General features: G+C 43.5%; 1 long non-coding RNA gene and 1 other non-coding gene across 2 annotated transcripts; both read right to left on the reverse strand.

Annotated features, from left to right (window-relative positions):
* Nucleotides 1-18,260: 18,260 nt before the first annotated feature.
* Nucleotides 18,261-18,367, reverse strand: LOC129477745 (U6 spliceosomal RNA). Its single transcript, XR_008655936.1, has one exon. It is a non-coding gene; the product is annotated as a U6 spliceosomal RNA (small nuclear RNA).
* An 8,894-nt stretch (nucleotides 18,368-27,261) lies between these two features.
* LOC129463028 (uncharacterized) lies at nucleotides 27,262-70,169 on the reverse strand. The gene is made up of 4 exons (XR_008650993.2): nucleotides 69,887-70,169; nucleotides 37,946-38,102; nucleotides 30,572-30,722; nucleotides 27,262-28,203 (listed from the first exon to the last, which is right to left on the reverse strand). It is a non-coding gene; the product is annotated as an uncharacterized lncRNA (long non-coding RNA).
* Between the last annotated feature and the right edge of the window lie 74,010 nt (nucleotides 70,170-144,179).

Raw genomic sequence — 144,179 nt, forward strand, 5'->3', positions numbered from 1 at the left:
GTATGCTTTGGGGGAGGCCTACCCACCCTAAAAGTATAAGGGCAAAAGTGTATCTCTTTGTGTTTTGGAGCTGATTGGCTCAGTAAAACTTTCTAAGTCAGTCTGCACGTGCACCACTTCCTCGGTCTTATAAGTGAGGACACCCTCTTGCATCTGGCCCTTAGAAACCTCACCTCTCCTGATTGGTCATCACTTATTTTCTGGGAATCAGCTTTCATCAGCCCAAACCCTTCCTGCAGAAGGATGCCCCAGCCTGTCTACTCAGGGGATACCTTGGCCAGGAGAAACATTTTTTGTGATGATGTTCTTCTCATTCTCTTCCTTCTGTAACCCCATCCTGGCTTCAGGTACCCATGGCCGCTATGCCAAAATCACAGGTGAAAATTATATTTTGATTATTTGGCCTAGATTCTCTCCAGGCCTGACTTTCATCTACCATTGAAAGGATTCTCCTTTATTAAATAAATATTACCTGAGAAAACCCAAGTTCCACCATTTGGGTCTGTCATGTTCCCAGATGAGGGAAGCAACAAGCATCAAGAATTCCAGAACGTTAGAATCCTTAAGTGGATCGAAAGACAAATTTGAAGGAAAATCTTACCTCTTGCCACCCTCCACTAACCACTAGGGCTTATTTGTTTTTTACTTTTCATCAAGAACAATAAAAATAAAATATACAGCTGGGCACGGTGGCTCACACCTATAATCCCAGCACTTTGGGAAGCCGAGGTGGACGGATCACTGGAGGCCAGGAGTTCGAAACCAGCCTGACCAACATGGTGAAACCCCGTCTCTACTAAAAATACAAAAAAAAAAAAAATATATATATATATATATATATATCCTTGCTCCCAGGTGGTTCATTATGATGAAAGCTAGTCTTAGGCCAGTCTCTGACAAACTTACAAAGCTTTATTAGCAAGTAGGCCCCCAAATCATCATAGAACCCTTCTTCTAGTGTTGGTTCTAAGTCCCCCCACACTCAGATACTAACAAGCACCTTGCATGAGAAGGAGACAGATTCCATGCTATTCTGACAGCAGCTCAGTCGGGCTTCTGGGAAGATCAGGCAGCAGAGCCCCTCATGCAGGAGAAGGAGGCAGGGCCAGATGGGCCTCTGGACCTGGGGCACTGCTGCTGCAAGGTGTACGGCTCATGGGCTTGCTGCAAAGGTGTACTATTCCCGGGCAAGGATGGTGGGACCTAGTACAATCTATCCAACCTCATAGCTAGAAGACTATTAGTTTAGCCAATTAAAATTGGCTAAACACACCCTCTGGTGTAGATATCTATAACAATATTTATAAAGCTTACATAACCACTTCTAGATCATGGTTTCCTGATTAGGTTCTTTCAAATGCTATCCATGCCGCCTAGAGTGATATTAAAGTTAAATTACACAGAGGTATATCATAGTGGTTATGCAGAATTATTTTATTTTTTATTTATTTATTTTTTTTGAGATGGAGTCTCACTCTGTTGCCCAGGCTGGAGGGCAGTGGTGGGATCTCGGCTCACTGCAACCACTATTTCCCGGTTCAAGTGATTCTCCTGCCTCAGCCTCCTGATTAGCTGGGATCACAGGTGCTCGCCACAATACCCGGTTAATTTTTTGTATTTTTAGTAGAGATGGGGTTTCACCATGTTGGCCAGGCTGGTCTCGAACTCCTGACCTCAGGTAATCCACCCGCCTCGGCCTCCCAAAATGCTGGGATTACAGGTGTGAGCCACTGTGCCGGCCTAGAATTATTTTAAATTAGAGATATAACTTTCTGACATATCCTGCCTATACATTTGACATCTTTGTACAACATGGTAACTATAGTTAACAACAATGCATTGTATTGTATTCTGAAAATCACTAAGAGTAGATTTTAAGTGTTCTCACCGCAAAAAAAATAAGTATGTGAGGTAATGCATATGATAATTAGCTTAGTTTGGCCATTTTACAATGTACACATATTTCAAAACATTATGTTATATATGATAAATATATACAGTTTTATTTGTCAATTAAATATTAATTAATTTTTTAAAATTAATCCCTTAAACCCCTCTATCATTCCAATCTATCATATTGCTGGAGAAATTGTGGAAATATGCAAATAAAATAATACAATTTTTGTTTTAGTTTTCCTCCCATCTCAATGTCCAGCCATTACAGAAAATGTATTTGAATAGAGTGCAGAGAAAGGAAAGCACATGAAAACAAGGTGACAAAAGAAATGACCTGGGGCCGGGCGCAGTGGCTCACGCCTGTAATCCCGGCACTTTGGGAGGCTGAAGTCACTTGAAGTCAGGAGTTCAAGATCAGCCTGGCCAATATGGTGAAACCCCATCTCTACTAAAAATACAAAAATTAGCTGGGCATGGTGGCACATGCCTGTAGTCCCAGCTACTAGGGAGGCTGAGGCAGAGGAATTGCTTGAACCCAGGAGGCAGAGGTTGCAGTGAGCTGAGATCGCGCCACTGCACTCCAGCCTGGGGACAGTGCAAGACTCCGTCTCAAAAAAAAAAAAAAAAAAAAAAAGAAAGAAAGAAATGACCTGGGAACCTAGGGAGTTGTTTTAGCTTAATTAAATTATTTTAGCAGAGCAGAGTTTACTAAAAAGCATGGTGAGGGATGGAACAAGGAAAGGGATGGAAGAAGATGTGGGTGGAGAACATTCTTCTCTACATGCATTCTCTCTGCAAAAGGAGCCTAAGCCCCTTCACAGAAGAGAGATTTACTTTCTGGGCTTTGTAGGTTAGACACTGGCTTTATTAAGAGTGACTCTTGGAGCCACTGCTCAGGTAAATAACACAATGAAAGGGGCCATTGAGCAGAGCTGCTAGATCCAACCCTCCCCTGTTAATCAAAGGAACAAACCGGGTTATTTACCAGAGTCATTTACCTTGCAGACAACTCAGACCATTGTTCCCTGGGGCAGGATGATGACTCACTTGATCAATCACCCTCCCACCAACCCCCCCACTGAGCCACCCCTGCTTTATCAGTTACAATAACTCATGCCTTGCCGCCTTCTACTCACCGTCGATATTTGCTTTGGATAATCAATTCATAGATTAAAAGAGTGGTATCATTTTATTTAGCAAAACCTTCAGGAACACATTCAGTCCTATTCCCCACTATTTTACTTAATTATCAGTTGATGGTGTTGAGCTTTCACCTATGCATAGAACGGAGAAGAGTGGGAAGAACAGTGGACAAGAAAAAGGAGACCTAGATTCTTGTCCCAGCTCCACCACTCACTAAATGTGTGACGACAGCCTGGTCCTTCTCTGAATTGAGACCAGACCAGATGACCTCTAAGATCTCTTCTGGGACACAGCATCTATTCCTTCAACAGTTATTCATTGAGCATCTCTGCACGTGAAGTATTGCTCTAGGCTGTATCTGGAGCATGCAATAGTGAATAAAGGAGATGAAGTCCTTAACCTCGGGGAACCCACATTCTAGGAGGGGAAGAAAAACAATAAATAAGAAAATAAATACAGGCCAGGCATGATGACTCATACCTGTAATCCCAGCACTTCAGGAGGCCAAGGGAAGAGGCCAAAGTTTGAGACTAGCCTGGGCAACATAGCAAGACCCCATCTCTACAAAGAAGAAAAAGGAAAAGGAAATAAATACATAATATGTCACATTATGTGATAACTGCTATAGAGGGAAATAAAGCAGAGTAAGGGGAATAGGGTCTGGTGCTATGTTGGATGGAAAGGGAAGACCTTGCCAACAAGGGGGCATTTAATCAGAGACCAGGAAGAGCTGAAGGAGTGAACGATGTGTTCACTGGGTGAGGGGTATTCTAGCAGAGGGAACGGCAAGTGCAGAGCCCCTAAGGTGGGAATGTGCTCTGCATGGTCAAGGAACAGCAAGGCAGCCAGTGTGGCTGGAACAGAGTGAAGAGGGGAGAAGGGTGGGGATGGGCTAGAGGGCTTGGGGCTGGGGACATGTAGGGCTTGCAGGCATGGAAGATCTTTGGCTTGAACTCTGAGGAACTTGGGAAACCACTGGAGGATTTTTGACCTGAGAACTGCCATTTTCTGACTTTTATTGAAACAGATTCTCTCTGGCTACTGACTATAGAGGAGATTAAAGTACAGAAACAGGCCAGAGATGATGGTGGTTCAGACCAGTTTGGCAGTTTGTAGAGGGGGTAAAATGGTCAGTTTCTGTTTCTGGATCTATCTTGAAAACAGAACCAACAGAGTTATGAGACGAAGAGGGGAGTCAAAGACAACTCCATGATTTTTACAACTGGAAGAGTGATGGATTTCTTCTGTTACTGAGGTGGGGAAGAGTGGATTAGTTTAGCTTGGGACATGCCAACAACAAGATGCTTATTGGCTGTCTAAGAGATGTTTCATAGCCCATTGTATATATGAGTCTGAAATTCAAGAGGGGTTTGGAATACAGACATACAGCAGGCCCTGACGGTGTCTTGCCAGTCTCTATGTGGCACACCTTGGCAGTTACCTTCAGCTTGACAGATTGCTTGCATACCTGCTGTTGCAGACAGACAGTTAAGGAAGGCTCCATATTCCTGCTTCTAGGCGTTCTCACTTTCGGTTGATGCTTTCCCCGTAAGTGTGGGACCTGTGACACAAATGGAATAAAGGTGGTAAGATACATGTGATTATGTATACATGATTATGTGATTACATTCCATAGGAGTGTACTGCCCACCATGCTAGTCTTTCTCTTGCTGACTATGTGGAAGCAAGTAGCCATGTTGGGCAGTCCTAAATGGCAAAGAACTGGGGGTGTCCTCTGGGAGCTGAGAGTGGTCTCTGGCCAACAATCAACAAAAATCTGAAGCTCTCGGTCCCATAACTACATGGAACTGGATGCTGCCAACAATTGTGTGAGTGGAGAAGTAGATCCTGGAGACTTTCCCTGGTCATAGGGCTATTCCTGGCTTGTTCCCAGAGCACGGCAGAACTGCAAGGGAGTTCATGTCCCCAGGAGCAACTTTTCACCAATGCGTAATAGGAATTGGTGGACGAATAACCCAGCTTCTTCAATCCTTGTTGGGACAAATCTGAGGTGTGCAGTAAAGGCCCAGGACAAATAGCTCAAAGGAACAGAAGGGAGAGAGTCAGAAGCAGATGCACACTTGAAGGAACACTTGATTATGACAAAGGTGGCACTGAGGCATAGTAGGAAAAGAGTGGTCATTTACATCAATGATGTTAAGTTAATAAGATAGTCATACAGGAAAAAGCAAAACTTGACCTCTACCTCACTCCATATACAAAAATCAATTCCAGGTGGATCGTAGATCTAAATCTGAAAGGTAAAATAATAAAGATTCTAGACAATAACATAAGAAAATAATTTATTATTTTTTAAAATTTATTTTTAATAGATGTATCTTTTTAGAGACAGGGTCTCACCCTATCACCCAGGCTGTAATACAGTGGCATGATCATAGCTTACTGCAGCTTTGAATTCCTGGGCTCAAGCGATCCTCCTGCCTCAGCCTCCTGAGTAGCTAGGACTATAGGCATGTACCATCAAGGTCAGCTAATTAAACAAAAAAATTTTTTTTTGTAGAGATGAGAGTCTCAGTATGTTGCCCAGGCTGGTCTTGAACTCCCGGCCTCAAGTAATCCTCCCACCTTGGCCTCCCAAAATGCTGGGATTACAGGCATGAGCCACTGAGCCAGGCCATAAGAGAATAATTTTACATCCTTCTGGGCAGGCAAAGATTTCTTAATCAGAAATTATAAAGCACTAAATATAAAGCATACACTGTGATAAAATATTCACTCTGAGATACATACCTGAGAGAAATGAGTCCATTTGGTCACCAAAAGACATGTGCAAAAATGTTTTAGCAAGATAATTTGTAATAGTTAAAAATAGTAACAGCTCACATGCTCATCAGTGGTAGAACGGATAGACTAAGTATGTCCAGTCACAAAATGGAACATTATTTGGTCTGGAAAATGAACAAACAGCTGCCTCACACAACACTGATGACTCTCATGAGTCCCATATTGAGCAAAAGAAGCCCTTGAGGGAAGGGATGCAGAAAGAAACATGAACTTCAGTTTCATCTAAGGTGTTGTCCTCATTTTGTAGAAAACTTATATATGAAACAAAAGTGGAAAATGGCTAACATTTATTAAGCCTGGATAATGAGAACATAGGGGCTGTAGCATTCGTCTTTGTACTTTTGGGGGTATTTAAAAAATATGCAGCCTCCTCCAAAGACACAAACAAGCTAAAGCGTGATACATGAGCAGAAGTAGTAAGGATGTCCCCAAGAAAGTCCAATTTTCTTCTCTACTAAAGCCCTTATGTTTTATACCACACAGTTAAGTATCCAGTTACTGATTATCTTGCTTCATTGGTGTCTTAATTCTCGCTGCCATAACAAAATACCATAGACTGGGTGGCTTGAACAACAGAAACTTATTTCTCACAGTTTTAGAAGCTGGGAAGTTCAAGACCAAAGTGCCAGTAAGGCAGGTTTCATGCTGAGGCCTCTTCTCTTGACTTGCAGGCAGCCTCCTTCTCATTGTGTGTTCACGTGACCTCTTTGTGTGTTCACATGTGGAGAGAGAGAGAGACAGAGAACACGCTTTGATTTCTCTTCTTTTTTTGTTTTGTTTTGTTTTTGAGATGGAGTTTCTCTCTTGTTGCCTAGGCTGGAGTGCAATGGCATGATCTCGGCTCACTGCAACCTCAGCCTCCGGGTTCAACAGATTCTCCTGCCTTGACCTCCCAAGCAGCTGGGATTACAGGCACCTGCCCGCCACCACGTCCAGCTAATTTTTTGTATTTTTAGTAGAGACGGAGTTTCACCATGTTGGCCAGGCTGGTCTCAAACTCCTGACCTCAGGTGATCCGCCTGCCTCGGCCTCCAAAGTGCTGGGATGACAGGCGTGAGCCACCGCACTCGGCCTGATTTCTCTTCTTACAAGGGCCCTAATCCCCTACAAGGGCCCACCCTCATGACCCCATCTAGCCCTAATTACCTCCCAAAGGCCCCATCTTCAAATGCTATCTAACTGGGAGTCAGGGCTTCAACATGGGAATTTGCTGGGGGGACACGTTCAATCCGTAACAATTGGCTAATTGCTTCATGCATGTTATTCTTGCTACCCAAACTACACTGTAAATGCAGATCACAGACTGAGTAACAGGTCTCCAGTATTTCCTGTTTCTTGAGTGATTTATGTATGGATTGATTGTCAGAAGTAAATTTGGTAATCTCAGACAAGACATGTAACACTCCCTGCCTCATTTTGCCCATTCGTGTAAATTCTTTCCTGTGTACTTTAATATGCATTCCTTATTTCCCTAAGGTTTTGCTATAATAGGCCTCAATAAATATTTATTGAACAAATAAATGAATTTTAGGGGAGATCCATATACAGAGTCACATATTTTCCCCATCTGGCAGATGCAAGGAATTTTAAGCTGCATTTCTTCTATTGGCTGTTGAACCTGGCAAAATGCCAACATCTCCATAGAAGTGACACTTTAAAATGTTACTAGCCGTATACACTTTAGTGTGAACAAAGAAACTGAAGCTAATTCCTGATAGAAGACATTTTGAGCTCTAGAAGTCTAAGGAAGGACAATTGTGAGGGACCAGAAGGGGAGGCTTGAAGACACCAAAGAAAAATAATAGCTCCTTTGCAATTTTGCCTAAAGCTCTAGAATATCGGTAAGCAAAATAATAACAATCAGATTTCCTCTTGCTGTTTGTATTATTTCATGGCATTGATCTGAAAAACAGTCAATTATCACTAAAGCTCTTTCTACTTCCTTACTCTTGATTCCCTCAAAACATTTATCCTGTGCCTATGTGATGTACTGTAAAAGTGCCTGGCCCCATTCCCCTCCATATTCAGCCTTTTGAGGGCCAGGGCTAGGATCCTCCAGGCAGAAAGGAGGTAGAGCCAGAGAGCCCTTGAGGCTGCAAGCTGAGCCTCTGCTGAATCCCTGGAGAAGCTTGCCCTGGGGGTGGTGGCAATAACATAGGCATCTGTCAGGCCCTTGCCATCTCCACCCACAGCAATCCCTGGCAGCAGCACAGGCCTAACTGTGGGGCCCTGGGTTGGGCATTGTGTGGATAATGCAGGACTGCCAAGGGCCTGGAGAGGTAAGGGCCTCTCTTAATGCAAGTGGCTTCACTAGTTTGGACGAGAAACACAAAATCACAGGATCCCCATGACTGGCATATATTTGAGAAACTCACTTATAAAAAAGATGCCCCCAGAGGACATGAACAGACATTTTACAAAAGAAGACATACATGCTGCCAAGTATATGAGAAAAAGCTCAACATCATTGTCATTAGAGAAATGCAAATCAAAACCACAATGAGATACCATCTCGCACCTGTTGGAATGTTAGGTTTTTATTAAAAAGTCAAAGAATAACATGCTGGCAAGGTTGCAGAGAAAAGCAAATGCTTATACACTGTTGTAGGAGTGTAAATTGGTTCAACCATTGTGGAAAGCAGTGTGGTGATTCATCAAAGCGCTAAAAACAGAACTACCATTCAACCCAGCAATCCCATTCATTACTGGGTGTATACCGAAAGGAATATAAATCATTCTGCCATAAAGACATACGCACTCAAAAGTTTGTTGCAGCACTATTTATAATAGCTAAGACATAGAATCAACCTAAATGTCCATCAATGACAGATTGGATAAAGAAAATGTGGTACATATACACACAGCATGGAATACTATGCAGCTATAAAAAAGAATGAGATCAGGTCTTTTGAAGGAACATGGGTGGAGCTGGAGGTCATTATCCTTAGTAAACTAATGCAGGAACAGAAAACCAAATACCACATATTCTCACTTATAAGTGGGAGCTAAATGACGAAAACACATGGACAGGTAGAGGGGAACAACACACACTGGGGCCTATTTGAGGGTAGAACATGGAAGGAGGGAAAGGATCAGAAAAGATAACTATTGGGTACTAGGCTCAATACCTGGGTGACGAAACAACCAGTAGCGCAAACCCTCATGACACGAGTTTACGTATGTAACAAGCCTGCACGTCTACCCTCCAACCTAAAATAAAAGTAAAAATAAAAATAAACAAGATGTCCTCAAGGACATGGATTCTATGGCTCCTCTCACATTTTAAAGGATACAGGAATGATAAATACCAGTTACCCTCTCGGTTAATCAAGAGATTATTCATATTCCGACCTCAAATTGTTTAACCTGAATCTAATCATGAGGAATAAGGGAACAATGAGGCAAATTGAATTGGAAGTTGGAAATTGAAGGATGTTCTACAAACCAACCAGCCTGCCCACCCCAGCTAGTCATGGTCAGGGGATGGGACCATGATAATCGACTTAGAAGTTGGAAATTATCTTGAGCTGTGGCCAGGTCAGCTTCCCCTTAGCTGGAAAGAGCTGGACCCCTAAACAGCACTGAGGTCCTGTTTGGCAGGGAGAAGGGCCTGCCACCAGTACAGTCAGCAACAGAAGGGCTGGGTCCAAGTCTGAATGTTGACATATTTGAGCAGATGGAGAAGGAAGGAGGAAGTTAGGGGAAGCTTTGTAAACAAGAATGCAAGGTAGCATGCAAGAATAGAAATGCATTCTACTGGGTCTGCATTCTTTACATCATGAAGGACATAATCTAACAGAATGCAAAAATAGAAGCAAGTACAGGTACAGCATGGTGGCTCACACCTACAATCCCAGCACTTTGGGAAGCTGAGGTGGGAGGATGGCTTGAAACTTCGAGAGCAGCCTGGGCAACAAAGTGAGAGTCCGTCTCTACACAAAATCAGAAAGTTAGCCAGATGTGATGGCATATGCCTGTGGACCTGTGGTCCCAGCTACACAAGAGGCTGAGGCAGAAGGATCACTTGAGCCCAGGAGTTTGAGACCAGCCTGTGCAACAGAGTGAGGGCCCTTCTCAAAAAAAAAAAAAAAAAAAAGAAGAAGAAGAAGGAAGGAAGGAGGGAAGGAAGGGAGAGAGAGAAAGAAAGAGAAAGAGAGAGAAAGAAACAAAGAAAAGAAAGAAAAGGAAAGGAAAGGAAAGAAAAGAAAAAAGAAAAGAAAAGAAAAAGTAAGTATAGTGCCTGGTGTCCAGTGGAACCAGTGAGATGATGGGCTGGACTAGAACTTAGATAGAAGTTCACAGGTGTGGAGGATAAATGGGAAAGACAGCTATGGAGAGCCTTGCTGAGCAAGGAGACTTCTTCTAATCGAATCCAAGGATACAGGACAGCCACTGTGGGTCCCTTGGCAGTGGCTTGGTGAGTAGACCATTATTTTAAGAAATGCCAGTCTGAAATGAGGCAGCAATTTAAATATTTTTAAAAGTTCAAATACTGTTTTAATTTTATTCCTTTTCTCCGCAAGCCCGGGGCACAGAACCTGGAGATAGGGCCGTTTCTCTTTAAAAGTGTTGCTGCCAAGTGAAGCAGGCCTGCCAGAGAATGCGACCTGCAATATAGAAGAAACTAGCACATGCATTCTAGGTTGTTCCAGTGGAATGTAGCGTCTACTTGAATTTTGCTAAAGCAATGCCAAGTTTTTTCTCTTTCAGTGAGTTTGAGTTCCTATGGGCTAGAGAAATCGTTTTTCAACTCCTAAGCATAATATCATCACCGTGGAACCAGCAGGAATTAAGCTTCACCTCTCCCATTCCTCTCACTTTTTAAACTGTTCTACAACAATTTACCTCCCTCAGGACACTTTGCCCTCTGAGCAACCCAGAGATGCTAAGCCCAAGTCCACGTGGCGCTGCCCTGTGCCTTTTCTCACGATTGCAGGGCACGAGCCACCCCACTTCTCAGCCTTGGCTCATGGCTCATTAGCCACCAGGGCTTAGTTTAGGGCCAAATTCAGCTCATATTGCAACCTTCTGGCTGCCAGGGCAGAAACAAAGTTTGAAGGTTGTTCTGTCCAAACAATTTGCTCCACAGAGCAGATTAATTTCATACTGGCAAAATCCATACACTTAATAATTATCTAGACTGGGGGTAAAGTACCAGTAAATCGATTGCCATATAAAATGCAATTTAAAGAATAGAGCACACAGAGAAGAAATCTGGGCGTGTTCTTCCAGCTATTCCAAACCAGATTCATGTACAAAGACCTTCCATTCTGTATCTACTGCCCCACCTTGTCTTGTAGGCTCCAGAACCATATGTCAACCTTCACCTTCAACAGCTCCTTTTTGCCCTTAGTAAACTAATCAGCCCAGGTAAACAAACCAACAGTAAACCAACCAAGCCCCTTGTGAGTCAGCCTCCTGCAGACACTCCCCTACCCATACCTACCCCATATAGCAATCACACACAGGAAATCTCTTGCAGGTCAAAGGCCCCATGCTCTCCTGGGCCTCCGTGCCTTTGCACGTGCTGCCCCCTCTGCCTGGTGCCTTCCTGCCTGGCTCACTGGATCATCCTTCAGAATGCAGTTCAGGGAGCATCTCTGTATGGCATCCCTGACCATCATGCTGGCTGAAGTGCTTGTCTATGCCTTGCCATAGTCCCCACCATGGCTGTATCTGATGAGTGCGTTGATCTGTTTAGCTTCACACTAGGTTTAGTGGGGATCTATCTGGGCCTTTCACCCTTGTACCCCCAGCCCAGGCCCTTGTTATCTATTCCAGGACTTCTGCAGGCACCTTCATAATAGGTCTTGATGCTTCCAATCAACAGCTCCCCTCCCCAGTTCTTCCTTTTCACTGCCTCCAGAGTTGTATCTCTAAAACACTTCATTCCCCCTTTATTCTGCTTACAAACCTTCTACTGTTCCCCATTGCCCCAACTCTGTGGCAAGCATTCAAGACTCTTGCCAACCTGATGCCAAATTTCTCCTTTATGTTCTTCTTCTACCGTTTCAGGCATAGATCCATGCTACAGTCAAGAGTTCCCCAAAGGGGCCACAAAATGTCTCTTTTCCACATTGGCTCATGAGGTTTTCTCCTTTTCCATACCTGATAGGCAAACTTCAATTGTAAGACCAGGTAAAATGTTACCAGTAAATAGCTCTCAACTCCTGAGCCAGAATTCATTGCTTCTCTAGGGGCTGGTAACTTGGTCCAGTTCTGCTCAGCTGCTCCTTTGTTGCAGACTGAGCCCATGACCAGAACCCTCAGCTGCTCCAGCAGATGGTGGCTAGAATTTTTTGAGTTGTTTTTAACCTGGTGCTCTGAGACTGGGGTGAACCTAGGGAGCTGAAGCAGCAATGCCACGCCCCCAACACTTCATACACACACAGACACACACACACACACACACACACCAGGCACACACATAACATGGACTTACAACATGCCATCATGTTGGCATGATGGGCACATTATAAGGATGGGCTGGCAGGGCGCGGTGACTCACGCCTATAATCCCAGCACTTTGGGAGGCCGAGGCAGGCAGATCACTTGAGGTCAGGAGTTTGAATCTAGCCTGACCAACATGGTGAAACCCTGTCTCTACTAAAAATACAAAAAAAAAAATTTGCCAGGCATGGTGGTGAGCGCCTGTAATCCCAGCTACTCCGGAGGCTAAGGCAGGAGAATCGCTTGAGCCCGGGAGGCAGAGGTTGCAGTAAGCCAAGATCACGCCACTACACTCCAGCCTGGATGACAGAGTGAGACTGTCTCAAAAAAAAAAGAAAGAAAAAGAAAAAGAAAAGTAAAGAAAAGAAAAGGATGAGACTCTTGTCTTGAGCACTGATCAGGTACTCCATTCCTCCTTGTCACTGGATTCTGTCCTGAACTCCATCCAATATGGCCAGGGCACCTCCTTGGTGCTCTGTTACATGCTTTGTCATGAACCCCATCTTGACCCCAAGTGGAATGATCACTCGGTCCACTGCAGGCAGCCTTCATGAATGCACCTTTCTATAGCAGGATCCACTTAATCTTCCTGAAGTGGGCACAAAAAACAGACTCTTAAAACCTGCATCTGTCCTCTCCAACTCTTAACACAATCTGGTACACAGTTTTCTCAGGCAGCCCATGCAGAATGGGTAAGTGTGGAGATGTGTATTATTCTAATCCTTCCAACACAGCTTCTCCAGACATGCCTTCCCAGGGCCAGTTCAGAGCAGGCTGGATGGACAGTGCAGTGTCTACCCCTGATGTGCAGTCCAACTTACTCAGTGACGCTTCCTGCTGCACGTAGATGCCTGCAGCCGGTGGTGTTCCAAGGTGAGAAGGTGGGAGGGGAGCCAGATGCATGGTTTGCTACAGATGCAGACAGTAGAGGTTTATAAGCAATAATAAAACCAAATAAAAGCTAATTCGCTTTTTATGAAAAGCCCATGAACTGGCAATTGCCGACAAATGGGCAGTTCTACATAATGGCTGTGATAAAACACCTTCCTCACAAAGTAGTTTTTGGGTTTAAATTCTAAACAATTTCTGTGAGTTTTAATTAAATACATGTAAGCTTTAAATTAGCAAATTGTATTACTTATCCATTGATATGCATTGTTCTCTACATGAAAGCGAATTTTGGAACTCCCTGTTAGTCATACTGTCTCCTAATACACACAGACTCACCTGCACAGTCTCAGTGGCACCAGGATAAGCCCAGAAAGGTCAGAGTTTCCACCAAGGCAGTTGTTTGTCCACCTCCTGGGTACTATATATGTCTGCCTTTACATAATGCATTTCAAACAAAGAGAAAACAACGACTGTAAAGATAAAGAAATAGAACTTCAGTTGCTTCAATACTGCCATTCCATGTAACCACTTGTAGTTTTTATTCGTATTTTTAAAAATGTAGTAGTGAAACAGAGCATGCACTTCAAGGGATGGTATTTTTTAAACTTTTTTATAATGGAGGTGAAATTTATAGAACATAAAAATAACAATTTAAAAGTGTACATTCCGTGGCATTTAGTAAATTCACAATGTTGTACAACCATCACCTCTGTCTAGTTCCAAAACTTTTCATCATTCCCAAAGGAGATTCCATGCCCATTATGCAATCACTCCCTGTTCACCCCCATTTTTGGTTGCAAGTATAAATTTTGGTTCACACATGAAATTTTTTACTAATTTTTAAATGCACATATATATATATATATATATATATATATTTTTTTTTTTTTTTTTTTGAGATGGTGTTTCTTTCTTGTTGCCCAGGCTGGAGTGCAATGGTGTGATCTCAGCTCACTGAGATGGAGCCACCACGCCCAGCCATAATATATTTTTAGTTTGAAATTTTCTTTATTATTATTTGTTATAAACTGTAATTTTATCATCTCATACTACAACAAACATGTAGGTATAAGTCTTCCCTGTTTTCAAAAGTCGTATTAATGTTATAAAATATTTAATCTATTTCTTTTTATTTTACTATAATATTTATTTCACTTCTTTTTTCTTTTTTTCTGGCATAACAGTATATATGAAGTTCAATTTTTAAAATTTACTGACTGTTTTTTTCCTGGACATTGTTATTATCTATTCCATTTTTATGATTATTACTGAAGATAATTTTGTTGTATAGATGAAGATTGATAAAAATGAATTCATTCTGGGCGTCAAACAAGCCAGATACACACTGACCATAGCTGCACAAATGTAGCTTGGTCCCTGTTTGATCATTGCTGTTTCTGCTCTGCAGTTGGGGTCACATACCTTGCTGACTCCTCCTACTCTTTAGTCATGCATGGGGAGTGTAGAGGAGGAAAAAACTTTTTTCTTTTTCCTCTTGGGTTCTCCAGCTGGGGGTCTGCAAATGAGACTGACAAAAGGCAGTCTAAAAAACAAGAGAAAAACAGAGTTTATTAACATATGCAATGCACGTACTCACAGAAAAACTCAGTAATGAGCAAGTCAAAGGGATGGTTAGAGGTTGGGGCTTATATAACATCTTAACAAAGAATAATAAATTTGTAGAGAAGTGATGAGACAAAGGAAAGGATTTTAGGCTTCCCAGGTGCTATGGTTTCAATGTCCTTTCCAAGATTCACGTTGAAATTTATTTCAGGGCCAGGCATGGTGGCTCATGCCTGTAATCTCAGCACTTTGAGAGGCTGAGGTGGGAGGATCACTTGAGCCCAGGAGTTCAAGACCAGCCTAGGCAACATAGTAAGACCCCATCTCTAAAAATAATTTATTGCAGGAGGTGGAGCTTTTAAGGAGTGATTAAGTCATGAAAGTTTGGCCCTCATGAATGGATTAATGCTGTTATCACAGAGTAGGTTAGTTACTGAGAGTGAGTTCCTGATAAAAAGGAAGAGTTTGGCCAGATTTCCTCTGTTTCTGTTTCATGGACTCACTTCCACCTTCCTCTCTTTAACCATGGAATGAGCCTTGACAGATGCAGGTGCCATGCCCTTGGACTTCCCAGCCTCCAGAACTACGAGCCAAATAAATCTCTTTTCTTTATAAATTATGCAATCTGTGGCTTCTGTTATAGCAGCAGGAAACAGACTAAGACACAAGGGTAGAAAACTGTGGGAAGATAAATATATGAGGGAAACTAATAGAAAGTCAGGATTGTCTTAGTAAGGTTCGTGGTATAGATTCCCCTCATGCTGTCACTGGGCTAAAGAAAAAAAAAAAGTCTGGTGATTAAGCATCTAAACCTACTTCTAGGCAAATGGTGGGGGAAGGAGAGGAGAGTGTTTTTTTGGTGTTCACTGTTTTCAATTGTCTTCAGCTTCAAATAATCCTTACACCAAAGTACAAATTTTAGGGTGGCATATTCTGATCCCCTACAGTAGCCATCTCTAGAGCTAGCTCCACTCAGGAGAGACTGAGGCTCCTTTAGCTTCTTCCTCTTCTCTGAGTCCCTTACTTCATAGGGAAGCCCAGTGTTTCCAGGTTTCACTGCCTCTCATTAGAAATAGGTTGGAGATCCCCTCCCAAAAAACTGGCTGGGGCAGGTGAACTCAGCACATGCCCTGGGGGCACAGTTCACAGAGTGGAGCAAGCCCCAGCACATCCAGAAGATTTCATGGAGCTTCTTTTTTCAAACACTCTCCTTAGTAGACAGGCATGTCTAAAAATAAATAAACAAACTGGGAAGTATTGCAAAATATTTTCTCTCAACAGGTATAACTGAATGATCTTGCCTTGCCAGAGGCGTGAGGACTTCCTAACCTTATCTCTATGGGCCTAGCATGTTTACACCCAGCAGCCCTTAGCCTTAGTGATGGGAGATTATTTGAGCCAGTTTGGCCATCTGGGTGCCCATTATTTGAGGACTATTTTTTTAAGTTTAGGTATATGTTTTAGTATTAAAGAGAATGCTGAGATAGTATCATCAATTATCTATCCCAATGAGCCCAAGAGGTGTGATAACCAAACAGGCTTAAAAGCTTTCATCTCCTCACTCTGCCTACAACATTGCCGAGAACCTCCCCATAAATGGAGGCTAATCCACAGAGAGGCTGATAAAGCTTCAGCTTTGGGGCTCCTCACTTGTACAAGCTTCTTCCAAAGCTCCATACCTAATTGTGTATTCATAATTTGTGTTCTTTTTCTTAAACAGGTCTGAGGGGAAAAAGAGCCAAACTGTTTTTCTCCTCCTATGCTTTCACAACAAGGAACGTTTCTTTGATGAGATATTTCCCCACATACCAAGCAATTCTCCAGCAGACACCAGCTGGGTGTCCTCTAATTCAGTTTAATTCTGACACTGTCTACCTGATGATAGTATCAGATCCCACTGGTTAAGGGCTCAGTCCCACAAGTTTGCCCCTACCCCCAACTTCAGATGCACATCACAAGCCCCAGGTTGTGACCTGTGCTTCTGACCACCAGCTATAAATTGGGGTTCCCACAACTCCCTCCTTGGGTTTGATTTATTTGCCAGAGTGGCAAACAGAATTCAGGGAAACACTTTACTTATGTTTATCCATTTATTATAAAGGATATCACGAAGGATACAGATGAACAGCCAGATGGAGGAGACACACAGGGCAAGGTGTGTGGGAGGGGTCACAAAGTTCCCACGCCCTTTCTGAGCATGCCCTCCAGGTACCTCCACATGTTTTGTAATCCAAAAGCTCATCCAAGCTCTGTCCTTTTGTTTGTTTTTTTTTAATGGAGGAGTCATTATATAGATATAACTGATTAAATCATTGGCCATCGGTGATCACCTGAACCTTCAGTCCCTCTCCCCAACCTGGACATTGGGGACTGGAGCTGAAAGTCCCAATTCCCTAATCATGCCTTGGTCTTTTGGTGACCAGCTTCCATCCCAAAGCTATCTAGGAGCTCCCAGCCACCAGTCATCTCATTTGCTTACAGAAAGACACTTATCCCTTTAGAGATTCCAAAGGTTTTAGGAGCCAGATGTCAGGAACCAGTGGCAGAGACCAAATATGTATTATTGATTATATCACAATATCATAACAGAGTTCCCCAAATTATATAAAGTTCAAGCCCCACAAATCTTGGATTGACCCCTGCTTCTACATACCCCTTTAACGGACCTGTGTGAGAATTTCTAGGGGACCTATGCCCCTGAGCAGACACTTAATTTGATTAACTGGTGCCAGATGATTCTCCAACCTGTGCTCCCACCAGCAGCAGGAAAATGTTATTCCCACACCTCTGCCAGCATTGGCATTCTGAAGCTCTCTAAATTCTCTAGGTTAATAGCTGTATAATAGCCTTACAGCCTTACACAGCCTTGAGTGATTGTAAATTGTCTGAATATGTCACCCATTTTTCTTTTGGGGTACTATCAGGAGTTCTTTGTATATTCTAGATATTCATGCCCTTTGTCACTTTTAGACCTCATAATCTCTTCCCAATCTGTCATCATCTCTTCAGTTCAACTGCGATGTCACTTGTTCACAGAAATCCTTAATTTTGGTGTAATCCGATCTATCAATTTGCCTTGGGGCTTGCACTTTCGAAGTCTTGTTTAAGGATTTCTTTACCCCTTCCAGGTTGCAATGCTTTTCTCCTGTTAACTTTATGATCTTATCTTTTACCTTTAGGTCTCTTGTCTGTTGGAAATCTCCTTTGTATGTGGGTTTAGATATGGATCCTACTTTAATTTTCTCTTTCTTTCTCTGCCTATTTTTCCATCACCATCTACTAAACAATCCATCCACCCTCTAATTAAACTGTGGAGCCAACTCCACATTGTATGAAATTCACAGGTAAATGCAGAGCTACCTGCGAACCATCTATTCCACTCCACTCCCACATTCAAAACAACTTTGTAGGGTGTCTTGCTGTCTGGTAGGCAATTTCCCCTCTTTATTCTACCATTTGGTTTAGCTCCCTGTGGAACTTATTTTTTCCTATACATTTTATTTATTTATTTTTAAAATACAGAATGCTTCACAAATTTGCAAGCCGTTTTTGCACAGAGGCCATGCTAATCTTCTCTGTATCATTCCAATTTTAGTATAGGTGCTACCACAGTGAGAACCCCCATACATTTTAGAATAAGTATATCAAGTATCTATAAAAAAATTACAGCTAGGATTTTAACTGGGATTGCACTAGATTTATAAGTTAATTTGGGGATGTTTGACATCTTTATAATTTAAGTCATGTCATCGAAGACCTGGCATGTCTGAGGGGAGAGAATTGTGAGAAGAGATTAAAATAGATATCAATGAATGTCTTGGAGAGGGTCCCAAGTCCTGTCCTTACCATTGGCCTTGCTTGAGTTTGGGGGCTGGGCAATAAAAGCCCATTTTAGTCAAAGAAGAACTGGGTGCAGAGAGAACTATGCTTCGCTTCCCTGGGTGTGAACCAGAGGCTCTGCAAGCATATAAGAGAAGCCCCCATCTGGCAAGGACTGGGTGAGAGGCCAAGGAAGTCAGTGTCTCAGAAGCCCTCCCAATACCCAGCAGGGGGAAGAAAAAGCAGCCAAGCGTGCCCAAGCATGCTCAAGCACTACAGGCTTACAGAGTGAAAGGAACCTGGGAATATGTGGGCCTGGTGACGCGAGGCCATGGTGGATTTGGGCACAAGTGGTAGATGCCAGCGCATGACTAAGAGGACAAGATGTGCCAAGTTTTGGCTGAGTCAATGCCAATGGAAGGCAGAGAATAGTGTGAGCCAGAAACTCCCTCTTACCAGCGCCTAGGTGCTGCAGTGCCCTCTGTCTCTGCACAGGAACTGCGACAGCCTTCAGGGAGAAGATGACCTAGGAGGAGGGAAAGATCCAGAAATTGACTATTGATTCAAGGAGTCGTGAGTTTTAAAGCAAAAGTTATCTTGAATTGATAGGTTCAGTTTTGTGGAAATAAATCGTCACATTTTATTTTTACCCCTGAGATACTGAACTATGGTGGTTATATAAATTTCATATCCACTATACAACTTTTAGTTTCTGCAGACTGGATTTCAGTAGTAGAATAAAATCTGTTGAGGAGGGACTTAGAGAATTAAATAAATATGACGTAACTATAGTGAGGCAGGAAGAAATTGAGGCATAGGCCAGGCACGGTGGCTCACACCTGTAATCCCAGAACTTTGAGAGGCTGAGGCAAGAAAATGGTTTGAACCCAGGAGGCGGAGATTGCAGTGAGCTGAGATCATGCCACTGCACTCCAGTCTGGGTGACAGAGCGAGACTCTGTCTGAAAAAAATAAATTAAAAAAAAAAAGAAAGAAAGAAAGAAATTGAGGCTTAAAGAAACCAAAGGCTTTGCTTCTCATAAAAGTGAATTAATGGCAGACAAATGTGGACAATTTTATCATTTCCAGGCCTCACTGTTTCTAAACTTAAACAAATACTTTGAGGGGATTCTGGAATAATCCTCCTGAGACCACAGCCCTACTCACAGAGCTCTTCTAGGTCGTGGAAGCTGACCTGAGAAGGGGGAGCACTTCAGCGTGGCCACCTCTCTCCAGAGTAAAGTCATTGCCACACATGAAGTGCCCAGAGCACAGAGGCTGGCTGGGTTTCCTGCTGTTGCCTGGTGACGCCCTGTCTCAAACAGAATGTGCAGCCCCTCGGGAGGTCAGGCATCCTGCAGCTGGTCTGGGAAGACCCCTGGTCCAGTGGGAAGAGATGGTTGTGGCTTTTATTTTAGGAGATGGGGTCTTGCTATGTTGCCCAGGCTGGTCTTAAACATCTATCCTTGCTTGGCTTTTAAATATCCCTTGTTTATGGACTAAAATGTTCTCTAACGAAAGGTAGATACTGCTTCGAAGATGCACTCCATTTTAGTTCTGGCATTGGAGGAGTTTGGAGTGTTTTCTGTGTACAACCCTCCCTGTACCTCTAGCACAAACAGACAATGAGACCCTCTCTCCTATCCCTCACCAGCTCTAGGGAACCCAGAGGAGTGGAAGCAGGCCACTTCTCCTCTGAGGAGAGCCTCCTCCAAACCATGCAGTCTTTGGGCATCAGCTGCTGCCCCTGCTGTGTGGGCCAAGGGGACCCCATCTTGTAATGGCCTCTGGCTGTAGAGTCCAGGCAGATCTCGCCTTCCATCCCAGCCTTCTCTGAATTTGCCGGCCAGCCATCATCATCTTCTTCTCTCCTTTGAAATGGAGGCTCAGGAACTTTGACTCTTTGCCCTTATCATTTGTAGGGGCCTGTCACAGAGCTGGCTCCAGGGTGTTCTGTCCAGGCCCCTTGGCCACCGTTGCTCCGCTGCTCTGGTACCATGGGGGACATGAAGCTTCACTAGGGCTCACAGTCACTCCAGAACTCCCCTTGGGAAGGGAGACCCTAGTCTTTCCACCCTGGGAGCCCTCCATGTTGACCTGAGGCATCTATTCTACAGCCTGTTCCCCCAGCACTCAGCTAGGGTAGGAAGCAGGGACCCCAAACCTGCGTCCATGTTCTCATCCTCTGATTTGATACAGCTCACAAGGCAAGGAAGGTTTTTACATTTTTAAATGGCTGAAAAGAATAATAACAGTTTGAGACACATGAAAATTATATAAAATTCAAATTTCTGCACCTGTAAATTTTACTGGAACATAGTCATACTCATTCCTTCACATATTGTCTATGACTGCTTTTGTGCGACCATAGCACAGTGCAGTACTTGCAGTGGAGACTATGGGGCCCACAAAACCTGAAATATTTACTGTTCAGCCCTTTGCAATGAAGGTTTGTGGACCAACCCCTGGTCTAGGCTGAACTCTCCCTCTCCTGATAGCTGTGTATAGTCAAAGCTACTAGTGCTCCCAGAATGGTGGGGAAAAGCAGATGAGACAACTTCTGCCACCAGCCCAGCAGCTGCCAGAGTAGGGGCCGCGGCTTTTATCATTGTTCTTAGTACCAGTACATATTCCTCTGATGGTAAATAATTTTCAGTAACTCCAAGTTCAAAAGTTATCTTCATAACCTTGTATATCTTTGGAAGAAAAGGTTGCTACTTCCTTGTAATAAGTTACTTTTTTACAGTGTTTTAAAAGAACGAATTGATGAAATAACTTCCAAGCAGGAAAATTCTGCTTCCAAGCAGGAAGATTCTCAAACCAGTTCTGGTTAATTTTTAGCTCAATCAGACAATTAGAACTGAGAGGTGACAGCGTGCTGGCAGTCACTTGTTCACAGAAATCCTTAATTTTGGTGTAATCCGATCTATCAATTTGCCTCGTGGCTTGCACTTTCGAAGTCTTATTTAAGGATTTCTTTACCCCTTCCAGGTTGCAATACTTTTCTCCTGTTAACTTTATGATCTTATCTTTTACCCGTTGGGTCTCTTGTCTGTTGGAAATCTCCTTTGTATGTGGGTTTAGATATGGATCTCACAGTCCTCACAGCCCTCGCTTGCTCGGCGCCTCCTCTGCCTGGGCTCCCACTTCGGGGGCACTTGAGGAGCACTTCAGCCCGCCGCTGCACTGTGGGAGCCCCTTGCTGGGCTGGCCAAGGCGGGAGCTGGCTCCCTCAGCTTGTGGGGAGGTATGAAGGGAGAGGCGCGGGCGGGAACCGGGGCTGCGCATGGTGCTTGCAGGCCAGCGCGAGTTCCCGGTGGGCGTGGGCTCGATGGACCGCGCACTTGGAGCGGACCGCGCACTCGGAGCGGACGGCTGGCCCCACAGCCCCGGGCAGTGAGGGGCTTAGTACCTGGGCCAGCAGCTGCTGTGCTCAATCTCTGGCCGGGCCTTAGCTGCCTTCCTGCAGGGCAGGGCTGGGGACCTGCAGCTCGCCATGCCTGAGCCTCGTCTCCCTCCCCCGTGGGCTCCTGTGCGGCCCGAGCCTGCCCGAGGAGCGCAGCCCCCTGCTCCACTGGCGCCCAGTCCCATCGACCACCCAAGGGCTGAGGAGTGCAGGCGCACCGCCCGGGACTGGAAGGCAGCTCCACGTGCAGCCCAGGTGTGGGATCCAGTGGGTGAAGCCAGCTGGGCTCCTGAGTCTGGTGGGGACTTGGAGAACTTTTATGTTTAGCTAAGGGATTGTAAATACACCAATGGGCACTCTGTATCTAGCTCAAGGTTTGTAAACACACCAATCAGCACCCTGTGTCTAGCTCAGGGTTTGTGAATGCACCAATCCACACTCTGTATCTAGCTACTCTGGTGGGGACTTGGAGAACCTTTGTGTTGACACTCTGTATCTAGCTAATCTAGTGGGGACATGGAGAACCTTTGTGTCTAGCTCAGGGATTGTAAACGCACCAATCAACACCCTGTCATAAGAGACCACTCTCCTCTCTGTAAAATGGACCAATCAGCAGGATATGAGTGGGGCCAGATAAGAGAATAAAGGCTGGCTGCTGGAGCCAGTGGTGGCAACCCACTCGGTCCCCTTCCACACTGTGGAAGCTTTGTTCTTTCGCTCTTTGCAATGAATCTTGCTGCTGCTCACTCCTTGGGTCCACACTGCCTTTATGAGCTGTAACACTCACCGGGAAGGTCTGCAGCTTCACTCCTGAAGCCAGCGAGACCACGAGCCCACCAGGAGGAACGAACAACTCCAGACGCGCCGCCTTAAGAGCCGTAACACTCACCATGAAGGTCTGCAGCTTCACTCCTGAGCTGGGAAGACCACGAACCCCACCAGAAGGAAGAAACTCCGAACACATCCGAACATCAGAAGGAACAAACTCCAGACGCGCCACCTTAAGAGCTGTAACACTCACCGCCAGGGTCCGTGGCTTCATTCTTGAAGTCAGTGAGACCAAGAACCCACCAATTCCGGACACAGAACCACAAACTCAGGTATTAAAAACACTGAGGATGGCCGGGTGTGGTGGCTCACGCCTGTAATCCCAGCACTTTGGGAGGCTGAGGCAGGCAGATCACGAGGTCAGGAGATCGAGAGACCATCCTGGCTGACACAGTGAAACCCCCTCTGTACTAAAAATACAAAAAAATTAGCTGGGCTGGTGGCGGGCGCCTGTAGTCCCAGCTGAGGCAGGAGAATGGCGTGAACCTGGGAGGCAGAGCTTGCAGTGAGCCGAGATTGCACCACTGCACTCCAGCCTAGGTGACAGAGCCAGACTCTATCTCAAAAAACAAACAAACAAACAAAAACACTGAGGACTATCCATATATTAAAATAATTTTGAGTGTGTGTGTGTGTGTGTGTGCTGATCAGTTCAAACAGGATTGAGAATAGGAGTAGAGAGTTTATCCTCTTGAGGGAGATTTTGAATCTGGTTATAGATTTGTATTGTTTAAAATTTGCAGTCTATCTCTAAACTCACAGACTGGGTGGGGGGGGACGCTAGGAATGTAGCCATCTTTTGTTCAACTTTGAGAAAGCCAAACTGAAGACTTTATAATGTAACAGTAAGTGTATGAACTTGTCTGTTCCTTTGGGCTTTCAAAAATTCATTTATTCAACATTTATTTACTGAGAACTCATCACTTACCCTTACGATGCATTATATTAGAGGCAAAAAGCTACAAAGATGTATGCCACCATCTCTGCACACAGAATCCAGTAAAGTGGGTGGGTTTTCTTGGTTGTAAGGAGCAGACTCAGCTAGGTTAGCTCAGGAGGGAGATAAATGTGGAACATTAATGGAGTTGGTCTTCCACGGAAGGCAGGAAGAGGCATTGGAAGGAATAGGCCTCACTGCTCTGGGACTGAGGAGCTGCTCTGGCTCCAGGAGACTCCAGGGTTCTGTGGCAGGAGTTAGGGGGCCGTGTCCACTGGCCTAGCTCAGTCTCCCCTGAGCTGCTTCTTTCCCTTGGCCTGAAACTCTTCTCTCCACCATCACTACAGCTTGCTCATAGTTTCAATATTTTGCAACTGGGGCTTCTTACAACCTATTGTAGCTCCAATTCTTATCTTTTCATTTCAAAGCATCCTACCAAGTCTTTTTTTTTTTCTTGACCTTTCTTTGGTTAAATTTCCAAGGAAGAAATGGCTTTTAACCCAGCTTTTATGTGTGCGTCAGGTTATGAGAAAAGTTGTTGACCAACCTATCAATTGGCTGTCTTTTTGTTAGGTGTCAACCATGAACCAATCTGCTCTAGGGACACGTTCATACAGGACAAAGTATCCTCACTTAGAGCTGCTCCTTTGGGCTGTCCCTAGCAGGCTTAGTGGGAATGACAGACAATGTGAATAACTTGTTTACCATGGAAATAAATACCTATAAAATTAGCTCTATGCTATGATAATACTATGAGTCAAAGTCCATGGGCCAACATAACTGCCCAGATGGTAGGGAAAGAAAATAAACCATAGCCAGGTAGGATTAGAGCTGGGGGAATTAGGCTTAGCTGAGGATTAGGGCTTGCTCTTCCATGGGTAGCCAGGAGGGCAACACCCAGGGGAGTCAGCAGCTTCAGGCTGAGTATTGTATCCAAGGGGTTTCCTGGCAGTCAGCCATCAGGAAGGCATTGTAAGAATTAAAGAAAGAGGAGAGAAACACGAAGGGTGGCTCAACAGTTAACAGGTTTATTTTAAACCTGGGAGGGACTTCTGACCGAGTTAGGTCAGAAGCCGCACTCTCTTGCAGACTAAGAGTTTTTAAAGATTCAGGGTGGGAGAGTTTATCAGAGGCTTGGACTGCTTCTGTGTCTCTTTGTTGTGCTTATCTGGGAGGGAGAGTTGTGTGTCTGTTCCCATACATCCTTCTGCAGCTGCAGGCATATCCCCCCAATCTGCCTTTAGCCTCCCTGTCTTAGTGCACCTGAAAGGAAAAGAATGTGATTATTAAGGCCCACTGTTTTACTGGGGCCCATTGTATGAGGGTGAAGTTTGGCAGTTACCCAAGAGACTTTCCTCCCACTTCCCTCTTTGCCTGTCTTATCTGAATTTTACTGTCTGCTCTTTCTGGCTGCTTGTAATGAGAAGACAAGTGATTTTCTTGAAATGCATGAGGCTAGACAGGGAGCTGGAACTTAAAGTGGCAGTGTTTGTCCGAGATGATGGTGCTTCTGTCCTGTCAAGCATAGTTTAGGGTGATGAATTCCCTGAGAGCCAGTGATTGGTTGTACCGTACGGAGGGTAAGTTCCAGTCTGACAAGGAAGAGCAACCAAAGTTAGGCAGGATCTCCAAGTTGCCTGAAACTCGGAGAAAACAACTAATCCCAGTGGGAAACTGGAGGGCTAAGCAGACACCAAAAATAGAGGCTCTGTCTTATAGAATGTGCATATTGTGTGGTGCATGTATGTGCATGTGTGTGTGTAGGGGAAAATACTGATACAACTCTGAGGACACATATCAGTCACAATAACACAAAAGATTCCTAGTGGTGCAAATAACTTGAGACCTTCACCTACAACATGGCTAAGAGGCTACAGAAGACAGAAACTCAGATGAGTGAGTGAGGATTCAAGGCAATTATCACAGACGACTCTTCAGCTGATCTTAACATATGTGTTTATCAGAAACAAAGGGAGGGAGGTGAGGAACCTCGGTCAGTAGAATCAAAATGTTCTGGCTCATCTGATATCTTCCCCCTTGGGCCTGAAATCATCTACATAGCTAAGGAGGTTGTAAGAGAACCCAGAAGGTAAATTACTACCAGTTACATGCCACAGACTGAGGTCCACGCAGGGAAGCCAGCTAGTAGACTGAATCTCCCCTGAGAGTTGGTAAGAACATGCAAAGAAAAGAACCCTGCAGGGCTAAGTAACCCTCTTCTTCATTTTCAAGGAGCAGGGCGTCATGGGCCTTTTTTGTCACTTTTCAAAAGTCTGAGCTGCTTCTGTTGCTTCCATTTGTTCACCATGAAAAAATTTACTTAGGTGGTCACCCCAAGTGCTTTAACTGTCTTTATCTGGAGTCAACAGCAGAAGCTTGGCTAATTAACAAAATGATAAAAGTCATAATGATAAATAATAAAAATGGCTTCTCATTGGTAAAATTAGTGGTCAGTTAATTAACATGAAGGAAGTGAGAAATGGGCTTTTACAATTGAACCTAATGGTGTTCAATAGGGGGAACTGGGGAACTGGGGTAAGCATTAGGGACAGTCTCTACTCTTAGGTAAGCTGGGTGTAAGATTTTGGCCAGCCCTTCACTTGTCACCTTTCTAAATGGTGTAAGAAATATGATTCTGACCTTGTCCTGTGTTCAGCTGTGAATTCAGACAATTTGGTTACCTGGTGCAATTAAAATCTGGTCTTTAGAACACTGCCCTGTCACTCTTTAAGAGGCCCTTTCATGTAGAGTGTGGACAAAGCACTGAAAAGGTCAGAGGGCTGGAAATTTGCCAAGCTTACAGAACCAGCTGCATGAATGATTTTGGATCTTCTTACTGATAAATATGTATGTGTGCCAGCATTTGGGCTGAGATCTGCTTTCATTATAATATGATAGGAAGTAGGGTTATGAGGAGATGAGGCTAATCAGATCCCACTACTTCTTGGCCAGGCTTGGGAACCTTAATGATGCAGAAAAGGGATTTCTATAGAGTCCAGGCAGCATTATTCATTTGTCCCCTTGGCATGTTTCTCACATAACTTCTATATGTCAGGCATGTGCTCCTGTGTACCACACTGAGGGTACAGTGTTGCATAGGGCAGATGTGCTCTGTTCCCTCAAACAGCTTACAGACCAGGAGAAAAGTGATCAAGCAAGTAATTACGACCAGCGGTGAGTAATATGGCAGGGAAATGCAGAGAAGTGGGGACACAGAGCAAGCACAATACCCATGGGTGGGAGGTTGACACAGTGCCTCCTTTCTGCTGAAAAAACTCAAGTGCTAGAACTTATCCATACACCACTGGACAAATGCCTGAAGGCCACCGGTAGGCCTGACCCTATTATAGAATTTACAGCTCAAGGACATTTTGAAGTCCTATGGTCATCCTCTTCCCATCAGCTTGGGGTCACGTGGACACCTGGTCCCCTCCTATTTTTATTCCAGAGGGCACTGAGGTTCAAATACACACGCTGCGGTTGGCAGATTTTATCCCTAGAGACCAAAGCATGAAGAGGCTCCGTGACTTGCCCAAGGGCATTTATTGAGTCAACAGTAGAAATGCGAAGAAAATTCCGTCACCTGACACTGGGGCCAGCTCCCCTTCCCTTGACACATCATCTAAGGGGGAAAATAATCTTCTGAAGTATCAAATAACTCTGGTCTTTTGATGAGTGAGCAAGCTGGTAAGCAAATAATGAGAAAAGTGAGTGTTGAATTTCCCTTGACATAACCCTTTTGGAAAATGCAGTGGCAGATGCAAGAAGAATGTGACTTATATTATAATGAAAGCAAAAATATTTTCAAATAGATTCAGTGGGCTAATAAACAGAAGGGCTGGCTATGAGTGTCAGCCTAAAGGAGAGCAGAGAAAAATTTCCTAGAGTTCTCAGCCAGGCAAGATGACTGCTTACAATACACAGCTTTCATATAGGGAGTGAGTGTCCTTTTTCATTCTCTTAGTTATGGAAGGGAAAGGGAAAGGCACTCTTCAAACACAGATCACTTAAGAGTAGCCTCACTTGAGAAGCTAGTGACGTGTGCTGATAAAATGACGGGTGCTGGATCCTTGTTGAGATGAGAAAACAATGCCTTTGGGGGTAGAGGATCTGTGAATCATTCCCTCTGTGCCGAAGAAAGGGACTCAGGAGAAGCCTGGCCTGAGTGCTGTGAGTCCACTGACCCCTCAGTCACACTAAATATCTATGAGAACCATGAAGGAATGGGCTTCTACATTTCAGATTGCGAATTCTGAAAAGAATGAAGTTCCTTACAGAAGTTTATCTTTATTTTCTATTGGGTAGAATTTCTAGAAGCTTCTTTTAAAATTGTGGCTTCCTTGGCCTTAAAGAGTGATAATAACTTTTCCCTCAGCATAATTCTGCCCCACCCTAAAACAGCACTGTGTCTCGTGCTTCTTGTTTGTCGCAACGGCAGCACCTAGGATTAGGTTTCTCCAGTCTTCCTGTAATAAAACAAAACAACATTGAAATGAGTTTCTATGATGGCTACTTTTATGTGTCAATTTGACTGGGCCAAGGGTTTGCCCAGACAGCTGGTAAAACATTATTTCTGGGTGTGTCATGAGGGCGTTGAATTGGTAGCTGCATAAAGAACACCTGCCCTCACCAATGTGGGTGAGCACCATCTAATCTGTGGAGAACCCAAGTAGCGTCAAAAGGCAGAGGAAGGGTGAATGTGCTTTCTTCTTGAGCTGGGACATCTATCTTCTGGCCTCAGACATCAGACCTATGTATATATATCAGGCCTATGTGTATATCTGTCTATACATCCTATATATAGATATAAGATATAGATCTATATAGATCTATAGATCAATAGGATAGATCTATATATCTGATATCTATATATAGGATATATACATCTATATATTCTATTCCTATATATAGGGTCTAATATATAGATCTATATATCCTATTGCTTCTGTTTCTCTTGAGGGCACTAATACAGCTTCTTTAGGATCTTCCTGTTTAAAAGAGAAAAGGAGGATGGCAAGGAAAAGATTTTCCTTTGACATTTAGTTCACTTGGAGGACTCTATTTACTGAAACATTTCTATGGGCTTCGTTTTATAAAGGCAACCATATACAATCTATCCGTGTCACATAGCATCCACACCCCCGGGCAATTTAAAATTAGAAAGCTCAGATCTGGTTGGCCTCAGTGTGCTCATTTGACTCCATTTTTCTTTCCTCATCTGCAAGATATTCAAGATTATTATGTCAATAGATGGATTGTATTGGGGAAGAAGAGGAGATGTCACTAAAGTTGGACATCACTACTTTTTTCCCGGTTTTTCAAAGGTTTGTAGCATGGAAACAAATCTCTCTAGACTAAACTACACAAGAAGCCAATCCCCTTCATATGAAAAACATTCCACTTGACAGGACAAATCCTTTGATTTTTCTGCAAGGAAATTTTATGAAAGAGCCTGGAAGCTTGTTTACAGAGACTAGAGAAGAATAAGCTCCGTGGAGAGCTCTTTCCTGAGACCTGAACACCCAACTGTCTGCTGGATATCATTTTCTTAGACACCCCCAAATTCAACATGTCTAAAACAGAACCTATTGTCTCTTCTCCCTACCCCTCCAACCCTGCTCCACTGAAGTTGCTATCTCATTGATGCCACCATCTTCCACCCAGGTGTCCAAGCTAGAAACCAAGGAATCCTCCGTGAGGCCTTTCTCTCGCATCCTCTCTGCTATCCAGTTAGTTACTAAGTCCTGTTACTGCTGCTTCCTACATTTCTCCCATATTTATCCACTTCTCTTCATTTTCACTGCCTGCCCCTCCCCTGGCGGCGGCTCTGAGCATCTCTCATCTGGATCACTGCACTAGCCTCTTAATGGGGGGCCCTACCTCCTGCCTTGCCCTCCATCTGTTCCCTACATGCAAGGAGAGTGATCCTTCTAAAATGCAAATCTGAACCCGTCAGTTTTCTGCTGAAGATCCTTCCATAGCTCCCTACTGGGAATAGGTCAAACAATGCTTAGAAAGAACTTCTTTGTTTGAACTGGTTTATCTCTTCAAAGTCTTGACTAGCCACTCCTACCCTCTCCTACTCTGTCGTCGTTGAGCTGTGAAAACTTGTAGGTCCCAGATGAATCTGCCTTGCGGTCTGTCTCCTCTTGGCCTTTGCATACAGTAGCCTCACAGCATGGAACACTCTTTACTCTCACTCTTCGCCTAGAAAACTGCTACTGGCCCTTCAGATCTCAGCTTAGAAGCCTCTTCTCAACTTAGCTTACATGCTCCCATAGCACAGCCTGTATGTCCCATTTCAAAGCTCTTGCCTCACTTGGGAATGCAAATGTCTATTTACTCATTTGGCTGTATTCACTGCTAAAATATATGCTTCTTATATGACATGTTAGAAAAGGCAAAACTATAGTGATAGAAAGCAGATCAGTGGTTGCCAGTAGCTGGGGGGAGGGTAGGAGATTGACTACAAGCAGTGCAAGCAATCTTTTCAGGGTGATGTAAATATTCTCTATCTTGATCCTAGTGGTGTTTATACTATCCCGTGAATTTGTCAAAATGCATCAAACTTTACACTTAAAATGCGTGAATTTTATTGTATAGAAAGTATACCTCAATAAAGCTGGTTTTAAGAAAAATTAATATATGATCCTCTAGGGCAGGTTTATACTTAGAACCATCCCTGGCTCATAGTAAGTGCCTACAGTAGGTAATTTTTAAACCAATGAATGGATAAACAAATGAGTATTATTTCCGTTCCCCTATTGTTTTGTACAATTGGCATAAAATTATTTTTTTAAAGATACGTTTAAAAAGTGTTCATTTATGACCTACTTTGTCATCCCATCAGTGGAATCAAATTTCTTTCAGTGAAACACGTAAACGTAAGACCTGTGCATGTCTTATGGGAGAAAATGTTTCCAGGATGAACTCAGAGGAGGAGACAGCATTACAGTGGCACCAGACAGCCGCAGCTCTACTTGACCTAGGCACGAAGAGGGTGAGAAATAAATGCTTCAGGGGACTGGCTAGCAGCAGTTCTGAGGCCTGCTGCCCTGAAGCTTCTTTTCTGCAGCTCCTGGCTGATCCAGGTTCTGGATGCATCATGTCTTGAAGGCACTGACAATATCCACTTCCTGTTCCTTAGCTGCATATGTCTTCCTTCCCATGGACTAGGTAGCTCAGGAAAAACAGAATGGGAGCTCCTGCCCAGACCACCACGTGAATGCCTGGGTGCTGATGCAGAGAGACTAACTAGAGACAAGTACCTGCTTTGGCCTGAGACATCTTTGACCAGAGGCACAGGATATACTTGCTTAACGGTAACCTATACCAGGGTTAACCCTTGCCCAGCTGTTCCAGGTTAGGAGCCCTTTCTGCACTGACAGTCTCCTTCATGAACAAAAGAATATTTTGAATTGGAAAAGATTAGCTTTCTCTTTCCTTCGTTTTCAGTTGAGGAAACTGAGATCAGAAAGGGTGAGAGACTTGGCTGGACTATGATGAGATCGCTGGGGCTGGAACCTTGTTTCTGCACTTGAGGGCCAGCTGCCAGCAGCCTCCCTGCACCACTCTCGGGTGGTTTGCTCGTCCGACGCACTGCAGTGCGGGAGTGCGGGGAAGGAGAGTGTGCTCTCCTTCATAACCCAGCAGGGATTAACGCAGGCTACTTAGCTGATTTTAGAAAGTACTTGGTGAATCAATAGAATGAATTTCAGAATTCACATTTTCTCTCAGATTTTACTATTGAACAAATGAAAAGAACAAAAAGTAAAAACAAATGGACTGATTTTTTAAAGATCACACAAGTCATCATCATTCCCTACTAATTGATGGACTCCCTTGGAAGGTGACGGCTTCTCCCCCACCTGTCTAAGCATACATAAAACACATCAAGTCCTCCGTGTGGCTCAGCACCACCTCTTTTCCTCTCGCACACCTGGTGGAGACTGTTGAATGAATAAACAGACAACCTCATTTGTAAGTAGGTGGCTTGGAATCCAGAATGCATTTTCCAAAGGAAACGACGTCATAGGAGGGCTTGGGTTTCCTGGGCCTGCCCACAAAGCCTAATTAATCTATCACACCACTGAAAGGCTATATATTTTCAGTAGGAAATAAGGGGAAAAAGAAGTACAGTTACCATAATCATCATAAAATAAACATAAAAACCTGAACAAGAAATGCTTGCCTAGGGCAGACCTTATCCCCACTACCCAGCTCCACTCAGAAGAAAGAGCAGAGCCTGTCTCTCTCTCTCTTAAATGAGTGCTCATGCCTCAAAATTAGTGCCTTCATTTACTAATAGCCGAATCTCTCTCTGACAGCTGCTCAGATTAACCAGGCATATATTACTTTCATCTTTAATAAACAGGCACTCTAGAGTCGGTGGCTGGTCTCCATGGCAACCAGATGAAGTTTTTCCGCTGATGTTGGGGGCAAAAAGGCAGAAGGAATAGACGCTAAGATGGCAGGGGAAGGCACGTATGGATTATAATGTACTGTCCTCCATTTCTTTACTGGTCCCAGGCTACCTCCCAGCAAGAATGGAGAGTGGCTGTTTCTACCTTCTACTGCACACAGAGGAAAAGGGGTCCTGATCAGTGCTATCAGTACGATGGGAAAGGGCTGGGTTACAGAGCTTAGCGCACACCAAGGCCTGCACTGCCAAGGAGCTACATGCAATTGCATCCAACTGAATTTTCATTTCCTGTGTGTGCCTGGCCCTGTGCTTCATGCTGCGGAGGTGGTTTACAGTAAGAGCATGTAGACTAAGTGAGGAGAGGTGCCAACACATATCATGCTGAGGGCAGGAGGAGGTCCAGCCCCTGCCTCCCCAACCAGGAGCAGCTGCAGCTCACAGCACCATTTGCCCTCAAGCTAAGCCACACCTAGTTCTTGAGCTCTGGCCAGAATGACTTTAGCCTTGCCAATCTAGCAGCTCGTCAGGCTGAATCAAGCATTTTTTGATAGTTCATGGATGCAGCAGCATCTACTGGGCCCCTAACACCTAGAGACCCACAGAATTCCTGCCTTCCGTCACCCGTGACTGGTGGATTGACTTGGCCTGCATGACTGGGATCTGACTCACATTCCTAACCCAGGCTGGGGCCCTGACACCCTGCCTTTCTCTTGCCTGCATCTTACCTCAGGCACCTGAACCTAGTTTCATATCCCCAGGCAAGTTCCTGCTCTAAAGGAATGGTCACCCAGAACCACCCTGACAAAAGCTTTCATTCTATTTCAGCTACTGTTTCCTGCTGGAACTGTCTGCCTCTATGCCCCAGCAGGGGGACAGATTGCTGTGGGCCCTGAAGACTGGACCTTGGACCACTCGCACCCCCTCAGGCCAAGGCCTGTCAACTTCTGGTACCAAATTCTTCCTCATCCCTACAAACCAGGGATGCTGCCAAAATACCAGAAATCCTTATTCCTGAGCCTGAGGTGGTATTTGAAATGGGTCTTGAAGGGTGGCCAGGATTTGGACAATAAAAGAGAAGACTTCCTCTGTCAGCACCAGGGTCCTTGATGAGAGCCATAGGGTGATGGTGTAATTCATTCAAATCTCTATTAGGTAACCCCAACCTCCTGCCCCACTCGATAGGTAAGAGTACAGGTCGTCCTGGTCGGTGGAATCAGCTCCTGCCAGGGCACCTGCTTGCTGCACAGACAGGTGTTCAGTCACAGTTTCCTCCTGGAGTTGGGTTGTATAAATACAACCAATATCTTCCTAGGGTTCTTAAAGTGGAACTTTACAGCCAAATTCTGTAAAGAGAATTTATGACTAAAATTTACTAAACATATTCACTCATTATTCACAAAATCAATGAGGCTAGAGAAGCAGGAACCTGTCATAAAAGGCTCTTGTAGGACACATTAAGGAGCTTGGATTTTGTTTAAGGAGACAGTGTTGAGCTATCAAACAATTTTAATCTAGAGAATAATGTGATCAGATGAGGTTTTAAGAAAATGCCTGGCCAGGCGCCGGGCCTCACGCCTGTAATCCCAGCACTTTGGGAGGCCGAGGCGGGTGGATCACCTGAGGTCAGGAGTTCGAGACTAGCCTGGCCAAGATGGTGAAACCCCATCTCTACTCAAAATACAAAAAAAGTTAGCTGGGTGTGGTGGCAGGCACCTGTAATCCCAGCTACTCGGAAGGCTGAGGCAGGAGAATCACTTGAGCCCGGGAGGCGGAGGCTGCAGTGAGCCAAGATCGCGCCACTGCACTGTAGCCTGGGCAACAGAGCAAGACTTTGTCCCAAAAAAAAAAAAAAAGTAAACAAAGAAAATGCCTATGCTGTTGTAGGCATAGAGGTGGGAGTGAGGGTTTGGAGACTTGAAAGAAGAAGCCAAGAGGCCACTTCTGCCCAGTTGCTCCATGAGGGGCAAGGAGATTCCCAGGCTGCAGGCTCCTCCACTTGCCCTGTCTGTTTTCGTGGTGCTTTCTGCTGGACTCCCCACCCCTCTGCTGTATCTCCTGCCTGCTCCCCCTTGGGTGCTTCCCTGTATTCCTTTTATCCTGTACTTTTCCACTTGCACCCTACGTCAGTGTTTCCTGAGCTCATCTCTCCTTTTCCTACTCTCTGCTCTGATATTCAACACGGGGTGGGGGGCGGGTAGTGGGGAGGGGTGGGGAAAGCTGCTTGCTGTGCCCCAGGTAATTCTCTCATCCTCACTGCCAGCTTTAAGGGGAAATACTGGTCCCAGAAGACAAACCCTTCCTCCTGTCTGTTGGAAACAAGTAGGTTGATTTTTCCATCACAGGAGTGAAACAGCAAAGGCTGTTGGTTGTACCAGTGGATCCAGTGCCTACTAAGAGCTTACTACTCATTTCTATCCATTTAGTGTGGCATACTCCAGAAGATTCTCTTGCCCCTCCCTTAACCCAAAATACTTCCTCTACTGGTGCCTGAAAGCCTACCATTAACCTAGTCATTCTTTTGTGTTAATCATTACTTTATCCTAATGGTCTTCCTTTGAACATAAAAGCACTCCCAGAAGGGAAAAGATTTGCTTCCTAATGCCTCTATGCAAATGAAGAAGGGAGGGGAAAGTGCCGAAGGTTTCAAACCTTCCCAATGGGGTTGGAGTATAAATCTAATTTGACTGGGTGCAGAATTAACAAAATACATTGAAATTATAGAACTGCTGATGTCCATATAGTCATTTTTCCATTTTTAATCTTCTTCATTTAACTATAACATACATACAATAAAGTCTACAAATCTTAAATGTACAGCTTTATACATTTTACATATGTATATACTATGTAACTACCACCTAGATTAAATATATTTCCAGTGCCCCTAGAAGGCTCCTGCGTCTCTTTCTAGTCAATATTCCTCCAAAAATAACCACTTTTCTGACTTCTGTTACCCTGGAATAGTTTTGCCTATTCTTGAGCTTCATGTAAATGGAGCCACGTGGATCCCAGACTTTTTGACTCAATAGAATATTTTTGAGATTCATGCATGTTGTTGCACATATCAGTCATCTGTCCTTTTCTACTATTGCTTAGTGTTCCATGGCATGTATTTACTACAATGTCTTAATCCATTTTTCTGTTGATAAACACTTGAGTTATTTCCAGTTTTGCAAAAAGCTGTTTCCTATTTTGAATAAAGCTGCTGGAACATTCTTGTACAAGGTTCTGTGAACATATGCACTAATTTTTCTTGGACTATACCTAGCGGTGGGATTCTTGTTTCATAGAGTAGACGTGTACATAACTTTATTAAAAACCATCAAATAGATTTTCGAAGTGATTATATCCTTTTGCGTTCCCACCAGCAAATGTGTGAGAGTTGCAGTCACTCCACATTGGGTCAGTCTTTTCAATTTTAGCTATTCTGGCAGAGAAAATTTTGCAGTACTTTTGCTACGAGAGGTAAACTCCTGCGCTGGGGGTCGTCGGCAGAATAGAGGTCTCCTATCAATGACAGATGTGGAAGCAGAGTTCTGATGAGTTTTTGTTTTGTTTCATCTTAATAACGAGAAACTGTGGGGCTAGAAAGCTAGAGACATATTTTTTATCTTGTATCAGTACCAACTAAAAGAAAGCCAATTCTGGGGGTGGTGGGAGGGTGTCACCAGTGGAGAAAAGGGCTAATTTAGGCTAATTCTAGGATAACACTCCAGGTAGGGTGTTAAGACAATACTGCAGGCCCATGTCTGATGATCCAGTCAGAAAGGGAGCTCAGACCAGGATGCTTGGTTGCCAGTAAGAGAGACTAGCTTGAGCTATTAGGTTGGTGCAAAAGTAACTGTGGGTTTTGCCATTAAAAGTAATGCCATTACGTTAAATGGCAAAACCCCGCAATTACTTTTGCTCCAACCTGATAGCATGATCAAGTGGGAATGTACGAAAGGATATTTGTGTACCCACAGAATTGACAGAGTTGAGAGCCTGGCCTGGAGATGAGCAGGAACTGAGGAGAATCCAGAAGGCCAGGAGCAGGTAAGCTCAGTCGATCAATGTGCTTCCCTGTTAACTGTTTCTGTCATCCTTGTGTCACCTGTTCGAGGTTCAAAGATCCAGAAGTGTTTATCAGATTTGGTTGAGCTTAGGCCACATGCACACCCTCAGGGCTGGAGGAAGCAGAATCTGGCCACTTCACAATCTTCCATGGTGGGGAGCAGGCACCTGGATTATACCCCACTAAGGCTGCATCCATGAGAATAAGTAATTCCCCAAAAGAAATCAGATGCCATCAGGAAGGAGGAATGGATGTTGAGTAGCCAAAGAAATGCCACATGTTCACTACAGGCCTGCCTTCAACAGCATTAAATTCACACTATCGTGTTAATAGCTATTGGGGGGATGAAAGGAAACTGGCCTGGGCCTATAGGGTGAGCAAGGAAAGGGAATTTGACATCAACAATAAAGGCCTAGCCGATTTGCTCACCGCTTCTCAAATGGACTTGAATAAGATGATAATGCATGACACAAAATTTCTTCTTCTTTTTTTTTATTTTTTTTAGATGGAGTCTCACTCTGTCGCACCCAGGCTGGAGTGCAGTGGCACGATCTCGGCTCCCTGCAACCTCTCTGCCTCCTGGGTTCAAGTGATTCTCTTGCCTCAGCCTCCTGAGTAGCTGGGACTACAGGCATGTGCCACCATGCCCGGCTAATTTTTGTATCTTTTTAGTACAGACGGGGTTTCACCATGTTGGCCAGGATGGTGTTAATCTCCTGACTTCGTGACTCACCTGCCTTGGCCTCTCAAAGTGCTGGGATTACAGGTGTGAGCCACCACACCTGGTCACACAAAATTTCTCAATTTGTCATTTTTGGCATGTCTGAGTCACTCTAGGATCCCCTTGCAGTGTGGTACAACCTGTGTGAGGGGATCCTGGGTGGAGGTGGTGGGAGGTGGAGACTGTGGAACGGGGGGAAGATCACAGCCCAGGTATGGCACTCTTTTTCAGGTGTGAGCTTCTAAAGGCCTAAGCAAACGTCTGAGACTTGAGGACAAAAAGTATGGGTTTCAAAATACGTAAATCAAAATACCCATGATCCCAGCACTTTGGGGGGCTGAGGCAGGGGAATCACTTGGGGCTGGGAATTCAAGACCAGCCCAGGCAACGTAGTGAGACCTCATCTCTACAAAAAATTTAAAAAATAGCCAAGGGTAGGCTGGGTGCAGTGGCTCACACCTGTAATCCCAGCACTTTGGGAGGCTGAGGCTGGCAGATCACCTGAGGTCGGGAGTTCAAAACCAGCCTGACGAACATGGAGAAACCCCTGTCTCTACTAAAAAAAAAAAAAAAAAAAAAAAAAGAAAAAAAAATTAGCCAGGCATGGTGGCGCATGCCTGTAATGCCAGCTACTTGGGAGGCTAAGGCAGGAGAATCACTTGAACCTGGGAGGCAGAGGTTGCAGTGAGCCGAGATCGCACCATTGCACTCCAGCCTGGGCAACAAGAACGAAAAAAAGAAAAAAAAAATAGCCAAGGGTGGTGGCACATACCTGTATTCCCAGCTACTTGGGAGGCTGAAGTAGGAGAACAGCTTGAGCCCAGGAGGCCAAGGCTGCAGTGAGCCATGATGGTGCCACTGCACTGCAGCCTGGGCAACAAAGCAAGACTCCATCTCTCAAAAAAAAAAAAAAAAAAAAAGATAAGAGAAAAGAAAATAGCAAATTCTAACTTTTAAAGTGCTCCATTCAGCATTTAGGCAACCTTTCCCACTCTTAGGTGGCACTCCTACCTCGGCTCAGAGCTTCTCGGCCTCCAGCCCATTATGCATTCTTCCAAATGACAAAGCCACCAGAAAAGAAGAGACAGCACAGGCTCAAGGGACCCGGTTCTCCACAACAGGTTGCCACATCTTGATCTGCATCTGAAGCAAAGACTCAAAGTCTGCTCTAGAAAAGAAAAAAAATGACAAAAACCTTAACCACATGGTTCAGAGATCTAGTTTTTGGATCAATTTTTTACTTGGAAGAGTACTTCCGTTGTTCAATGGAAATAACTCAACATAGCTTTATATGTAGAAAAATAATGAAAATGTCTGAGTTACCCAATATTGGGTCAGCCTGGACTTCTGGAGCATGCATTTTTCTACAAAGGAAAGAAAACTGGTCTGGTTATCAGAAGACCTAAGTATAATCCAGGCTTTGTCATGAACTCACTACATGACCTTAGGAAAATCACAACCTTTATTCTTCAATTTCCTCTTCTATAAAATGAAGGCAATTGACTAAATGGGCACTGAAGTTTGTTCCAGTTCCATGATCACTTAAATTCTTAAATAAAAGAAGAAAGAAACCATGTTATTCTCTGTGACACATCTCCCCTAAGGCACTGCAGAAGACCAAACACAAAATAAAAAGTATTTCAATCCAAAAAACCATGCTCAATCTCCAAGTCTCTGCAGCCTGTGATTAGTAGAATCTATCTTGCCATAATTGAGCAAAGTAGTTCTAGGAAAAAATTATACCGAATTTTACTAAATGTGCTTTCATTTGAAACCAGAGCCTTCCTTGGTTAGCCAGACCACTAGGACTGACATACTGTACCGATTACATAATGTGAGCACCATCAATATCCTTCCATTTTAGGAGAATTGGCTTTTTAGCCATCAGTCTAGAGCCCGCTATAATTTATTTTCTTTGTGGTAAGCGGATAACATGTCTACATTAGTTAAATTACTTTAATACGTGGTTGCTTCAGGCTCAAAAATTCTGACCACTCTTTTCAAGGAAACATCAACCCACGACATGTGGACTAAATCTCCATTTTTATTTCTTTGTTCATTTTTGCTTTTTCCAAATGACTTCATTTTTGTTGTGAATGCTAAATCAACTTAAATTTTGGATTTTACTAAATACTCTGATATTTGTGCTTGTCTTTTAACCAAATACGTTGCATCCTTTTGCACCCCACCACTAGGCAACACAACTGTGATCAACTATAAATTGCTGGATGGTGAGTTCTTTATTCTGTCCACAGCAAGATAAATGACTTCCTTGCCTAACCAACTTCTCAGGCAATAATAATCTGAACTCCTCTCACTCTCCGTCCTTCTCAGAGGAAGCCAATACAAGACATACAAGTCATGCTGCTGATCCACGTGAATGTAATTTGAGCAGTTTCAAAATGTGTAAACATATTATTAGCAATGTGTTTAAACAGCACCTTTCCCTTTGGTGTTCATAATCCTTTAAAGTTATAATATAATACTCCTTCCAGCATCACTTGAAAATATATACAGCACAGCAAGAATTATATTTTTCAAGAAATGTGATGGTTATGAATAAATAAAAATGATTTCTCATGTCTCACAAGCATTTTTATTTATTTATAGGATCTATGTATCCCTTGCTTCTTTCAAAAAGAATTTGAAGCAACTTACAAACTAATATGTGTAGCCCAATTCTAACAAAATAAGAATAAAACCAGGATGGGAGGTAGAAAAGCTCTTCCCAAACACGACAGGAAGACTTAAAGGAAAATGTGACAGATGTGATTACACAGAAATCTAAAAGTTCTGTGTTGCAAAGATCAAGCAGCAGAACAACAGACAAAGGGTAACACCCACAACTGTGTAAAACTGCCTGTAAAATGGTTATGGTTGGTCGTAACAGGCCAACCACTCAAATGTTTTGTGCGGAGAACATGATGGTTAGGTCCCGAAGAAATACAAATAATGCAAAGTCTTATAGAAAAAAAGATGTAATTCTAGCTCCTACAGAAGGAGTTTCTTTTCTTTCTTTCTTTCTTTTCTTTCTCTCGTCTCTCTCTCTCTCTCTCTCCTTTTACAGGTCTCGCTCTGTTGTCCAGGCTGGATAGAGTGCAGTGGCGCAATCTCGGCTCACTGAAGCCTCTGCTTCCCAGCTTCAAGTGATTCTCCCACCTCAACCTCTCAGTAGCTGGGACTACAGGCGTGCACCACCATGCCCAGCTAGTTCAGATGGGATTTCCCCGTGTTGGTCAAGCTGGTCTCTAACTCCTGACCTCATGTGATCCGCCCACCTTGGCCTCCCAAAGTGCTGGGATTACAGACGTGAGCCACCGCACCTGGCCGGGAGTTTCAAATTAAAACAAGATGACAGTTTTCACTCAGCTGAGTGGCAAAAAATAATAAATAAATATAAAAATAAAAAGAGCGTGGCATGTAGTTTTATACGAACCTTTTGGTCGTTTAAAAATTTTTTAGTGCAAATGATGCTGCAAGGAACATCCTCGTACATATATTTCTTAGCAAATACATAGATATTTCTATAAAATAGGTTTCTAACAGCAAAATTGAATTAAAATTTATATGCAATTTAAAAATTGATACATACTGCCAGATTTTTGTTGTTGTTGTTGTTTTATTTTTTAGAGAGGGTCTCACTTTGTCACCCAGGCTGAAGTGCTGTGGCACCATCACGGCTCACAGCATCCTCGACTTCCTGGGCTCAAGCAATCTTCCCACTGCTCCCCACCCTCTGCACTGCCATGCCTGAGTAGCTGGGACTATAGGAGGGTGCCACCATGCCTGGCTAATTTTTTAATTTTTTTTTTTTTGTAGAGACAGTGTCTCACTGCACTGCCCCGGCTGGTCTCAAACTTCTGGGCTTGAGCTACCCTCCTGCCTTGGCCTCCTAAATGACAGATGTGAGCCACCATGCCTGGCCTAATACTGCCAATTTACTCTCCTAAAATATTGCCCTACATTATATTTACATCTGCAGAATATGCATATGACCATTTTCCCCTAAACATGCAATTACTATACACCCCAGTAATTGTACTCTTGGGCAATTATCCCAGGGGAAAAAAAAAACACAACAACTTATGTTCACATAAAAACTATACATAAATGTTCATAGCAACTTTATTTATGATGGCCAAAGATTGAAAAAAATCCAGATGTTCTTGAATGCTGGTTAAACAAACTGTGGTATATCCAAATCGTGGAATACTACTTAGCAATAAAAAGGTGATACACATACCAACTTGGATGAATCCCCCAGAAGTTATGCTTAGTGAAAAGAGCAATCCCAAAAGATGGCAAACCAAATCAAACTACATGATTCCATTTATATGGCTTTTTTTTTTTTTTTTTTGAGACAGATCCTCACTCTGTTGCCCAGGCTGGAGTGCAGTGGCACGATATTGGCTCGCTGCAACCTCTGTCTCCCAGGTTCAAGCAATTCTTGTGCCTCAGTCTCCCAAGTAGCTGGGATTACAGGTACACTCCACCATGCCCGGCTAATTTTTGTAGTTTTAATAGAGATGGGGTTTCACCATGTTGGCCAGGCTGGTCTCAAACTCCTGGCCTCAAGTGATCCACCCGCCTCAGCCTCCCAAAGCGTTGGGATTATGGGCATGAGCCACCACACCTGGCTCCATTTATATAACATTTCTGAAATGACCAAAGTACACAAATGGAGAACAGATGAGTGGTTGTCAGGGGTTAGAGATGTGGGGAAGGGGCAAGACAGAAGAGGGTGTGGCCATAAAAGGATAACAGGACAAATTCTCCTGGTGATGGAACTGCTCTGTATCTTGACTATGATGGTTGATACATGAACCCACACTCAGGATACAATTGCATAGAACTAACACACACAAATAAGTACAGACAAAACTGGGAAAGTTTGAAGAAGATTGATGGATTGTATCAATGTCAATATCCTAGTTTTGGTATTGTACCATAATTTTGCAAGATATTACCATGGGAGAAACTTGGTAAAGGGAACGGGTATCTTTCTGTAACATTTTTTAAAAATACATATGGGGGGCCGGGCACGGTGGCTCACGCTTGTAATCCCAGCACTTTGGGAGGCCAAGGGGGGCAGAACACGAGGTCAGGAGAGCGAGACCACGGTGAAACCCCATCTCTACTAAAAATACAAAAAAATTAGCCGGGCGTGGTGGCAGGCACCTGTAGTCCCAGATACTCAGAGAGGCTGAGGCAGGAGAATGGCGTGAACCCGGGAGGCAGAGCTTGCAGTGAGCCAAGATTGCGCCACTGCACTCCAGCCCGGGCGACAGAGCGAGACTCTGTCTCAAAAAAAAAAAAACAAAAAACATATGGGGGTCTCTCTACATTGCCTAGGCTGGATTCAAACTCTTGATCTCAAGCAATTGTCCCACATCATTAGGACTACAGGTACACGCCATCATGCTGTGCTAATCATTTCTTACAACTGCATGTGATCCTACTATTGTCTCAAAGTAAAAAGTTTAATTAAGAAACATATATAAGGTGGATCTATATAACATACTATGAGGTTTATGATATACTGTTGCATGAGAAAAGCATCTCACAAGAAAATAGGAGCAGAGTGTGATTATATTTATAATAAACAAAGCCCTATATCAGATTGTATGTGAGCAAATAAATAGAAAATGGTGGTTATCTCTGGAGAAAAGAAAGGGAAAAGAAACTTAGTTCTTGCTCTATATTATTCTGTATTGTTTGCCATGGTTTACAATCAACATGTCTTACTATCATGATTTCTAAAAATGTTTTCATTTTAAGGATAAATTAAATATGCCAATAATGGAGGATTACAAATCTCTCTAGATTATGGGACAATGAGCAGTGTCTCAATCGAGCTGGGATCAGGGAGAGGCAAGTTTCTGTAAAGACAGCAGGAGGCTGTAGACAGGGGAGTGGAATCTGAGGCAGAACAGGGCTCTCAGGAGAGTGTCCTGTGAAGAGTTTGAGGAAGGTATGTAAAGGGTTGAAGGTAAGAGGGAAGCTGGAAAGGTATCCTTTTTGGGCTATCCAATGGTGACAAAAAATAATATTGCTTTGATTTTCTTTTGGGAGTGGAGGCAGAGAGGTGGTGGCTAGTATCTGGGGCTTTCTTTTGGTCCTTCCTACCATAATATTCCTCAGGGAACCAACATGGGGGTTCAGCCAGTTACTGAGCATGTCTCCTTACACTATACAATCTAGTACAGAGGCCAGGCGTGGTGGCTCATATCTGTAATCCCAGCACTTAGGAGGCCAAGGCAGGAGGATCCCTTGAGTCCAGGAGTTTGAGACCAGGGTAAGCAATATAGTAAGACCTTGTTTCTACAAAAAATAAAAAATTAGCCGGGCATGGTGGTGCATGCCTGTAGTCTCAGCTACTCAGGAAGCTGAGGTGGGAGGATCCCTTGAGTCCAGAGTTTGAGGCTACAATGAGCTATGATCACACCAATGCACTTCAGCCTGAGTGACACAGAAAGACCCTGCCTCAAAAAAAAAAAAAAAAAAATCGATGGCAGGAAATTACGTGGGCGGTTTCACTGAAGTTATACAATTTCAACACAAATAACCATAGGCCATCATTGGCTCCAGGCTTTGAGCCAATCTAGCAGACTACAAACACAACTTCCTGGTGCTTGAGCAACTTGTGAATCCTAGATGATGTCCCATGTCCATAAACTTAGCCTGATAGAGCCTTACATAGTTTCCCCCTTGTTCTAACACCCCGAAAAACCTCCCCATTACATATACTCCTCTGGCTCCCATTTGTCAAGATCTTGTAACTCTTTCAGTGGATAGTCTCTATCACTCTGGAGCAGGTCTTATATATCTCTCTTTCTGGGCTATGTTGGAATCTAATTCTTGTTATAGAACCAGAGGCAAAAAGAAGAGAGGGAGTGGGTCTGAGACGGCATCAGTTCCTGAGGCAACGGTTCCAGGTGTAGTCACTGAAAAGTATTTTTTTCCGGAAAGAGGTCTTCGGGAAATTTAGGATTCAAAGTTCTCAGCCTCATCTATGTCCCACTAGTGCCTTGCATTAGTATTAGAGACCTGGCAAGGTTGAACCTTTAATTGCCATAGAAATTCTGCAACCCTTGCAATGAGGCCCAGGGCTTGACTGTGAACTGCAACAACAATAGATTGTTGCAATCCCCTCAAGGTTTCCATAGAGGCTTGGCTCTACACACAAGTATTCTTCAATATATAGCTATAGCTCTTAATTTATCTTTTTGTCTATATATGCTCTCCATAACTGTAAGACATAGCCAGCTGGCTCCATAATCTTTAAAATCACTACTTTTGACAGAACAATGAAGTGTCACTGCTATGGTTTGAATGTCCCCTCCAAAACTCATGTTGTAATTTAATCGCCATTGTGACAGTATTAAGAGGTGGGACTTTTAAGAGGTAATTAGATCATGAGGGCCCCAACCTAATGAATGGATTAATGCAGTTATCACAGGAGTGGGTTAGTTACCTTGAAAATTTGGTTTCTTCTCCTGCCCTCTCTTGGATGCCCTCTAATGCCTTCCAATTTGTTATGACACAGAAAGAAGGCCCTCATCAGATGCAGCCCTTTCAGTCTTGGACTTCCCAGCCTCCAGAACCATGAGCCAGATAAACTTCTGTTCTTTTTTTTTTTTTTTTTTTTTTTGAGAGGGAGTCTCACTCTGTCACTCAGGCTGGAGTGCAGTGGCACGATCTCAGCTCACTGCAAGCTCCACCTCCTGAGTGCACGCCATTCTCCTGCCTCAGCCTCCTGAGTAGCTGGGACTACAGGCACCCACCACCATGCCTGACTAATTTTTTATATTTTTTAGTAGAGACAGGGTTTCACCGTGTTAGCCACGATGGTCTCGATCTCCTGACCTTGTGATCTGTCCGCCTCGGCCTCCCAAAGTGCTGGGATTATAGGCATGAGCCACTGTGCCCAGCCACTTCTATTCTTTTTAAATTACCTAGTCTGTGGTGTTCTGTTATGACAGCAAAAGATGAACAAAAACAGCCACAGTCACTTCATCTCCCAGTGTCTTGTTATGGTATTATGATACATATATTGGTTTTCATCCATAGTTCCTGGGTCCTGACTCCCATCGTCCTTTTATAATGTTGGGGCACCTTAGACCTCAGGAAACAGAATCTCTCTCTCTGACCTTCTCCTCTCCTTCTTTCACCTGCCCAAGGCAGGACTCTAATCTGATTGTCAGTCAAAAAACCTTCATTCCAGAGAGAGTCCTGCCCCATACCCTAGAGGAAGGAATGGTACACAGAGAGGCCAAGTAAAGTCTAAACAGATGGGCTTTGCTGGGTTTAGATAATGCACTTTTTGTCCAATCACATTTCTACACAGTTGTCAATCATGCCTACGTAATGAAGCCTCCATAAAAACCCAAGAGGACAGAGTTTGGGGAGCTTCCAGATAGCTGAACACATGAAGGTTCCTGGAAGGTGGTGTGCCCAGGGAGGGCGTAGAAGCTCCAGGTCCCTTCCCTCATACCTTGCCCTACACATCTCCTCATCTGTATCCTTTATAATATCCTTTGTAATAAACTGGTAAGTGCGTTGTTTCCATGAGTTCTGTGAGCCATTCCAGCAAATTAAAGGAACCCAAAGTGGGGGTTCTTGGGAACTTCAGCTTGAAGCCAGTTATTCAGAAGTTTTGGAGGTCAGAACTTGTGGCCAGTATATGGGGAGATGGGAGGGAAGTTGCAGTCTTGGGGACTGAGCCCTCAACCTGTGGGATCTGACACTATTTCCAGGTAGTGTCAGATTTAACTGGAAGACACCCAGCTGATGTCCACTGCTGATATGTGAGGAACCCATCCCCGCCCACATTTGGTCACAGAAGTCTTCTTCTATACTGATTGTTGTGTTGTGGTGAGAGAGCAGAGGAAAAACTCAGCTTGATGGTTTTATGAAATACTTGCCCTCCCCTTACTCTGTTTTTTTTTTTTTTTTTGAGACGGAGTCTCGCTCTGTCGCCCAGGCTGGAGTGCAGTGGCGCAATCTCGGCGCAATCTCGGCTCACTGCAAGCTCCGCCTCCCGGGTTCACGCCATTCTCCTGCCTCAGCCTCTCCGAGTAGCTGGGACTACAGGCGCCCGCCACCACCCCCGGTTAATTTTTTTTGTATTTTTAGTAGAGACGAGGTTTCATCGTGGTCTCGATCTCCTGACCTCGTGATCCGCCCGCCTCGGCCTCCCAAAGTGCTGGGATTACAAGCGTGAGCCACCGCGCCCGGCCGACCTCCCCTTACTCTTCATCCATGCTATGACCACTGATAATGTGCATAATGCTACTGCAGGCAGATTACTAGCATTCATGTTTATCTTTCAAACCTCCCCACTTCCCACAAGGTTATACTTCAGCTCCTCAATCATGATCAACCCAATCCCAAATCCCATTTTGAGGATCTATTTCCTAGTGAAACTCCTAGTATCAGTTACTGTATCAGTCTCATTACCGGCAAGAAACAGGTGGTACATTCAAACTAGGATGATTGAAAGGGGAGGTTTTACAGTGGTGTAGATGGGGCACAGGGAAATCCCAAGAGAGAGGGTGATAACCAAGAGCTAGCAGTGGAGCATAAAGAGAAGAGAGGCAGTGACCTTCAGTCCAGAGACTCAGACAGCCTGTGGCAACCTCACAGAAACAGAGCTGAAGGAAAAATCACCTTGACCTCACCCTCTCCCTAATTTCCAGTCTCCTGCCAGGGATCCCCAGTGGCCATACCCAGGGCAAACTAGAGGCAAGGGAGCCAGTGGATGTAGTCAACTATATCAGCCTCCTAGGTAGAGAGTGGATCTGGAGGGGAAAATGCAAAAATCTCAAACACATTAGGAAAGGCAGTGATGTTCTAAACAACCTTAGTATGAGGTGCTTGTGCAAAGTAGGTACTTACACGGCTCAGGAGATTGGAGGAAATTCTGGGCTGTTGTATAAATCTGAAAGCTCTTAGCATAGAGGCAAGGCCATATGAGTGGTTGAGATGATTTAAGCAGCCAGGGTGAGAGAAGAGGATCTAAGACTGAACCTGAGCAGTTCCAATGTGTAAAGGTCAGGTAGAAGAGGAAAAGCTGGCAAAGGGACAGAGAAAGAGAGCCAGAGAGAGAGACAGCTGGGTGTCTTCCAGGAGAGTGTGGTAGTTTGGATACCAAGAAAAATAGTTTTTCCAAAAGAAGGGAGGGTCAACTTTGTTGAAGTAGGCTGAGAGGTCATATAATACAAAGACTGAGGAGTATCCATGGGATTTTGGGCAATGGAGGTCGCTAGGTCCTTCAGCAAAAAAAGTTCTAATAAAGGAATAGGGAAGGAAGCCAGCTGGAGGAGGCTGATAAGTAAACAGGCAATGAATAAGGGCAAACAGTGACCGTGCACAACTCTTCCAATCAATTTAGAAGTGAAGGGGAGGAGAAAAACAGTAGAACTGAACAGAAAATTTGGAGTCCAGGAACAGAATTTTTTAGAATGGGAGTGACTGGAGCATGTTTAGATGCTGAGGAAAAGGGCCCATTAGAGAGGAACAATTCAAAGATAGAAAAAGGGGAGGATTTATAACGTACCTTTCCTAAGAAGGCTGGAATCCATGGCAGAAGAAGCGACTTGACCTTTGTAGGAGGAGAGACATCAGTTCCATTTTGCCAGATGGGAAGAGCAAAGGATGGGCGCAGAGGTGCAGGTTGGTTTATAGGAGCCGGTGGCAGGAATTGAGGTAATTGCCACCAGAGTGCATCTATTACCTCTGTGAAGTAAGAACAAAGACATCTACTGAAGTGAGCAATGAGATGGGGGCTCAAAGCTTTGAGAAGTGGAGAAAGTTTAAAATGGTCGTTTCAGAGACAGAAGGGTGAGGGACAAGAGGAGGACAGTGAGATTCCCTAGAGGTGAAGGAGGTTTGAGAGTCAGGGAAGGTGGTGACTGGGTGCAGGCTGTAGGCTGGGATATTTCTCTCTAGTCATACTTTGCTGCCTAGGGAGAGACATAAATAAGAAAGTATGTAGTTGAGTTCTAGGATTCCCCCCCGGCCAGGTGGATGTGATGAAAGGAAAAAATAGGCCAGTAAGTTTAGGGAATTGGCAAGACAGTGACTGAGATAATGGACTATGGAGTCTCATGTGGCTTCAAAGAGAAACAAGGGCAGAGTAGGTTAATGGATAAGGAAAAGTAGAGTGGCCGGGGTCTAAGGACCTTGTGTGGTGAGATGCAGAGCAGGTGTGCAAGTGGACTGGAATGAGGGAGCTGTGGTCAGAGAAGGAGACTGAAGAGGTGACAAGATCCAGGTGCCACTGAGAGGTGGGTGCTGGAGGTAGTGAAGTAGATTAAGGCATTGAGAGGCCAGAGTGTTGACTAGGTCATCCATGGGTACAGTAACGCTTCTCCAGAGGATGACAGGGTTGAGGTGTGAGGTAATACTAGAAGCAAGAAGGGAAAGTCCTTGGGGAACAAGAGGGAGTTTCCAGAGACCAGTGGACAAGAACAACACTACCTGAACTTCAGAGAAGCGGCCATTTTTACAGGAATGCTTAGGGGCTGCATTAGGGAATGAGGAGGCAGCCACATCTACATCCTAATCTTGGGTATGTAGAGTGTGGAAAAGGACTTAAGAGGGCTGCAAGAAAAGCAGTGCTCTCTGGGTAAAGAAGAGTTTTAATTCAGGCAAGGGGATGGAGGAGAAAATATCAGGGTTGTGATACCAAGGTCTCCTGAGATAAGCTGAGGCAGCAGAAGTAACCAGGGAAAAAGAGGTGATGCTTCAACTTAAGTATGTTTGAGTCACCACTTGTGAAAAGAATTGCCATTAAAATGATTTCAAAATCAGTGTCTGCCTCCAGAACACGCTATTCCTTTTTCAAAGATGCACATGTACTTCCAACTCTAATTGTCCTTCACTTTCAATGATGGTCTCTGTGTGTGTGCTCTGGCTCTAGAGAACAAGGCCTACCCAGCACTATTTTCTCCATGCTCAGGGCTGTCCTTGGGTTTCTTTCGTTCCAGCTGCTGTTTGCTGAGTCTGGCATGATACTTACCTTCATCTCTTTATTTCCTAGTTTACCAAACACGATGGTTTTAAAAGAATCCCCCACCCACCCCCATCACCACCACCAAGGATTGCTATAGGCCAGTGTTCTCTGGATGGTTTTCTCTTTGTCTCTGTCTCATCCCATCATTTGACCTTGACTTTGCATTGTCCTGCAGTGATTTTCTCCATGCCATTTTACCTCTGCTTCACTTCTGCTTGGGTATCCACCCTCTGCTTTCACCCATTCTCGGCACCTCTAGAGCAATGAGGGGGTTAGTGGGCAGTGAGGGTGACTCCAAGGTTAACAGGTGCACGGCAGTGTAACTGACATCTGTTATTTATAAAAGAGATGACATGGAACTAAACTCTCAGGACTTTTATTTGCACCTTGGATGATGAAACAAATTCCACAGTTAACATTAAGAAAAACAAGTCAATATGTAAACAGTAAAAGTGAGTTTACCAATTTTTCCTTTTGCCTTCCCAGAAACTCTTTTTTTCTTTCACTGTGACTTGATTACTAATTCAAATCTAGAAACTAATTCTGGCAAATAATTCTAATCTAGCATTCTAGATTAGAATTAGTGATCATCTTGACAAATAGATAATCACAAGTATTTGCCATCATTTTTCTCATTACCCAGGAAGTATACTCATACCACATAGTGGATAGGCCCACTAGAACACAAATCCAATCAGGTATAAAAAATGTACTTTGGGCCCAGTGCGGTGGCTCACACCTGTAATCCCAGCACTTTGGGAGGCCAAGGTGGGAGGATTGCTTGAGCACAGGAGTTCAAGATTAGCCTAGGCAATACAGTGAGGCTTCATCTCTACCAAAAAATTTTAAAAATTACCTGGGTGTGGTGGCATGTGCCTGTGGTCCCAGCTACTCAGGAGGCTAAGGCAAGAGGATCGCTTGAGCTTGAGAGATTGAGACTGCAGTGAACTGTAGTGGCACCACTGCACTCCAGTCTGGGTGACAGAGTAAGACATTGCCTCAAACAAAACAAAACAAAACAAAAGGTACTTAGCAAACTGGTTTCACTATGAAACAGGATGGCTTAGTCACATAAGAAGTTACTGCCACCTGAATATTTCCAACAAAAATCTTATCATAATTTTTAATTCATCAAATTCAGTGTTCCCTCTTTCATTTTGTTTTGTTATTATTGTTTTGGATTTTGTTGCTCCTTTTGTTAGAGCCCTCAATATTTTCTGGGTGGTACTGTGACTGGATTGACTTTATCATTGGCACTAAGTGTAGTACTGTCTATCACCTAAAATACTTACAAATGGTCTCAAACACACCAGTTCCTGCCTAATAGAACATGCCTCATTTGAGGAACTGGAAGATTGTCTAATACTAGAGAAAGTCCCATGATACAGGCAATGAGGAATTACTAAATTCAAATCAAAGCTTCAATAGCAACTCAATGGGTTCATCACTTGCTCTTTAGCAACACAAAATAAATTAAGGCATAATTAAATGTTACTAAGGGAGATTTACTCCTAAATTATCAAGACGTGCAACTCCAGAATCTCCCTAATATCAGAGGCCCATGTTAGGAAACTGTATAGAAACACAGACTTGAAGGTACCCAACCAGTATGAGTTCTAAAATCTCATTGCTACTACCTAAGACAAATTACCTTTTTCCTTATAGGTACAACTTAATTTGGTTAAATCAGGCTAAAGCGAAGGACTTACACTCCTTGATCAAGGGAAGAGTTTTCTTGCTTTCTCTTTCTCCTGCTAGATGTGACCAGGTATGCACATGTATACTTGACACTTGAAGGGAACTGACCTTAAGGTGAAACCTTTGACAAGAAGAGCAGAAGAGGGAAGGAAAGAGCATGGGTCTGTGTTGGCATCACTGAGCTTCTGAATCAACCAGCTCCAGATTTGTTCAGCTAGCTAAGTGTGCCACTCAACACTCTGTTTAACTATTCAAGGTGCAACTTAAAAGTCCTGAGTTTAGTCCTAAAATTTCAGTTTTGTGAAATAACAAATTTCCTTATGTTTAAGTCAGTTTGATAAGTTGTTATGATTGTGATGATTATTGTTGTTGTTACTTGCCACAGAAAGCATCAAAAGTGCCACAGGAACTTATTAGTTCCCGACCCATGTAACTAAGGGCCCCCACCAAGAATTGTGTGCATCATTGTGGGGGTAAATCCTATCAGCTTTTTCTTCATTCCACTCAACCCAATTCTTGATAAGGGGCTATCTATGCTTTGGGTTAGCTTTACTCTAGCTCTTTTTTGCCTCATTTTCTCTAGCTCCCAGAAATCTATTCTCTATCTAAATATACCTTTCCTTTAAGTAGAATTGAAGCTAAAGTCAAATCAACCTAATACTTGCAAAATATTATGGAGCCCGTCTCAGGGTGGCCTGAAGGAGGACTGTCAGATCCTTCAGTAGGAAAAGTATACTCTAGACTTGTTTTCTGGAGTCAGCAAGATTCTGAGAAGGGACCTGTGGAATTTTTTCAGTGTCGGCACTGCCTCTGAATATCTGTACCCTCATCTCAGGCCCTATTATCCTTGCAGAAATTCTTAGTCCGTATATCACCTTGTGTCTTGTCAATGAGTTGGGTGGGGCTGGGTTTTGGGTCAGAGACATCTAAATGGCTGAAATAATTCTACTGGGAGTTTGCTGAGGTTACTGTTTTTGATCAAATCGGAAGATTTTCCTGCCAATATTTCTTTTCTTTCTTTCTTTCTTTCTTTCTTTCTTTCTTTCTTTCTTTCTTTCTTTCTTTCTTTCTCTTTCTTTCTTTCTTTCTTCTTTCTTTCTTTCTTTCTTTCTTTCTTTCTTTCTTTCTTTCTTTTTCTTTTCTTTCTTTTTCTTTTTTTGACATCTCACTCGTCACCCAGGCTGGAGGGCAGTGGTACAGTCATGGCTCACTGCAGCCTTGACCCCCTGGGCTCAAGTGATCCTCCTGCCTCAGTCTCCTGAGTAGGTGGGACTACAAGTATGCACCACCATGCCTGGCTAATTTTTTAATTTTTTTGTAGAGACTGGGTCTTGCTATGTTGCCCAGGCTGGTCTTGAACTCCTGGGCTCAAGCAATCCTTCCATCTTGGCTTCCCAAAGTGCTGAGATTGTAGGTGTGAGCCACTGTGCCTGGCTTTCCAGTCAATATTTCTTCAAATACTTTTTCTACTTCATTCTGTTTCTCCTCTCTTTCTGGGGCTCTAAATATACATATGTTAGACTGCTTGATATTATCCCACAGGATTTTTAGGCCCTATTCTTCTTTTTATTCTAATCTTTTTTCTCTCTGATTAAATAATGTCCATTGACTTGTCTTCAAGTTCACTGATGATTTCTTATTTATTTGTTTATTTTTTAATGTTTTTTTTTTGAGACAGAGTCTTGCTCTGTCACCCAGGCTGGAGTGCAGTGGCGTGATCTCAGCACACTGCAACTTCTGCCTACTTGGCTCAAGCAATTCTTCTGCCTTGGCCTCCTGAGTAGCTGGGATTACAGGTGCCCACCACCATGCCAAGCCAATTTTTGTATTTTTAGTAGAGACGGGGTTTCACCATGTTGGCCAGGCTGGTCTTGAACTCCTGACCTCAAGTGATCTGCCCACCTCAGCCTCCCAAAGTGCTGGAATTACAGGCGTGAGCCACCGCATCCAGCCTCACTGATTTTTTAGGTTGTGTTCATTATGCTGTTAATTCCAAACTAATGCATTTTCAATGTCAGATATTGTATCTTTCAGTTTCAGGATTTCCATTCGGTTCTTTTTTAAAGTTTCTATAGCTATCTTAAAATTTTCCATCTCTTCACCTACTACAGATATATTTTCCTATAGACTCTTTAACTTATTTATTATAGTTATTAAGTCTTTTGTAATTCTAACATTTGGGTCATTTGTGAGTCTATGTTTATCACCTGTTGTTTCTCTTCACTGTAGGTTACATGTTCCTGATTCTTTGCACAATTAGTAATTTTTAAAAATTGTATGCTGAGCATTTTGGATGATATTAAAAAGACTCTGGAGTCTGCTATCTTCCTTAGAAGAAATTTGACATTTGTTCTAGCAAGCAGTTAAATTACTAGCATAATTTTTGATCCTATGGAGCAATGCCATTCAATAGAACTTCCATGATGACAGAAATATTCTGTAGTCTGTGCAGTCCAGTATCATAGCCATTAACCACATGTGTCTGTGAACATTTGAAATGTGGCTAGTGTGACTGAGGAACTACATTTTAAATTTTACTTAGTTTTAATTAAATTTGAAATGCCATGTGTGCCTAGAGGTTACTATATTGCATAATGCAGCTATGAAGAGTTGGTTTTAGGCTTTGTCAGGGCAGGCCTATTTTGGTTTTGCCTTTAATCCTAGGACATAGGCTTTAGTCCTGGGGAGTAATCATTACTCCTTCTGTAGTCTCAGTAGAAAACTTTAGGTGTTCTCCAGAGCCCTCTAACTTGGTGAGAACTAAACCCTAAGCACCATCTGCTCAACACAAGACAACACCTTTTTAGCCTTCCAGCTGTTATTTTTCCCTCGGCTCCTTGAACCTCATCCGGATGCACAGTTTAGGAGTCAGAGAATTTGTACACAGATTTGGGAGCTCCCCATCTGAGACGCCCTCCTTTGCGAGATTCCCTCCTTCCCAATCTCCTGCTACTGTGGAAGCCCCAAATTCTAACCTCTAACTTTTTAGCTCAGTACAACTGCCACTTTCTGCTGAGCTCTACCTCTGTCCACTGCAGGAAATGGATAGCACTGCCAAAGGAAAACCTGATAAATGTGTATCTCACCATATGTGATTTCCTTTTTTCAAGGGTCATGTCTTCAGTTTTTGTCTGCAGAACCAAACCACGTTGGCCAGTTTCAAGGACCTTCAAACAGGTTTTGTTGTTATCATTGTGTTTTGGGTCCAGAATTTACCATTGTCTTTGGCAGAAGAGTTAGTTAGATATAATTTACTTGGCCATTACTAGAAGTTGAAACTTATCTGAATGGCCAAAATTAGGCACTGAAATACTGAGTTTGTTGGGAAAACTTGACTACATTCTCCAACCATACGCTGCCATGTCTATTTGCATCAGAAGGGGCTCAGTATTTGCTGAACAAATCCTGAAAGCTGAAAACTTTCTCGAAGGAGTCATACTTTGAAACATTATCAGTTATTCATAATTTAGAATGGAGAATCCTTTCCTGAAAGTGGGTTTTAATATGGGTTAATGAGAAAGAACAGGAACTTCTTGGGTATATCTGTCTTCTTCTCACAAGTGGCAGAAAATCTGCCATGACTTTGCCTTAAGTGAAAAGATAATTTATCAACCAGCTTAGGTTAAAATTCCACGGTAAGACTGGCCCCAGGCATAGCTGGATTTAGGGCTCATATATAGTGTTATTAGAACACAGGTTTTTTGCTTTTTTGTTCTCAGCTTTCAGATCTGCCAATTGCGTTGTTACAATTAATCCCAGCTTTCTGTGGCCACAAGAGGATGGTGGCAGCTTCAGCCACACACTTTCTCTGGTGTACATTATAGAGGGAAAAGTGAGACCCTCTTTCCTGGAAGTACCTGGAAATATCTCACTGCCTCTCATAGGTTCCACCTGGGTCATGTTCCCATCCCTGAATTGGTCATGTGGTCATGAAATAGGATAAAATGATTGGCCCAGGTGTGACTCACATGCTCCAGCCCACAGTCCAAGAAGTGTCATTTCATCAGATCCCCAAGGACTGAGAGGAGAGTGGGAGAAGTTCTCCTGATAAATATCTTGGTTCTTTGTTAGAGATATCCTGGGGCAGAAACAACAGAAGCTCACTAAAATGGGTACTGGAGGAGAATGGAACAATGATGCATAGTGGGGGTTAAAAGCTTACACATTGGAGAGACAGAGAACCTAAAAGAGAAATGCTGACTCTTTCCATTTTGCCCCTTGGCTCCAGGCTGCTGGAAGCAGGTGCTGTGCGATATCACTGCTTCATGGTTAGCATGCTTGGGGACCTGCAACGAGTGAAATCCATGAAATTTACACACTGCAGCAGTATCTTTAAAAGGTATCAGGTGGAGAATAGCTTTTAATGTGGAATCCAGGCCTCCAGTTAGAGGCTTATTCCACTTGCTAAATTTGATTTGGGTTCAATGCCCACCGACCTCTTGTCCCCAGAGCATTTCAACACCGTAATGAATACGCAGGAACAAATCCTCCTTTCCCCTGCCCTTTCTAATGGTACATAATCTCTATACCATTAGAAATCTGAATTATTTTTCCAGATAAAATTGCCAGGCCCTCCTCTCAATCCTTTCCATTAGTGAGGAAGCAATCCAAGGAAAAAAGAAGCCAGTGCCAACTGCAGCCATGCCCTGAATGTGCACTCGGCTTAGGCAGCATCTGACCAGCATTCCCCACGGCTCCAAACCAACTAACAGCTCTTAGGATAGGGAGAGTTGCCTTTTCTCTCTCCTTCCAGAACACCAGAGAAAACATAGAGTACCCTAGAGACCAGTGGAAAATACCTTGGGAATCCCTAATTCACTCAATCCTCGTTGGTTGCTCCTAAGCACCTTCTAATTTGAAGTTTTCAGTAGCCTAAAGAAGGACTTCCCCTCATAACTAGGAGGACTCTCCCTGATTTTTAAACAATGTCTGCACTGTTTAGGGACTAACATTTTTCTCCAATAAACAGGCTTCACTTTTGCCACAAAAAATAAGCATGGGTATGCAAAATTTAAGTATTCCCACCGAGATTTTCTACCTTAGATAGTCTCTAGCTGACCAGTGACTAACTGGGAAGTCGCTGCTCACAGGATCTCAGGCTTTTTCTGTCACTACGAATAAATAATAATAAAATAGAAATACATTTTTAGCCAATTTCAAAATGCAACAGGGCAGGTGCCTCCTGGAATGAAGAATTCCTGCAGCTCCCTTCATACTGGTATTCCGCATGTGATAAACCTCTAGTCCCTTCAGGAAATTATTCTGATCCTTGCTTGTTTCATGAAACAACCAGCTCCCTTCCCTGAGTTTCACCTTCCTGAGGAGCTGGTCTCTGGAAGGGCCAACTGTTCTGCGTCCTGCACTGGGGACCTTCGGGTAGGTTCCCACTCCCACTACCCACCCGGCTTCTTCACTTTCTCTGCCCTCCTACTGCCCTGAGGACACCTGCTACTCACTGCATTCCCAGCTTTGTTTGTTTCCCCCATAAGATTACTGGCCAGGTGCTGTAATCTTTGGTTTGCTGGGCAATTGCCTCGGTGCAGTTGCTGTGACCTGCACTCTTGAAGAAGCAGACTTCTTCATTATTCATGATGGCCTGGAGGTCCAGTTACCAGCAGCGTCCACCGCAGAGGCCAGACTGAAACTTGTTTAGCCAGTTTCCTTCTTTCCCTGGGCTGTTCCAAAACTGACACACATAGACTAACAAAAACTCTGAGAGTTTCTGTGTTCCCAGGAATTAATCCCACCAGAACAAGCCTCGGTCTGTTGCTAAACTCTGATTCTCATTTCCTCCCCGCCTCCCTTTGCTACAAAGCTATGGACCATCAAGTTTTAATGCAGTGTTGAGCTGTGGATTAAAACAGCATGTTATCTTCCGAATGTCAGACAACATATGACAATAAAGTAGGCATAAAATATCAGGAAAACAAATGTGCCCCTGCGTCTGCACTGAATGCAAATGCACAAATGGCTGAACTTTAAAAGCTTCCATGTTCCTAAGAAGTCTTAGAGCATTAGAATTGATGATGGTGATTAGGTTGCTTTTCAGAGCAGCAAAATCTGTATAACTGAATCCTCATGGGTTTAGCCATTCTCAGCCCAAGCATATTAACTTGGCCCGCTGTGAGTCTGCTTGTGTATACACACACGCAGTATTTAACCACGATCGCAGGGGCCCCAAATTAAAACCATATTTTGTTAGCATCACATGTTCCAGCCTTGACAGTATTTATCAAAGGGAAAGCTGCTGGATTTATTGAAAGAAATGAACTTTGCCAGGGTCTGGCAGACTCGACCCCAGTAGGGAGTTGTTATTTTTACCCTCTGTGCCCAGCAGTGCTGTTGCTGTTGGCTCCAGGCTGTTTGCTCACTTTGGGCACAGTTTGCTACGTACGGATCCCTCTCCGCTGGTCCAGTGTGCCTGCCTCCCAGCAGCCTGCACCTCATGGGATGTCATCAGCTCCACCTCCATGTATTCTTCAACACCTTGTTTATGTTCCCTTCTTTTCTGTGAAGACTTTGCTACCTAAACCCAAGGTCACTTCTTCTTCCTCTGATCTCGCCAGCCTGGGTCCGAGAACAGCTAGCAGAAATGCAGATTCTCAGGCTCCGCCCCAGACATCCTAAATCTGCATGTTAGCAAGATCCGTGGGGGCATTCAAAGGCACATGGAAGTGTGAGAGGTGCTGCTCTGCCTCCACTTACCATCTCTACTAGCGTCTCTCAGTGGGAGTCCTGCTACCCCAACAGGGGCATTGGAAATGTAGAGGGGATGTTTTTAACTGTCACAATGTTGAGTGCTGGCGGGGAGGACTACTAGCATCCATCAGTGGGGTCGATGCTGGACAGCCTGCGATGTACGGTACAGCCTCATATAGGGAAGAATTGGTTCATATGTCACACAACTTTCTAAAGAGCTGCCCAGGCAGTCTGGTGGGTGAAAAATCTATTTTTAATTATTTGAGCCTGGAACCTAATTCCTGTTTACACACAGAGTTTTTTGTTTGTTTGTTTTTGAGACGGAGTCTGCCCTGTCGCCCAGGCTGGAGTGCAGTGGCATGATTTGGCTCACTGCAACCTCCACCTCCCCAGTTCAAACAATTCGCCTGCCTCAACCTCCCTAGTAGCTGGGATCACAGGCACCCGCCACCACACCCAGCTAATTTTTATATTTTTAGTAGAGATGGAGTTTCACCATGTTGGTCACCAGGCTGGTCTCAAACTCCTGACCTTAAGTGATCCGCCCGTCTCGGCCTCCCAAAGTGCTGGAATTACAGGCGTGAGCCACCACGCCCAGCCCCCTTTTTATACCCAAACTATTGTTTGCACAGTATTAATACACACCACATTTCCAGGAACTCACCTTTTGTGAAAATTCAGGGAAAAGCGTTCTTTGCTTTGTTCAGAACTTTACCTTAAGTCACTGCTTTGGAAACACACATTATCCACAGTCACGCTGCTCCCAGTGCAATCTCCGGGACAGTATATCTCTATTAGTTTGCATTTGTAGCTATCCCAATCATAGCAGTTTTGTATCTGACTACTTCATTGTGGTTTTTGGTGTAAATGTGCCTGAACATCTATATGTTGAAACCCTTTTTTTTTTTTTTTTTTTTTTTTTGAGGCAGAGTCTTGCTCTTGTTGCCCAGACTGGAATGCAACGGTGCGATCTCGGCTCACTGCAACCTCTGCCTCCCGGGTTCAAGTGATTCTCCTGCCTCAGCCTCCTGAGTAGCTGGGATTACAAGGATGTGCCACCACACCTGGCTAATTTTGTATTTTTAGTAGAGATGGGGGTTCTCCATGTTGCTCAGGCTGGTCTCGAACTCCCGACCTCAGATGTTTTTGGTATAAGTTGCTTTTATTTTATTTCTTCTTTACATCAGAGTTAAGGAATTTATTACACTGATTTTGAGTGAGTTATATCGTTCATGTGTAAGTTAACTATATTATTCATGAATTCCAGTTCAGAAAAATTAAGAGACCATTTGAAATTATTTGTTATAAAAAGGGTTTTGAGCCAGGTGCAGTGCTTCATGCCTGTAATCCCAGTACTTTGGGAGGTTCAGGTGGGTGGATCACCTGAGGTCAGGAGTTCGAGACCAGCCTGACCAACATGGTGAAACCCTGTCCCTATTAAAAATAAAAAAATTAGCCGGATGTGGTGGCAGGCACCTGTAATCCCAGCTACTCAGCAGGCTGAGGCTGAAGAATTGCTTGAACCTGGGAGGCAGAGGTTGCAGTGAGCTGAGATCGTGCCATTGCACTCCAGCCTGGGGGACAGAGCGAGACTCTGACTCAAAAAATAATAATAATAAAAATAAAAAGGGTTTTATAGGTTGGGAAAGTTGCTTGTGTGTATATCCTTCAAATGGCTCTTGTTACATATTGTCTTGTAATCTTGAATATATTTTTAAGAGACCATGAATCATCTGCCTACTAGATTATAAGTATCCTTAGGGGCTGGGAGCAGTGGCTCATGCCTGTAATCTCAGCACTTTGGGAGACCGAGGCGGGTGGATCATTTGAGCCCAGGAATTTGAGACAAGCCTGGGCAACATAGCAAGACCCTGCCTCTAACACACACACACATACACACACACACACACACATACACGTATCCTTAGGGTGGGACTGAGTTTTATAAACTTGGTATTCTACTCACCACTTAGTTCAGTGTAATGCACATTATCTTAGTCTGTTTGGACCGCTATAGCAAAATACCACTGACTGAGCGGCGTAAACAACAAACATTTATTTCTCCCCATTCTGGAAGCTGAGAAGCCTAAGGGGGTGCCAGTAGATTCATTGTCTGGTGAGGGCCCTCTTCCTCGTTTGCAGATAGCTGCCTTCTTGCAGGGCCCTCACATGGCAGAGAGAGGGAGCTCTGGTCTCTCCTTCTTATAAGGGCATGAATCCCATCATATGGCCCCCACCTCTCATGACCTAATCTAAACCTAAGTGCCTCCCAAAGGCCCCAACTGCAAATATTATCATATTGGGAATTAGGACTTCAACATATAAATTCTAGGGGAGGGCACAAACATTTAGTCCATAGCATACATATTGAGCAATAAGAAATTGATCACATGACTATGTGAATACCACTCCATCCTCTCCTCAAATGCTCTTGATAAGTTTCTACTATGTGCAAAGCACTGAGAGGCTGGTGACAAAGGTCTTTAAGAAAGAGTTTGGTACTTTGTTACTCATGGGCCAGGCACAAAGCTCAACACATAAAGAATTTTGATATGGAGGCTGGAAGTAGTCCACAGGGGAAACAGAAACAAAATTCTATGGGGTTGTAGAGAAGGAAACAATTCCAGCACAGACGAGTGTGGAGTGGCAAATGCATTCATGAGTTCCTTTCCTTATATTTGTTTTTATTTATTGGATTGCTCAGTATCTTCTTTGCCCCATTGAATGTACGCTTCTTGAGAACCAGTCTCAAGTCCTCAAATTTCTTCATATTGCTGCCAAGCTCCAGTTTGTGTCAAGCAAAATCCCTTCTGTTTCTTGGAACAAATTCCATAAGCACAGTCTTTTCAACTGTATATAATAAGATGATTGTGTGTGTATGTGTGTGTGTGTATGTGTGTGTGTAGGCTAAATTGGTCTAGTAGTCAGGGGATCTGTATTTTATAGTATTTTATTTTATTTATTTATTTTTTTTTTTGAGATGGTCTTGCTCTGTTGCCCAGGCTAGAGTACAGTGATACGAACATGGCTCAGTGCAGCCTCAACGTGCTGGGCTCAAGCAATCTTCCCACCTCACCCTCCCAAGTAGCTGGGACTACAGGTGTACACCACCATGCCTGGCTTTTTTTTTTTTTTTATAGAGTTGGGGGGGGGTCTTGCCATGTTGCTCAGGCTGGTCTCGAACTCCTAGGCTCGAGTGATCCTCCACCATGCCCAGCCTGGATTTTAATCTGCTGTTAATTTGATGAGATCATTTCACCACACTGCACCTCATTTTCTTCATCAGCAGAATAGAGAGGATGGGCTAGAGTCATGGTTCCCAAACTTGTCTGTTTTGGAGGATATTTTTAAAAAATACATAGTTCACTGGGCTCTGCTCCAAACTTGTTGAAACAGACTTTGGGAATGGAGCCCAAGTAACTAGATTTTAAAGTATATCAGGTCATTCTGATAGGTGGCCAATTTGCTTTTCAAACTTCAGTGTGCCTACAAATCACCTGGGGAATCTGGTTAGGATGCAGATTTTGATTTGTTAGGTCTGAGTAGGATCAGAGAGTCTGCACTTTAACATCTCTCAGGTGATGCCGATGCTGTTGATCCATGAACCACATTTTGAGTAGCCAGGAATAAAGCATTTTTAAGTCTTTTAGCTAAATACTCACCTGCATCAACTGCTAGTGAGTAATGTTATACAAGATAACCCTTAAAATTGTCCATGTTTAGTATAAGATGACCTAGCTAAGTTAAATTGTCATGATAGAGTATGGAATCATTATTTATTTATTTTAGAGATGGGGTCTCACTATGTTGCCCAGACTGGTCTCAAACTTTTGGGCTGAAGCGATCCTCCTGCCTCAGGCTCCCAAAGTGTTGGGATTACAGGTGTGAGCCACCACACCCAGCCCATTTTCTTCATTTACAAATTGTAAGTGATAGTTGCACAACCATAAAAAAGAATTAAATTATGTCCTTTACAGCAACACAGATACAGCTGGAGTCCATCATCCTAAGCAAATGAATGCAGGAATAGAAAACCAAATACTGATGTCCTCACTTGTAAGTGGGAGCTAAACGTTGGGTACTCATGGATACAAAGATGCCAACAATAGACACTGAGGACTACTTGTGGGAGACGGAAGGGAGGCCGCAAGGGTTGAAAAACTAACCATTGGGTACTATGCTCACTACCTGGGTGATGGGATCAATCATACCCTAAACCTCAGCATCACACAATATACCCATGTCTGTTACCCAAATGCCAGAGGTTCAGTCTAGGTCCTGCTGCTTGCCACACAAAAAGCCAATTGCTGAGACAAAGAGTATTGCCAGGGAAGAAGGCTTTAATTGGGTGCTACAGCCCAGGAGATGGGAGATCAGTCTCAAATCCATTTCCCCAATTGACTAAAATGAAGAGTTTATATAGCAGGGAAGAAATGAAGCCATGTATGGGAAAATAGGAATTCAAGAGGGGTAAGGAAGAGGAGTTGGTCAACAAGAAGCAGGTGACCAGTTAGGCAGTCATGATAGGTGAGGGGCTCTGGTGTCTCACTCTCCAGATGCTATGATCTGGTAAGTTTTAGTTCCTTGCCACTGTCTGGGAGGGTTGATGGTTGGTTTCCTGAGAAAGAAACTCAGATAAGACAAATGTAACTTTCTCAAGTTTTAAGACTGGGAGGATCAATTTCTATGTTTATTCAAAGAAACCAGAAACATCAGTTCTATGGGACAATTGGGCTGGTTTTAGTCCTCCGCCCCTCTTTCTATTTATCAGTCCTTGATATGGTTTGGCTGTGTCACCACCTCTCATCTTGAATTCCCACATGTTGTAGGAGGGACCCAGTGGGATATAACTGAATCATGGGGGCAAGTCTTTCCCATGCTGCTCTCATTATAGTGAATAAGCCTCACAAGATCTGATGGGTATATAAAGAGGAGTTCCCCTGCATGAGTTCTCTTTCTTTGCCTGCTGCCATCCATGTAAGACATGACTTGCTCCTCCTTGCCTTCTGCCATGATCATGAGGCCTCCCCAGCCATGTGGAACTGTAAGTCCATTAAGCCTCTTTCTTTTGTAAATTGCTCAGTCTCAGGTATGTTTTATCTGCAATGTAAGAACAGACTAATACAGTAAATTGGTACCAATAGAGTGGGGAGCTGTTGAAAAGATACCCAAAAATATAGAAGCGACTTTGGAAAAATATGGAAGCAACTTTGGCAGAGGTTGGCACAGTATGGAGAAGAAGACAGGAAAATATAGGAAAGTTTGAAATTCCCTAGAGACTTGTTGAATGGCTTTTTCCAAAATGCTGATGATATGGACAGGAAATCCAGGCTGAGGTGGTCTCAGATGGAGATGAGGAACTTGTTGGGAATTGGAGCAAAGGTAACTCTTGCTATATTTTAGCAAAGAGACTGGTGGCATCTTGCCCCTGCCCTAGAGATTTATGGAACTTTAAACTTGAGAGAGATGATTTAGGGTACCTGGTGGAAGAAATTTCTAAGCAGCAAAGCTTTCAAGAGGTGACTTGGGTACCGTTAAAGGCATTCAGTTTTATAAGGGAAGCAGAGCATAAAAGTTTGGAAAATTTGCAGCCTAACAATGCGATAGAAAAGATAATTCCCTTTTGTGAGAAGAAATTCAAGCCAGCTGCAGAAATTTGCATAAGTAACAAGGAGCCGAATGTTAATCCCCAAGGCAATGGGGAAAATGTCTCCAGGGCATGTTAGAGACCTTTGCAGCAGCCCCTCCCATCACAGGCCTGGAGGTTTATGAGGAAAAAATGGTTTCATGGGCTGGGCCCAGGGTCCTTCTGCTGTGTGCATTCTAGGGACTTGGTGCCTGTGTCCCAGCTGCTCCAGCCATGACTAAAAGGGGCCAATGTACAGCTCAGGCCATGGCTTCAGAGGATGCAAGCCCCAAGCCTTGGCTACTTCCACGTGATATTGAGCCTGCAAGTGCACAGAAGTCAAGAACAGAGGTTTGGGAAGTTCTGCCTAGATTTCAGGAAATGTGTGGAAATGTCTGGGTTCCCAGGCAGTAGTTTGCTGCAGGGGTGGGGCCCTCATGGAGAACGTTTGCTAGGGCAGTATAGCAGGGAAATGTGGGGTCAGAGTCCCCACACAGAGTCCCTACTGCAGCACTGCCTAGTGGAGCTGTGAGAAGAGGGCCACCATCCTCCAGACCCCAGAATGGTAGCTCCACTGACAGTTTGCATCATGTGCTTGGAAAAGCTGCAGACACTCAATGCCAGCCCATGAAGACAGCCAGGAGGGATGCTGTACCCTGCAAAGCCCCAGGGGTGGAGCTGCCCAAGACCATGGGAACCCACCACTTTCATCAGCATGACCTGGATGTGAGACATGGAGTCAAAGGAGATCATTCTGAAGCTTTAAGCTTTAACTGCCCTGCTGGATTTCAGACTTGTATGGGGCCTGTAGCCCCTTTGTTTTGGCCAATTTCTCCCATTTGGAATGGCTTTATTTACCCAATGCCTGTACCCTATTTTGTCTAGGAAGTAACTAACTTGCTTTTGATTTTACAGGCTCATAAGTGGAAGGGACTTGCCTTGTCTCGGATAAGACTTTGGACTGTGGACTTTTCAGTTAATGCTGAACTGAGTTAAGACTCTGGAGGACTGCTGGAAAGACATGATTGGTTTTGAAATGTGAGGACATGAGATTTGGGAGGGGCCAGGTGCAGAATGATATGGTTTGGCTGTGTACCCACCCAAATCTCATCTTGAATTTTCACATGTTGTGGAAGGGACCCTGTGGAAGGTAACTGAATCATGGGGGCAAGTCTTTCCCATGCTGTTCTCGTGATAGTGGATAAGCCTCACGAGATATGATGGTTTTATAAAGAGGAGTTCCCTTGCACAAACTCTCTTTGCCTGCTGCCATCCATGTAAGACATGACTTGCTCCTCCTTGCCTTCTGCCATGATTGTGAGGCCTCCCAGCCATGTGGAACTGTAAGTCTCTTAAACCTCTTTCTTTTGTAAATTTCCCAGTCTCAGGTATGTCTTTATCAGCAGCATGAAAACAGACTAATACAGTTCTCCATCATGAGGAAACCGGTCATCAATCTTTTTGGCTGCTTCATGCCGAGGAGGGGCGTTGTGGGCAGCTCCATACCATGGGTGAACACTTGGCCACCCAGGAATCCAAGGTTAATCTAATACTATAATTTTCTTCTGAAACACAGTCTTTCTCCCCTGCCAGTTCCCCTCCTCCACCAAAGACAAATCACTGCAGAGCCATCTTTTCTTGATATTACACAAACATTTTATTCAAAAGCAAAAAAAAAAACAAAAAAAAAATTTACCCCAATATACTCTCAGGTATTTTGCTATAGCAGAACAGACAGACTCAGGCACTTTGCCTGCTCACCTCTTATCTTCAGGTGAGAGGCGTCAGCGTCTCCACCCCACAGTCCTGTTGACAGCACCCTAACATACTCACAGGTGGGAAGCAGGAACTTAGGGGTGGGTTCCAGGGAAGAGAGGTGTCATGATGAGAAACACTTGTGGGGCCTGAGCTGACCCAGGCGGCCGAGGGAGGAAGAGAGCATCAGGCAGGAGAACCAATGTGGACATGAAGAGAGGAAAGTGGGATGAGCCCCTGGAAGGGAAGGGGCCACCACGATGCCAGGTTCACCTCTGCCATTGAATAGCTGCTCGGTGACTCCTCATAGTCTGCAAAGCAACCTCCTCATAATCTATAGCTCACCAAGTCAGACTACCAATTTAGGATGTAAACAAGGCTGAGTAATTTTATCTTTCTTCCCGCAATCTAGGCACTCAGTCTCCCCTGCAAACTTGTGCGTCTCATGACAGCCACACTTAAGGACAGCAGCAGGAAGCTGGAGGATCATTCCCTCTGGCTGCTGTCCCAGCTGTATTTGCCTCTGGGCATAGTGACTATCTAAGATCTGGAACAACCTCTAAGAACAGGGGACAACCTTGACGTCTGAGAGAACATTACAGCTGGGGAAAGCTTGCTCCAGCAACTTCCCTCTCACTGTGTTCTCTTTGACCTCTTCATCACTTTTCCTGAAAAGGGAGGGAGCTGAGGAAAGGCATACAAGTCGTTTGGGTTATTGAGGCCAGAGGAAAAGAGTTCCAGATTTAAACGATATCAATCCAGCTATAAACCACGCGATCCACTGAGTATCAACTGACATGAAGACACAAAAGTGAATCCTCGCTTAAACTAATGTGAGGGGAATGAAAATTATTCTGCTCTTACAGGAGCACTGCCTGGCTGAGCAGGTGGTCTGGGCCAGCCACACAGAGTTTGGTAGAAGGACTCCTGTCCCTGTCGACTCACAGCAAATGGACTTGGCTTCTTTCTTAGGGCCCTCCAGGATACAGGCTCCCCGTTGTGCCTTGAGAATGAAGTCCATTTGCGCTGAAGAGGGAAGAGGGAATTTTACCTTTGCTTACATTAGAAGGCACTGTAGCCAATGAGAGCCAAATAACCCAAGAATTTTGGCACTAGAAGGGACTTTAGGCCATTTAATTCACACTCGTCATTTTAGACAGAGAAACTGAGAAAGAAAGAAGAAAGAGATTTGTCCAAATTCACTGGTAAATTCTCAGCAAAGTTGAGTCTAGAATCTAGCAGACACTCAGACCCATCCTCCTCCCTTTCCCTGCTGCCTCCATGGAAAACTTGGTGGTTTTCCTGGCTTGTTGTGGTTTTCTGAAAGCATTTGGATTATCAGAGCTCGCATTCACCTAGGCTTATTTCCTCAACTCACCAGCTGGGGCTGAATGAGGCTCAAAGACCAGTGGGAAGAGAGTTCTTGCTGAAGGGTGCATGGTGGACTGAGAGAGAGGGACTATGAATTAGATTCATGACTTTACACTACCTACTTGAGAACTTCATTTTCAAATGTGCAAGGAGAAACAGACGCTCTTACTACACCCAACTAATCATTCAGCATGTGTCAGGTCCAGTGAGGAGGTGAACAGGTGCAAACAGAACTCTTGGGGCATGGTTGATTCTGCATCAGTAAGCCATGATCTCACCATAAAAAATATCAGTCACCTCCTGTGGTTGGACACAAGTAGAGACTGTAGGTCCTCACCCCGATTAGCTTGCTACCAAGTGGAGCTGTTGCAATAAATGCAAGTCTCAGCTCAGACCACATTTCATCAAATGCAGGGATCTTTGTTAGATACCAGATTATATTAATCTTTTAAAACCTTGCTAAGAGGAGAGATTTCTCTCTCTCTCTCTCTCTCTCTCTCCTTGCAACTTCCGGCTCCCCCAAACAAAAACAGCAGAAATACCCAGGCAAGAGGGGGTTGCTGTCCTAGGCTCTGTCCTTGGCTCTGTCCTTTAAAGGGTCTCTTTCTGCCCCTCCTATGCACCCTCTTTCCATAGGTGATGAGTCACAGGGCTCAGGGAATGTGTCTGCACCTGTGACTCATCACCAGTGGAAAGCCCATCCTATACCCCACCTAGACCACTCTTTGGTGCCCAGGATCCCAAGGGCCCTGAACTCACTTCAGGCCTCTTCAGGGGGTCTGAGTCCTGAGGATCATCTGTCTCTTGGCTGTCCTCATCCCTAGGCCACCAGGCAGCCATTTATAAAGAATGGACTATGCAGACTGGGGTGTCTTCAATATGGGATGAGGGATGGAGCTGGGAGCAGACACAGAACGGAGACACTGGGACAAGCAGATGGAACTGTGAGTCCAAGAATTCTATATCCAAACTTGATATTCTAAGTCTCTCTGAATATATATTTTTCAAGGCAAGAGGCTAGAGCATGTTCTATATTATGGTTTCTTGGCTGGATTTATAGCTTTTAGATGTTTAAACATATGCTATGTGGGTCTCCATTTGCACTCTTGCCCCAGCCTGAAAATGTTGGAGACAAGTTTTTGAAGCAAACACAAAGACTGGTTTCCTATGGTTACATGGTGGCGGGCAAGGGGAGAGTGGTCTTATCCTTGGAGATGTCACACCAGTGGGCTCTAGACTCCCAGCCCTACACAGATGGCATAATTATTGGGCTTGATCATTTTTATCCCTTATTCACACAAGACAATTAGTCCTATTAGATTACTACTAACCAAACAAAAAAAATATGCTGGTTTGCCAAATCAACAATTACTTTTAACACTTTTTGTGCAAATAAAGGAAACTCAGTTGTTGACACAGACTAGAGTTCACTTGTTTGTGTTATCCACTAATTAATCAACCCTAAAGAGTAAAAGCAGATTAGCATTAATTGGTTTACACACATATTCCATTACTTATGCTACAGTATTTAAAAATAATGACCACAAGGCCGGGTGCGGTGGCTCATGCCTGTAATCCCAGCACTTTGGGAGGCCGAGGTGGGCAGATCACTTGAGATTGGAAGTTCGAGACCAGCCTGACCAACATGGAGAAACCTCGTCTCTACTAAAAATACAAAATTGGCGGGGCGTGGTGGCACATGCCTGTAATCCCAGGTACTCAGGAGGCTGAGGCAGATGAATTGCTTGAACCCAGGAGGCAACGGTTGTGACGAACTGAGATTGCACCATTGCACTCTAGCCTGGGCCAACAAAAGCGAAACTCCATCTCAAAAATAAATAAATAATAATAATAATAATATAAATAACCACAAATACAGCATAGCAGCCAGCCTGCCAGAGTCCCCTTTTTGTTTCTAAACTGGACACACCTACATGGGGTGGTGGCTGTGGGCAGCAGCTCTCAGGATGAGGAATCTACAAGACTCCAGAAGCCCAGAACAAAGGCTCGTCTCCCCTGCAGAAAGGGCACGCCAGCCCCTAGGATGATGTATATCACCGTTTCAGACAATCCTTCTTTAACGCAATAAACCACATCCCCCAGGCCTATGCCCAGGTTTGGGGTTCTAAGATACTTACTGCACAATGTTTACGTAAAATCATTCTTCTTTTCTGTGCCGGTGCTCCATATTAAGCAACTTCCCTTTATCTGCACTTATGTTACAGGACTTAAGAATTTTCTACTTACATCCACTTAGGGGCTTTCCGTGGGCACATTTGGCCATGACCCACCACATGCTGTTTTTCCAGCTCTTTGCTGTGTTTACTTTTCATGTAAACTTGGGTCATTCCGATAATTGTTTTCCAGTAATTTGGAGAGTTATAGGAATGCAACATTGAGCCCAAAAGGCAAGATCAAAACGAAAATTTGTGACATTAAATATCCAAGAGTTCTATCCAAAATCTTCTAGAAAGTTAATGAGAACCCCAGGCAAATCAACTGGAAGAAAAATATTTACCATTTAGCACTAGACAGTTGCAGGTACAAATCTTAGTCTACAGAAATGTCGACCAGCTAATCAGTGGGTTCCATTCCCATTCACCCAGGACACACAATACCACATTCAAGAATTCCCTAATGAATATACAGTTCTTACTTTCTCTGTGACACACCTCCCCTGCTCCAAGTCCCCAGAGACTGGAGACAGGGAACTTCAAGTGGAGCACCACATATTCTCCTAAATCTCTTGTGTAAGTCAGAGCCCTTCCTTTACACACAAGGGCTTTAAAAACTCAAAAGCCAGGAAAATGGGCTTCTATATCTCTGTCCCCTGTTGACCATCCCTTCACTAAGACGATGAGGACAGACTAACCTTGCTCAAAAAAGCAAGAAGTACTTTGGGAGGCCGAGGCGGGGGGATCACCTGAAGTCAGGGATTCGAGACCAGCCTGGAGAACATGGCAAAACGCTGTCTCTACTAAAAATACAAACATTAGCTGGGTGTGGTGGCACATGCCTGTAATCCCAGCTACTTGGGAGGCTGAGGCAAGAGAATCACTTGAACCTGGGAGATGGAGGTTGCAGTGAGTGGAGATCGCGCCACTGCACTCCAGCCCGGGCAACAGAGTGAGAATCTGCCTCAACATAAATAAATAAATAAATAAATAAATAAATAAATAAATAAATAAATAAAAAGTAAAATAAAATAAAATAAAAAACAAGAAGAGAAGTAGGTGAGAGGGTTAAGAAAGAAGTACAGGAGGAAGAAAACTATATAATACTTCAAAATTAATATCCAACCATAATACAAACAGAGTTTTGAATATATTTCCATATAGCCTGTTGATAAAAAAAATCTTTCTTTAAAATATAGATACTATTACAAGCCTCCAACAGTTTCACGTTCCCCACAAAGAAAGTATTAGAAAGATCCTCCTACATTTGGAAAATGAAGTGCTGGCACCACTGAGATATTTGTCTGGGAGACCTACTATTTGCATGGGCGGAGAAAACATTCACATGGAATATTCAACCGCAAAAGCATCAGATCCTGGGAACAAAACTAACAATTTCCCAAACACTTCCAAAACATAGCTCTGACCTCTACTCCATCAAAAATTCTGATTTAATTTTAGGAGATTCTGCTCTATTTCTTAAATCAAATGTCCCTATCTCTCTTGCACCGTGAATGCTCTGAATCGACCAGTAAGACAAGAACAACATTAAAACCAAGACTGAGGGCGGTTTCAGCATCACCTTGCTCTCCTCCAAGACTTCCCCTGGTTACCTTGCTCCTTTCTCCCTGCCAGACCTTGAGTTCTCTTTTCCAAAACATGGCTTGAGCACCTCCTTGAAGAAGTCTTCCTCATGTCTCTTATCTTGTTCTAATCATCCCATGGCTAGCATAAGTAGCACAGATCCCATCTGCATTCCAGCTATATGTGCTCCTGTTGTTTCTTCCTGTCTTCTCTTTAGCCTATAAGCTCTATTGTACAAGGTCTACACACTCACATCCACTGTAGTACCCGTAACCATGTTGCACAATATTCTGCATACAGAGGGAACTTAATAATTTTTGCAGTTTGACTTTTGGCTCTCTATTCTGGCTCCTGGGTAATCATTTATCAGCAAACAAATTAGTTATCAGTGAAACAGCCATGGTTTCCAGAGTTAATCATTTGTATTTCCACTGCTGGAAAAAACAACACGTACCACTTTCCTTGCAGAGAGGCATGCGGTCAGAATGTCACTGGCAGATCTCGCCTGAGAGTTTTGACACTTGTAACTCTGACCTGGAAAGGTGAATCAACTTTTATTTTGATTCATGTGTTTTTCCAGGTTCCTTTAGCCTAAACGCATAAAAGTCAGAGAACGTGATCACCATAATACTGGTAACAACAGTGACAAAGATACACACATACAGTCACTGGCTGAACACCCACCAGCAAGATTGCTGGAAACCAAGCCTCACCACACCTGCTGGAGCATCCAGGACCACGTACTCAGTGCAGGCTCAGCAGCCATGCCTACCTTTGTCCATCCCAGGTATGGCTCCCCCAGCTGCCAGGGCTACTTCTCTCTCTTCTAGAGGCTGCTGTTCCTGCTGGCACACAGCACCTGCCTCCCAGCTCTAAGCCTGTGGGGCAGCCAGGATAGTCTTGCCTCTGGCCTCTGTTGGTCTCGTACTTCCAGGTGAGTGGCTTTGCACAGCAGCCCAGACCTGGGGAACTTTTCAAGGGAGAGGGCTTCTTTCCCTCCCTAACTCCCTTACCCTCACACAACCCCACTCCATACTGGCCCTTTACCATCGCCAGTTGTTGCCTTGCCAGGTACTTGTGGAACACCTACATCTCTCCCTATCACAGAGCTTGGACACACAGGCGTTGGAGTCAGATAGGCTGTGTTTCAATTTTGAACCCCCTACACCAATTGCTTCTCTTTTCTGAACCTCAATTTTGTCATCCACAAAATGGAGATAGTATAATAATACCTGCCTTATGGTGGTGTTGTTAGAATTAAGCAGTAATGTCACTTGTAATGATAACAGCTGTACTGACCAAGGGACTTGTACGTGCTGGGTGCCATGCAGTGTTTCGTACCTCTTCTTGGAGCCCAGCATGGCATCTAGCCCAGAACAAGTAGTCAGCAGCTTCCTTCCCCCTCTTCTTCTTTCTTTTCTTCTCCCTCCTTCATTCCCTAAATCAAATAGGACCTGGGGGTGCAGCATCTGGTCCCTTGTGGGGGCTTTTTCCTCTCTGCAGCATCTTCCCTTCTTCTACAGGCCATCTGAGAGAACCCAGACCCCTGCCCCCAGACTCTCCACCCACCAGAAACAGGAGCCTTTTCACTCTCCTGTCCAAGTCCCCCACCTAACAGGGTAAATCCATTTCTGTTTCCAGCCAGGTTTCCAAGCTCCATCCCCATGTTGGGGCTCTGCACCTGGTGTTCTGTTGCTCCAGGGAACACAGATGGCCAATAGCTAGAGATAAGGCCAGTTCTGTGTCCTCCTGGACCACAGAATGTGCCCCTGAGAGCCCTTTCCTTCTACTTCAGCACACAGGCAGGCCATTTGCGCCAGGAATGCTGCAAAACACTGACTGGACACAAATAATCAATGCTTAAGCATAATGGTCTCCAACGGAGCAAGAGAAGGTCAGGAACGAGCAGGGCATAGCCATCCCCCTATCCTGGGGGAGGCAGTCAAGAGGAAGGGCCCCTGGGGAAAGAGGGAGCTGCACCTCCCATCAGGGGAGGAGGTGAGTGGAACACCAAGAATTACTGGACTTCAGGGGCCATGCTGTTGTGGGCTAGCCTCTGAAGAACCTTTAGAAGATTTTGCCGCACTTGACCCTGGCTCTGGTGCACACGCCTCCATTGCCTCAGCAAGGCTGCTGAGCTCTCCCTCTCCCTCTGTTGCATTCTTGCTTACATAAGGCCCTGAACAGCATCTCTTTGTATTTATTCATATGCACCAAATCTCATCCACAACACACTTCAGTAGTCATGGACACTTTAAATCCTACTGTTAAAATCCATTTCCTTGCTTCTCTGCCATTCCATTCCTTCCACTCTCCCCCAATTGTTCTCAAAGGAAACCATGCATCAAACATTTGAGCCTCCCTCATCAATTCTTACTCCAAGCCTCCAGGGCCATGTGACTGTCTATAATCTAATTTCCTATGGGGTCAATATAAAATTCAAACACTTCATCAACAGACCACAGCAACTGTGGCCTCCACTTTCTACCTTCTTGTCCTGGGCAGGGCTAGGCCTGGTCACTTTCAGGACACTGAGACTCTTTCCTGCCGTCTACATCAAAAAAAGGGACCACCCGCAGCAGAGGCAAAGACTTTAAGAATGTGCCCTGATGGACAGTATTTACCTCCCTCTGGCCAGGAGGACAGGAACAGCAGAAACTCTCACTACCTAACAAGAGAAACAAGGTTGAATGTCTCCAGAAGTCATGAAGTCAGAGAAATCATACGAATAAACAGACACTAAGCTCTGGTGCAGTCTAAGTGATTTATGTTCACTGTATCTTTACAATAATCCTGGGGGTTAAGTACTGTTACTCTCCACTTCCAAAGTAGACAAGTAAATAGTAGACAAGTAAATGGAGGCTCACAATGGCTCTATAACTGTCCCGTGGTCACACAGGCCAAAGCACAGAGGAAAATGATGGATGCATCCCTCCCCTTTTGCTTTAGGAAGGGTGGGCCCCAGGACCTGGTCTGGAAGACACAAAAAAGATTAAAAAAAGATGGACTACTCAGCATAATAAAATGATGGAGGGTTGCCAAATTGGCCCTCGCACTTGAAGAAAGAGGATGGTTATTGAAGAGAGAAGGGGCTTTCCAGAGAAAAAGGAAGGTACTTAAAACAATCTGCTAGAAATTTGTAAGAGTTTGTCTAGTGTGACTTGGCATGTTTTTGTGCTGCATTAGGTGGAACTGTAATTTTCTTCTGCTACACCAAATCTTCAGTGAAAGTCAGCCAAATGTGCCAGCACTACCCACCATAACATTTGTGAACAGATGTAGTTGTTGCTTGGAGAACAAAAGGAGGGAGCAAAGTCCGCCACGGAGGAAGCAGTGTGGAGAGAGGACAGTGGCTTTGCTGGGCAAACACTGGGCCCAAGACCACACTGGGCAACTGAGAATTGGGTCTGAGCAGGAATGGGAGGGAAAGGCAGGCTCTGCAAATGCGAAGGCCCTGGGGAATCTTTGAAAATGCTGAGAGGAAATGCGATTCTCCACGTAATTTCGGATGGAGGTTTGAGCCATTCGATGTGGATATTAAAGAAAGTGTGACTTCCAGAAGGCTGAAGGTTTGGAACCCTTTGTTATACCTCTTGCAATTCCATCAACAGCCCATGAGATAAAACTTATTTTCCCCTTTGTACAGATGAGAAAGCCCAAGTCATTTAAGAGGTGGATGTAGCCTGGAACCAAAAGGCAGGGCCGTGACAGACCGTGTCTGTCCAGTCTGCTCTGAGAACTGCCCTCCTGGGGAGAACTTCACCTGGCCAGCAAGCTCCGCCCACTCCTGCACAGAACTACTCAGAAGTCCTTCGTGCTGAATTTTGTATTCCACCCTATCCCCCATGTCACTGCAATCTAAACCTTGTCCTTGAGGACTTCACTGTTAGAAGTCCTGGCTCTGACTCAAACAGCCTAGTTGAGTGACCTTCACATGACTTGGACTCAATTTCCTTGTCTATAAAAATGGGTAATACCAACATCTATTTCATAAGAGTGTTGTAAGGATTAAATAGAAAAAAAAGTGAAGCACCTAACATATTGTTAGCTTTCAATAAATATTAACAGAATTAACATTTTTAATTATTAAATTATTAATTAATTAAAATCTCATTTGTGTGTGTTTGCGTGTGTGTGTGCCTGTATCATTTTATCGCCTATGTAGATGCGTGTGACCACCACCACAATCACGATACAGAACAGTTCCATCAGTGCAGAGGCCCTTGTGCTTCCTCACCTCCCTTCTTGTCCCTCCTTTATCCTTGTCCCTCGGTTATTTTTTAGTCCCCAGGAGGTGCTCAGAGAAATCTCAGACATGTTTTCCCACTCCAGCCTGCTTGACGTTGTTGCTTCCTGCAAGCCACCAGGGAGGCCAGGGACTGCCCCTTTGTCATCAGTCTCCTAAAGGCCTGTGCCCTCCTGCTCAGGATGCTACTTCCACGTTCCCGCGAAGCTGAGACACGTCAGGTACGCCAAATGGAGCTACAGTGTGTGTCACTTACACAGGATGTTCTGTAAGAAATGGGGAGAGTGTCCATTCTCCAGCTCTATGTCACATTTGGCCACGAGTCCCAAAGCAGATTGCATCTGTCCAAACCGTACATCGCCTACCCGTTCTGACTGCAGTTGCCTTGTCTTCGAAGGTCAGACCTAAACCCTGGGACTGCGCTGGGCAGACATTGTCTTTCTTCCTAATCTCTAAACCTGTGTCCCCCTGGGACCTCTGTTCAAAGCTTTTTTTTTTTTTTTTTTTGAGATGGAGTCTCACTCTGTCACCCAGGCTGGAGTGCAGTGGTGCGATCTTGTTCAAAGCTTTTTCAGCACAATTTTGGTTTTCCTGGATAAATAGATGCACAGGGGGTTCACCATATAAAAGTTCATCAGATAGACCAAGCTACATTGCAGGATCACAGTTTAGGCTTGGCTTGGGTGCCTGACTCCTCTCAGGATAAATTTGACAGCATTAAAAACAGATGAAATAGCCAACCTAATCTCAGGAAAGAAGTCCTCAGGTTTGTAGGTTCATAATTTAATTCAAAATAAAAGTTTTACTGAGCCTAGCTTTGGTCAAAAATATTTGATTGTCTAAAGAAGGTAATTACCTTCTCTTATTCACCTACCATCTAACATAAGATGTGTTCATGGTAATTAACCTGTATCTCAGTGTTTAAGTTACAGAATAGCAAAGGGGAAATGTGACTTGGCTAGAGGAGGATTAACATCACCCAAAGATGGATAGAGAGGCTTAAAACCTCTTTGCAGAAGAGAATATCATGTTTTAGGCAGTACAAGAACAGTTGCATCATGTTAGGCAAAAGCATAATGTTGCTATTGTCTTTATTGGGAAGTTAAACATGGTTAAAAGAAGTGCGTGTGAATGCCAAGTTTACAAGGAATAGACTGTGGTGGCTTTGTACCATGGTAACTGAGCTTAACAAGACCTATGTTTCCAAGAATTCCCTTCCCTGTGTAGTTCTAGGTTATGGCTGGCGACAAGACATATTTTCCATCAGACTTGGAAGGTGGGCATGGAGCAGTGGCCATATTTCTTATACCCTGAATGTAGTGGCAGGGCAGCAGGTGCTGTGGCAGCTGGCAAACATTGTCACTGACGTGGTGGGTGTGCCCAGACCCACAGCTCCTGCAGCTCCTGCCAGATCTCCTCCATCTGTTTCTCTGAGTCCTGGGCCAAGTGCAAGTGCAGCTCCAGGGCAAAGGGCTCCAGCTTCTCCAGCAGGTCATGCAGAATTGAGGCTGGAGTGGATGGGAGAGAGATATATGGGTTCCAGTTGGTCTGTCTTCATGGTTTCTAATTATCTTCATGGGGTCCATTTCGTCTTTGTGGCGTCATTGTTTGTCCTTGTTCTTATCCACACCCAGCTCCCATTCCAGCTGTCTGTCTGTCTGACCCATAGGACTTCAGGTCAACAGTAGACACCACAGGGGCAATGATGGGCATAGATCGCCTCCCCCCAGCTCCCTCATGACAAAGCTAGGACTCTGCCATCCATTACTCTATATCACTTACAGTGGTTCTACATCTTTGATGAAACCCTGAATGATACAGAATTATGTACTGATTCCCTGCCTTGGGTCCCCTGGACTTCACATCTACCCATATACACCCTGGCATTTGATCCTCTGTCCTCCTTTTGGACTCTGGCTTCACTTGATCCTTCAGGCCCTGTCACCTCCCCGATCTTGGCTGGAGCTTGCAGCCCCAGCTCCTACCAAAGTCACCGCCTGCGTTTGACTACCTGGATGGTGCTTCCCAGTGAGAAAGAGAATAGGTGACATCCAGACACCACTCCCTAGAGCCTGCAACCTGGTAGGGGAAGTGAGTTATAAACAGAATACAAAATAAGCATCGAAGAAGTCTGGAAAAAAGCATAATCCCTTTAACCCAACCCAAGGTCATCAGGGGAGTCTTCCTGGATTAGGTGACCTTTGGAGGGACTGGTAAAAATTTAACATAACCCCAGCTCTATATAACCCCAGGAGATGATTTGGGAAAGTAGGAGGGGGAAATGCTAGGGATAATGGAGAAAGCCAAAGAATTGGAGCATGAGGCCTTGCACAGACAAAATTCAGTTAAATCGTTAAAAGAGTGCAGAGAAAACATTAGGAAATACAGACAAATTTCTATTTCCTGTCCAAAAAGAAGTAGGGAAACTATAACCACCACAAATAAGCCTCCAGTTTATCCATGACTTAAAACTCGTCATTCACAAATGATGCTGGGATGACAAACATCTGAACAGTGAATGAGAGGATCAGAGGAAAAACTGGATGATCATGAAATGTTAGTAAGTTGCGCCAAAATTAAGAGCATACCATTTCCACAAGGCTGGGAGAGAAGTCCCAACCTGAGGCTTTGGCAGCTCAGGGAAGCAGAACACCTCTCTGGGACTCCACAAGCGCTCTTGGCGACTGAGCTGTGAACATTGCCCAAGAATGCATTTTGGAAAGTCATAAATAATACAACTTCTTGAGTTAAACACACAGAGAAAAAATGACTGAAGATATGTCTGTTATAGATAAACATGCTGCCACATCTTTTTGACAGCTTATGGCATTGGAGATTCTTCTAATAAAAAATTCAATTTGAAAGGCCACCAGCAAAATCACTGTTCCCTCTAAAAGACAATTCTAACTACATTTCTACAAGACAAGTGTAGGCTTCTTAGGATTCTCAGGACAGGAGAATGGAACAAACCTGAAATATTTGGGGTTGTTTGTTTGTTTTTGAGATGGAGTCTTGCTCTGTCGCCCGGGCTGGAGTGCAGTGGCACGATCTCGGCTCACTGTAACCTCCACCTCCCAGGTTCAAGCGACTCTCCTGCCTCAGCCTCCCAAGTAGCTGGGATTACAGGCATGTGCCACCATGCCCGGCTAATTTTTGTATTTTTAGTAGAGACAGGGTTTTGCCATGTTGGCCAGGCTAGTCTCCAACTCCTGACCTCAGTTGATCCACCTGCCTCAGCCTCCCAAAGTGCTGGGATTACAGGCATGAGCCACCATGCCCAGCCCCCAAACCTGAAATATTTTGAAGCTCATCTAACAGATATTAGCTAGCCAATACAATTAAGATATATTCCGCATGTCCTCATTATTTAAACAAACTCCAATTGGAAAATGTCTCATTCATGGTAATAAAACAGTTCCTCTTGGATTCATCAGGTTAATTAAGTGACCCCTGAGGTGAACAGTGTCTAGACTTATTGTAGACCCATCCAAATTACTGTGAGCTACTGCAGGATAGCCACATCCTGATGCCATGAAATATAATATTGTACCTCTGAATGGAGCAGAGTAGAAAGCCTCAGAAAAGCGGGAGGCACAGGAATATTTCCGGGGTATAACCTGTATAAAGGCAGGATCCAAATAGTTCATTCTCAAGATGGTAGTCAAGGAATACAGCCTGACACAAGACGGAATTTCAAAGACACAAATTATTTATTTTGAGATTCTTGGAAACCACAAAGAGAAGGCAAACATAGAACATACAGTAACACTTATGAATTTCCCTTTCTTCTGCACCCATTTCACTCGTATGTGCTGCATTTGTTCTGAGGTGTCCCTTGCCACAATTCCCCGAGGGCTTTCTCTAGGCTGAGCTCCGCACTTGTATTTTCCTCTCTTTACTCCCTCTCTTATGTCTATCCTTTGATTATAGTCGTTGATATTGCCTCTCTCCCCGTGATTAAAAGGGAATAAAAACACTTCCTCTTTGGGAGAGGAAAGAAGGGAGGAAATTTGGCAGACCATTATAGCGTGAGTTTTTGGTTATCTGGGAAAGGGAGGAAGCCAGCAGACATTCCCATCTTTATTCCATTTAGCTCCCTCTCTGCCAGACAGTGATAAGAGAACTTAATTTACACCAAAATCAGGGATAGGGAGCCCAGTTCAGAGGCTCAAATGAATATACAGCCACACATTCCTAAAAATAAAAAAACAACTCACCTTTCAACCATCTTTTGTTGGTTGACGTATAATTTCCTTATCGTAAGAGAGTATGAAATATTAAACAGCACATTTTTTGTTATTTGTTTGTTTGTTTGTTTTTTGAGACAGAGTTTCACTCTTGTTGCCCAGGCTGGAGTGCAATGGTGCAATCTTGGCTTACTGCAACCTCCACCTCCCGGTGGAGGGTTCAAGCGATTCTCCTGCCTCAGCCTCCAGAGTAGCTAGGATTACAGGCACCCAGCACCATGGCCCACTAATTTTTTTTGTATTTTTAGTAGAGACGGGGTTTCACCATGTTGACCAGGCTGGTCTCGAACTCCTAACCTCAGGTGATCCACCCTCATTGGCCTCCCAAAGTGCTGGGATTACAGGTGTGAGCCACTGTGCCCAGCAACAGCACATGTTTTAAAGTTGAGGCAACATAACACTTGAATTAATAGATGTGATAAATGTGACAAACAAAAATAACAATAAAATAATAAATTATAAATCCCAACGTGAATACAATTGTATTTCTTAATTTTGACAGTGTGAACAATAGACTTAGATCATTTGCAGCACGGTCAGATAAAAGAATTTTTTCCCTCATGTAAAGACTACACCCTAACTCAGGCATGGGAAAACGTCATCTCATATAAGCCTCGTAAACCCCAACTAAGCCAGCTCTTTGGGCCACACCAGTTTTCCAACATCTGTAAAGCCAGTTTTCATCTAAGTTTAATTTTAAAAAGCCAAAATGTTAAGTAAAATATTGTTCTTGTACATCCACTCTGGAGTGGGTTTTTAGTGTCCTGACCTAGGATGTAGCTGGGATGGAGCAGGACTGCTTGAGGAAAGAGGGTTGCTGGGCTCACCTTTTCAGTTTGGCAGAAGCATTGAAACTGATAGAGGAAAGAGGCCTGGTAAGGAACTGGGGTTTGAAGCCCCTTCAGATTACTCAAAGCCAAAAAGGCGTACAGAGAGAGAAGAGCAAGAACCTAACAGCCTGAAGTGGCATTTCTGGTGTGTGTTCAGGCAGCTTTTTCCATCTGTGTTTCCAAAAAGACCTCTCTTGCATAAAGCTCATCCAGGCCGCTGTGAACTGGTTGAGCCAGGGCAAGATGCACAGTCTCTGGGACTGTGAGTGTGAGTAAACAAGATTCTCCCCTTACCCCACAAGCCTACCCCTGCCCCAAAACAATTCATCACAGCAGTATGCTTTAAAGGCCCACAGGTCTCCCCAGCAAACAGACAAAGCTCTGCAGCCTTCAGATAGAGACTTCATCCTCAAGCCAGACAAGGACTTCATCCTGGTGGGAAACTGATGAGAAGGAGAAATGGCAATAGTAATGTGTATATACACACACACACACACACACACAGGTTACATGTACAGGACTCTAAAATTGCAGTGTGAAGTCTCTTGATACAAGCCACATTCTCTGGTCATCTGTTTATCCAAACAGAGTTCTATACTAGGGTCAAGAGAGTCTTTTTAAAAATTATAGGGTACTGCGCTTTGCTAAATGGCATCATGGAATGAAGACAACACTGGTGATGCTACTAATTATGCAGCTTGAGAAAGCTGCTCACCTGCGCAGAGCTTGAGTTTCCTCATATGAAAATTGGAGATGACAAAACCTACCTTGTAGGATTTTTATAAATATTAAATAAAGTCACATGTAAACACAACGGGCCAGAAACGGTAACAAGCAAGAGTAGAATTTGGAGAAAGGGTTTGCTTGATTCTGACACATGTTCTCCAAAGGTGCTTGAGAAAGGTGGTGCGTGGCTGGTTGATGCGAGGCTTTGAGTCCGCCTGCCTGTGAGGTTTCATTTTGAAATCTCAGCCTCTTAGAAGCCTCTGTAAGGGGACGGGTAGTCGCAAAGTCACATCTTATAGTGTGGTCTGCAAGGATGCCTGTAAAACACTCAGAGCTTATTGAAAATTCCCCTGCAGGTCTCCTCGTCTGGATTCCTCCCCATCCTACACCAATGAGCCACTACACATTCAAGGAAAACAAAGAGACTACTCTAAAGCCCTAAGGAGCGGCCCAGCTAGGCCAGTAGTTTTCCCCAGAGGGAAAATGTGCTTCCAGACACACTCGGCTGAAACTGACTAGAAACTGGACTGTGTTGACTGAACAAGTTGAGAAAGATTTGCCTCTGGCTTTAATAAATTACAACATCAGCTTTTGGCATTTACAATATTCAATTGTTTACCTTAAAAAGTCTCTTGCGGCTGGACACGGTGGCTCATGCCTGTAATCCCAACACTTTGGGAGCCCGAGGTGAGTGGATCACCTGAGTTCAGGAGTTTGAGACCAGCCAACATAGTGAAACCCCATCTCTACTAAAAATACAAAAATTAGCCAGGCATGGTGGCGGGCACCTGTAATCCCAGCTATTTGGGAAGCTGAGACAGGAGAATCGCTTGAACCCGAGAGGCAGAGGTTGCGGTGAGCCGAGATTGCGCCACTGCACTCCAGCCTGGCTGACAAGAGTGAAACTCCAAAAAAAAAAAAAAAAAAAAAGTCTCTTGACATTAATTTCTTTTCTGGTTTGAATAAAATAGCCTTTTTCCAGGTTGTATTAATTTGCAATAAAAGTGTTCTGACCTCCATGTATTTTTCTTGTCTGCAAAATGAACTGAGACATTATTAAGGTTCCTTTGGGCTCTGAGAACTATAGGACTTGGGGACAAACAAACCAGGTGGCTGATTCTACTGAGGGCTTCACTGTCACCTGTGGTTTCTGCTCCTTCAAAGGAGTGAGGACTAGCTGCTATTTAGACACAGGAATGCAAGTCTTTGATTATTTGGGTGTCTGTTTTCACAGGCGTTGGACCTGACCCTGCAGCCTGGCAACCCTGACCGGACCTCTCCTCTGATTTGAAAGTAGGCAGGCCTGGCTGACACCAGACACCACAGAGGTGTGGCCCCCACCAGACACAGCTACCATTAAACCCCATCTTGTTGCTCACTGGGTGTGTGGCCTTGGTTAACCACAAACCCGCCTAGATGCCTCACTGGCAGGCCAGCTGAAAGCCATCATTTCTTATCCAGCCCCTTAGGGATAGGATTAGAAGAGTTACCTAAAATGTAAGATGTTGCATTCCTAAAGCCCTGGCTGTAACCCAGGGGGACTCCAGGCAAGACGGCTGATCCCAGCGACTTCACTCCTAAATGAAAGCAAAGTCACCTAGTATCCTTGAGTGGCATGACATGGAGAATGGCAGGTGAAACCAGAGCCTTCTTGGCAGTTAACTGAGGTGCTCTGAGAAGGTGGCAAAGGAAGAAAGCCTTGGCTTTATTTAAAGGGGCAATTAAAGTTCAGGAAGGAAAGGAAGTGTTGTTATTCTTAATTTTTCACACTCTCCCTGACCCCAACCTCCATTCCACAAATAGCCCAGGATTGCATTTGCTGCCAGCAGAAGTATATAGATACCTCTGGAAAGCTATGAAAGATTTACAAGCTGGGTCAATAATTAAGTTACCCGGGGATGTGTAGACATAACCAGCCTTAACTCTTTAAATCTCAGAAGACTTGCTGGCAAGAGAATAATGGTTAGAAACCAAACAAAATCTCCATACAGATTTGAAATGCTTTGAGGTAGTAAAATGTTTCAATCCATTATTTGGGAAAGGCTGATGAGTAGATTGTGTTTCTCATCTTGGTCTGTGATTATTTCTAGGACAAAAGAAACATATTAAGTTGGTACAGAAGTAATTGCCGTCTTTGCCATGGCTCTTGATACAAAAATCACGTTTACTTTTGCACCAACCTAATAGTTTATGGATTCAAGTACCCAAACTCACAGCTTCGATTCCAGCTCACTCTGGAGAGCCAGGTGATTTTGAGGGGGGCCTCTCCCTGGAACTGACTGTCCTCCCTCAAGGACTTCCTCAATGAAGATTTTAATCAATGGTGGATCCAGATCCTTCCTAAGGGAAAAAGCGCCCTTCACGTGGGGGAGGGGAGTTTGTTTGAGGGCAGCTCCTTTGTTGGCTGATCTGTGGGAGGAACAGCCCAGTGGTCTATGCTAGTTAAGGGGTCAAAGCTAAAGTCCCTGAAAGAGTTAGCAAGATGAGACTGTGCATATGTGCAAACTGGAGTAATTCTGAGAAGAATGTTGCCCAGGGCTTAAGAGGGGCCTTCATGTGGGGCAGGGCTGGACCTGAGCCTGGAAGGACTGGCGGGTGAGGAGGAGGACACCTCAGAGAGAGGCATCATTCTAGCCACAAACCTGTGCTGAGTCCTACCTTCCACGTCCAGACATGGGCTTGGTGCTGCAGGTACATGAGCCAGAGGGGATCGAGCCTCTTACGGGCCGAATTATGTCTCCTCAAAATTCATATGTTGAAGCCCGAATCACCCAGTACCTCAGAATGTGACTGCATTTGGAGATAAGGCCTTTAAAGAGGCAGTGAAGTTAAAATGAGGCCTTTAGTGTCAGCCCTAACCCAATCTAACTGGTGTGATCGTAAGAGGAGATTTGGAGACACAAAGAGACACCAAAGAGAAGGCCACCTGCAAGCCAAAGAGAGAGACCTCAGGAGAAGCCAAATCTGCTTCTTGAGGCTTTGATCTGAGACTACCCACCTCCAGAACTGCAAGAAAATTAATTTCTACTGTTAAAGCCCCCTGGTCTGTGGAATTTGTCATGGTGACCTTAGCAGATTCACACAGTGTCCTTGCCCTCCGAGGGCTCCAGTGTGTTGAGGAGGCCAGACAACAAACAAAATCCTATGAAATCCATGCAGTCATGACAGCTGTGCAGGGCACTAGGAAGGACAAGGAAAAGGTGCTTTGAGAGTATCTGAAGAACAAAATCGGGGCGAGGAAACACCCCTGGGCCTGGAATTCCCGCCTCAAGGAGAGGAGAGCAGGGAAGGCAGGCTGACCCAAGCCACCACTGAAGAGGTAGAAAGTGAATGACAATGGGAACACCAGATTGCAGAGCGCCTGGAAACAGGCAGGAGTATTCTTGCTGGATCTCCAAGGCAATGTGAAGCTATTTTAGATTTCCAAGTGGAGGAACGGCCCAAGGAGAGCAATGCTTTAGGAAGCTCTTTCTTACAAGCATGTGCAGAAGGAGCACAGGCCTCAAGGCACAGGAAGAGGGGGTGCGGGTGGGAGGGCTAGATCGAGATGCCAGCAGGCGGGCAAAGCGGGGGAGGAGCTGCATGCAAAAAGCATTTTGAAGAAGAAAATGACAGGTCTTGGTGATTGATGGGAAACTCTTTTAAAATTGTCTTGTCCCTGAAGCAGCCCTTCAAAGCTGTGGCTGACCTATAGGAAGGCCCCTGGTAGACCCATCTCCAGAGTGAGGTGGTTGCCATGGCACCCAGATGTGAGCAAGCGGGATAAAGACCAAATGGCACATTCATCTCTTACCCTTCCTTTACCAGCCCTTTGTGGGATACCAATGAGACCCACAAAGCTTCCCGAATCTGCACGATGAATATCATCAGAAGGCGTTTGATTACAGCTCTGAGACTCAGTAAGAAAGTAACACCTGGGTAACGTCCATAAAGCCATCTTGCAGATTTCTCTGTGAGGGTCTTCTAACTTCTGGCTGCCTTTCAGCTATTCACAGCTGGGAGGAAGTGGAGGGGACGAGGGGACGTGGATAAAAGAACTTCCCATACTTGCCTGTGAAGGGACGTTAATGTCTGACTGACTGGAGTAGGACAGTGGTTGCTTGATCCAGCCCTCCTGCCTTCTGCTGGGAAGGAAACAAAAATATGGAAAACACGGGGTGCTAAAGTTCCAGAGCGCCTGCTGTCAGCTGAAGCCCATGGCCTCACAGAAGCAACAGACAGAGGAAGCTGTGAATAGATCCTGCCCCGTCAGGTGCTGGATGAAGCTTGTTTCCAGTGTGAAGGAAAGGGGACCTGGACAGGAAACCATCGTTTCATGAGCCAGACTTTACAACTGCAGCCAGCTGCCAAGGCCGGAGCTCACGGTGAGTGGCAGACAGAAGAATACCAGCCCTTCATCTCATGGTGCTCCGCCAGCCTCATTTTCCATCCATCAGCAGCCGAGGGTTAACGTGGAGATCAGATTAGAGGCACTGCTCTCTAAGAGACCTACATTTGAAGCGCTAGGCAAAAACTGATATAAGCACATGTGGAAATAAAACACAGGGTGAAAGAGTCCAGCAAAAAATCCTGGCATGGCGGCTGACTCTGAATGCACAGGACACAGTACAGCGACACTCTTTGAGGCGAAGAGTATCTTTAAAGAGTAGACTATTTTAGTAAATTATTTGTGCATGCAGTGGTGCTATCACGGCTCACTGCAGCCTTGACTTCCCAGGCTCAAGCAATCCTCCCACCTCAGCCTCCCGAGTAACTGGGACAAGCGTGCACCACCACACCCTCCTAATTTTTGGTATTGTTTTGTAGAGACAGGGTTTCATCATATTGCCCACTTGAGCCCATCTCAAATTCCTGGGCTCAGGTGATCCACCCACCTTAGCCTCCCAAAGTGCTGGGATTATAGGCATAAGCCAACACACCTGGTGCCATTATATTATTATTTTTTTTAAGTCTCTTTTAGAACTGTAAGACTTTAAGATGCTTCATTTGCTCTGCATTGAAAAGCTGATAAATGTTATTTTGTAATCAAAATGTGGTCTGAGGACCAGCTGCATTGGCACCTCCCAGGAGCCTGATACAATTTCAGAATCTCAGACCCAAACCCAGACCTGCTGAATCAGAATCTGCACTTGAACGAGATCCCCGGAAGCTTTGCATGCACATTAAAGTCTAAAAAGCACCGCCTTGGAGCAGGTTAGGCAAAAAGAAGAGCCGAGAAGGGTTGGGTAGCTAAGATCTGGCTTAGCAATACTATAGCCAGATCAGTGCCCACTTCTACTCACTAGGCAATGGCCCCTGTGGCAACAGTGAGAGGGTTTAGATAGTAGTGCAGGGTGCAGAGGAAGCAGGCCAGGCTTCTGCTGCATGATTGAAAGAACACAGGTGCCCCTCCCTCTTAGGTGCTCTCATACATTCTCAGCCTTTATCCTTACAAGCCCAAGGCCCATATGAGTCCAGATTATGCAAAATAAGTCTAAGCAATGTAAAAAAAAAAAATGATTTTTTTTTTTCCAATTAGCAAAGGGTAATGAGCATTTTCCAGAAATTGTGCTTGGTAGGATATGTCACATAAGTAAATTTTCTTTTGTTTATTTCTCCAAAGAGGCTGCACCAGGACTATCCAAGATAATTACTTTGCCTTCAGTCTGGTTGAGCAGCAGCTGTTTATGGTACCTATGACTTCCTCTGTAAGATCAGTGAGATATAATACAACAAAAAAGGGATTCTGAGTAGCCAAACCTGTGCTTGAATCCTGGTTTGGATTCCTTATTTCCTGAAATTCAGATAGTAAACTTTAAAATGCTGAATGTTAATTTACAATTACTTATTCAGTATTGAGTGGAAATATAGCAGCATGGCTTAGCCTGGCTTGACTAATTGCACCATTATTATGTCAAGGAGACTAAAGCTTTGAGAGATATAGCTCAATGTCATACAACTAGAAAGTGGCAGAGCCCAGACTGGTAGCTGCCAGGTCTATTGGCCTCAAGAGCCCAGAAGAGAGTTAAACCTGACACCATTGCTTCCGTGGGCCCAAGGCCTTACTCACTTCCAGTGCCTTCAACTCTGCCCCATAACTGATGCTCTCACAGTTTAAGACAGAATTGCAAGTGAGCCAGATTTACAAAGGCAGTCATGTTACTACCCTCATTTATCTTACTACCCTTCTGACTTCAAAAATCATTGCTAATATTCTAAATTGTGGCCTGCTCAGTCTTTGCTCTCCTTTGCTTCTAAATAATTTTGTTTTTTCATCCTCAAAAAATCTAACTCTTCATGTCAACAAGAAAAATCTCAAAATGAGATGGTAAAACAAACATTCCATTGACTTTCAGACTATTAAATAACTAACCCTCTCCCTCAGTCTCCCTATTCCCCATCCCCCTCTCCCAGCTTTTTTCAAGTGCTCCCTCCCAGGCTGGAGAATAAGTATACTCTCAGCTTGGGTGAAACAGAGAAGGTAGAAACTGGAAGATTGAATAGATTTGAGTTAATACAACTTTCTCTCAAGCAAAAGCATTTAGGAGTTCAGCAAAGGTTAGGCACGCAGAGAATGCTGCATTTCCTGGTATCTTCTGATTAGCTTTTAAGATAATTAATGGAGATGGACGTATTATTGCTTAAACAACTACCGCATTCCTGGAGAGAAACAGGAAGGACAGAGCCGAGAATCCTGAGCATTAACCCCAGTGGCCAATCAGCTTCTTTTGAATTTGTAAATTCCCTCTGTGGCTCCAGTGACATCTAGGTGACCCCATGGTTAGGTGACAGGCAAGCTCCTAGCACTTCGCATGCATTACCTTAACTATACAGCACACTTCTTTTCTGGGAGAGAAATAGCCATACCCACTTTAGGAAGGAGGAAATTGCTGCACACACACAGCCCTTCAAACAATCTAATGTAGCAGCTGCTATAATTATGCCCATTTTGTGGATGAGGAAACTCTGGTCTAGAGAGACTTAGCAACTTTTCCAATAACACACAATAAATATTGGGGCTAGAATTAAACCCAAATCTGTCTGACTCCAGAGCTATCATAAGAGGTAACATTTCTGCCTTATCCTACTTCCTCGTTTTATATCTACAGTTCCATAACTGCAGGGCAGCAGAGAGATGCAAACATCATCACAACAAAAATGTCATATATGTCCCCAATAACCACTAGGCTTCTTTTTGACCATCTGGCTGGCCCAACAGCCAAGCAGTCACCACCAGACGATTCAACCAACACTGGCTTCTTTCTCTTTCCTCAGACTGTGAACTCCTTCTGAGAAATGATCATATTTTTCCATTTTTATATCCCTCTCAATGCTGCCACATTATAAGAGAGAAAAATTGGCACTTGCTGAACATATACTATAAGCTACGTCAGCTATGTAGCACAGATACTGTCACTTACCCCTTCAACATTCCAACAGGCATCAGTAATCAATCATAGTGCTCTTCCCTAGTAAGGCCAGAAAGAGCCTCAGGATCCTTCTCAACATAATACTTTAGTCAGCTACTATCAACCAGTCAGAGTTGGTACACTAGGTGAAACCTATTTGCTCTTCCTTATCTAAATTCTTGACTGGATACTTTCTCATGGTCCTTATGATATGAGCATTCCTACCTAAGTTTCAGTTATAACATTACCCAGAGAAAGCGAAAGTTATTGTAACACAAAAATATTCACTAAAGGAACTGACCACTTTTCTATTTCATCTCTACTCTGCCACCCCTTCCTCCCTTTTAACACTAGCCACTACCCCTTCAGTAATAATGAGTTATGCTGTTTGTCAGCTGTTTTGCATAGTATACATGCACAAATGCAAATAATGGCAAATCTCGGGAAATATAAATTTTTTGTAAAGTAGCTGAAAGTGTTATTGGCAAACTGCTCAAATCAGACACTGGAAGCCACTGACAAATGAGAATCTGGGAAAGTTATACTGGTTAACAACTGCAGAAGAGAAAATTCCAGGGTGATGACAAGATATGTGCTTCAAAAGAGACCATTTGAGTATCAAAGGATTGAGCTGAACCCTTGGGAAAACTAATAAAGCTCTGGAAAATTTTTGCAAAGAAATGACCTTTTTATGAATGTATTGTGAAAATCAAACACACAGTTAAAGATTGTACCGTACCCCTGTATGAATTTGTCAAAAAACAATTATTCCAAGAGAAACAATCGAAACTCCAATAGTCAACATTTTTGGTTTGTTTAAAGAATCAGGGCAAGTTGTGACTGTACCATATTTTAGTTTAATAGTTGGGGGAAAAAGTTATTTCCAAATGATAGAGAGGAGAGATTGGGCTTAGCTTCAGCTCACTCCCACTAGAGGATTGCCACTGATCACAAAACCCACACCACTACCTCTCTGATGCCATAATGTTCAACTATGCCTTTTACTTAAAGAATTCCATGTCCAAGCACAGTGGCTAACACCTGTAATCCCAGCACCTTGGGAGTCCAAGGCAGGAGGATTGCTTGAACCCAGGAGTTTGAGACCAGCTTAGGTAATAGAGTGATACCCTGTCTCTACAAATAGAAACATTAGCTGGTCATGGTGGTGTCCACCTGAGGTCCCAAGTACTCAGGAAGAAAGGGAGGATTGCTTGAGCCCAGGAGGTTGAAGCTCCAGTGAGCTGTGTTCACACCACTGCCCTCCAGCCTGGGTGACACAGCAAGACCCTATCTCAAAAAGAAAAAAAAATCCAGGAACTGGACTTAGAAGATAACCAAGGCTGTGGAGTGTCCCATCTTGGGAAGGAATGCTGAACAATTGATTTACAGCCTTGTTGCCACCAGCCAAACCACCAGGTGGCCCATTACTGAAGATAGCCATCACAAACAGATAATGCTGCCCTGCATACTCCACCCGTCGTGTGCTTTGCCCAGCTCAGCCCACGTACCCTACCCCTGATGTCAACTCCTGCACTTTGCCTAATAAAAAAGCCCCATTGGCTCTTTTCAGGGGAGTCAGTCAGGGAATCTCTCTCTCTCTCTCTCTCTCTCTCACTGCCTCCTTTATGTTCAGGCATAAATTTCTATTGCATTAAGAGCCCAAGAACCCACGATGGGTAACATATTCTTTGGGGGCTCACAGGATGTAGGGAGCCTTTCTCATCCCAAGGGGAAGACTTGTGAGCTGAGAGGACTGCTGGACAAGATCCCTTCACAGCTGACAAGCAGCTGCCTGAACTACTGACTCAGTGTCACCGTGAGTCTTACTCCAGCCTCCTGGATTTCCTCACCTTTCCATCAGGAAATGCTTTCCTCCCTTCCCTTTTCCCCCTGCTCTCTCTTTTTCTCCTTTCCCCTTCTATCTTTTCTGTCACCCAGTTGCTTTGCCTCTCTTCTCCAAATCCTTACTGCTTTTGGTTGCCTGAATAACATTCCTGCAAGATGGATTAAAATGGTTGACTATTGGGTCTGATCAATCCTACGGGCATTGGAATGGATCACACCCCTCCTCTGGCCTAAGTTGGTTTGGGTTTGAGTACTAAAAAAAAAAAATGTCCCTCTCTCTTTTCCTCTGTCTCTCTCTCTGGCACCCTGGCCCTCTCTATTCAAAACCCATCATTACTTCACTTCCCTTTTTCACTTCTGGTGGGGAAGGGAGGCCTGTAATGTTTTAGGGAGTCTATCTGTCTGAATGTGTAGTCCTGTCAGTTTGGGGAGACTGCCTCAGACAGGGTGCTGAGGATGCCCAGCTGGCCTTCAGGAAGGCACCAGGGACACCTGAATGTGACCATCAATATTGGTTTCTTATTGTACAATAAGAAAATTTTAGAGCTCAAATGGTTAATCTGCAACTATAACGTTAAGTAGAGTAATTTGAGAGGATTTTGCCTATGTTTCCATAATGGAAAAGATTTTTTGTGTTTTTTTTTTTCCTTTTTTTTTGGTAACATGGCTTGGCCCCCACAGCTATGTCACAGTGAGCAGGGTCACCACAGTGACTCAGTGAAAGGAAACGAAAAGGGAAGCTTAAAAACTGGCAAATGATAGAAGGAGAACATCTGTCTGTCTGTGTATTTATATGTGTTGTGCATGTGAAGTTTACATAAAAGAGCTCTAATTAATTGGCTTAAAGCAAAATAAGTACTCAAATAAAATATTTTGCCAAGAAATTGAAAACTTTAATGTATTTTAGTTCACGTGATGTTAGTAATCTTTGGTAAAGACAGTTTTAACGATTATTAATAAGATAAAATAGGCTGGGCTCGATGGCTCACTGCTGTAATCCGAGCACTTTGGGAGGCCAAGTCGGGTGGATCACCTGAGGTCAGGAGTTCAAGACCAGCCTGGCCAACATGGTGAAATCCTATCTCTACTAAAAATACAAAAAGTTAGCCAGGCATGGTGGCAGGCACCTGTAATCCCAGCTACTTGGGAGGCTGAAGCAGGAGAACCTCTTGAACCCAGGAGCCAGAGGTTGCAGTGAGCCGAGATAGCACCATTGCACTCCAGCCTGGGCAACAAGAGTGAAATTCCGCCTCAAAATAAATAAATAAATATAAAATAAAATAAAAATGTCTTCAAAATCTAGGTATTCGTTCTGCAATGTCTGCTTCTATTAGGGTAGAAAAGACAAAAAAGAAAGAAAGAAAATAAAACCAAAATCCAGGCATTTGGTCTAAATTAGACCAAACAGATACTGTCTACTAGATGCTTTAAAGTCATGAACTGCTTCTCTGACTTTTGACAATTGTTCAACTTGCCTGGCTTTAGAGCCATTTGATTCTAAGGAAGGCCTGGAGACATGTGGAGTTAGACATGTCCCCTAGCTATGCTAGAAAGAGTCAGACATTATCTGTGGTTCTGTCCTGTGTCCTAGACTCTGCACCTGATACATAATTACAATTATGTACTGTAATTATAATTTAGATAATTGTAATTATCTAAAAATAAAAATTATGTGTTTTTGGTAAAAAGGCATGGAAATATATATGGTTTCTTTTAAGAGAAACTAATTTTGTCTAATTTAGAGGGTTTAAAGATTGTTTTAGGTTAAAAGAGAATAAAACTGAAGGTTTAAAAAGTTGTAAAAGATTTGTAAAATATTAATCTTGTAAGGAAATTTCTATGTGTGAACAAATTGACCAGTTTGAAGGGGATTACTTAGTTTTTCTGTGGACTGAACATTAAGACAAAAAGCACACTGATGCTGGGCCAGAATCTGGGCCCCTGTGTCTGAATAACAGTGTTTTTGTGGAGCATTAATCTGCTCTCTAATTTAAAAAAAAAAAATTATAGGGCTGGGCGCAATGGCTCACACCTGTAATCTCAATACTTTGGGAAGCCAAAGCTGGAGGATGACTTGGGTCCAGGAGTTTGAGACCAGCCTGGGTAGGGAGACCCTGTCTCTACAAAAAACTTAAAAATCAGCTGGGTGTGGTGGTGCACACCTGTAGTCTCAGCTACTCAGAGGCTGAGGCTGGAGAATCACTTGAGCCCAGGAAGTCAAGGCTGCAGTGAGCCTTGACTGGATCAGTGCACTCCAGCCTGGACAACAGAGCAAGATCCTGTCTCAAAAAGAAAAAAGATATCTTTATAACACTTTACAATTATAATTATTCTTGCTGCACTTTATGCAAATAATCAGGCCAAGTATATTAAGACTAGGTCTTATTTTGCAAATAAGTGTGTCCTACTATGATTTGTCTTTAATAAAAATGGGGACTGGAGAAAGAAAAATTATATTTCAGGATGAAACTAGCATACTCATGTTGTTTGATTCCAGTCTTGTCTGTTGTTTTCGATGGTTTTCAAATATTATTTTCTACAAGTTGGATTGAATCTTAAATCCTTTCCAGGTTACAAGTCCCCAAGGTAATGTTTTCAAATTTTTCTTCTATTTTTCTGACTTCAACATAATATAATTGCTATTGTCTTTTTCCCGAGGCCCAATGAGCTTAAGCTTATTTCTGGTGGTACAGGTGAGAAGAATGTGTACAAGTACCACTACCTTCCTTCTCTGTAGCTAAAGATGCTTTGAGTCTAACATCTGGATAGATCATGCTCACCATTAATGTTTGTTTTTCTTCTGTTACCATAGAAATACTTATTAAAAGTCTGTTTGCCTTATATTTCAAACAACAGGAGACTGGTTTTCCAGTCTATTCACTTAAATTCCAAATGGCATCTGATCTGTTCTTATAAGCATTATTAAACTGGGCTTAAGTGTTTTATTATCACTGGATAGGATTTGATTTTTAAAATAATTATTTCTTATATTCAACAGGGGTGCAGACAGTTATAAAAGTTTGTGTCTTCCAGGCTTCAACATTCCATGTCAAGCTGATAGTTGTGCAAGGATTCCAAACCCTCCCATCCCAGGAAGAGCCAAGCCCCTATAAAACATTAAATCAAAAGATTTTTGTGGCCTCCAGGGATGGGCGAGGATGACAACCCTGTTCAGCAGAAAGTAGCTCCAGAAGACTAGACTGCTGCCCTTTTTCCTTAAGAAGAAGGAGGATAAAATGTCTCAATGTGGCATGAGACAGAGGAGAGGCAGAACTTGGCTTCAACTCACCCTCCACAGAGCTATTTCCTGAGACATGTTGTCTGCATTTTAAGAGGATACATGTGAGTAGCTGACCCCCAGAACTACTCTTTCCCCACAGAATGAGGGCCTCCCATGTCTCATTTATTTTTAGAGCCCCATGACCAGCTACGTCATTTGGGCTTGATTTTACAGGTGGAGAAACTGAGGCCCAGAGGACACATATGGGGAGTGCATGACCCAGTGTTTTGCCCAGGTCAACTTGACTCCCACAGTCAAGCGCGGCCCCGTTAGCTGATTCCCAGTGGACTGATAACTGTCTCTGGAATGAAGCAGGGAGTGACTGAATCAGGAAACCCATCAACAGTACTACCTACCCACCTACTTGGAAAAGAAGAGGAATTCCCACAAAGGCAGCCCTGGGGGACCTCTTAATGCCCAGGGACACCTACATCTCTCTGTCAATCTCTTCTCCAGGTCAGCTCCAACTCTCAGGGTCTTTTCAGGGGCCTGACCCTCCTGCTTCAGCCCCCCTGTGAATGAGGCCTCTCCTGGCCTGCCCCCTTCTCCCCGCCTCCCCAGAATATCACTTTCCACTCTTTCAAATGAAACTAATCTGTGTCTGCTCCTGCCCAACCCCATCTTCTGCCAGGCAGTTGGTGCCTGAAACCAGCTCATGAGAGTTTCTAGCCCTGGAGAGACGAGCCTAGCACGTTGGCTGCACCCACAGCTCTGGCTTTTGTGATCTGACCCAGAAAAGCCAACAGAGGGAGGCAAGTCAGGCCAGAAGGGGTGGCTCCCATCTGCCAAAAGTGGGGAGGGGAGGTTGTATTTTTAGTAGAGATGGGGTTTTGCCATGTTGGCCAGTCTGGTCTTGAACTCCTGACCTCAGGTGATCCACCTACCTCAGCCTCCCAAAGTGCTGGGATTACAGGTGTGAGCCACTGTGTCCGGCCGCCTTGCTTTTTTTTTTTTTTAACAAATAAATTAATACATTATTTTGAATAGGTAGTGCATATATATGTCACTAAATTTAAAAGGAACAAATAAGTACACAATGAAAAGCAGGTCTTCTACCCTGTTCTGTAGCCCTCTCTCCTGAGGCAGGCACAGTCACCCTCTTCCTGTGATTTCTCTCCAAGGTGGTTGCTATCATCTGAATGCATGTATGCCCCCAAAATTCATATGTTGAAATTCTAACCAAAGCCATAAGTAATGATAGTGTTGGGAAATGGGCCCTTTGAGAAATGATTAGGTCATGAGGGTGGACCTCTCATGATTGAGATTAGTGCCCTTATAAAAGGGACCCGAAAGTGCTAGCTAGCCCCTTCGACCATATGAGGACCCAGTGACAAGGTGCCATCTATGAAGCAGGAAACAGGACATCACCAGACATCAGATCTGTTGGCCCCTTGATCTTGGACTTCGTGATCCCCAGAATTCTGAGAAATAAATTTCTGTTGTTTATAAGCCACTTAGTTTCCAGTATTTTGTTATAGCCTCCCAAATGGACCAAGACAATGGTCAAAGAACATGCAGACATATACATGTCTCTGTGTTTGCCACATAAATAGCATTGCATCGTATACCTGCCATCATCTGCCTCCAGCACCATATCTTAGCAGCTGCTCCCCATTACTGCCAATTCATTCCACAGTCCAATTAACCAGACCCCCATTGAAGGACACTGGGGTTATCCCTCCTTCTCTTGCTACTTACAAACATGTTTCCATGACTATCCCTGTGCAGATGTCCTGTCACAAAGTATATGTCTACATCCTGCAGTATTTCCTTATGAGGGGAGGAGGAGTGCATAATTTATTTAGCCAACTCAATATTGAAAATCATTTAGGTGATTTCCAATTTCTATGTAACAAACATTGCTGCATGAACATCCTTATATATAAATCTCTTAGAATAATTCCGTAAAAAGAAAGCGTTAGGTCAAAATGTATTTGAAATTTAAATTTTTGTCAATATTATTGATTTTCCTTCCAAAGAGCTTGCACTAATTTACACCTCTCCCAACTGTGTTTAAGAGTGCCTCTTCCCCTGCGGCCTTGCTTAAAGTGCTTATTATAAAAACTGTGATCTTTGACAACCTAATACATGAAAAATATTATCTTGCTGGTAAGTTTTAATTAGTATTTAATTATTCATGTGACTGGCCATTTTCTCCTTATGCTTATAAATCATCTCTCTGCCTCTAGTTGTCCTTTGCCCTGTCCTTTTTCCTGTTGCGTTGTAGGTCCTTTTCTTACTGAGTTGCAAAACTTTTAAAAATATATTCAGTAAATTAGTTCTGTCTCCTATACATATGAGTTTATGTCTGTGTACATGTGAGGGGGTGGAGAAATAAAAATAAAATCCTAAGCCCCTCAACCAACTGAGTGGATCCCTCTTGGCCATTGGGACACCAGAGAAACCTTGAAAACCGAGTTCCCAGCCATGATGGGGTGGGAGATCAGAACAACTCATTCTACTCTCTCCCTCACCAACCACCATTAGGCTTCTTCCCTAAGTGTTAAACAGAAACCGGCCCTTTTAAAAGACTGGCTCCACAACTGATATCAATCAACTGCCTGATGCTGCCTCTCCCTTTTTGCGGTCTCAACACAACTGACCAACATTCTCTCCTGATAAGATACCACTGACCAAGGAGTGATTCTGGCCAGTCTACAGGGGCTGCACACAAAGGGCCTTCGTGTCCTCTACTTCACCTGTTGAAGTCAGAGGGCCAGAAACCCCACCCTCAGATCCATGAGGAGGTACGAAGCTCAGTTGCACATGTGCATGTTTCTCCTTTCATAAATATTCATGACTCCTCTGATAGCTTATTAATTATGTATATCCAGCCACCTCACTCAGCATAAATTCCCATTCCTATTACCCCTCCCATGAAGTGCCTGTTACTGGCTTCTGACCAGAGGCTACACTTCCCAGCCTGTCAGAATGGCCACCCTGCAAGCTGCAAACCTTTAGGAGAAACGAAGCTCTCCTTTCCAAATTTATGAACCTTATCATTCTTTAGTTGATGATGTGTATAAAATATATTCCTTAGATTTTTATTTGTATTTTATGCCAGGACCAGTGGCTCACACCTGTAATCCCAGCATTTTGGGAGGCCAAGGTGGGCGGATCACCTGAGGTCAGGAGTTGGAGACCAGCTTGGCCAACATGGTGAAACCCTGTCTCTACTAAATATACAAAAATTAGCCCAGTGTGGTGGCACACACCTGTAGTCCCAGCTACTAGGGAGGCTGAGGCAGGAGGATCGCTTGAACCTGAGAGGTGGAGGTTAGTTACAGTGAGCCAAGATCATGCCACTGCACTCCAGCCTGGGCAACAGAGTAAGACTCTGTCTCAAAAAAAAAATTATTTGTATTTTGAATATCTCTGTGGTAATTCTTTGCTATGCAGAAATCTAAATTTTTTATGTAGTTAAACTTACTGGTCTTTTCTTTTGCGGCTTCTAATTTCATCATAGATGGACTAAGAAAGACGGGATCCACTGAGATAATCAAATTATAGAATTATTTCATGTTTATTTCTAATATTTTAAAAAAGCATTTAACTATCTTACCCTTGTTAAATAAAAACCGTAAGAGGTATCAACCTCACAAAAGACACTAGAGAAAATGATCTTTAAATATGTGGGGTTTTCTCAGGAGTAGAAATAAGGGTTATAATCCATAACACATGAAATGGCAAGCCACCAGTGCATTTGATGAGGGAAGAGTAAAGGGAGCTTTAATTAGCAAAAAGAGATTTACATATGCTGATTAGAAACAGAATTGATTGGTTCCAAAGATTCAAAGCCACAGTTATTGCAGTCACTGGACGAGTGCTCTTTTGGGAACATCTTATCTGAATTAATGCGGTCCTAAAGAATGTCTAGTGATAAACCTTATCAAAGCAGGAGATGCATGAAGAATATGAAAGGGTTAGAAAGGCCTTAGAAACACTTCTTATCTCAGACATGTAGGCATGAGCCTACTCTTCTTTGGGCCTTCCTGACCCTTTTTTATCTGGGTCTCACAGAGGTGATTTCATCCTAGTAGCTGCAACTTTCACAGAGACCATTGTTTTGGACTAAGCTCCTCTAATAGGCCCCAATCAATCAGACTAAAAATCAAAATGGTGCCACTTGTGCTCAGGTTCCACATCACTAAACCAAAACTGAGTTGTTCTCTGACCTTCTAAGAAATCAGGGTAATGAAGTTCCCTCTGCTTTAATCCTTACCAAAAAACAAAAGGTAACCTGAAGTAATCTAATGTTAACCAATCGGTCATTTCTCTATTGTTCTGTTTTTCTGTTCCTGCCCCACAAGAAAAGCAATTTTGAAATGACCAATGTATGTTTTGTTTTTTGCTTCTGCTTTTTTCAGCCCTTTTCTGTCTATAAAATCAACCTCCTCTACTCAGCTCATTGGAACACTTTTTCTAGTTTATGGAAAGAAGAGTTGCATGAGAATTGCAATAAAGTCAGATGAGATCTTTAAGTTCATTGTAATTTTGTTTTTTGACGCACTTAAGTTTGCGATCCAATTGGAATTTATTTTGATATAAGAAACAAAAAAATGATACTTCTTTGTATGTTTGTTTTTGAGACAGGGTCTCACTCTGTCACCCAGGCTGGGGTACAGCGGCATGATCATGGCTCATTCTGCAGCCTTAAACTCCCAGGCTCAAGCAATCCTCTCGTCACAGCCTCCTGAGTAGCTGGGACCACAGGTATGTGTCACCATGCCCTGCTAATTTTTGTATTTTCTGTAGAGACAGGCTTTCACCATGTTGCCCAGGCTGGCCTCGAACTTCCGGGCTCAAGCAAGTTGCCTGCATCTGCCTCCCAAAGTGCTGGGATTACAGGCACAAGCCACCATGCCTGGTGGAAAAAAATCAGTGATACACTTTTTTCAATGGAGTAATCATTTAAACCAATACCATTTATTGAATTATCTATCCCCCACTGATTTGAAGCAAGTTGTTTGTTTGTTTGTTTTTTGAGATGGAGTCTCGCTCTGTCGCCCAGGCTGAAGTGCAGTGGCATGACCTTGGCTCACTGCAACTTCCACCTCTCTGGTTCAGGTGATTCTCCTGCCTCAGCCTCCTGAGTACCTGGGATTACAGGCATGTGCCACCATGCCCAGCTAATTTTTTGTATGTTTACTAGAGATGGGGGTTTCATCATGTTGGCCAGGCTGGTCTAGAATTCCTGACCTCAAGTGATCCACCCACCTCTGGCCTCCCAAAGCTGTGAACCATGGCACCCAGCCTAAAGCAAGTTCTGATAGGCTTTGCCACAGCTCTAAGACAGCATCAACATTGCACCCTATAACCTGAGACACAGCACACACTGCAACAGCGGTGTGCCCCCAGACGTGAAGCTGACCTCTTCCGAGGAACGTGTTAACATTCATGTCTGTGTTCCTGGTTAGGCCTCCTCCCTCTGAATGCGCAGTCACCTCAGGTGCCCATGTGTTCCTCCTAGTCGGCACTCCACACCGTCAACCTATCGGGGCTCCAGGTACTATTTGGCAGCCACAAATAAAACTCCTAATTAAAACATCACCTCAAAAATGAGCATGGTTACTAATGTAAGAAAAGCAATGTATACAACTTCCTTCACCAATTTTGAAGCAAAAACTCAAAGGAGAAGGAACTTGAAAGCATCATAAATAGACAGGCAGCCAATCAACCAGGATAGAAAGCAAGAGCTGTGGGCTCTTGCTCCAGTTAATGGGACTGTTGACAAGTCTTCTCCCCTCTTGGGATCTTCCCTTTCTTACCTATGGACTATGAGAGTTACGCTAGAAAATCTCTAAGGTTTCTTCAGCAATAATAATAACTGAGATTCCAGAAGAGGCTTGGACCCTCTTTCCAAGGTTTATTTCTCAATTCCCATGGAATCTTTGATGAGATCTCCCAGTTGAAGCTCATGCCCCAAGGGTTCCTTGACTTTGCTTTGTTCTGGCAGGCTCAGATCAGGACTGTAGAAGGAAGCCTCTTGTTTGTGTTGTCATTATTTTCAAAAGCCGCTTCGAAAATTTCTCATGAAACCAGCAATCTCCCACCTTCCCGTGTCTTTCCTTTGAAAGAAACAGTACATTAAGATGGCCACCCCAATCTTAATAAATTTCTCATTTCAGCCAAGATGCTAGACACTGAGAAACACAAGCACGCGGTGACTGCGATGGCCACCCCAATCTTAATAAGGTTCCCATTTCAGCCAAGATGCGAGACCCTAAAAGACACAAGCATACGGTCTCTGCAGGGAATTTGACCCTTGGAAAAAAAGGAAATGCTGAGTCTATCTCTTAATAACGGGAACAGGCTTCTTCTGAGGACCTTGGATGCAGCCTGCATGACCAAGGAATGGGTATAGAATGCAAAAAATCCAGGTTATGGCTGTTTCTACCCTGAAGCAACAAAATCAGGAAGTTCTCAAAGCAGTTATTTCACAAGAAGTTCTGGGAATTTGGAGCATGAGAACGATTACTACCTGTTTGCTTGTTTTCAGTAATTAGGATTGTTTTTTAAGTGTACAGAAGTACACATCTAACACACAAAGCAGGCTGAAATTAGAAACCCAGAGCTTTATATTGATGAGTCTTGGCTAAGAATTCATTTAAACAGAGGGCTGCACAGATACAGATGGAATTGCGGAGGAGGAAAGGAGATCATTAAATGCTATGAATTTTGATACGTGTGAGTTTCAGAGCAAGTGAAGATTCGCTATACACGTATTTGTTAGCACTTTACATTTTCAGATAGAATAGAGAAGTGACAGAAAAAAATGAAAAGAACAGAGCCTCAACGTCTACAGGCTTTGCTATTAATAATTCAGTGGCATATTCTGGTTGTCCAAGAAGCTTCTGGATTCCATTTTGTGGTTATAACAATCTAGCATGAAAAGACCTAATTGCTTTTCATTCATATTGCGTAGAAAAAACCCTGAAAGGACTGATTTCAAATGCCAGCAGTGTTTCCCTCTGGGAAGAAGACAGGGGTGAATGAAAAAGAAAGGGAATGGAAACTTTCACTTTTTACTTTATTTCTATGTGTTTTATTTTATTTATTTTTAGTTTTTGTGGGTGCACAGCAGATATATATCTTTATGGGGTACATGAGATTTTTTGATACAGGCATGAAAGTCGTAATAATCTCATCATGGAGAATGGGGTGTCTATCCCCTCAAGCATTTATTTGTTGTGTTACAAACATTTTGATTATACTCTTTTAGTTATTTTAAAATGTGTTATTGACTACAGTCAATAATAATTGTAGCCCTGTTGTGCTATCAAATACCAGTTCTTCTTCATTCTTTCTAATGATTTTTTTTGTATCCATTAACCATCCCCACTTCCCTCCCCATCCCCCACATACCCTTCCCAGCCTCTGGTAACCATCCTTCTGCTCTCTATCGTCCTGAATTCAATTGTTTTAATTTTTAGCTCCCACAAATAAGTGAGAACATGTGAACTTTGTCTTTCTGTGACCTCTAGTTCCATCTATGTCATTGCAAATGATATGATCTCATTCTTTTTTATGGCTGAATAGTACTTCATTGAGTATATGTACCACATTTTCTTTATCCATTCACCTGCTGTTGGACACTTAGTTTGCTTCCAAATCTTGGCTATTATGAATAGTGCTACAGTGAGCATAGGAATACAGATATCCCTTTGATATACTGATTTCCTTTCTTTGGGTATATATCTAGCAGTGGGATTGCTGGATCATAGGATAGCCCTATTTTTAGTTTTTTGAGGAGCCTCTAAACTGTTCTCCATAGTGGTTGTACTGATTTACATTCCCGCCAACGGTGTGCAAAAGTTCCCTTTTTTTCCCAGCATTTTATGCTGGTGAGGATGTGGGAAAAAAGGGGAACTTTTGTACACCATTGGTGGGAATGTAAATTTTAACTGGGGTGAGATAATATTTAATTGTAGTTTTTATTTACATTTCTCTGATAACCAATGATGTTGAGCACCTTTTCATATACCTGTTTACCTTTTGTATGTCTTCTTTTGAGAAATGTCTATTCAAATCTTTTGTACATTTTAGTCAAATTATTATATTTTTTTTCTAAGTTGTTTGAGTTCCTTATATATTCTGGTTATTAATCTCTTGTCAGATGGGGAATTTGTAAATATTTTCTCTCATTCTGTGGGTTGTCTCTTCACTTTGTTGATTGTTTCCTTTGCTGTGCAGAAGCTTTTTAACTTGATGTTAATCCCATTTGTTCATTTTTGGTTTGGTTATCTGTGCTTTGCAGGAATTACTCAATAAATCTTTGCCTAGTCCAGTATCCTAGAGGGTTTCCCCAATGTTTTCTTTTAGTATTAATAGTTTCATGGTTTGAGGTCTTAGATCTAGGCCTTTAATGCATTTAGATTTAATTTTTGCATATAGTGAGAGATAGGGGTCTAATTTCATTCTTCTGCATATAGATATCCAGTTTTCCTAGCATCATTTTTTTTTTGAGATGGAGTCTGCAACCTCCACCTCCCGGGTTCAAATGATGCTCCTGCCTCAGCCTCCCAAGTAGCTGGGACTAAAGGCGTGCACCACCCTGCCTAGCTAATTTTTGAATTTTCAGTGCAGATGGGGTTTCGCCATGTTGGCCAGTCTGGTCTTGAACTGACCTCAAGTGATCTGCCTGCCTCAGCCTCCCAAAGTGCTGAGATTACAGGCATGAGCCACCACACCCAGCTGCAACATCATTTATTGAAGAGACCATCCTTTCCCCCAATGGATATTTTTGGTACCTTTGTCAAAAATGAGTTCACTGTAGATGTATGGATTTATTTTTGGGTTCTCTATTCTGTTCCATTGGTCTGTGTCTCTGTTTTTATGCCAGGACTATTCTGTTTTGATTATTATGCTCTGTGGTGTAATTTGAAGTCAGGTACTGGGATTCCTCCAGTTTTGTTCTTTTTGCTCAGGATAGCTTTGGCTTTTCTGGGCCTTTGTAATTTAGTATAAATTTTAGGGTTGTGTTTTCTATTTCAGTGAAGAAAGTCACTGGTATTTTGACAGAGATTGCATTGAATCTGTAGATTGCTTTGGGTGGTATGGACATTTTAACAATATTGATTCTTCCAATCCATGAACATGGAATATCTTTTGCTTTTTGTGTGTCCTCTTCAATTTCTGTCATCAGTGATTTATTGTTTTCATTGCAGAGGTCTTTCACTTCTTTGGTTAATTCCTAGGTATTTAATTTTATTTATAGGTATTGTAAATGAGACTCTTGATTTTTTTTCAGATTGTTCACTGTTGGCATACAGAAATGCTATGGATTTGTGTATGTTTATTTTGTATCCTGCAACTTTACTGAATTTGTTTATTAGTTCTAATAGTTTTTTTGGTGGAGTCCTTAGGTTTTTCCAAATGTAAGATTATATCATCTGCAAACAAGGATAATTTGACTTCTTCCTTTCCAATTGGATGCCATTTATTTCCTTCTTTTATCTGATTGCTCTAGCTAGGACTTCCAGTACTATGTCGAGTAACAGTGGGTGACAGTGGGCATCCTTATCGTGTTCCAGATCTTAAAGGAAAGGCCTTCAGTTTTTCCCCATTCAGCATGATATTAGCTGTGAGTATGTCATTTATGGCTTTTATTGAGATATGTTCTTTCTGTACTCAGATTTTTTTAGGTTTTTTTTTTTAATCAAGAAGATGTTAAATTGTATCAAATGCTTTTTCACAATCAGTTGAAAGGATCGTGTGGGTTTTGTCCTCCATTCTGTTGATATGATGTATCACATTGATTGATTTGCATATGTTGAAATATCCTTGCTTCCCAGGGATAAATGCCACTTGCATCATGAATGTTCTTTTTAATATGTTATTGAATTTGGTTTGCTAGCATTTTGTTGAGGATTTTTGTATTAATATTCATCAGGGATAACAGCCTGTAGTTTCCTTTTTTTGATTTGTCTTTGTCTGATTTTGGCATCAGGATAATACTGGCCTCATAGAATGAGTTTGGAAGTATTTCCTCTGCCTCTATTTTTCAGAAGAGTTTGGGTAGGATTGATTTTCATTCTTTAAAGGTTTGGTAGGATTCAGCAGTGGGGCCATCAGGTCACAGTCTTTGCTGCAAGACTTTTTGTTATGATTTCAATCTCCTTACCTGTTTTTGATCTGTTCAGGTTTTGAATTTCTTCATGGTTCAGTCTTGGTAAGTTGTATGTGTCTAGGCATTTACCCATTTCTTCTAGATTTTCCAATTTATTGGCATATAGTTGCTTATAGTAGCCATTAATTATCCTTTGAATTTCTGTAATATCAGTTTTAGTGTCTCCTTTTTCATTTCTGTTTTTATTTATTTGGGTCTTCTCTCTCTTTTGCTCAGTCTGGCTAAATGTCAATTTTGTTTATCTTTTTAAAATGCCAACTTTTCGTTTCATTGATCTTTTATATTGTTTTCTTTGTTTCTATTTCATTTATTTCTGCTCTGATCTTTATTATTTCTTTTCTTCAACTAATTTTGGATTTAGTTTTCTCTTACTTTTCTAGTTCTTTGAGATGCATTGTTAGGTTGTTTATTTGAAGTTTTTCTTCTTTTTTGTTGTAGGCACTTATAGCTATAAAATTCCCTCTTAGTGCTGCTTTTGCTATATCCCATAGGTTTTGATAGTTGTGTTTCCATTATCATTTGTTTCAAAAAATTTTTCAATTTTCTTCTTAATTTCTTCATTGACCCACAGTTAGGAGCATATTGTTTAATTTCCATATATTTTTACAGCTTCCAAAATTCCTCTTGTTATTGATTTCTAGTTTTATTCCACTGTGGTCACAGAAGATGCCCTGGAACCACTTGAGAAAAACAGAAAACATGCCACAGACTCCTCTTTTTGAGAGGAACCTCTGTCTTTCCTGATGCATCCCCAAGAATTCTAAGTGGACAGATTTCTCTCAAGTCTAAAGCTTTACTCTTTTTTGCATTCAACTCCTTGATTCTCTTTGGCCTTTAGATGCATACACATAGACATATGTATGTTATATGATGTGTCTACATGTATGTATATGTCTATATATATTTGTATATTGTCTACATGGTTCCAAATTAACTTAAAGATAAATGAGTACTCATTCATTAAATAAATAAACCCAAATATTTTTCAAATTCACATGACTTGAATAAGTCTTTTGATTTATAAGACTAGTTTAATATTGTTGGATTGGATTGTTTGTTTATTTTTTTGAGACAGGGTCTTTCTCTGTCACCCAAGCTGGAGTGCAGTGTCTCGATCATGGCTCACTGTAGCCTCAACCTCCCAGGCTCAAGGGATCCTCCCACCTCAGCCTCCCAAGTAGCTGAGACCACAGCTATGTACCACTGCCTGGCATTTTTTTTAAAATTATTATTGTGTGTGCGTGTGTGTGGAGACAGGGTCTCACTATGTTGCCCAGGCTGGTCTTGAACTCCTGGGCTCAAGTAATCTTCCCACCTTGGCCTCTCAAAGTGCTGGCATTACAGGTATGAGACACCAGGCCCGGCCATATGTTTGCTTTAATAAAAATAACTCTGTCTTCTGTGCTATCAGCAAAATATATGTGTATTTAACTTTAAAATTTCTGCTTTTATGATACTTGCCTAACATACAGTAATGTAAAATGGTTAATAGAGGATTTAACTAGGGATAATGGCTAGATTTGTCCAATGTCTCATAAAATCTTCCAAACATAATTGTTAAAACTAAATAAAATTTAAATTGTTAAAATAAAATAGATGTACGTGAGATAAAAGTTTTAAAATCAACTTTTTAATAATAATCATATTTTCTAATACGTTTGCTTTAAAAGGTTTCTCAAATCTTTTTGGTAGCTATATACCCTTAGAATTTTGCCAAGCAAAATTAAATGATGGATATTCATTAAATATCTAGATTATTTCCAATAAGATCTAATGTTAAGCTATTAATTACTAAATATGGGTTTAAGCTTACATATTTTTGACTTTTTTTGTGTGTGTGAGACAGAGTTTTGCTCTGTCACGCAGGCTGGAGTGCAGTGGCATGATCTCAGCTCACTGCAACCTCCACCTCCCGTGTTCAAGCAATTCTCCTGCCTCAGCCTCCTGAGTAGCTGGGACTACAGGCACATGCCACCATGCCCGGCTAATTTTTGTATTTTTAGTAGAGATGGGGTTTCACCATGTTAGCCAGGCTGGTCTCAAACTCCTGACCTCAAGTGATCTGCCTGCCTCGGCCTCCCAAAGTGCTGGGATTATAGGCATGAGCCACCGCCCCCAGCAGGCTTTTTATTTTGGAAAAACAAAAGACAGTTAAATATGTTAGCAAATATGTTCTGTTCCACATTTAAAAATTGTTCCATTAGAAAGCCTATGTTTCTAAAAATCATAAAATGTGTATTCACAGATTATTATTATGTGACTGACAGTTAAAACTTGCTTACTTCTTAGGTTTTCGCTATGAATTAAGATTACTAAGAATTAAAATTCTGACTAGTAAAACGAGATAAAAAGGGAAATAATTCTGTATACACAGTATATAAGGAAACTATGACATGTTTTATCAAGGAAATTATGAAGTATGAGAATATGTTTTTATTTTAAAAAGTGATTTTGTGTAGTTTACAAGTTATTTGAAAGTTGTTTCAGAAGAAATAAAAGAATGGAAAAATGAGATAGATAAACTGAATGGATACAGAAAGTCAGGGGAAAGAAAATGAGGGGAAATATTTTATAAGTGGTTATAGAAGGTTTATAGAAATCTTACATTGTGTGGTAAAGCTAATTGTGATTAGATGGATTTGATAGATTTGTTTATAAGGTTTTATTGAAATTGTTTAGTGTTAATAATATAACTGATACAAAGGTAGAATTTGGTTTTCTTTTTTGAATAAGATTTTTATGTAATATTAACAAGAGACAATAAAAGACTTTGGTTCACCTTTTGAGTAAACTGAAGAAAAAAAGGGAAGAGAGTTTGCTTCCTACTGTCTTTATTAGATCTTTTGTTTGGAAAATTGAGTCTTCCCTCTATCAAAGAGTAATGGTTTTTATTTTCTGACGTCTTTTAATAATCACTTGGCTAAATGAATGGCTTTTATTTCACAGTGATCTGTGATTCTATTTTAATCAAGTGTTTTAAACTTTTGATACACTTAACAGCCTTCCCAAGATCAAATTTCATATTCTAAATTAAGTGTTTTTTTAACCTCAAACTAGTTTTTTGACATTCAACAGAAGGGCCCTTGGAAGTCCAAGAGAGATATATTAGTCTTATTTGGTATGTTAAATTATACAGGAGACATTGTCAAATAAAAAATGTTTAATCTTCTTTGAGTTATGTGTATATAAATGTATTTTTTTAATTTAAAAATAAAAAAATAGTGATGGGGTCTTGCTATGTTGCCCAAGCGATCCTCCCACCTCAGCCTCCCAAAGTGCTGAGATCACAGGCGTCAGCCACTGCACCCAGACTAAATGTATTATTTTACACGTGTTTAGCATTGCATTAGTTTTTTTTTTTTTAAACTCTGATAGACTCGCTTCATGTAGGGTTGCCACAAACCTTCAATCTGTAAAAAATGCAGTTTCCGTAAAGTGCAATAAAACAAGGTATGACTGTATTTATTTTCTTTTTCTTTTTCTTTTTTTTTTTTTGAGAAAGTCTCACTCTGTCACCCAGGCTAGAATGCAGTGGCTCAATCACAGCTCACTGCAGTCTTGACTTCCTGGGCTCAAAGGATCCACCCACCTCAGCCTCCCAAAGTACTGGGATTACAGGCATGAGCTACTGAGCCCAGCCAAATTTTTGTATTTTTTGTAGAGAAGGGGTCTCACCATGTTGCCCAGGCTGGTCTAGAACTCCTAGGCTCAAGCAATCTTCCCACCTTGGCCTCCCAGAGTGCTGGGAATACAGGCATGAGCCACCACACCTGGGCTTAGTTTCTTTAAGTGTTTTTAAAGCATTTCTTTAAACTAGAGACAGGGTCTCCCTATGTTGCTCAAGGTGGTTTCAAACTCTTGGCCTCAAATGATCCCCCTGCTTTGGCCTCCCAAATTGTTGGATTACAGGTGTGAGCCACAACTCCTGGCCAAAAACGTTTTTATTTTTACTTTATTTTATTTTAACGTTTTGTAGAGATAGGGTCTCACCATGTTGCCAAAAATGGTCTCGAACTCCTGTGCTCAAGGAATCCTCCTGCCCCAGCCTCCCAAAGTGCTGGGATTATAGGCATGAGCCACCACACCTGACCCTAAAACATTTTTAAAAATCCACATTGAGTCATTATACTCCATGCATGGGGAGGAGGGTTTGACCAGACAAGATTGTCTCAGATTCTCTACCCAGAGTTTCTGGTCTCTGCTGAAAGCCATCCCTGTGGATTTGTCTACCAGCTCCTCTCCCCTACTTTTGCGGGATGATTGTAAAGTTCCTTTGCTGACCTGCCCTTCAAGTTGTGGTGTGAGTTGGGGGCCAGAAGGGCAGTGTGAAAGATTGTCCTGGTAGGTTGGCAGGGAGCTGGAAGCAGTGAAAGACTCAAGGTCAGCCGGTGAGGTCAGAACCAGAGACACCCGCATCTTTGCTGGGATTCTTCATCTCTGTCTTGAACGAGCCTCTAGAAAATGAAGGACTTTCAAGGTGAAAATTCCACCTTGGAATGAGGCAGCCTCTTGAGCGTTCCAACCTAGCAGGCTAAGTGAGAACCCAGATGAGGAGGTGGATCTGGGGGGGTGGGGAGTGGGGGCAATTGGGCTGTATTCACAGGAGGGATTCCCCTTCCAGGAGGCTGGAGAAGCTTAGGATGCAGCAGGTTTCTTGCTAAGAAATGCACCAGCATGGAGCATTTAGAGGTTCAAGGTGACGAGAATGAGATAAATCTCCAACTCTACCCCCAGTGACTACGGGTGACCCAGCAATATTCTCAGGAGGCCCACTGTCCAGCCAATAGATGTTGATATTATTTTCAGTGCATTAAATCACTTTTCAAAATTCTGCATTCAGGTGGGGTGCGGTAGCTCACGACTGTAATCCCAGCACTTTGGGAGGCCAAGGTGAGCAAATCACTTGAGCTCAGGAGTTCAAGACCAGCCTGGGCAACATGGTGAAACCCCATCTCTACAAAACATACAAAAAACTAGCTGGGCATGGTGACACACGCTTGTAGTCCCAGCTACTCAGGAGGCTGAGGCAGGAGGATTGCTTGAGCCCAGGAGGTGGAGGTTGTAGTGAGCTGAGAAGGCACCACTGCACTCCAGCCTTGGCAACACTGCAGGACCCTGTTTCAAAAAATTAATTAATTAATTTAATAGAATAGAATAAAATAAAATAAAAATTCTTGGTTAAATTGTGCCCTTTATGCTGGGAAGGTGGGGGCAGAGGAGAATGGAAATTACCTGGTTTAATTACATATAATTAAACTATGCCTTTCTCCTACTCCCAAATAAGAGTGATATCAGTTATGCCACGAGCATCTTTGGATGTTTACAGCATGTACATTTTGCATGTACAAACATACAAATATTCTCCTCTGAGTTAGACTTTCCTATGTTTATACTCCGTTGACAACCCTGCTTCTTGTCTGAGTCCACCTCTGATCCCTACCTACTGCTTCCACCATCTTCAGCCTCAAATTCCACATCCAAACATTGAGCCTGGATAGCTTAGATAGCTTTGTACCTTATTACCCCACCCCTCAGTATCCTTTTTTTTTCGTACAGAGATTTCCCACATACCCTCTTCCCCACACTTGCAGAGCCTCTCCCCTTATCAACATTTCCCCGCCAGAATGGTACATTTATTAAAGCTGATGAATCTACACTGACACATCATCATCAAATCATCACCAAAGTCTATAGGTTTTTTTGTTGTTGTTGTTGTTGTGTTTTTGTTTTTGTTTTTTTTTTGATGGAGTTTCACTCTTGTAGCCCAGACTGGAGTGCAATGGCACGATCTCGGCTCACCGCAACCACTGCCTCCCAGGTTCAAGTGATTCTCCTGCCTCAGCCTCCCAAGTAGCTGGGACTACAGGCGTGTGCCACCACGCCCGGCTAATTTTTGTATTTTTAGTAGAGACAGGGTTTCACCATCTTGGCCAGGCTGGTCTTGAACTCCTGACCTCATGATCCACTCACCTCGGCCTCCCAAAGTGCTGGGATTATAGGCGTGAGCCACTGCGCCCGGCCAGAGTCTACAGTTTACATTAGGGTTCACTCCTGGTGTTGTACATTCTACGGGTTTGAGAAAATGCATAATAACATGTATTCACCATCATAGTATCATACAGAGGCATTTCACTGCCCTAAAAATGCTCTGTTCTCTGCCTATTAATTCCTCCATTCTTCCTACCTAACCCCTGGCAACCACTGATCTTTTTACTGTCTACATAGTTTTGCCTTTTCCAGAACATCATATAGTTAATCGTACAGTGTGTTTTCTGTTCATATTGGCTTGTTTTACTTAGTAATATGCATTTAAGTTTCTTCCGTGTCTTTTTATGGCCTGACAGCTCAATTCTTTTTGGTACTAAATAACATGTCATTGTCTGCATGTACCACAATTTATTTATTCATTTATCAGCTGAAGGACATGTTGGTTGTTTCCAAGTTTTGGCAATTATGAATAAGATTGCTATAAATATTTATTTGCAAGTTTTTATGGAGCCGTAAGTTTTTCATTGCTTTGGGTAAATACCAAACAGCATGATTGCTGGGTTGTATCGTAAGAGAAGATTTACTTTTGTAAAAAGCTGCCAAAATGTCTTACAAAGTGGCTGAACCATTTTGCATTCCCACTAGCAGTGAATGAGAGTTCCTTTTGCTCCACATCCTTGCCATCATTTTGTTGTCAGTGTTCTGAATTTTGGCCATTCTAACAGGTGTGTGTTGATATCTCATAGTCGTTTTAGTTTGTAATTTCCTAATGACACATGATGTGGAGTTTCTTTTCCTATGTTTGTCATCTGTATACTTCTTTGATGAGGTGTCTGTTTAGGTCTGAAGCCCATTTTTTAATCAAATTGTTTGTTTTCTTTTTGTTGAGTTTTAAGAGTTCTTTGTATATTTTGGATAACAGTCCTTTATCAGATATGTGTTTTGCAAATATTTTCTCCCAGCGTATGGCTTATCTTTTTATTCTCTTGACAGTGCCTTTCACAGAGCAAACAAATTTTTTTAATGCAGTTGAGTTTCTTGATTTTTCCTTCCTCAGTATCTTTTTACAACTTAAATCTGAGGTTACAACCCTTTACTTCAATAACTTGTTCTTAAACAAAGACTGGAGCAGTGAGCACATGGCTGTGGACCTCATCAGTGTCATCAAATTGATGACATTGACCAACTTTTTTCCTGGGTTTGGATAGTCTTAGAGATTTTTAGATCGTCTCTCATAGAATTTCAAGAAATCCTTCCATAGAATACCTACCTCTAACTTCTGCCTCTTAAGAGAGAAAGGCAAAAATTGAATTAGTGTTTTATGTCCTGCATGATCTCCGTGGAACCCGTACAGATCCTGAGGACTAAATGTGCTGACAAGGACACAGGCAAAGGCTTTCCCGGCCCAGGGACGATGGGAGGAATTTAACTTAAGTGAAAAATTAATTCTCAAACCTATCCTACCCTGCCAAGATTCACAATCCCATTTTTGCCCTGTCTCTCTGCCACATCCCATATAAGCAACAACTTAACCAAAAACAGACTTGAAAATTAATTGTGCATCATCCAAGTCAGCGAGATCTTCATCCCCGCAATTTAGCATCATTGTCCTGGGCAACCAGGCTCGTGGCTCATCCATTTACCCAAATAGAACCAGCAATATCTTACCCTGGACGAATAGGTGGTAAAAAAAATGATTTTGCCCCTCCTTTTGGATCTTTCTGAGGAAAGCTGAGTTGATTAAGAAATAAAAGTTACCAGCTGGTAAGTATCTTGGATGTGTGTTTTGAAGCCGAGGTAATAAGCCTTTTGAACAAACTGCAAAATAAAGGACAAGGAGCAAATTCAAGAGGACTTTTGTGCAGATTCTTTCTTATCATTTCATGATATGGTTTTCACATCAGATATTTAACAGCTCATCAATCTGATTATAGTACCATTAGTCCCACTTCTAAGCCTGATGAGCCACTCTGGTCTTCTTACAAAAATTAATTTTAGGTTTTTCTCAGTTGGGATTAAATGTCAACCAAAATGTACTACATGAAAGGTCTTATTAACATTATCATGATAACATCTTATGCTCCTTACACATTAAAGCACATAGGACATTTGCCTACAATGTGTGATTGAAATACTTTTCTTACCAACTTAAAAGAAAAGCAAAAGATGCTGGTACTGAATATGAATAAAACATTCTGTCAAAAGCTTTTTTGCAAATGCTGTTCTAATTCATGCAAAATCAAATTTATCTCCATTGGATTAAATTTAACTGATTCAGATCCACATGGCTGACCAAGATGGGGTGTTAAATTCCTTTAAAAAATGGTAACTTCGGAAATATCCATTGGATTCCCATACTCTTCTATTTGAACACTCAAATGCCCTTTACGAATTAGCAATGAGATTTGACAGAACTGATTTTCCTTGGAAATTATGTGAGATGTTCTATTCTTAACCAGAAGCTAAAAAAGTATGATGAGATCAATGCTTTAAATTAAGTCTGCCTAAAACCTCAAGAAAAAGTTGTCATCAAAGGAACAAACAAAATCACAAAAATGAGGAGCAGACTGGGGAAATCCTGGCTAAAATTCTTGATAGACAATAGTTGTCCTGTTATTCTTCTTTGCCAAGATAGTCAGGTGTCTCTGTGATGGCTTAAGAAAAGAAAAGAAATGACAACACAACTTCCACACGAACAGCCAGAGACTAGAGGAAATCCCCAGTTACTGTAACTGAGCTAACTTCAGCATTTATGTTCTGAACCACTTCTAGAAATGAAACCTTAAAGGCAAAGCTTGGGATTTTAATCTGACAGAAAAGTGAATTGGAAACATCTTTAATTTACATTTTAGAAAATGAAGAAAAGTACGCAGAAAAATAATTGAAAGCCTTACAACCCAGGAACCTAGAAATAATAGCTCCTGTATTTCTAATATTGTAGGTATTCCCAACCAGTTTTTGTTTTGTTTTGTTTTGTTGTTTTGTTTGTTTTGTTTGAGGCAGGGTCTTGCTCCGTTGCCCGGACTGCAGTGCAGTGTCATGATCACAGCTCACTGTAGCCTTGAACTCCTGGGTTCAAGCCATCTTCCTGCCTCAGCCTCCCAAGTAGCTAGTACTGTAGGTGAGTACCACCACATCTGGCTAATTTTTGAATTTTGTGGGGAGAAAAAGTCTTGCTTTTTTGCCCAGGCTGGTCTTGAACTCCTGGGCTCAAGCGATCCTCCCACCTTGGCTTCCCAAAGTGATGGGATTTATAGGCGTGAGCCACTGCACATGGCCTGCTTATTTATTTTAATGTAGTTTTTCTTAAATCTTTGAGAAAAGTCATCACTCAATGATTATTCCAAATTGGAAGTATTCAATGGCACAGCACCATCAAAAAGCCCTGAAAAAGGCATTCTCCAGTCTGAAAAGAGAGCTGAAATAGCCTCTCCCTTAATAAAAAGTGCCTGTAATCCCAGCACTTTGGGAGGACAAGGCCTCAGGAGGATTGCCTGAGCCCAGGAGACAGAGGCCAGCCTGAGCAATATGGCAAGACCCCGTCTACAAAAATCAAAGAAATTAGCCAGGTATAGTGGCTGACAACTGTGGTCCCAGCTACTTGGGAGGCTAAGGCAGGAGGATCGCATGAGCCCAGAAGGTCAAGCCTGCAGTGAGCCATGTTTGCAGCACTGCACACCATCCTGGGCTACAGAGCAAAACCCTTTCTCAAAAAAAAAGAACAAAAATAATAATGATAATGATGATTTCCAGAGGAACTTCTGCAAGTAGGGAAAGCCAGCAGTACCTACAAGCCTCAATTCATCCTGTGTCCCCTTGCCTCCACCATGACCCAGTACCCACTGTTGCTCTGATAAGTGGAACTGGTAGAGTCTTGGGGAAACTTTAATAAGCATTAGAGAGAGTAGAAGGAAAATCAGCACAGAGAAGTGGAGGTACAGGCTGGTTTAGGAAGTGCTGGCCTGATCTGCCCATAGCTGGCTGTTCCCAGGCCTTGGTGTGGCCTTCTCTCAATGGTAAGCCATGGGCAGCCTCAGTCATTTGCTGAGTTCCAAATAGAAGCCAATCATGAGCATTCTCAGCTCAGTCCTGGCAGGCCCCAGCTGCTCTTGCTTCCATTGCTTAACTTCTCTCCTCATTTCTCTGTTCCAGGCCCACCCTGGGCAAAATTGCAGAGTAGATTCAAGATCCCCTTCAGCAACCTGGTCTCGTGATTCTGCCCAGAATAAATGGGTGGGATGATCCATTCTTTATGAATTGTCTTTCTGGAATTGGAGAGCTTTGTAGGGATTAGAAAGAGACCTCCTCTGGGCACACAGAGCACTTGACACAGGTGTCCCCCCTCCTCCTGCTGAAAGCAGCCCTAGGACACAGGTTAACTAGTGGAGAGCAAGCTGGATCTCTATCCCACAAGCCTCTCAGCCTCAGGCCTTTGTGCAGGTCATGAACCAAACAGTTGAGGCATTTGGGGGTCAGGGAACTTTCCTGGTGCCTCTGAAATTTCATCACAGGGGCAAGTGTCTTTTCCAGTCACCTAAGCAGACCTTGTTCTAGGCATCCCCGGATCAATATCATGGATTACCTTTGAGTTTTTCCTAACTGTTACAAAACCCTTTATGGCAAAAGTTGTTTCTTTTTGCCTAGTGTTTAGTTCTGGCTCCAAAGCAAGCTTGCTTTCATTTCTTTCACTTTTCACAATTTGGCAGAAAATGCTGTTCTCATTTGCTTCTTATCTGAAGACTTTTATCTTCTCACTTCCCCTTTCTTTTCTTCCTAGAAACTTCTTATCTCTTACCATCCCTGAATGTCCCCTCCAAGGTAAGGGAGCCAGCTCTCACTTTTGAGCATTTACCGAAAAGTTTCCGTGCCCGTGGATGTGTCTCCTTGGGAGGGAGGTGCCTCGGTAGGGGGCTGGCTCCTTGGGGGCCTAGTCAGGCCTCGGGCCTTTCCTGGGCAAAGGTCACGAGGACAGCCAACCTAAAGTAACTGGGTTTCCGGGAAAGCCTAGAGGCCCCAAAGAGTCCTTTCAGACAGTTCTCCACAGGTTACCATAGATATCAGGAAAATTTTTTTCAGCACTGATTTGCTTAAGCACTGTGTAAAATACTGTTTTGAATTACAAATGAAGATGTGTATACCTTACCAAACACAAATATTTAAAATGGCAAATAAAAGAGTTAAGGTGATTTAGAAATTTTAATGACCTAAACAATGTATTAGTACAGTTTTGGTTGGGAGTTGGAGGACCATGGTAGATTAAGGTGAGAGAAAATACTGGGTGCTCAGTTGTTCTAAGTTGTATAATGTTTTGCAAAGTATAATCAAATAGAAAGTTGAAAGGTTCCTTGGTATCTGTAAAATGTAAACTTTATGCAAATCATGCAGAATGTTGTTATACTACCCTTCAAGTTATTTCTGGTATGTTACACTTTACATAAACACCTACATTAAGCTTGACTTCTTGATTAGAAAGCAAAGAGGAAAGGGAGGGCATTAAAGTGTTAACATATGGTCTGGCTCTGTGTCCCCACCCAAATCTCATCTTGAATTGTAATCCAGATTGTAATCCCCACGTGTTGTGGGAGGGACCTCATGGGAAGGGATCAGATCATGGGAGCAGTTCCCACGTGCTGTTCTTCTGATAGTGAGTGAGTTCTCATGAGATCTGATGGTTTTATAAGGGGCTTTTCCCCACTTCGCTCAGCATTTCTTTCTCTTGCAGCCATGTGAAGAAGGACATGTTTGCTTCCCCTTCTGCCATGATTGTAAGTTTCCTGAGGCCTTCCCTGCCATGTGAAACTGTGAGTGAATTAAACCTCTTTCCTTTAAAAATTACCTAGTCTTGGGTATTTCTTCCCAGTAGCATGAGAATAGACTAATACAACCGGGCATCAAAAATTCAGGATTTGAAAATTTGGGCAGTAAGAGGAGAGGGGCAATATTACTTCCCACCAAAGCATTATACAAATCTTATTTTTAAATTTGCTAATACATGTGATATTCCTTTCGACAATTACATTCCTTTTTAAAATCTAAACTATTTGTTATTAAAATGTACAAAAGACTTTTGGTAAAACATTTAGATGGCAGGCAAAAGGAATGAACCAAACAATTGCATAAATCTCATTGGTTTAATAAATGGTAACTAAAAACTAAAGTGCCAAAAGATTACATACAATATTATCCACTCCCTTTTCACAACATTTAGAATAACTACAATAAAAAATATACACTTTTTAGGAATATGTGCAATAAAAATCTATAAAAAGGAAAGCAAGGGTATGAGGAACATGGAATTCAGGAGGAAGATGATCACGGATGGGCAGAGGATGAGGCAGGAGTGAGGGAACCAAGTAGTTAAATATAAATTATTTTAAAGATCTTAGCTTTTATTTTGAATGGTGGCTTCCCAGACACTAGCTGCATTATTAAAATGACTAACCCAAGAAATAAAGAAAAGGGAAAAGATAATATTGACAGTATCTAGAAATGTACAAATACATAGAACATATTGAATTTCTAGACCAATATCCCATAAGTGTCCACTGCTGGCAATTTTCTCTATATCTTTCCCCAATTTTTAATCTTGGCATTTTAAAGCATATCCTAATTCCCCAATTAAAAAGCAATAAATAGCACACATGGCCAGAAAAAAGGCCGTAAGTAAAGTCACTTGTGTTAACAGTGATCATAAGAAGAGGCTATTGCATAAGTTACAATATATACAGTACACTAAAGTCTTTGGAAAGCACGGTAGAGTTAAGTCTTTCACAAAAGACCTGAAAACTATTGGTGATGGCAACCCACAGCTTCCTCCTAACTCAATTCAGACTGCTCTCTGCCCTCAGAGCTGCTGGACAGATAAGTCTTGAAGCTGTTTCTGTCTGACCTGAACTCCTAGGTTTAGACTAGAGCAAGGCAGCGGGGCTGGCGAGGACAGAAGGCTCTTAACAAATCATCATCCACCTCCTCACCTTCTAGAAAACAACAGACTCTTCAGCATCCAGAATCCAGCAGAAGAGAGATTGAAGTTTCTCTTTTTGTAAGAGAACTGGGTATAATAAATAAATAAATAACCTTTGTAGGTCTAGACTCCAAATGGAGAGAACATATTAATTCCTTGTTTAGTCTCTTCCTGGGACAAAGGTCCCACTCAGTCCTTTCTAATGGAGACCATGGCTCTCAGTCTCTAAGCAGGCTACCCCTTTAGCTTCTCCATATAACAGATCACCAGTCTGCTTCCCAAACAGCCTACTTTCTCGATCGTATCTTAAGGAAGTCACACATCTCACACCATAAGGTTGGGCTGCATATGGGGAAAGTGGGAAGGAAGTGGAGATGAAAGAGGAAATTACACCCCTAGCAGTTACAAATGACGGACTTAGATAGCGTTGCCTAACCCAGGCCATTGGAATTCTGCACCATCCCCATTGCCCCTCTGCCTCCAACTGGGTTGCCACCATCTCTTCAATAAGCAATTAGATTTAATTAACATTGCACCCCACGTTTAGATTGTAGCGAATAGTGTGCCAGCAGACATTTAACAATTGGTTCTATGAAGAAAAAGCATTTGTAACGTGTCTATTTCCATGGTGTAAATGCTCTCATGGTGGCCAATTTCAAGCTGCCAACATGATGTCACCAGATGCAGATTGGGAACTGATACCACAATCAGGTCTTGTGAGCTGCATTGAGTTGGCTCCCTCACACCACTAACTGTAATGCTTTCATTATAAGGTATTATTATTTTGGTAAGTGGATCTACAATTGGCCAATATTTTACAGCCATGCCTCAGTTTCTTCATTGTTAAAAATGGTAAAATAAGAACCACTTCTCCAGATTATCATAAGAGCCAAAGTGCAAAGCACATAAAATTTTCAAACCTTGTCAGTCCTGACTGGTTTCAGTGGCTCATGCCTGTAATCCCAGCACTTTGAGAAAGCCATGGTGGGAGGATGTCTTGAGCCCAGGAGTTTAAGACCAGCCTAAGCAACATAGCAAGACCCTGTCTCTACAAAAAATTTTAAAAAATAACCAGTCTGGTGACACATGCCTGTAGTCCCAGCTATTTGGAAGGCTGAGGTGGGAGGATTGCCAGAGCCCAAGAGTGTGAGGCTGCAGTGAGCTATGATCATGCCACTGCATGTCAGCCTGAGCAAGAGAGGGAGACCTAGTACTTTGGGAGGCTGAGGCAGGAGTATCACTTGTTGTCAGGAGTTCAAGACCATCCTGGGCAATATAGTAAGATTCTTTCTCAAACAATAACAATAATAATAATTTAAAAATATATACATCAGGCTGGGCGCAGTGGCTCACACCTGTAATCTCAGCACTTTAGGAGGCTGAAGCCAGTAGATCACCTGAGATCAGGAGTTCAAGACCAGCCTGGCCAACATGGTGAAACTCTGTCTCTACTAAAAATACAAAAAAATTGGGCCAGGTGCAGTGGCTCACGCCTGTAATCCCAGCACTTTGGGAGGCTGAGGCGGGCAGATCACGAGGTCAGGAGATTGAGACCATCCTGGCTAACATGGTGAAACCCCGTCTCTACTAAAAATACAAAAAAATTGGCCACACACACGCACATATACACACACACACACATCAATCCTGCTTCCCTCATCCTCTTGTCTTCTCATGTTGCACTTTCATTCCTAAAACTACTTTTGCAAAGATTGTGACAGTCAGAGGAATCTAGCATGGCTGACTCCATCTTGCTTCACAGGCTGGCTATCCTTGCTCATTCCTGGGCGTAAGCCAGGCTAACCATGGGAGGAATTTTGTTTATAGTTTGACTTTGAAGCAAGGATGCTAATAGTCCTTCCATAAAATTAATTCCCTTGGCCAGGTGCAGTGGCTCACACCTGTAATCCCAGCACTTTGGGAGGCTGAGGCAAGTGGATCACCTGAGGTCAGGAGTTTGAGACCAGCCTGGCCATTATGGTGAAACCCCGTCTCTACTAAAAAATACAAAAATTAGTGGAGCGTAGTGGTGGGCACCTGTGATTCCAGCTACTCAGGAGGCTGAGGCAGGAGAATTGCTTGAACCCAGGAGGCAGAGGTTGCAGTGAGCCGAGATTGCACCACTGTACTCCAGCCTGGGTGACAGAGTAAGACTCCGTCTCAAAAAAAAAAAAAAAAAAAGCAGAAAAACTAATCCCCTCCTTGTTCAGAGACTGAAGCTACCTTTGCAAAGTTAATGAAAGGCCACAAAATTAGGATTGTGGGAAGAGCCTGAATTCTGCTAAAATGTAGGCATAATTTCTATCGTCCCTTACTGCTCGGAAGTCCTGCAGCCAGAGGTCACAAAATCTGTGACTTCCCCAGTTGCTCCTATAGGTAATATACTGTAGGACCTAAGGTTGGTCTTTGAGATGGTTTTCAGACTTTTGCATTCTGGCAACCAGCTGACCCCATCATGACTCAACAAGTTCTGTGGCCCCCACCCAGAGGCAGACTCAGTTCATAAAGACCATTTTCCACACCTGTATGATTTCATCCCCAACCAGTCAGCAGCACCCATTCTCTAGCCCCCTGCCCATCAAATTATCCATAAAAACCCTAACCCTAACCTCTGAGTTCTCAGAGAGACTGATTTGAGTAATAACTCCAGTCTTTCCGGTTGACTAGCTCCACATTAATTAAACTCTTTCTCTACTGCACTACCATGGTGTCAGTGAATTGGTTTTGTCTGTGCAATGGGCAAGAAGAATCTGTTAGGCAATTACATTCCTCTTCCTCATTGTGAAGGCACAATCCCACCAGGGACACAAGCCCATGGAAGCAACACTTGGAACCTAGGAGATGGAGATGTGCTCCAGTCAACAGCTGGTTGGGAAGCTGAGAGGTTATTTTCTTATAGGAAGATGTTGGCAGAATCTATATGATATTGAGTTCTACGCAATGAATGAGTCTACCTGTAAAGGGTTCTGTTTGTGCTTGGTATTCCCCATAATGATACTCTTATGGATCCTTATGGAAATAAGTAATGGGTTTTCTCTGGTGACAGATTCTACACACCAGTGAGCTTCACACTGAGGGAGATTCTACAGTAAGACTGGCACCATCTTGTCCCACAGATACAATGTAGGTTAAGTAGGTTTTGGTGGGGTTTCTCCATTTCCTATGGAAGGCAGTTTTGTGAAAAAGTGCATTCTCAATTCCAAACATATTTAGCCCACATAGAATTCAACCTGTTAATATTTGGGGGACTATAAATATATAAAGATACAGACCCTGTGTTAAATGAAAATTATAGATTTAAGAATTCTTTCTCTACTCTTCCTCTTCCAATAATGAAGTGGTATCTCTCTTTCTTCATTGCCAAGTTTCTAGAAAGATTGATGTACCCTTGCCTCCACCTCACTTGGTAGACCACACAGGCAGGTTTTCATTCTGTGTGCTTCCCTGACATGGCTCTGGCTTTTGTAGTGTTTGTTGTTGCTGTTGTTGTTGTTGTTGTTGTTTAGTTCTGTTTTTTGAGACAGGATCTCACTCTGTCACCCAAGTTGGAGTGCAGTGGTGCGATCTCAACTCACTGCAACCTCTGCCTCCCAGGCTCAAGCAACCCTCCTGCCTCAGCCTCCCAAGTAGCTGAGACTACAGGTGTGCACCACCATATCCAGCTAATTTTAAAAATTTTTTTTGTAGAGACAGGGTTTCACCATGTTGACCAGGCTGGTCTTGAACTCCAGAGCTCAAGCAATCCAACTGCCTCGGCCTCTCTAAGTGCTGGGGTTACAGGCATGAGCCACCATGCCTGGCCTTTGTAGTGTTTTTTAGTCCATATATTTATAAATTCTTGATAATTCAAGCTCTGGAAGGACAGAAACTGTGTCTTCACCTCTGTAGGCCTAGCACTGAGCACAGGCAGGGACATATAGAAGGTGCGTATACCAGTAGCTACCGTTTGTTGAACACTGTGCCAGACACTGTGCTATGAGCTTTATGTGTACTCAATCTTTTAATCTACACAATGGTTTTATGAAGCTAGGGCTTGCATTATCTCCATTGCATAGATGGAGATACTGACGCACAGGGAGGCTAAGAAGTTTGCCCGAGGTTGCACATCTAGTAAGAGGCAGAGCAAGGACTTGAACCTGGGCTGTCTAGAGCCCACACTCTTAGCATTTATATTCTATGGCCTAACAACTAATAGTGGTCAATCTTCATAAATAAAACTAAGATGTTACCTTATAACATCTTAAAATCTTTACAATTAAAGATTTTTAATGATAAATAACGTAATCTTTGTAAATAAAATTAATATTTTGCACACAAAATCACTTTTGGGGCCCCAGGAAGGTCATCCTAATGCTGTAGGTTTTCATCCTCTAAAGCAGCTTAAACATGAAACCACTGTCAGGGCAGAACAGGCAATGGGTACTAAGGAGCCATAGAGAGAGAAACCTACAGTGTTTCACGTTTGAGCCCCAAACCAAAAACCACAAGAGCAAAGGCTTTGATGCAGCAGGATAAATTTGCAATGAAGCTCCTTCTCGCATGGGCCACTGTCATGGGTCAAATTGTCTACCCCCAAAAAAGATATATTGAAGTCCTAACCTCCAGTAATTCAAATGTGACCTAATTAGGGTCTTTACAGGCCTAATTGGAAAATAGAGTCTTTACAGACCTAATTGGAAAATGAGGTCATTAGATTGGGTCCTAGGCCAATATGACTGGTGTCTGTATAAAAAGAGGAAATTTGGACACAGAGACAAACATGAGACAAACATGCACACAGGGAGGGAGAACACCCTGTGAAGATGAAGACAGCCAGTGCGGTGACCATCCCTCCACAAGCCAAGGAATGCTGGAGATGGCCAGCACCAGAAGTAAGGAGTGAGACACAGAACAGATTCCCCCTCACAACCCTCAGAAGGAACCAACCCTGCCAACACCTCGATCTGACTTCCAGTCTCCAGAGCTATGAGACAATAAATTGCTGCTGGTTAAGCCCCCTCCCACCCCGAACTGGGCTCCCATCCCACAAGCCCAGTTTGTGGTGGTACATTGTTACAGCCTCCCTGGGACATTAATACAGCCACTCTTTGCAGGTGTTCCTGGATTATTAGAAACTAGATTGACATTGATGGTACATAATTCTTCTGATCCATAAAAGGAGGCCAGTGAGGGAATGAAAAAGCAACAAAGGAAGGATAAAGAGTATAAATCACTGTGGGCTGAGGAGGGTTTCATTAGATCTCAGTCTTGACCTACCATGTTGAAAGGGGGATAAGACCGAGGCAAACAGAGAGAAGAAAATAGGAAGAGTGTCCAGTGTGATCAAAGGAGCAGAGGGCGAGTGTGCATAATGCCTCAGAAACAGTAAGTAGACCAGCACAACCAAATACAGGGCTCTGGCGGAGAAGAATTGGGATGGCAACGGCTTACAGAAATGAAAACCTTAAAATATGGCATGATTCCATATGCCAGACGTCAATACAGAGTGCATATAAAACCGTTTATTCATTCAACAGGTACTCTTGCATGCTTAGTGTGTTTGTGATACTATGCCAAGTGTGGGCATAATTCATGAAATCTCAAGGCAAACAAAATGCTGAGATATCAGCCAAGCCTCATCTTTGATGACAGCAGCAGTCAATTTGACTTTCCAATGTTCAGCCGAGTTATTTCTTTAAATAGTCCTGGTACTAAACTCCTCTGATCACTTTGAATCAGGAAACAAGGTTTCTACCAAGGGACCCCAGATATGGGTATAAGAGAGTCACATAACTTTATAAACTTTATACAAGTACTAAACTGGAGTTACCCTATCTGATACTATCACTTAGAGGATTTTGAAAGGAAATTGATATTTTCACTACAACCTTCCTGAAGTCCTCCTTCTGATAAGGAAAACCAGGGATGAAACCCAACCCTCTAAATATATTTTTAATAAAAAATTAATGGATGTCAATTTTCAGGTTGGAGGTTTATTAAATGTCTTCTTGTGTACTCTTCAATCTTTCTGCAGTCACCGTCTATTTTATTCAACTCATGACTGCCTAGCTATACTGCTAATCTAAGTAATATTTACTTTACCACTCATCAGTATTTGCCACTTTTAGTAAATATTATACCATTATACTATTTAAAGATTTATTAAGCAGTTAAAATTGAGTCTTTACCTCATTTAGTATTTACCTTTGAACAGACTGGGTACAGCATAAATAGCCATAGCTGAATTCAGAATTCTTATTTTTAGTGTAATTGGACCAAAAATCATTCTGCACACCTGGAAAGGTGTTGACCAAAGCATTAACAAAGAGGAAGCCTGTTTATTAATGACCCCAACTTCAAAACTTGCTGGAAAATACTAGGTAATCTTTAATTAAAATTACAAATAAACTTTTAATCAATCTTAAAGCATACACTGAGTTTGTCAGTAAACTCGCACCGACCTAATACTTTGAACAATTCCTCATATTCTACATTTCTTTTTCACTGGGTGAAATTCTGAAAATCCAGTATTATTTCTCCTGTAGCCACAGTGAGTCAGCTTCTGTGTGGCCAAAGAAAACTCATAGAAGGTGGAAAGCGGAGGTAAGACTTGCTTCCTTGACACCCGTAAGTGCTTCAAATTCCACTGAGAAGGAAAGAAGCAAGGGGCACGAACCCCTGGTGAGTAGCCTGTGGACCTGTGACCCAAAGGTCATTCATTCTGCAAATGTTTATGAAGCAGCTACTGTATGCTAGGCACAGTGCCAGGTGCTGAGGCTATGATTTTGCATAAGACAGACTAGGTTCTTGTTGCCTTGTGGAGAGACAGAAAATAGCCAAATAAGCAAGAAAAAATTCAGAAGCTGATCATTCCAAGAAATTTTAAATAGAATAATTTGATACACAGAGTTGACAGGTGCCTCTGAATTTCAGGTCAAGGAAAACCTCTCTGAGGAGGTGGCAGCTACATCTGAAAGATGTTAGTGCAGAGGCCCTGAGGCAGGAAAGAACTTGAAGGAAGCTTTTGGAAATAAAAAGAAAGTCCACCCCCTTCCCTCAGTGTGTGCAATAATCATGTACTATTTTATAATGAGAAAAAAATGTTACTTTGGGGGGAAAAACTTCATATCCTTTAACACTTGTGGACATCAATCTTAATGAAATTCTAAATGTAGAAAACAACCTTTTAGGGACAATGATATTCACAGCAGCATCATAATAGTGAAAAAACAAAAACAACCTAAAAGACCAACAAAAGGTAAGTGGTTATATAAATTGCAGTATATCCATTTTTTAGGGATTCTGTACTCAAAATTATTAAGACTTCTTTTCTATCTTGTCTTTTCTATTTTCCAAATTCCCTTTAATGAATATAAATTACCTTTATGATTAAAAAAAAAAAATGAGCTTGCCAGGTGCGGTGGCTCACGCCTATAATCCCAGCACTTTGGGAGGCTGAGGCAGGCAGATCATGAGGTCAAGAGATCGAGACCATCCTGGCCAACATGGTGAAACCCTGTCTCTACTAAAAATACAAAAATTAGCTGGGCCTGGTGTCACGTGCCTGTAGTCCCAGCTACTTGGGAGGCTGAGGCAGAAGAATCACTTGAACCCGGGAGGCAGAGGTTGCAGTGAGCAGATATCACGCCACTGCACTCCAGCCTGGGCAACAGAGCAAGACTGTATCTCAAAAAAAAAAAAAAGTCAACATGGGAGATTAGCATCCAAGATGGGGTTCCTTTAGCCTCCAGGCTAAAGGTTAGTCATGGCTTTGGGTCTAGAATCCAGAATCACAAGAAAACTAGGGTTTGAGTGGTGTCACAGATCGGATTTCCTGGAAAACAGATTCTGAGAGGGAGATCTGCAAATAGATAATTTGTTGGTGTTGTGGGTTCAATGGTACCCTCTCAAAAGATAGATTTGTTAGAGTAGGCAGATAACTAGACATGAGCAGGTGGGGGAGCCCCTGAGAAAAGGGAGGCCTGGAAAATCTCACACCCCAGAGATCACCCAAAACATGCATGCGAGATGTGAGCAGAGAGGAGGAAAAATACCTTGGCAGAAAGGAACGCCCCTTAAGACCCCAGTAATTGCTCACTCTGCAGTTCACCTGTCACATTGTCGCTAGCTACAAGGAGAAATTCCAAAGAGAAATGCAGGCACAATAAGATTTGACCACTGTACAACATTCCTTGAGTGGCAGTAATGAGCAATGCAGCCATTAGGTAGAATCTATATCCAACACGGAACCCACACGCATGCACCATTAGTAAGGGAGGGTCCCACAAGCCTGGGGTGGGAACTAGGTATGAAAAAGGTAGGGACTTAAGGCAGAAGCAGGAAAATTAGACAAAGAAAAAAGGCAGAGACTTAAGACAGAGGTGGGAGCGTTAAGAAAAAAAAAATCAACATCATAAAAACCCAGCGCAGAGTTCTCGGGCTGCTGCTGGCCCACTCTCTTTCAGCAGCCTGATCGGGCTTATCTTGCAGAGTGTCCTGGCTCTCTAAATAAACACTCTGCTCTCTGTCTTCCTTCAATAAATTCTCTCTTTTGAGTAAATTAGTTGCTTGGCAGAATTCTTTCTTCCAAGTAAGACTAAAAACCAAGGATCCTGAAACTGCCATTGCAAAATTATAACTGAGACGGTGAAGGAGATCTGACCTAAACAACTTCATCTTGTTTCTAACTTCCAAGCTGTCCATGTTCACTCCTGGGCATAGGCTGAACTAACTTTGGGAGGAACGTAGTTTATAGTTAAACTTTAAAACAAAGACAATAACAGCCTTTTCCCAAAACAAATCCCCTTCCTGCCTGGGGACTAGACTGCTTTGGGTAGCTCTTCTCTACAGCTGGTCATTTAGGACTAACAAATTATCCAAAAGATGAGAAATTATGGTTTAGGAGTCATACAGCTGGCGGTTACAAGAGTCTGGAGTCTGACCCACCTCAAATTGCTCCTTGGCGTAACATCACTATTGTAAAGCCTAAGGTCAGTGCTTGAGATATGTTGCAGACTCTAAACATGATGGATCATCTGGCACCACCCACATTGATAAACTAGCTCATCTGGTCTTGTGGCCCTCACCCAGGAACAGACTCAGCACAAGAAGACAGCTTCCACTCCCTATGACTTCATCTCTGACCCAACCAATCAGCACTCCTGACTCACTGGCCCCCCACCCAGCAAATTATCCTTAAAAGCTCTGATCCTTGAGTGCTCAAGGAAACTAATTTGAGAAATAATAAAACTTCAGTCTCCTGCACAGTCACGTCTGCATGAATTACTCTTTCTCTATTGCAATTTCCTTGTTTCGACAATTCAGTTTTGTCTAGGCCATGGGCAAGATGAACCTGTTGGGTGGCTACAATTCCCTTCTTCCTGGAAAGAGGTTGAAGTCCTAACTCCCATCCCTGTGACTGTGGCCTTATTTGGAAACAAGCTCTCTGCAGATGTACTTAAGATGCATTCATACTAGGTTAGGGTGGGCTGACTGATAGCCTTATAAGAAGGAAATGTGGATACAGACACGTATACATAGGGGACATCATGTGACAATGCAGGCAGAGGTTAGAGTGATGAATCTACAAGCCAAGGAACACCAAGGCTTGCTGGAAACATGAGAAGCTGGGAGACAGGCATGGAGAAGACTCTCCCCCAGAGCCTTCAGAGAGAGCATGGCCCTGCCAGTGACTTGATTTGAGACTTCTAACCTCCAGAACTGTACTATAACGTTTCTGTTGTTTTAAGCCTCCCAGCTTGTGATACTTTGTTAAGGTACCATTAGAAAGGAATAATGTTGAGTCATGCTCCCAGGAACTACACATATTGGCAAGGGAGGGAGAGAAGCCAAACTAGGCAGAGGGACAAGTTGAATGGTGATGCAGTTGGCAACAGTGGGTTCAGAATCCATATGAATACCCTGTGGAAATGTCCCAAATGGAGGCAAGGGGCTTTTCTTCCTCCAGCATAGATCTGTCATTGGATGAGAGCTGCCCTTGGGGGAGGGGTGAAAGCTTGGGTTGAGTGAGGCAGCTTCCTTCCACAGAGGCAAATTCTGGAGAAGGACTCAGCTGTGAGCCCAGCCATGAGCCATTCGGCCACAGCCAACACCACTGCAGCTGGAGCTGGGGAAAGGTGAACGCCTATGGCCAGAAGGGAGAGCTGAGTGGCACACCCAGCACCCATGATCAGTGGCCATGTCATCTAAACAGGGGAATGACTTCAGGGGCCCAGAAACAAGAGATCAACTGACTCTGGAGAGAGAACTGGAGGCAAGGGAGAGACAGAGTGATGAGAGAAGACAAATTTGGCTCTGAAAGCATAAAGGGGTTTCAGAGACCTTTGATCCAATCCCACAACCTTACATGGGACTCTGTCCAAAACCAGGAAAAAAAAATGCAGTCTCTGTTGTGTTGAGTGACTCTCTTCCCTGGAGGATGGAATATACTTCCTTATTGTCAACCAACACCAGCCTTCCTATGACTCAGAGTTTTTCCCACCTTACCAAACTGTGCCTTTTTCACTCTGACACCCACCACTTCCCATTAGACAAAAAGATTTGTGCATTTTCTTTTTTGCAAGTTGCTCTGCAACTTTTTCCAGCTACACACATTGTCTCCTGCCACCTTTCCCAAACTGTTGTTGAGGTTCATTGCTCAGGAGCACCAGAAAACATGCCTCCCTTCCTCTACATGGCAGCTTTTCAAATGCTTGCAGACACTTTTTCTATCCTCCCTAAATCTTCTTTTCTCCAGGGCAAACATCTTCAGGACTAGACAAACTCTTCCTGCCCGCTATACCATTCAATTATACTAGGAGATTCCTTGATTGTCTTCCTATGACATTGTTTCAAACATTTATTCAATCATCATATATTATTAATCAGGTTCCTGATATTATGGGATCTTTGGGGTGTTGCTTCTCTGGCCAGAAAAAAGTGCTAGTGGCACTTTTGACAAAGTTCTTTTCCCGTGTCCAGGAAGAATGAGGTATGCAGACAAGTGGAGGGTGAGCAAGACAAAGAGGAGCTTTATTGAGCATTAGAACAGCTCGGGGGAGACCTGCAGTAGGGTAGTCCTCTCTGCAGCAGGTCATCCTGATGAGTGTTCAGCTCTCAGCAGAGAAAGTAGCTCCTCTCTGAAGCTGCTTATCCTGTTGTCTACAGCTCTCAGCAGAGAGAAGGCCCTGGAGAGGGTAGCTCTTCTCTACAGCTGGTCATCCTGACATCTGCTTTCAGCAGAGGGGAGGCCCTGGAGAGGATAGCTCCTTTCTGCAGCTGGTCATCCTGACGTCTCACCTGCTCTGGCAGAGTCCAGGGTTTTTATGGTCTTCAAAACCATGCTGATTGGTCCATGGGCAGCCACGGCCAGGCCACAGAAAAAGCACCAAGAGTTCCCCCTCCATTCCCCAGGACCAGCAGCCTGGCCTCTAGGCTTCACTGAAGCCTGAAGGTGGGGCTTCACTGATGATATGGTTTGGCTGTGCCCCCACCCAAATCTCATCTTTTTTTTTTTTTTTTTTTTTTAGATGGAATCTCGCTCTGTCACTCAGGCTGGAGTGTAGTGGTACAATCTTGGCTCACTGTAACCTCTGCCTCCCGGGTTCAAGCAATTCTCCTGCCTCAGCCTCCTGAGTAGCTAGGATTACAGGGACCTGCCACCACGCTCAGCTAATTTTTTGTATTTTTATTAGAGATGGGGTTTCACCATGTTGGTCAGGCTGGTATAGAACTCCTGAACTCAGGTGATCTGCCCGCCTCAGTCTTCCAAAGTGCTGGGATTACAGGTGTGAGCCACAGTGCCTGGCCTCCAGATCTCATCTTGAATTCCCACATGTTGTGGGAGGGACCTGGTAGTAGGTAATTGAATCTTGAGGGCAGGTCTTTCCTGTGTTGTTCACGTGACTGTGAATAAGTCTCATGAGATCTGATGGTTTTAAAAATGGGAGTTTCCAAGGTCAGGGGTGGTGGCTCATGCCTGTAATCCCAGCACTTTGGGAGGCCGAGGCATGCGGATCACCTGAGGTCAGGAGTTCAAGACCAGCCTGACCAACATGGAGAAACCCCATCTCTACTAAAAATACAAAATTAGCCAGGCGTGGTGGTGCATGCCTGTAATCCCAGCTACTTGGGAGGCTGGGGCAGGAGAATCACTTGAACCTGGGAGGCAGAGATTGTGGTAAGCCAAGACTGTGCCATTGCACTCCAGCCTGGGCAACAAGAGCGAAACTCCACCACAAAAATAAATAAATAAATAAATAAATAAATAAATAAATAAATAGGGAGTTTCCCTGCACAAGCTCTCTTCTCTTGTCTGCTGCCATGTGAGATGTGCCTTTCACCTTCCGCCATGATTGTGAGGCCTCCCCAGCCACATGGAACTGTAAATCCAATAAACCTCTTTCTTTTGTAAATTGCCCAGTCTTGGGTATGTCTTTATCAGTAACCTGAAAACAGACTAATACAGTAAATTGGTACCAGTAGAGTGGGGTGCTGCTGAAAATATACCTAAAAATGTGGAAGCAGCTTTGGAACTGGGTAACAGGCAGTGGTTGGAACAGTTTAGTGGGCTCAGAAGAAGACAGGAAAATGTGGGAAAGTTTGGAACTTCCTAGAGATTTGTTGAATAGCTTTGATGAAAATGCTGATAGCAATATGGACAATAAGGTCCAGGCTGAGGTAGTCTCAGACAGAGATTAGAAACTTGTTGGGAACTGGAGCAAAGATGACTCTTGTTGTGTTTTAGCAAAGGGACTGGCAGCATTTTGCCCCTGCCCTAGAGATATGTGGAAATTTGAACTTGAGAGAGATGATTTAGGGTATCTGGCAGAAGAAATTTCTAAGAAGCAAAGCATTCAAGATATAACTTTGGTGCTGTTAAAGGCATTCAGTTTTAAAAGGGAAACAGAGCATAAAAGTTCAGAAATTTTGCAGCCTGGCAATGCAATAGAAAAGAAAATCCCATTTTCTCAGGTGAAATTCAAGCCGGCTGCAGAAATTTGCAGTAACAAGGAGCCGAATGTTAATCCCCAAGGCAATGGGGAAAATGTCTCCAAGGCATGTCAGAGGTCTTCACAGCAGCCCCTCCCATCACAGGCCTGGAGGCCTAGGAGGAAAAAGTGGCTTCGTGGGCCGGGCCCAGGGTCCCTGTGCTGTGTGAAGACTAGGAAATTGGTGCCCTGTGTCCCAGCCACTCCAGGTGAGGCTGAAAGGGGCCAACATAGGGCTCAGGCTGTGGCTTCAGAGGGTTCAGGCCCCAAGCCTTGGCAGCTTCCAGATGCTGTTGAACCTGTGGATGCACAGAAGTCAAGAATTGAGGTTTGGGACCCTCTGCCTAGATTTCAGAAGATGTATGGAAACGCCTGGATGCCCAGCAAAAGTTTGCTGCAGGGGCAGGGCTCTCATGGAGAACCTCTTCTAGGGCAGTGCAGAAAGGAAATGTGGGGTTGGAGCCCCCACACAAGAGTCCCTACTGTGAGAAGACGGCCACTTTCCTCCAGACCCCAGAATGGTAGATCCACCAATAGCTTGCACCATGTGCCTGGAAAAGCCACAGACACTCAACACTAGCCCATGAAAGCAGCCAAGAGGGAGGGTGTACCCTGCAAAGCCACAGAGGCAGAGCTGCCCAAAGCCATGGGAGCCCACCTCTTGCATCAGTGTGACCTGGATATGAGAGGGACCTGGTGGGAGGTAATTGAATCATGGGGGCAGGTCTTTCCCATGCTGTTCTCATGATAGTGAATAAGTTTCATGAGATCTGATGGTTTTAAAAATGGGAGTTTCCCTACACAAGCTCTTTTCTCTTGTCTGCCGCCATGTGAGATGTGCCTTTCACCTTCCGCTATGATTGTGAGGCGTCCCCAGCCAAGTGGAACTGTAAGTCCAATAAACCTTTTATTTTGTAAATTGCCCAATCTTGGGTATGTCTTTATCAGCAGCGTGAAAACAGACTAATACAACTGGGGATCTACTCCTCCTGCCCAGGAGCCTGTCTGCCACCTGCCGCCATTCATGGTGCCCAGGGTGTTTATGCCAAGAAGCGCCTGCAGGCCTGCACTGAGCTGCCCTCAACCCCACCTCAACTTCTCTCCCATGTTTGTCAGTACGCAAAGACCAGAGGGGGCTGAGGAAACAGAAGGCTGGCATGTCAGTGCTGCCCCAAGTATGTGCCCACCCAGTGGGGTTGCGGCAGCACCCAGGTTTGGCCCAACCTTGCTCCACAATCAGAGTGGGTGCCAGGAGGAGGGAGAGGCCAGGCAGCAGGAGCAGGCACTTCCGAGCCTGAGGTGGGCAGGGAGGCCTTCCCAGGCCTCCCAGAGCACGAAGATGCCTGAGTCCACAGCTGGGCTTGAGCAGCTGCAGCTACACCTGCAGGGGGCTCCTGCCCCACCAACTTGGAAGTGGCAGGGCTCCCACTTATCCCCAGCTCCCATCAGCTCCATGGAGCATGCAGCTCTGGCCACGCCTCTGAGATCAGAGCAAGCACCAACAGTAGGGAGAAGCCAGGCAGCAGGAACAGGCACTCCAAGCCTTTAGGGGACAGGGGGCCTTCCTGGGCCCCAAAGAGCACAGAGATGCCTGGGTCTGGAGCCGCAGCAGGGCAGCTGCAGAGGCACCCAGGGAGGGAGAGGTTCCTGCTTGCTCCATCGAGTGGGAGACCTAAGCCTGCCTCCCCACTGCAGCCGGCATCTTGGCAGTGGCCGCTGCTGCTATCACTGAGTTTATGGGGGGGAATATACATATATATATATCTTCATCTACTTATTAGGAACCTACTTTGGACCAGTCACTTGGGGATATAACAATAAACAAGGAAATCTCAGCTCTGTGAGTTTCAACATTACGGGAGAAAAGATAAGGAAAAACCTTTCTGGTACATGTGCGACAAAATGGCAATGAGGACTGAAGGCAGAGCATGGAATATAGAGTTGTACTGTGTAGATTCTATTCCCATCTCGACCACCCACTAGCTGTGTGCCTTTGAATTATTTAATCTCTCTTGACTTTGATTTTTTTCATCCTTCAAATGGGGATAATAACATGACCTCATAGAATGGTCTTGAAGGATTAAATGGGTTAATACATATAAAGCTCTTAAAATGGTACCTGCACATAGTAAGGACTCAGAGAAAATTACCCGTGATGATTAAATTATTATTACTGTGCAATTGAAAATTCTATGCGAAACCAAGGCATCCAGGATGATGATCCGAGTTTTGCCTGAGCTACTAATTGGAGGGTACAGCCATTGACCAAGACAAGAACTCAGGAGAGGAGCAGGTTCAGGGAGAAAGTGGTAAGTTAATTTTTGTACATCTTAGGTTGGAGGGAACTGTAGGATATTCAAATCAGTTGTCCAGAAGACAGTTGGATATCAGTTTCTGGAGGTCAAGGGACAAGTGTGGGTTGGAAATGTTCATAACCTCTCAATATCTTAACTACCCTTTTCTGAACACTCTCCATGTTCTTAGCCTCTAAAAATAAGGTGCTCAGAACTGGACATACAGCACCTCAGGTGTGGTCAGACCAGCCCAGAGTACACACAGATAGGAAGAAAGGTAGTTCTCTCAAATGGTGAAAAAGTCAGGACACTAGTCAGGACTACACTGGGGGCTGGGCGTATAAAGAAAGTAATACACAAGTCCCTGCTCTGAGAGGATTATTGCCAGTCAATTAATTGTTACTGAGGTGAGTATAAATCTCTATCCATAACAAAAGAGTAAAATGTTCTTTGTTTTTTGAGGTCTTAATTTAATTTTTAGTAGGGACGCCCCCATTCCTATCATGAGGCAGAAACTTAATTTTAGTCAATTTGGGTTCCCCTTGCCCTTTCTGAGGGATTGTGTCTAGGTTCCAGGGTATTTCCAGAGGCATTGAGAAGGAGGTCTTGGAACCTCACTGTCATCTGTGCATGAGGGGGCTTCTACTGAGAGGGCCATCAGCCCTGGTCCTCATTTACAGGCCAGTTCTGGCACCTGCTGAGCCATCCTTCTATTCCTCAGCTCCCACAGGGCTTTTCAGATCTAGGATCCTTTCTTCTTCCCCTCCCCTGTAGAGAACAAGGGAAAAACTTCCCCTTTGCCCTGTGAAATTTTGCTGAAAAATCAACTTACAAAAGGCAGATTTGATCAGGCAGGGTGGCTCACACCTGTAATTCCAGCACTTTGGGAAGCTGAGGCAGGCAGATAGCTTGAGCCCAGGAGTTGGAGATCAGCCTGGGAGAAACCCCATCTCTACAAAAAATTAGCCAGGTGTGGTTACACACACCCATATTCCCAGCTATGCAGGAGGCTGAGGTGGGAGGATGGCTTCAGCCTGGAGGTCGAGGCTGCAGTTAGCTGTGATTGTGCCACTGCACTCCAGCCTAGGTCATGGAGCAAGACCCTGTTGACAGTGGCAGGAGGTAGACAAATTCCTAAGCAGACAAGGACAGGTCTCTGGTGAAACCTAATATTCAAGCCAAAGACAGCCCAAAGCCTAAAAACAAAGCTGCCAGTTCTGGGTAGAGTCCACAACCAGAGTGACAACTTCCTTGATGCCTTTTAGCCAATGAAATGGTGCTTTTTCCAGGGGCTGCCCATGGACCAGTCAGCACTCACACCCTCGTTCTGCCCCATAAAAACCATGGACTCAGCTTCACTGATGACTACATACTTTGGGGACCCCTCTCACACTGAGGGCTACCCACTTTGGGTCCCCTCTTGTGTCAAGAGCTTTGCTGTCATTCAGTAAAACCATTGTCTGCCTCGCTCACTCTCCAGCATCCATGAATCTCATTCCTCTTGATCATGGGACAAGAACCTGGAACCTGCCAAATAGTGGGTGCAAAAAGAGATGTAACACTGTAAACCTCCCTCCCACTTGCTGAACAATGGTGAAGAAAAAGCTGCTGGGCGCCACATGTCACCACTTACTGAACTGCAGGTGGCCGGACCAAATGAGAGCTGTAACACTTCCAGCGACTCAGACCTTGGGAATCCCTGAGCAAAAGCTGTAACACGACTTGGGGCTCCAAGGTTGCTGGCATCTCTGAGTTCTGGGGTGCCACCATGTCCCCCTCATCCAGACACCGGTACCCAAGGTAGAAGCCGGTCACAGCATGCCCGGACCAGTTGTGGGCTGAGCACAGAGCTGTGGCAGGTGCGGGATCCACGCGGGTAGTGCTAGCTGAGCGCAGCCCTCCAGGCTGAGGGGGTGGAGCAACCCCAGCAGGCCCTAGTGAAGCCCGGGCAGAGGCACCACCAGCTGCAGAGATTTCTGGCTGGCAAAGTGGCACCGAAAGGATCCTGTGTCACTGTCTCAAAGAAAAAAGAAAAGAAGGAAGAAGAAGAAGAGGAAGAAGAAGAAGAAGGAGGAGGAGGAGGAGGAGGCAGATTAATTGGAGAACAGTCATACAAATTTATTAACGTGCACACGGGGAGAACCACAGAGTGGTTATCCACCACTCAATGAGGGTCAGAAGCTTATAGCCATCTTGAAGTTACAGAAAGAATGGGGCCTTGGACCTTGACAAAACAGGTTATGGGAGGTGGGAGAAGAGGAATTCTGTTGAGAGACAGTAAAGGATTAATGGATCAGGGGCACAAGTTAACTTGTAAATAGTTGTCTTTGGAATTCGAGTGGAGCCTAAGGGACAGACACTATGCTGTAAAAGGGTCTGTTTGGGTGTGGTTACCTTCTTGGTGTTACAGGAAGGAGGAGAAAAACACAATTTGTTTTTTGTTTTTTGTTTCTTTTTTTGGTGGGTACAGACTTTAGACTGATAAAGGAACTTTAGCCTGGCTTTGAGGGAGTCAGTGGGGGTTGAGGGGGGTGGCTTAGAGAGGCTTTGAGGATCCTTCTTCAGTTTAGTATGTCGAAGTAAACATACTTATTTTGAAATATCAGTTTGAGAACATATTTTGGGATATTGGTTTCTGAGTCCCAACACCCCTCATCTGTCTGTCTTCTATGCCTCTTTTAGGTGGTGATGGAAATGCTAGGAGACCAACTGAGGCCTTGTTGAGCTCAACACATCACAAAACCATTTCTCTCATAGGTCCTCCAAAGAAGGCTGAGCCTGGCCGGGCGCGGTGGCTCACGCTTGTAATCCCAGCACTTTGGGAGGCCGAGGCGGGCGGATCACGAGGTCAGGAGATCGAGACCACGGTGAAACCCTGTCTCTACTAAAAATATAAAAAAATCAGCCGGGCGTGGTGGCGGGCGCCTGTAGTCCCAGCTACTCGGAGAGGCTGAAGCAGGAGAATGGCGTGAACCCGGGAGGCGGAGCTTGCAGTGAGCCGAGATTGCGCCACTGCACTCCAGCCTGGGTGGCAGAGCAGGACTCCGACTCAAAAAAAAAAAAAAAAAAAAAAAAAAAAAAAAAAAAAAAAGAAGGCTGAGCCCAGAGAGTGGCAGGGTGCAGGATGGCCCTTTATCTGAGACCCACATTGTTTATTCACTCAATTCCTCTCCAAAACAGGTCCCAAAAGTAAAAGAAATACTGGAAAATAAAACATTTCTTACTATTTCCAACTGGTTCAGCCCATCTCTGCCCCTTGAAGCCAAGTGGGCCCACCTGCGAGGCTTGACTACAGCAATGTTTTGATTCCCATTTTTTTTTTTAACCCGATCTCCTCTCTCCATTGCCAGACTCCTGTTCTGTGATTTTTTTTATTCTGATTATTCCCAACACTTGGAACTTGGTGCTCCAACTTATTGGCTTCTCTGCCTCCAGTATCTCCTAGCGTTTCAGGCAGGAGAGTGAAGCAATCAAAATCAGAGGCTGGGTGTGGTGGTGCATGCCTGTAATTCCAACATTTTGGGAGGCCAAGGCAGAAGGATTGCTTGAGCCCAGGATTTTGAGACCAGCCTGGGCAACATAGTGAGACCCTATCTGTAGAAAACAAATTTTTTCAATTAGCCAGGCATGGTGGTGTGTGCCTGCCATCCCAGCTACTTAGTAGGGTGAGGCAGGAGGATCACTTAGGCCCAGGAGTTTGAGGATGCAGTGAGCTATGATCATGCCACTGCACTCCAGCCTGGGTGAAAAGAAAGGAAATAAAAGAGGCAGGTAGGAAGGTCTGAGAATGCTTGCCATAGTTTTGCAAGATGTGATAAAGACTTATTCTTAGATAGGCCCAGTGAGTGTTCAATCTTCTTCCCTCCAGGAATACCAAGGCCACTCCAAGAAGTTGGGTGGAAGATACAGTGCCTCAATTAAGGCTGATGATCAGAGGAATCAGAAAAGCAGGAAGGAGCTCAGGGGGATTCGGAAAGTAGTATGTAGATGTTCCTGGTGGCTTTTGGTGAGATCCTCAAGCAGACCTGGCAGGTGCATCAATTACATTGGAACGGTTGGCATGGGGGCAGTTATGGGAATAGAAACAAGGGATAGGGGATAGACTTATCTACAGAATCTGGTAAGCAGTTGATATAGGGAGCAAAAAATCTGATAAATTCAAATTTCACATTGTAGGGAAGGAAAAGGACTTTCCTCTACCCTCTTATATCAAACGACTGGGGCCTATAAATTAAACTGAGAAAAGACAAATTAACAAAAAAAAAAGGCTTACGTGTGTGTGTGTGTGTGTGTGTGTGTGTGTGTGTGTGTGTGTGTGTTTCTTTTTTAAGAGACAGGGTCTCACTGTGTTGCCCAGGCTGGTCTCAAACTCCTAGACTCAAGCAATCCTCCCACCTCACCCTCCCCAGTAGCTAGGATTATAGGCATGTGCCACCATACTTCACTACAAATTGTATTTGATGTTAATAGTGTAATTTTATTAGGTGCACAAAGGTTTTCATGGAGAAAAAGAAAAGATCAAAAGAGGCGGTTAGACCAGGGGTTTATATACCACTTTGACACAGGGTGATAAAGTTGTGAAGTGACAAGATGAAGGAAAGGAGGTTTGGGCTTCTAGAGGTGATGAATTGCTGAAAGGTAAATATATGAGGGAAACTAATGTCAGCTGGGGCTTTATTTTAGTAAGGTTTGTTTGTGCAGACCCATCTTAGTGCCAATTTTCTGTCTCCAGTGATAGGGTTGTTCTTCTCTGATACGGGAAAGGGGAGGGGGAACACCTTCACAAAGGGAAATTTATGTCCTGCTTTTAGACAGAGAGGAGGAAGGCAAAAAGCTCTTTCTACATTGGCTGCTTCTTAGTTACCTCCAGCTCAAAACACTCATTATGACAAACTGGCATAAGGGTGAGGTAGTATATTCAGAACTCCTTCAATATTCAAGTCTAGGGTAGTGAGGGGAATAGGAGGGGAATGTCCAAGTTTCTGACTTGAAGCTAGGTAGGAAGTGGTGGAACTCACTAATGTAGAAAGAAGGGAAGTTGGTAGCAACAAGGAGTGGATGTGTTCAGAATAGGTGAAATAGAGAGTCAGAAAGCAAGAGCTGAAAGACTGTGCTTAGAGAGCATGATGCTGGAAGTACATGAACTGAAGCAGTCCTGAGTAATAGCAAGGTCCAGGATGTGGCCATGATATCCAAGAAGATGAAACTGCTTGGAAATGAGCAGGTCTGGGGCCTGAGAGCTGAAGATGTTGGATTAACACAGAAACTGCTCAAGATGTGGCCCCCTGGCATTACAGCTTTGCTTCCCGGTAACTACACACAGTAAATGAGCCATCTCTCTCAGCTTTGGCCATATGAACAATCTATGAACATTCCTTTCACATTACTTTTCAAGCTGCTGATAGAAATACTGAACAGGCCTGAGGCAAATACTTACCTTGAGTATGCTTGGAGAATTCCAAATGTGCCTTGATGGTTTTGAAGTATTTTGTTTTATATGGTTAGGGAGCAATGTCAAGATAATGTTCAATGTAGCCAGGCATGGTGGCACATGCCTGTAGTCCCAGCTACTCAGGAAGCTGAGGTGGAAGGATGCTTGAGCCCAGGAGTTTGAGGTTACAGTAACCTATGATCACGCCACTGCACTCTAGCCTGGATGACAGAGCCAGACTCTGTCTCTAAAAAATAAAAATGAAGAAGATAATGTTCTATGTATTCAGGGGACTAATCCCTCACTTCCAGTTATTCCTCACAACAGGTTGGTTGTAAGGCATGGCACATGGAGAAGGGTGAGGTATTTATCTTGTGGTTTATTTCCTGGATTTTATAATTTATAGGTAAGTTACAGCACCCCAAATGTACTGAGCCCAGGTCCCACTAATAACAAAAAGCTCTATGTCTCCCATTAAGATATACGCAACATGCAAAAAGGCTCTTGGGTTTTCTAGCCATTATGTTTTCTGTTGCACTTGGACCTAAAACCTCAACTTCCATATTCAAGCCTGGGATGATCAAGTGGGTGGAGGGGAGTGCAGGGAGGTAGAATGAAGGAGTGCTACTGTCAGTAGACAGACTGAGATGGCAAGGAGCCTAGACAAATGGAGATAAATAGAGTCAGAAGACCTGGATTCTTGCCCAGGTCTGGCCCTTCTTAGCTCTGTGAATTGGGCAGGTCACTGAACATTGTCTGCTAAGTAAGAGTTGTATTAGTTTACCATGCCTGGTTCAATAGGTTATCATGGGAACAAAGGTGGAACAATGAATGGGAAGGTGCTTTGTAATTACTCATTCATTAGAGATGAGGGAAGAAACTGTTGGGACTCTTTATGAAGGAAGAATCTGTTGGGCCTGCATTTCCAACCATCTGCAAGACTTTGCCTTATATTAACTCTGCCTATCACTATGCATAATCCTTCCCATTGGCAAGGTCCTTTGAAAACCGAGGGCTGTCTGCAGAGCCGCTTGATTCTGGTTATTGAGAAAAGCTTTTCCTGACAGTTCAACCTAAGCCTGGGCCTTCCCTAGGCCCATTTTAGCATCAGGTGGCAAAAAAAAAGAAAATCTGAATGTAAAACATCTTAAAGAGTCATTTTACATTTCCTGGAAGTCTCAGGGCAGGGGGTTGTAGCCCAGAAAGAGGAATTACACTCCTATAACACACAGAGAAACACTCAAATCCTAGTTGGACAGTCTTCTCCCCTAGGCCTGTCATGAAGACAGCTGCTTCCCTAAGTCCCTCTCATCTTCCCCCATACTCTTGCCTTCTCCACCTCTGCTCCCACCTCTTACTGAACTTTTTCATCCTAATTTGGATAATTTTCTGATGTTTTTCTCCATCCACAACCAAAGCAGCCCAATGCAGCCCAACAGCTCAGCTTTGTCTGTGTATTAGAAGAAACTTATGGGCCAGGCTCAGTGGCTCGAGCTTGTAATCCCAGCACTTTGGGAGGCCAAGGCAGGCAGATCTCTTGGGGTCAGGAGTCCAAAACCAGCCTGGCCAACATGAAACTCCGTCTCTACTAAAAATACAAAAATTAGCCGAGCGTGGTGGCACACGCCTGTAATCCCAGCTACTCAGGAGGCTGAGGCAGGAGAATCGCTTGAACCCGGGAGGCAGAGGGAGGGAGCCGGCATTGAGCCACTGCACTCCAGCCTGGGCAACTAAGGGAGACTCTGTCTCAAAAAAAAAAAAAAAAAAAGGAGTATGAATACTTACTTTTTTTCCAGCTGCCTCTGCCCTGGACACACTTTTCCAGCTGCCTCTGCCCTGAAGCTGTGTATCTGCTGGGGCATGGCCTGAGAAGAGATAAAGTTCTCTCCTTTAGATCCTGGGAAGTGCGTGCTAACACCGGAGAGCTGCCTGCTCTCAGGAGCTGGAGGTCCTTGGGTAGGCTGTAGGCCCCACACTGTGGCCCACTCCCTTCCTTCTCTTCTCCTAATAACCACTGCTCAACAAGTTTGACTCCCCAGGCAGGTATGTGGTTCATAAATTGTTCAGCAAAGGGTAGCTGTTAAGATGACTAATAGTGTGCCATGAGCTGTGGGGGTATTCAAGGGAAATATGACCCAACTCTGCCTTGGAGAAGTTTAAAATCTATCAATGTAGGTGGATAGTGTTTCTTACATTCTAGTACTGACAGAACCTTAAATCTGGACGGAACAAAGGTCCAGTCTTCTGCCTTTCAGCAGGAAAAAGTCTTTAATTTACATATAAAGTCTTGGGCAAGTTAAGTAATTTTTCTCAAGATCACACATTTGCCTGGGACAAGAACCACATCCTCTCCTAGCCTTCTGGCTCTCCGTAAGAGACAATATTCACATGTTTTCTGTTCTTCAAAAAGTAGCAGTTGCCTTCTAAACTTATCCGGTACAAAGTTGTGAAAATTGATCACTCTATTGTTTTGATTGCCCTTGCAATATTTGGGTGATCTCAAACTGAGGCTACCTAAAATCCCAGAGCTGTGTCTCCAATCCATTGATAAGCCAGATGGTAGAGGATGAAATGTTATTAGACTGCATTTATCCAGAAGAGAATAGCCATACCATTAAGAAGGAGGAGAAAAAATTAGTAAACAATGTAACAGCAACATGGCAACAGAGGAAAGATTTTGAATGTATTAACAGCATTTTCTTTAAAAAAAAAAAAAAATGGCACTGTGAAAAGGGGAAGAAGCAGCAAGTGGCCTTAAAAAATATGAGTACAAAGACACACTGATTAAGAGATATGGGTAGTTCCATGAAATAAAAGAAAAGCCAGGTCAGGTTAAGACTCTGCCACTTCAAGGAATTAGTGAAGATGAACATAACCTATCCTTCCTTTTGGTCTCTCTGGATCTCAGGCAGGCACTCTCTCTCCCATCTCTCTCTCTCTCATACACATGCACACACACACACACACATACACACGTGCACACAGACAAGTGGGATAAATATTGTGAATGCAGCACAAACCACCACCTTAAATCTCATAATCATTCTGTTTCAAGGTTGCTCAAGTCTGACAGCTCTAACTACAACTCCAGAACTTCAGAAGGTTTATTTGAAGAGTTGTTCAAGTGCTATGAACTACAAAGGCTTCTGGGCTTTTCTATTCCTTGCCTATAAACTCAGTTGAAAACTTCTTTTCTTCTTCCCCTACCTCCCTTAGAGGGCAGTCATGATACCATTAGTAGTTCCAAAATGGTGAACACCAGACTGCTGTTCAATTAATCAGTAACTTAAATCCATTTAAGTTTAATGATATAGACTAAACTGCTGGACTCCTCGGTGCTAGGAAACACCACATCAGAAATATGCCATGTGGGGCCAGGCATGGTGGCTCACACCTGCAATCCCAGCACTTTGGGAGGCCAAGGTGGGCAGATCACAAGGTCAGGAGATTGAGGACATTCTGGCTAACACAGTGAAACTCGTCTCTACTAAAAATAGAGAAAAATTAGCCAGGCGTGGTGGTGGGCGCCTGTAGTCCTAGCTACTTGGGAGGCTGAAGCAAGAGAATGGCGTGAACCCAGGAGGCAGAGCTTGCAGTGAGCCGAGATCGCGCCACTGCACTCCAGCCTGGGCAACAGAGCAACACCCCAACTAAAAAAAAAAAAAGAAAAAAAAAAAAAGAAAAGAAATATGCCATGTGGTTACTTAGAAAGATTCATGTTTGTGTTGGTCATACTTTCCCTGTTTCCCCGTCTCCCCTCATGGCATCCTTCTTCCCACACTCTTTTCAGATCTATCTTTTTGTTTTCTTTTAATTAATAGACTTATGTTTTGAGCAGTTTTAAGTTTTTCAGAAAAACTGAGTGGAAATTATGGGTTCCCATGCAACCCTCCCACGACCCCTTCCAGTTCCCTTACTGTTAACATCTTAGTGCATTAGTGTGGGACATTTGTAATCATTGATAAGGCAATACTGAAACATTATTATTAACTAAAGTCCATAGGTCACATTAGGGTTCGCTCTTGGTGTTATACATCGTATGAATTTACACATCCATACAATGGTGAATGGCATATATTCACCATTACAGTATTGATGTGGTTTGGATCTATGTCCCCACCTAAATCTCATGTTGAATTGTAATCCCTAATGCTGGAGGTGGAGCCTGGTGGGAGATGATTGGATCACAGGGGCCGTTTCTAATGGTTTAGCATCATCCCCCTAGTGCTGTTCTCATAATAGAGTTATCATGAGATCTGGTTGTTTAAAAGTGTGTAAGCCCTCCCTCCATTCTCTTCCTCCTGTTCTGCCAATGTAAGATGTGCCTGCTTCCCCTTTGCTTTCTGCCAAGATTGAAAGTTATCTGAGGCCTCTCCAGAACATGCTGTGCTTCCTGTACAGCCTGCAGAATTATGAGCCAATTAAACTTCTCTTTGTAAATTACCCAGTCTCAGGTATTTCTTTATAGCAGTGAAAGAATAGACTAATACAAGTGTCATACAGAATAGTTTCACCACCTGTGTTATCCTGTTCTCCCACTGCTATAAAGAAATACCTGAGATTGGGTAATTTATAAAGGAAAGAGGTTTAATTGGCCCACAGTTCTGCAGGCTTTACAGGAAACATAGCAGTTTCTGCTTCCAGGGAGTCCTCAGGAAACTTACAATCATGGTGGAAGGTAAGCAGAGAGCAGCCCTTCACATGGCCAGAGAAGGAGTAAGGGTATGGTGGGGGGGTGCCACACACTTTTGAACAACCAGATCTCGAGAGCACTCACTCACTATGATGAGAGCAGCACTAAGGGGGAAATCTGCCCCCATGACCCAATCACCTCCCACCAGGCCCCACCTCCAACATTAGGGATTACAATTGAGCATGAGATGTGGGTGGGGACACAGATCCAAACCATATCATCCCACCCCGACCCCTCCCAAATCTTTTGTTCCTCTTACACTGCAAAATACAATTATGCCTTTCTAACAGTCCCTCAAAGTTTTAACTCATTCCAGCATTAACTCCAAAGTCCACTGTCCAAAGTCTCATGTGAGACAAGGTTAGTCCTGTCTGCCCATGAGCCTGTAAAATCAAAAACAAATTAGTTATTTCTAAGATACAATGGGGGTACAGGCATTGGGTAAATACTCCTTTTCCAAAAGGAAGAAATCAGACAAAAGAAAGGGTATAGGCCCCATGGAAGTCCAAAATCCAGCAGGGCAGTCATTAAATCTTAAAGCTCCAAAATAATCTCCTTTGACTCCATGTCTCACATCTAAGGCACACTGGTATGAAGGATCGGCTCCCAAGGCCTTGGGCAGTTCTACCCCTGGGTCTTTGCAGGGTTCAGCCCCTACAGCTGCTCTCATGAGCTGGTGTTGAGCATTTGTGATTTTTCCAGGTGCAGGGTGCAAACTGCTGGTCAATCTACCATTCTGGGGTCTGGAGAATGATGGCCCTCTTCTTGCAGCTCCACTAGGCAGTGTCCCACTGGTAACTCTGTGCAGGGGCTCCAACCCCACATTTCCCCTCTGCACTGCCCTAGTACAGATTCTCTTTGAGGGCTCTGCCCCTGTAGCAGGCTTCTGCCTGGACATCCAGGCTTTTCCATACATCCTCTGAAATCTAGGCAGAGGCTCCCAAACCTCAAGTCTTGTATTCTGTGCACGCACAGGCTTAACACCAGGTGGAAGTCATCAAGGCTTATGGCTTGCACATATGACTGAGCTGTACCTGGGACTTGAGCCCATCTGGAGCTAGAGCAGTTGGGATGCAGGGCTTCATGTCCTTGAGCCACATCTGGAGCTAGAGCAGTTAGGATGCAGGGCTTCATGTCCTGAGGCTGCACAGTGCAGCAGGGCCCTGGGCCTGGCTGGCCCATGAAACCATTCTTTTCTCCTAGGCCTCTGGGTCTGTGATGGGAGAGGCTGCAGCAAAGATCTCTGAAATACTTTTGAGGCATTTCCCTCATTGTCTTGGCTATCAGCATTTGCCTTTCTTTTAGTTACGCAAATTTCTAAGTTATTTATTCTAGTTATTTCTAAGATATAATTCAAGCAGCCTGCTTGAATTCCTCCCCTGAAAGTGGGTTTTTCTCTTATACCAGATGGCCAGGCTGCAAATTTTCCAAACTTTTACACTCTTCTTCCCTTTTAAATATAAGTTTCAGCTTCCGGTCATTTATTTGCTCACACATATGAGTATGGGTTGTTAGAAGCAGCCAGGCTGGCTGGGTGCAGTGGCTCACACCTGTAGTCTCAGCACTTTGGGAGGCCAAGGCAGGTGGATCACAAGGTCAAGAGGTCGAGACCATCCTGGCCAACATGGTGAAACCCCATCTCTACTAAATATACAAAAAATTAGCCAGGCATGGTAGCAGGCACCTGTAGTCCCAGCTACTCGGGAGGCTGAGGCAGGAGAATGGCATGAACCCAGGAGGCGGAGCTTGCAGTGAGCTGAGATGGCGCCACTGTACTCCAGCCTGGGCAACAGAGTGAGACTCCATCTCAAAAAACAAAAAAGAAGCAGCCAGGCTGATTCTTGAACACTTTGCTGCTTAGAAATTTCTTCCACCAGGTACCCTAAATCATCATTCTCAAGTTCCAAGTTCCACAGATCCCTAGGACAGGGGCACAATGCCTCCAAGTCCTTTGCTAAGATATAACACATGTGACCTTTGCTCCAGTTCCCAATAACACCATATGGTTTTAAACAACCAGAATGCATGAGCACTCAACTCACTATGATGAGAGCAGCACTTAAGGGGAAATCCGCCCCCATGATCCAATTACCCCCAACCAGGCCCCACCTCTAGTATAACATGAGATTTGGGTGGGGACACAGATCCTCATTTCCACCTGAGCCCTCCTCAGTCTGGACTTCATTGTCCATATCACTATCAGCACTTTGGTCACAACTATTCAACAAGTCTCTAGGAAGTTCCAAATTTTCCCTCATATTCCTGTCTTCTCAGCCCTCCACTCTTCCAACCTCTACCCATTATCCAATTCCAAAGTCACTTCCACATTTTCAGGTATCTTTATAGCAATGCTCCACTCCTTGGTTCCAATTTTCTGTATTAGTCCATTCTCACATTGCTATAAAGAAATACCTGAGACTGGGTAATTTATAAAGGAAAGAAGTTTAATTGGCTAGCGCTTCTCCAGGCTATACATGAAGCATTGTGGATTCTGCTTCTGAGGAGGACTTAGGAAACTTACAATCATGGTAGAAGGTAAAGGGAGAGCAGCATTTCACATGGCCAGAGAAGGAGCAAGACAGAGAGAGGCAGAAGGTGCTACACCACATGGTTTTAAACAATCAGATCTCATGAGCACTCACTCACTATGATGAGAGCAGCACTGAGGGGGAAATCTGCCCCCATGATCCAATTACCCCCAACCAGGCCCCACCTGTAGCATAGGGGATTTACAGTTGAACGTGAGATTTGGGTGGGGACACAGATCCAAATCATATCACTGCCCTAAAAATCCCATGTTCAAACTATTCATCTTTCTCTTCTTCCCTTCCATCAAACTCCTAGAAACCAGTGTTCTTTTTATTATCTCCATAATTTGGCCTTTTCCACAATGTTATATATTAATCATTAAAATGATACAGTATGTAGATATAGCCTTTCAGATTGGCTTCTTTTACCTAGCAATATTCATTTAAGTTTCATCCATGTCTTTTCATGGTTTGGTAACTCATTGCCTTTTAGTGCTAATATTCTATTGTATGGATGTACCACAGTTTTTTTACCCATTAACCTATTTAAAAAACACTTTGGTTGCTTCCAAGTTTTGGCAATAGTGAATAAAGCATGTGCTGGTTTTGGTGGGGGCATGTTTTTAATTCATTTGGGAGTACCAAAGAGTACAATTGCTGGATCTTATAATAAGAGAATGTTTACTTTTTAAGAAACTGCCAAACTGCCTTCAAAAGTGGTTGTACCATTTTGCATTCCTGCCAGTAATGAATGAGAGTTTCTGT

The sequence above is a fragment of the Symphalangus syndactylus genome, chromosome 2 (assembly GCF_028878055.3).
Source record: "Symphalangus syndactylus isolate Jambi chromosome 2, NHGRI_mSymSyn1-v2.1_pri, whole genome shotgun sequence".
NCBI lineage: Eukaryota > Metazoa > Chordata > Mammalia > Primates > Hylobatidae > Symphalangus > Symphalangus syndactylus.